Genomic DNA, 144,179 nt, shown 5'->3' with positions numbered 1-144,179 from the left:
AATAATAAAATATCCAAGTTGTAATGAACGGTTTCTCGAATTGATACACATTAAGTGAGTATTTCCTTGATTTAGCATTACACTTTGAAAATCTTTCGGGCGGGGGGAATTGTGAAGAAAGCGGATAAGACGTCATCGAGCCATGTCTCTGACTTGCCGGCTGTGAAGTGTGCTCATCGTGGTTTTTCTTCTGATTGTTGATTGGACACTCTAAATTGCCCCTAGGTGTGATTGTGAGTGCGGATGTTTGTCTCTGTGTGCCCTGCAATTGGCTGACAACCAATTCAGGGTGTCCCCTGCCTACTGCCCGAAGACAGCTGGGATGGGCTCCAGCACGCTCCGCGACCCTTGTGAGGATAAGTGGTATCGATAATATATATATATATATATATATATATATATATATGTCATGTCATGTCATCTTCCAAACCACTTATCCTATATAGGGTCGCGGGGAGTTGCTGGAGCCTATCCCAGCCGTCAATGGGCGAAGGCAGACTACACCCCGAACTGGTCGCCAGCCAGTCGCAGGGCACACATAGACACTGTCACTGAGCGGGAATCGATCCCACGCTGCCCGCACACAACTCAGGCGTGTGTACCACTACACTATCAGCGGACATATATATATATATATATATATATATATATAATTTATTTATTTATTTATTTTTTCGTCCACCTTGTCCTGTGGTATCCCGAGGTGTTCCCAAAGCAGTTGGGAGACATAGTTTCTCCAGCGTATCCTGGGTCGTCTTTGAGGCCTCCTCCCAGTGGGACATGCTGGGAACACACTAACGAGATGCCCGAGCCATTTTATCTGGCTCCTCTCAACTGCTGTCAAAATCTGTCAAACCTTTGTTGGATTATTCCTCAACTTGCTCATGACTTTGTCTCAAGTGTTAAATTTTTTCTTGTTTATGCCAGGTATTTTCTCGCCTCGTTTTGCCTTTTTCATAGTAAGTATTCTTTGGTTGTTCAAGCTTAGTCTTGGGTTTTGTATCACACACGTCTTGGCCTTCTTGTCTTTTGACAGCAAGCTATTTTCGTTATTCTTATCCATGCGTTTTGCAAGCGTCTTTGGCTTTGTACCAGCGTCATTGAAAAGCAAAAGTGGAATGATTCGATTCTATTCGACTCAGTGGGAATAGGATTTGATTCGACATTATACGGCTCAGTCTGAGAGGTTATGATGCAATTACTTTTTTGTTGTCATTTTACAATTGTTTGAAGGAATGTGTCAGTATCGCAAATGTGCCATTTTCTTCAAAGATATATCTCTCCAATAAAAAACTATTCTTTATGCATATCGCGATATATTTCAAAGTGGAACAATTCGATTCGGTTCGATACAACCGTATCTTTCAAATCAAAAAATGATTTTTCGTTTCAAACCGGTTTCTGTTACACTCCTAATATATATATATATATATATATATATATATATATATATATATACATATATATATATATATATATATATATATATATACATATATATATATATATATATATATATATATATATATATATATATATTTTGTATAGATTTGGGAATTGTGAGTGCATTTCCACTGTGCCCCAAATAAACCAGGATGCTCTCCATCCATCAGGTGACTACATGGAGAGCTGACCTGTCATAAATTCTGTGTGTGGGGATGATGACAGGGCCAGAGCCAATCTTCATGAAAGAATAAAAAAAATGATACGAGGATCCCATCCCCCCTCTCCCTAAACCCTTTTCCTACCGCAGCTCACCCTTTACCCTGGCGAGTGGAGCACCCTTTGCTCCTTATCTTTTGGCCTCCCGCTCTCTCTTTCTGTCTCTCTCTTGCTCACCCTTTCTCTCTCCATGGGTAAGCAGGTAATCATGAGCTGTCACAGAAAGGTGACCCATTAATGTGATGGATACGGTGTGAAAAACAAATGGTGTGAAACGTGTGGATTGCTGTCCTTACTGCACCTTGGCCTTTTGTTCTGTCATATCAATATCCACACAGGGCCTCATTACACCGCTGCACTACACAATGAGCGGAGATCCAGGGTCAAGACTGCAGCACGCTCACTTTGACTGGCTCTGACTGGGTTTTTCAACTATACTATCACCCCGAAGGATTCCCCCCATAAACAGCCACAGAGCAGCCTCTGGAGCCATCATCCCAGCCTAAATAAGCAACCCCAGCGGCTTTGTATGCATTTGGGGCTCTGAGTCTGTTGCACATCCATATACTGTATGTCTGTAAACAAAATTGTAATTTGGTATAGTTAGAGCAATGGTTCTCAACTAGTGAGTCGCAACACATTAGTGTGCCGTGATATATATTAGTGATGCCATTTCAACGTGTCATTAGTAGTCGTTGCTCAGGTAACGACCAATCACAGCTCACCTGTTGTCTGAAGCTGAGCCATGATTAGCGATGGCTAAAAACGGGCGGATTAACTCTTATTCTACAAATGCATTATTTATCACAATGCCTTATTTCAACTGTTGGGCCTGCATAGAACAAATTATTGAAAAAATAAATTATTTGCATAAGGAAAACAATCCTCTTAACCAGTTCAGGGTGTCCCCCATCTACTGCCCATGGACAACTGAGATTCATTTTACTATAAATTGAGTGTCCGTTATTCGTCATCCATCTGCAGGGTAGGTACCCTTCCGTCGTCCGTCATTTAGTGCCCGTCCATAGGCCCGTCCACCTCTAATTTTAAACGGCCTTCTTCTAAATTTTCACTCCCCCCCACTCTGCTGGACAATGTTTGAACAGAAATTGTTAGAGGAAGTGATCCATTCACCCACGTTCACTGAAAAGATTTGTTCTTTTTGAACGAATCGTTCGTGAACGACACAACACTAGTTCCTTGCCAACTGATCACATTTTTCCTAAACTCTGACAAGCAACATCGCAATAATTGGGTCACCACATTGCGAGACTTTGTGTGAACGGAAGCAAAAGAATCAATAAGTCAGACTTATGGAAAGGTGTATGGACTCATGAATTGCTACAGGCATACTCTAAAATGGGCACTTAGTGTACATTTTCAAAGAACCATACCGGCAGTCAAGGTCAAGAGTGGATGCGGTGAGGAGCTATCATGGTCTTGGCCTAACCCTGCACTGTCCATTATACTTGCACACTGACTGGTCAAGCACTTATTAAAGAGTGAGGCTAATTCCACTGCCAGGACCTGTGATCCATAAAGTAGCAGCTAATCACCAATTAAGATATACTGGATTGCAATCGATTGATTTTATGTGCAGGTTCTAGGCAGCTCTGCAGAATTAGTCACGAAGCAAGAAATGCCATCAAAGATTCATATCCAGGCCCAAAACTTTGAGACCAGGAACATTTATAATACCAGAATCGTTGAATAGTATTGGTTCTGTAGTTTTTACAGATCATTGCATAACTGAAAGTGAAACACTGTGGCTGACTGTAGATATAAAGCAATGTAAGTGGTGCCAGTAGGTCCAAAGTAGTGATCTTGTCTTGGATGAAACTTGGATGACACTCTATTAGGTAGAGTGGTTATAGGCCACAAACTAATCTAGTATGACAAACTGGGGGTGTCCTTTTATATCCAGCCCTAGTGATGAATCGAGCACTGCAGTCACCCAGGCTGTCATGTCAGAGTAGAGCAGAAACAGATTGAGAAGGGGCAGACAGCTTATTAATGTTGATGACATTTTATCGCTCCTTAGGAAATCTATAGAACAGCATAGTCACATGATCAACATAATCAATATAGTAACATTTCTGAAAACCACAGGGCAATAGCTGTTCCCCACTCTGGCTTCCTCCCATATTCGAACAACACATATATTAGGTTCATTAAAAAAAATCGCTGGAGTGTGAATGTGAGTTTAAATGGTTAGTTGTGCTCTGCGAGTGACAGGTACCCAGCCCAGGGTGTACCCTGCCACTTGCCCAAAGTCAACATGGATAGGTTCCAGCTCAGCCACAACCCCAGTGTGGACAAGAAGTTAAGAAAATCTATGCGTAGCGGTCTCTTTTAATGAAACATCACATGGGTGTATTACAAAGGTGAGTCACATCACAGATGTGCTTCACGCATCTCACATTTTAGATTCTTGACTATCACACAAGAGAAGAAATTAATAGGAAATTAGACACTAATGTAAAACATCGAGTGACAGTCGCTGAATTAAGGTCTTGTTAGTTGTTCTGAGGTCTCACTTAGCATGTTGCTGTACTGTGTGATGCCATGTATGATGACGGTTCAAACTCTGAAGTTTTGTCAGTTTAAAGGAGTATTTTTCCCATTAAAAAAAAAAGTGTTTTAAATTGCATAACCTTAGGGAGGGTTCTGTATTGAAGAGGAAGTCAACACCTATTTTTTTTTTTTTCAAGGATATGTTCTATGCGGGCCCACTAGTTGAAACAAGGCATTCTGATTAACAGAGCTGGGCATCGCCTAACCGCCACTGAGTTCCTGTCTGCATATTTAATCGACCCACGTGGTCCCTGTCGGTCCGAGTCAGCCAAACGACGTCGAGAAGGGACTTAACCTGTAACACGTCAAACGCAGGTGCCGCACTCTTGACACATGGTCGAGTAAGGAAAAAATAAAAAAGTGTTGTGTACCTTGTTGTCCCACAGATGCAACGACATGTGCCCCATATTGTTTTTATTTCACAGAGCACCACACTATGCGTGTGTGTGTTGTTTTTGTTTGGTAGTTTTTCTTTGGTGGCGTGTCTGCTCGTGCATTGCCTGTGTGTGACGTGAGGGTTACGTTCTCAACGCCTATTGGCTATCGTCGACGAGGGATGGACCGGGACCACGTGGGTTGAGTAAATATGCAGGATGGAACACGGTGGGGGTTAGGCGATGCCCAGCTCTGATGATTTATATTGCGTTTGTGGACTATGAGTTAATAAGGACAGCAAATTCCACTCGCTTTTAGCCATCTCAGGGTGCGTCCATTTTGTCACTTCTGTCGACTGAAAATGACATCACAGATGCTCAGGCTTAGATAACGACAAGTCATGGCCCAGCTTCAGAAACAGGTGAGCTGTAATTGGTCGTTACCTGAGCCCTGAGACATGTCATTTTCAGTTAATAGAAGTGACAAAATGGCCACCTCCAGAGATGGTTAAAATTGGGTGGATTAACTCTAATTCCGCAAACGCAGTATTCATCAGAATTCCTTGTTTGAAGTAGTGGGTCTGCATTGAACATATTCTGGAAAAAAATATGTTTGGGTTGACTTCCGCTTTAAGGAGGAAAATCTCACCATCTGAGTGGGCGGCCATTTTGTCACTCCTGTTGACTGAAAATGACATCACAGTTGCTCAGGGCTTAGATAATGACCAATCATGGCTCAGAGAACAGGTGAGCTGTTTTTTGTACATATATATATATTAGTGCTGTCAAACCATTAAAATTTTTAAACAAATTGCAAAATGTTCCATAATTAATCGCGATTAATTGTATTCTACTACAATTTTTTACGAAGCTTGGATATTTACTTGAGTAAAATCTTGGAATTAATGTGGGAAAAAAAGAAAAGTATATTTCGATTCAAAGACTGTTCCAATAGCCTTCTTTGATCCTGGAATACGATTCTTTTGCTGTAAAATACAACAGTTGAACGATGCACCAAAGACAAGTACAAGTAATATGGTATTTGAATTTGGCTGTGCAAAGTGTGCAAATTATTTTGGATTTCTCCAATGAGCCGTCAAGCAACTTTTTAAAAGTAAAACTACGTAAAAGTCCATCTTTGAAACAGTGACTTGGCTGCACAGTGAGCGGAGGTCAGCTGCTACAGGAAGTAAATAAAACTGAGTTAACTGAGTTAATTTTTTTAAATTAATCTCCATAGTTAATGCTTTAATTTTGACAGTCCTAATATATATATATATATATATATATATATATATATATATATATATATATATATATATATATATATATATATGCACAGGCATAGTCTGCTCTCTAGTGGTTAAACACATGTAATACCATGGATTATGCCACAGGAGTCATGACACCATTTCATTGACTGACAGAAACAGGCCCAGCCTGTCTTGTGGTTGTAATCTGAGATAAGGTATGTAAGGAAAAGATGAATAGCATTTTTGTTGTCTTAACCATCTGTTCACATTCAGTATATACCTTATCCCTTTGCATGCAAAGTATGTCCTTGTGTGGGATATCTTTAGACCATAAAAAACTCTACCAGCGCCGATGTACATTTAAATGGCCCGGAAGTGAAAGTCTTTGTTTCCTCTTAAAATAACCTTGTGTTATTTTGAAATAATTATTTTATTGCGAAATAACGCGATAAAAACCTATTGCGTCGTAACGCAAACGTTTTGCAATAAAACACAATAGTATTGCCTTATAAAGCAATCTTATATATTCCCATGATGTTACCTGTTGGGCTCCGGTCCAGTGACCAACGTGGCTGTGTTGGCAGCTAAATACTATCTTGGTTAAACAGTTGTAAACAATTCAATCCAGTCACGATGCTACCAGCCGGTAAGTGGATGTGCATAGGAAATTAGGCAGCTAATGATCTTTAAATAATGTTTATGAGTGTTTTTTTTTTTTCGACAGAACGTAATGACGGAAATTTTCTTAAAGGACAAAATAGTGACAATCTTATTATTTTCCATTACAGCAGTTGCTGTGCAGTCAGGATTACTTGTCAAAAATAGGATGTACTTAATCTTGAATGACATGACAATTGAATTACAAATCCCTTAATGCATACAGTTGATATGTTACAATTATGAATGAGAACTACGTTTAGCATTTTGTTGATTTGCTAATTCAACAATTAATTGAACGCTGCAACTGCTGTAAATAGTTAGAATTCATAGAGGTAAGAAAACTTGGCCAGTTAATTGGTCGGGGCCCTAGAAATTTGTACTTATGGTCCAGTGGACCACCACTAGTGAACTTCAGGTGATCAGACACAGTCATATAGCGACCATAGGCCATCGGCCCCCGTAAATGTCGAACCCTGTTCGGGCTGTTCCAGTATAAAATTTCAGCTCGACCAATAAAATCCAGAGGTACTAATGCTATAATAGTGAAGTTGCAAAATTGAGAAGAATTTTAAAAGCTAATTATCGCCTTGCGATGGTATGCATTTCCAAATTAGTAAGTAGACTTACTACAATATATATCTTTGTCAATGCTTTCATGCAACTTAGTTCTTTGGAGCTGAGGAAGTCTATTCGGTCAGGGGTCATCAATGATTTTTGTGAATAACAGGGGAGTGAAAATGGTCCATGGCGGTTCCTAGTGTCTATTCTCACCCTTCTCCTCCTCAGCCTCCCTTCTCACTCCTCTTCCAGTGATGACCACATCCCCACTGTAATGTACCTTTGTGTGAAGGACACTCCGACCGGCGGGGCTATCACAGACACAATCTCACAGCACTTTAATAACTTTGAGAGCGGTCAGCACCCTGTGCTTTAATAACACTCTCTGTCAACTCACCCCACACGGCGCAAAATTGTCTCGTTGGAATTCTTTATGGTGGGGGGCCACAGAGCTCTACTGATGGGGCTGGAATAGCTGCGATCACCCCGCTTCTTCCCTCTAAATGGTTTTTCAAGAGCGTGTTTTTATCCGTGGCTCAAAACAAACATGAGAGAAGACAGACACTGTGGCCTCATGACACAGCAATAAGCTTTGAAATTGAGCGCTGTTGTCTTTGAAAAAAATAAATATAACTGCTTTCTGTGAATCTGAAGTTAACTCACTCATAAGATAAAAATGTCACAGGTTGAAGGGCTGGTGAATACTCACATCACCCATATAATTCTTTCAGAGAATACTTGAAAGCAATTGACAGGTTAGATAAATCAGGTGAAACCTCAGAAAGACATCAGAAATCTCAAAAATAAAGTTATGGGTGAACTGTGTACTCATTTGACTATTGATCAACCCCCCCAACCAGTTTCCACATTTGGTTACTTGGCATGGAGAATGGTGTGTAAGATGCATTGTTTAGATTTATGTTCTCGCTGCCATTTGCCTTTTCATCATGCAAATATGTGATCTGTTAAAAGAGATTACAGCCAGTAGCATCACAAATGCAGCATGTTTGTCTCCAGTGTCCATATGAAAGGAAATTTCAAGATGAGCAAATGAGGTGTAAATCACTGTGTGCTGCACACAGTTATTGGCTGTTTCCCTAGCTAATGATGGGCTGGTTCTACAGTATGTCCTCTTCTGTGTTTTTCTTTTTTTTGTGATGCATTTGAGATTATAACCTCTCCTGCAGCAGTGGAGCTGCAACTCTGCTTGTCCCTCCCTGGCTAGTACTGCTGATTAACATAATCAGCCAACATTAGTTATTCATGTGATGTGCAGAAGCGCTCGGGGGTCAAATCTTTGCCCTGTCTAATAACCTATGTTAAATATTAAAGAAGTACATGGACTGCCTGATTTACATGCCTCTCATCCTGCCTTTGGATGTGCATGTAGTACAAAAAAAATCACTCTAGGCTTGTGGTCCATTACTTACGAATACAAAAATAATATATAAGTATAAATATATATTATGAGGAGTGCTATTTGTTAATGAGATTAAGTGATGAGCCCATGTATCCAGTACAAGATTTTGCATTGAAGTGTGTGTGTAAAAATTAATATTTAGCATCGCATCAAAACACATTTAATAGCAGAACTGAGAATCACAGAATTTTAAGACTTTCTGATAATCGTACCACGAAGACGCTCCCAAGAATCTTTACTGGACTGGAACTGCTCACCTCACGTCCTCACGAACATACCAGTAGCTTGGTGCAATTTACGACACTCCAGCAACACGTTTCTGCTGGCTAGCTAGCTAACATGTTACTTTGCTATGAAGTCAGTAATCATGGCCTCCAAGGCGGCATATAAAATAGACTTCTGACAAGTATCATTGTCAATAAGGGATTGTCATTACATTATTTGTGGCCCCCGCATGATCTGCAGCGCACGTGCATAGAAGGTCAGCCATCTTGATCGTTAACACATTCTTAAAACAATATAATATCTATGAATAATACTGTACATGCAACAATGCCATATTGTCTTGCTGCAGTAGAAAAGATAGATGTGTGTGTAATTACAAGCAGACCCGTCATCGAGTGTGGGCCATAGAGGGACGTGCCACCCACCCAGTGGCTTGTTTCCCCCTCCATCCCCACAGCCCCCCACGCCCCACAGTTGAGCCTTTAGTCTCAGTTTTGCAGAAGTTATCAGTACATTTGGAGTCTATAACTCGATGGCTGGAAAACTCATGTACTTAATGTAAAAAAAAGGTGTATATCTGTTTTTCCTCGAGAAAATGTACCACATCGATTAAATAGATGTAACAATAAATAACCAACCCATAGAGCAAGTTTCAGAGATTAAATACCTTGGTCGAATATTGGACCCACTACTCAAATTTGACAAGCAGGTAACAAAATTGGCCAAAACCATGAAGACCAATTTATATCTATTTAGATTAATCAGAGGCTGTCTAACTTTTGATGCTGCCAAACTACACAATGATTTCTTCACACCTTAACTACTGTGTCACCTCATGATCACAGGCTGGCGAAGGTGATAAAACCCTTAGAGAGACTTGATAATCGTGCTATGAGAATTTTGGGGAAAAGGCCAATAAGATCTCACCACTGTCATGTTTTGGAAGATCTGAAAGTGTTGCGTTTTAACAACTACATTACAGTGTCAAATTTTGCTTTGATGTGGACGTGCTTGAATGGCCAAGCCCGTCAGATTTTTTCAGATTTGATAAAACCTTTAAATGTCAGTGGAGTGGCAATTAGGAGGTCAGTTGCAGGGAATTGCAAAATACCTTATACAAAAAACTCCTTTGGCCAGACATCTTTTATATTCAGGGGAGTTAAGATATGGAATGAGCTATCCTCTGATGTAAAAGCAAAAAAAAAAAAGAAACTTTTAAAAGTTGAATTACAAAATGGAAAATTGAACATCAGACTGCACTCATGTAGTGCGTGTGCATCCATGTGTGTGTGTGTTTGGAGGGGGGAGGGGTCAGGTTGGCGGCATCACCCGTTTGCGTCCCTTTGTGTTCTAAAGATGTGTATTTACTAATGTGAATATGTCTTAAAAATTGTTTTGTTTTGTTTTTCTTCGATCTTTTGTTTGAAATCCCTTCGGGACTGGCATTGGAAATTAGCATTAGCTATGAATGCTGTGATGCTGGTGGAGATTTTTCATTCAACTATGTTGAGGCATTTGTCCCTATTCAAATAAACATGAAATGAAAGGAAATGTTTGGCAAACACACTGATGTGAATTTACCTGAATCAGTATAGTAATAAGTCGAAAAATTCCCTCACACTCATAGTTTTTATTTTTGGGTTAATAAATGCTAGTGTTGAGTTGTTTATCACTCATACATTAAAACATATAAAGAAACAATGGCATTTTGTTTGATGGGAATCTATGTGTGTGAGTTTGTTTGTGTGTGTGTGCATGTGTGTGTTTGCGTGCATGCGTTTTAAACTTTTTTTTCTTGCTTCTGTTTCCACGATTTTCATTACAGAACAAATCTAATCACAGTACCTGCTCAACACGTAAAACCATCTATCTATCTATCTATCTATCTATCTATCTATCTATCTATCTATCTATCTATCTATCTATCTATCTATCTATCTATCTGTCTGTCTGTCTGTCTGTCTGTCTGTCTGTCTGTCTGTCTGTCAATCCCTCCACCTGCCCGCCCATTCTTCCATCCATCCATTCATCTTTTCTACTGGAGCAAGGCCATAGATTGTGCAGGCATCACCTACGCGTTTGTGCTAGTGTTGTTGCCATAGGTTAGCGATCAAAGATAGCTGACCCGCTGTGCATGCACGCACAGATCGTGCCCTGAAAAGGAATTACGAAGATTGATGGAGAGGCCATGCCAATTGTTAAACTAACCTAAGATTGACATGTAATTGTTTAAGACCGCCTGAATCAAATATTTGCATGACCGAGTGCACTTTTCACAGAAGTCTGGCTGAAACTGTGCTAAAGCGAAGCGTATTCAACTTTGAACAGCACAATAGCAGAAAAATTAATAGGCTAAGTGTCAGGACTCACAAAAAAAAAAAAAAAAAAATCATCGTACTCACAAAACAAAACCGGAAACCGGAAGTAAATTAAGTTCTGTTATAGTGTACGTCAGGACAAACATTCACACTCACAATCACACCCAGGGGAAATTTAGAGTGTCCAATGAACCTTATACATATATACTGTATATATACACACTTTCATTGCTTGCTGTCATCATCCTCCCTTTCCTGGTCGCCATCCTCATCCTCTTGGCCAGAGATATGCTGCTTTCACTTTAACCATAGATTTTCGTCCACATCACAGCGGATATTGGTCTGTTACGATACAGCGAGGGAAGAACCGCCACAAATTTCTCAACCCATTCCCTACACTGATTCCCTGTGATGTCCTCACACACAGCATCCATTGCATGGAACAGGGACCTGTGGTACTTAGCCCAATGTTCATACACTCTCCACATCCGAGTGGAAAAATAATCCTCAATTGGATTGTGGGAGGGACAGTACAGTGGTAGTAGCTCAATTCCATGAACATTTGTAAAATGTTCCAAGGAATTAGTATATGGTTTTCATGGTATTATGTTCTTGACTAACTTGACAATTGAACAGCCTACTGTGCAAATGATGACAATAAAATAATGCTAATATGTTTTGCAGAGCACAACCATTAGACTGACAATCAACTAATGAGTTTAGATCAGCAAGATCGATTTATTTGGAAAATGTGCCAAATGTGGGATAGTTGTGCCTACTGTAGGCTATGTATACATTACCATTTGCAAAGATTCACAGAGACATTTGCAATATGATGAAATCAATGACAATTAACATTCTGTTGTGAACGATTGCAAGGTGGTTTGGGGATTTGTGTATGTTATTTTAAAAATGTCATTTCTGTTTTAAGAAATGAGGCAAATCAACAGCGAAAAACTGGAGTAAAACCATTGTTTCAGGTGCCTGGGATCAAACTACAAAACATGCTCTACAAAATTCAAACGTTGCTGCTCAAATGAAGTACTTGATTAGCATAACTTCTCCTCAAAGAAAACAAATATATTTTGAGTCTTGCATGTGCATGTACATAGACAAGTACAGAAAACCAGCAAGTCAACACAGTAGCAGACACACATAATTGCACTATATGTGCATGTGCACAGGGGACTTTTTCCACTCGGCTTCTTCTAAATGACCCCAGTGGGCATGCATTAACTGAATTGCTACATGTTTGTGTGCCTGCATCTCTTGATTAAGGACAATGAGCAGGAAGGCTAGCACAGTGCCGTGAAGCCCATGCTGGGTGTGCCAAGCACTGGGCAGAGGAGAGCCTATGGGCTGCAGAAAAGGAGGCCGGCTACAAAGCCTGAGGAAGTCATTAGGAGACCAGTGACCTCACTGGTGCAGAGCTCAAAGAAGCTGCCCAGTGGCATGATGTCATACTTCAGATGTCAGTCTTCATCATGGCCGCGCAGTGAAAAAGCTAAAACTGTGAAAACCACATCATGCACCTGTCAGCCTCTTCTCTTTTTGAATGCCAGTTGTTGCTTCACCTATTAGTTCAGACTTTAAGCATCCCATCTGCTCTGTGTTCAATGCATACTCATGTGCTGGACTTGAATTTTTACTAGATTTTAGCTCTTAAAACCTAACAAACCTGTGATGCATACAGGAAAATTATGACATACTGTAAAGTATGTGCTGTAGTACAAAAGATATCCACAACCTCATTTGAAAAGATTTGAGCAAGTTTTACCTTGCAACTTCAAAGTATTGAAAAGGTCTGTTTGTATTCTTGGCGGTCTTAATACCAGGAACTTAGCTGTTCTCTCTTAGGAGCTATAGAGTCCCTGAACTTACAGTAGAGATAGTTTATAAGATAAATCCTAACACATAGATAGCAGCAGGTGGATGTCAAAGGTATAATGTACTGGCTCTTTAATGGCAACCGGCAATGTTGAAGTGAATGGATGCATGATTTTTATAAAATAATGAACCACAAACTCTCCTTAAAAGGAAAAACAACCTAAACATATATATATTTTTCAAGAATATGTTCCCAGCAGGCCCACTAGTTGAAACACGGCATTCTGATTGATATTGTATTTGTGGAATATGAGTTGAGCAGCAAAATCCACCCGTTTTGAGCCATCTCAGGGGGTGGCCCTTTTGTCATTTCTGTCGACTGAAAATGACATCACATCTACTCAGGGCTCAGTAATGACCCATGACGGCTGACCTGTTTTCTGAAGCTGAGCTGTGATTGGTCGTTACCTGAGCCCTGAGTAGTTGTGATGTCATTTTCAGTCGACAGAATTTACAAAATGGCCGCCCCCGGAGATGGCTCAAAACGGGTGGATTAACTCTTATTCCACAAATGAAATATTTATAAGAATGCCTTGTTTCAACTAAAGGGCTTGCATAGAACATATTCTTGAAAAAAATATGTTTGGGTTGACTTATTTAAGGCTTGTCTTTGAAATACTGAAACTACTATTTCTTCCTTTATTCTTTCTTTCTATATGATTTGCACACAAGTAAATAATGGTAGCTCCTGGTCCTGCTTGTATGTGGATATTTAGCAGTTAGGACTTTCAAGGCCTTCTGTGCTGGTCCAAAGACTTTCATTGTGGCCTTCAGAATCCCGAGTGCTGGCATAGAACACAAATACACAATTGAAATGGTTGTTTTTGGTCACAATTGTACACGCAAATTGGGTTGATTTAACTCCAAGACAGTTTCTGAGTCTCAAATTTGCAGTGCAAAAAGGCATGGTTGATTAAGCTTAGTGTAGAAGGACAAAATTCCGTCCCAAATGCCGTAATTTTGTGAATGTGTTAGATCGAGTGTAATGTAATGGTATATTAATTTATTAGTCCGACAGTATAACAATATATAAATGTGCTCATATCCTGCATGCATGTAGGCATATTTACGCAAGTGTAAGCATAGTTGCATATATGAGTAGTTGTATAAATTGAGTTTTGTTCCCCCTTTTCTTTTCTTGTTGAGACATACATGAATGACCAATTATTGTATTACTTTGAAACAAGTCTTAATACAAAATGAACAAGGGATAGGACTTCAAAATTTCTTTACTACTGCCTACTCCATTTTGAACATGTAAACTGTGTTTAAAGGAACATGCAGTTATGTATTTTCTACTTTTAACTTTACTTTTTTCACTTCTTGTTTGATTAGTTAATTAGTGCAATCGTGCAGTCCTGCACCTGAGCTTATATTGTGCAATACTCAACATTCCCCATTACTGTATTTTTATTTGTATCCAATACTGCTCCTTATATTTCACTGCAGCACTGCAGCACTGTCACTCACAGTATTTTTTCCTCTGTACTATGTCCAGGCTGAAATGAGTGTTTCTTCATACTTTATATGTAGATGTATGTTGGTGTGTATATACACATGGTTACTGCGTATATTTACATAGGTTTGATTCTGAATGTTTGCTGTTAATGTTATACAGTAACGGCTACATTATGCCACCGTCTCTGTGTGACCTATACCTTTGCTGCTGTAACGCTGAAAATTTCCTCATTGTGGGACCAATAAAGGCCTCTTATCTTGTCTTATCTTATTGTTTTGTGTTATCCGTTTATCTATTCAATAAACAAACAAACAAACAAACAAGCAAACACACCTGAGAGCCCTGACCTCTGCCGCATCAAATAATTTTGGGTGGACTACATCGGAGATTATGAGCCAGGTCTTATATATTGCAACATCAATGATCACACCCATCTTATATTTTCTTCGAGATGAATGGACAAATATTTCCCACGGACAGACTTCCAAAAATTGTTGAAAAATGTCCCAAGAGATCTCAACAGATGTGAAACCGTTATAGCTGTGAGGAAGCAAATTATGTTTAAAAAAATAATAATAATTGACTTCTGTTAGGGCACGGAGGTCGACTGGTTAGCACATCCACCTCACAGTTCAGAGGTCGAGGGTTCGATCCCGGCTCCGGCCTCCCTGTGTGGAGTTTACATGTTCTCCCCGTGCTTGCGTGGGTTTTCTCCGGGCACTCCGGTTTCCTTCCACATTCCAAAAACATGCATGCAAAGTAAGTTGATTGGACTCTCTAAATTGCCCCTAGGTGTGATTGTGAGTGTGTGTGATTGTTTGTCTCTGTGTGCCCTGCGATTGGCTGGCAACCAGTTCGGGTTGTCCGCAGCCTACTGCCCGAAGACAGCTGGGATAGGCTCCAGCACGCCCGCGACCCTTGTGAGGATAAGCGGTATAGATAATGGATGGATGGATGGACTTCCGTTAGGTGTAATATTTCACCTGAATTTAACACTGTCTTGTTTGACCTGGCCAGGAGTAGCCTATAAAGCGGTGCTCACACTTTTTCAGCATGCAAACTACTTATAAAATGACCAAGTGAAAATAATCTACCTACCGGGTAGGGTATGTTTTGCATTTTTGTAGTGGGTAGGTCCTGCCCACTACAAAATGCAAAACATATATTTATTTTCAAATGTTTAATTGAGGATTCCTTATATGTACAATGTACAGTATGTTGATGTACCTTGCAGAACTGCATGAGCCAATATTGCACAACACACCATAATTAACTATGAGCATCTATTTTTTTAATGTCATGCCTTCCACCAATACTACCTCTGCGATCAACCGGTAGATCGCGATCGACGTATTGAGCACTCATGGCTAGAGGACACAGTGTTACATCCTTGCCTGTGAGAAAATATGCTCCAGTTGACACACAAAAACATCCCATTTTAATAACACATTGTGACTCCGCCAATAGTCTGCTTATGTCAGTAGGTTTCTATAGTTTATGTTTCAGGTAATGATGTGTACGAATCGCACAGCACTCATTCACAATCAGCTCTTTCTCCATGTATAAATATGATGGCAAGCCCGATGTATTTGGCAGAGACCAATGTCCAGTGGTGAGTGGATGAATGGGCCACAATATTGCACAGCGTGAACGCAGTCCCACATCGCAGCGGACTGCGTTTAAATCAAGCGGGCGGTCACACTCGATGTGTACATCACCACTGAGGCATGGTGAGCAATGAGACGCCTGTACAAGGCCCCTGCCGGCCCATTGCAAAACTGGACTACTGAGGCCCCTGGGCTGCCTAATCAAATCTGAAACCATCACATTCACTTGGGTCTCAGGCGAGGATGCATGCAAAAAAAAAAAGGAAAAAAAAAAAGTACATCACCAATCATGAGCCCCTCCCCCATCGTTTTCTTTTATAACCATTGGGAAGGCAAATGCAGGCTGGAAGTGTAGCATTTCATTCTGTAGCTTTTTCAACAGTAAGCAGCTTTGTGCTCTGGCAGAGGTTAAAAAATAGTATTGCTTAATCTAGCCAATGCAAACACTCTTATGATGTGCATGCTGTAAATTATCATCAACCATGTTCAGCTGATAACTTCCCTTTTACCCTCAATCCCTAACTTCCCAGACCTCTGAAATGGATGTGTTTATTTAGCGTGTCCAAGCCAAAATAGACCAGTAATAGCCTTGTCACAAGGGCAAAGATAGAAGCCCATTGCTTCACATCTATGCAGAATAAATGCTCTTCTTTGATGGATATTTGGTCCATCTAAATATAATTAGGCAAGCGTGAACAATGATCGCCATGAAGTGCAGAGTACTAATTAAAACAGTTCAGCAAAACAGCTTTTCAAATGTGACAGTAAAAATAACAAGAGGATGGATTGCACACTGTTCCAATGATTCCAAAAATATCAGATATTCTAACAGAATCAGATTTTGGCAGGGAGAACGGGTATGAAAATAAAAACAATTAATACATCAATCAATCCCTCTCCAATTGAATCTGTCAAATTAAAACAAAAATCATTTTAGCTGAGAATAAGATCAGTTTTAAACATTAAATGGGCATCTACAAATTTTAGCTTGTGTTTTGCTCACAATTTTATTTTACATTCTTTTTATTCAAAGTAAGCGGTCACTTATACACAACTACATAGTAGCATTTTGGTGGAGTACCTGCATTCAATTACTGCTAACTGTCGGACCATATTTAAAGCTGTTAAAGAAGATCAGAATAAGAACAAAAAGGTTGTATGCCCATGTGTGTGATTCAAAGAGGCCAGTCTCCAGAGAGTCTCATTGATTCCTAAATGAATGCAAGCCTCGAGAAAAATGGATTTCTTCCTGAAGATGTGACTTTATATCTTTTCTTTAAATCCCCGCAGCACTGTGTGCATTTGATTACACTCTGAGAAGGAGGAAATCTTTGCATCTTCATAAAATATTCATCAGCATGGATGGGTGAGGCAAGGCTGTGTGGATGGTTGCTGGGTAATGGTGGAAATCTTTGGAAGTTCAAGCGGATGCAGAGAGAATTTGCTGTCTGTTGTGCATAGCATATCATAAACTGTAAGTAGGCCAGGTAGTTAATCCTAAAGCTGCTTTAAATCACCTCGCACCATTTCTGATGATGAGCTTTGTTTTATGGTTTTTCCTCATCTTTAATATATGCTATGGTACAGTACATGAGCTGATCATGTGATTTAGTGTTGTGAATCAGCCACAGACAAAGGTTGCTTTTGTCACAGCATCTTTCATCCATTTTGCACTGACAACAGATTGATTTAAGATACGATTGTGATTTAATTAGTACTGGGTCTTTTATTATTTACTTGGCAGTCTTTCCTCTGTTTTATGCAATATTATCTGCTTGCGTCGACATGCATGTGGTCGAAGAGTTACTTATAAATTCACTCTTCAACACCCTCTGGTGTGTCATGCCAGTCTGACGTTCTGTACTCCCTCCTGATTCATTCTTTAACTTTTAGAATTACGTAAATATAAACAAATTAATAACCGCCCAAATGACTGTAATACTGATTAGAGCTCTGATAATTGAATGGTGAGTGTTCATGGCAACTCACCTTTCTTTGCCATTTTGTCTGCACGGGCTCCAAAAAATAACCACAAGAACCAAAATATTCTGATGTATTCACTCTGAGCCTCTCTCCACACACTTCAACACAGCACCATTACAGAGGTTACCTGCAGCTTCATGACAAACTAATGGAGCACTCATAATGAAGATACTCAAAGTGAAATAACAATAAAACATAAATGCACTGCGGTCTACTGGAAGAAATGCAACGTAATTAAGAAGCAAGAAGAAGTGGCAGTGAATGACCCAAACCCCTTAGCTTCAGACTGTGTTCGGAATTCCTTCCTATCCATTATAAAGCGCCCTTCACACTGAACGGAGTTTGCCATTTTGTAGTGCTGTTCAAATGTGTCATGAATATAAGTTATCCATATAGTGCCCTCACTGCATCCCACAACACATCTCGGTCACTAGAAAATCCCACAAAAAATGTTATCCCACAATGCATTGCGCCAAAACAGAGATAAGACTTTCCATGTATGCGGTATTATTTGATTTTCAATTCGTGAATTGTGGCATGAAAATATCATTCATTTAAGTAGAGCAACACAGATGGTTGCGAAGGGCCCTATTGCCTATGTCTAGCGAAAAGCGCGGGCTAACAGTTGCGGGCGTGAACACAGCCAACTTGCTTCCCAGCTCCTCTCATTCCCTTTCAATTTAGCGCAGAAGAGATCCACGCACGGTCTACATGGCAGAAGCAGAACTTACTCACTGCAGTCCAGGAGATGGGTCTGCGCAAAACACCTTTATAAGGAATTTCAAGGAGATCTCCACTTTTAGTTGGATGCCATGAGATGGGCACTTAAAGACCATCTTCCATCCCAAATCATGCGTCAGTGTGTGACACCCTCCCTCCTCCCTTCAAATGTGCTGTGGCCAGAGGGGTGATTATAAAAATGTATTACAGATGAGAATTAGAATAAAGCGTTCAATGAATTGATCTCTGCAGTAACCCAAAGGGTTCAATGTATGTTATTGTCATATTTATGACTGAAATAAGATGCCATCCGCCACACACGTCCGTGGAGCTCAGAATCTGTCTACCGGCACCCCAATCAAATCCACCAAAATTGCGCTGCACCACCTGGACTACAATTCCGACTCGCCTGACGAGAACACAACATTTGTTACCTTCGCAAACACTTGCAAATGTTCAGTCGGATAGGGGCTTAAATACAGTAAATATAAGGACAATCCTATACAAACTGCCGATGGCTGTTTCAACCGACGCGGTCCCTCAACATGCAGCACGGCTAATGGTTGACTTCCTCGCAACTTCCACCAACACTCAACGGGTCAGGAATGCCTTTTACAGGCACACACATTCACAGATACTGCTGTTTAGTACGTTGTACTTGAGAATACAGGTACCTCACATGCATATAGTTTAATATTACATATATACATGAAATTCTAGGAGTAAAAATCTGTCATACAATTACAAGAACATTGAAAACAGTAAATTAATAACACAAATTAATGAATTATTAGCCAATATATAATATATATATATATATATATATATATATATATATATATATATATATATATATATATATATATATATATATATATATATATATATATATGTATATGTGTCTGTGGGGGTGTGTGTGGGGGGGTGTATGTGTGTACAGAATAAAGAAGAATATAGAACACAGTAAATATTTCATTTTAAGTGTCAGGCTTACAGCAAACTTAAACTAAGAGTGACAAATAAAACACCTTCTTCACACACCAATTAGCCACAACGTTTTCTTTTAAATCGTTTTTCAACTAGGTTGAAAACTGTTCCTCTGGCTTTTAAACTTTCATGCTTGGTGGAGGCAAAAAATAGAGTTGAGAAGTGGTAACCCCCCCCCCCCCCACACACACACACACGCACACACAAATTGAGTGGAAGGGCTTGTCAGTGGAGTAATACCCCTTGCCTGGTATCTTCAAAAGTGACTGGATGACAAACATGTCTGTCAGCGCTGTGCCAATATAGTTTAGAGCCTCTCGTGATGGGGCACACACCCAATGACAGAAGCAGGTCATTTCCGTTCTCTGGCATCATAAATCCAACGTCTGGCCCCTGTCCGGCTGCTGATGCTGCAGAACACCACACACAGTGGACCTGTCGGAGCACCATGAGCTACTGCACAGTCCCCGTGGCACAAAGACACACACACACACACACACACACACACACACACACACACACACACACACACGCACAAAGACATTCGCTCAAACACAACTTTTTGAAATACAAAGCATTTGCTTTGGCCAACATATTGTCCAATCTACTATTATGTAGCATATTAAATATATTTGTATTTGTTGGTCTTTCAGTTACGTATTTTGGGGTTCCTAGCTTTAAGGAGGGTTTGTCCCATGATTATTGGCAAGAAAGAGAGCAAAGCTGCCATCCTGTGGCTCACCTGTCCTCTATGCACAGCCTGACATCCCACATTCCTGTCTGCAGTAAAAGCTACATTTAATATACAGAAGCAGAGCCAGAACACTGTGAGCGCACATCAGCTGGGGTATAACGGATGCCACGCGTAATGTATTCATATTTGCTCAAGGTTAAAACAACAAATATTTCTCTTAGCGTCACATCTCTTTGGTACAACGCTTCAACGTGAATGCCAATACATGACATCTCCACTCAGTAATACAAAGGAAATAACGGATGAATGATACTTAATTTGGCATTTTCATAACCTTCCGTTGCACTTGTGACACTTGTGGTCCTCCCCTTTGAAGACAGAAATGCAAATAGCTCATTGAGCGACGAGCGTCATTCCCATTTTGCTCTAACATGGAATGACAATGTTTAAATTCTGATTTGAAGCCACCTTCCTAAGAAAAATAATATAGAACTCCTCCATTTAGCATGGAAAGGTATTACCGCTCCCCAGCATTAGGCCAGGGATCAAAACATGTGCTTTAGGGAAGCCATGACCGCATTCAGGAACCCATGTCTGGGGTTGAGCGGAATGCTAAATGCCATACATCCTCAAGGTTATCTCTGAAGACAGAGCCCTTTTGGAATCAGCCCCTGCTTTATTTTTCCCGAATGCATGCATCAAGTCAGCTGAACGGAAAAGATGAAGGTGACTCTTAGAACGAGTCAAAAGCTTGTGCTGTGTGCACTCTGTCGGCGGTTGTATGGCAGGATACACCTTGCTGTGTCTACAATGGATGGTTGTGATTTGGTGGGTTTGTTTCAGCCAAGCGTGCATGGACTGGGATTTGGCAGGGGTACAGTAAGCCAGGGGCAAATACAGTACCTACAGTAGCTGGAAATGTGAAAAGTGTCATTTCTATCCCCAAGTCCATGAATATTGAAATTAGGTCATCAGTGCAGTAGAGGCCAATTGTCACCCTCATATATCATGGCTGCCCCTTCACCCAAGGTCTCATTACACTATACATGGTCAATAAGCTATTAGCATGCAGCACACAATGTGTAATGTTCGCACAAAGACAATGTAGCTACAGTAGGGGAAGTGTTTTTGACGAACAATGTTTAAAGCATCTTATCATCATTTATCATATAGATGAAGACATTGATAAACATTTAATTGAAGTGTTTTTGTTGTTTTTTGTTTTTTTTATGAGCGCAAGGAGGCAGGGAGAAGCCTAAATACGCATCATCTTGTTTCCAGCATCCGTTTACTAGTATGATATTCATTTGGTGGAAGCTGTGCTGCATAAACAAACAACACCCAAGGCTACTAGCGGCTGGTTAAACAACCAGAGGCTGTTTTCTCTTTTCTCCATCACATCACATTGTGAATTCTGTGTTGGACCACAACACTCTCTGCTACATTTATTCAACAAATAGCTTATATGCACAATTTTAGGTTATTTATCCCTCTATCTTTACAAGTGTTCATTTATATACTCACTAAAAACAGTACATGTGAAACATCATGCGAGTGTGATACTGTAATTGTCGTGGTAATGATTTAACGGTGTTCACTTTACCTCCTCCATAAGTCGCAATCATATAAACGCCCCTTTGTTTGTCTGCATCCTACATTTCTTCTGCCATTACTGTGCAATAAAGTGAAGGCATCAACATTCTTCTAACAAACCAAAGGCAGATTGAGGCCCCTGGCTGCCAGAGCTGTAACAAATGGGCCAAATCATTGTCACAAGCCATGTTTCTTTCTACTTTAACGTGGTTACATGACTGTGCGGGGACATTTATGGACTGTCTGATCCAGTGCTGGCAGATTAAAACTAAATCAAGCCAAACCATTTTAAACCACTTCTGTGACAACTCATCCAGCACATAGTACATTTAAGAACAAACATTTTATTAACAATAAAACAACATTGTTTATTTTATTTTTCAGCTCTGATTCAATATATTTTCCTCAACATTCCCCCCCCCCCAGCTGAGTACCTTCTTCCTGCTTGTGAAAATGGGGTTTGTATTGATGAGTCGGGCCCGGCATTGATTTCCCATCATTCCTGGTGTGGACATTTTCTGGTCTATTATACTACAGTCGCAGCATATTCCCACAGCAGCCGTAAAGTGGATATATGGACAACCTGACCTTGGCAATATGGAGATAATGAAATATCCTTAATGACCCTTCCTGAAAGATTTTACAGGCTGGACTATAGACTGCCAACCTATGTACAATAATAGTTAGCAGAAGAGTATTTTAGAGGCCTGACTAAATGTAAAGCTTGCAAGACATATTGGGAGAACTGTTAACTTGTCTGTTTTACTAGGTAAATGTAACCTACAATATATTTGAAGACAGTTATACAAAGAATTCTCATGAATGAAAAATTGACTCTAGTTGATATGAAAAATATACTCGGCCCGTTTTTGTGGTTGACATTTTATTTCACGCATATAAATGATCTCTGACTCTTTATAGAGTAAATGTGAAAAAAAATCACTGGAGGGTATAGGTCAAAACCGAAATTATATATATATATATATATATATATATATATATATATATATATATATATATATATATATATATATATATATATATATATATATATATATATATATATATATATATATATATAAAATGTGTTTGTGTGTGTGTGTTTTCTTTTTTTACAGCAGTCAGTGTTGGAGTCTTTCTGCATGGCACAAATCATCTGTATCCAGATATATTTTTTAAGTAGATGTGTATTCTATTTATTAAATATATCTGGATTCAGATTATTTCATGCAACCACTTGACGAAATAAAATTGAGTCAATGCAGAACAACATTTCTTTCAGTCTAAAGTAAGGTGAGTAAGCGGCATCGCCGCACATACAAGTACTTCCTGTACTCAAAACATGAAGATTTCTTGCGGGTAGAGCATCTGTAGAATACAAACTAATGTTCCTTTCAATGGAGGTCTTTCGATCACATTTATACGACCAAATATTCGGCTTAGAGAAGGGGTATACCAGGGAACTTATTTGGGTTTTCAAAACCCCAATATTGCCATTATTTGGGTTTTGAATGGATTATTTACTGCAAGTTCAGTAGACAGTGTAACTCTTGCAATAAGATTATGTTGCGCAAACTAACACTGCCAGATGAATGCATGGAGTAGAGACAACTATAATGCATGTACTCCAAGAAAGTATTATTTTGCTACACTTACATTGTTTGAACAACGAATAAAGGCTAACGTAACAATGTATCAACGATGGGGGGCAACATCTTCCACAAGCATTTACAGCACTGCTTTGAGCCACGAGCATGGACGTAAACAAGATTGCACGTTGCACTGCAATTCAATTACACAATTGCACAAAAACATTGTATGGTGTGGTATTTTTCCTTTGGGTAGTTGAGTTTTCATCTTTCATCAATTTAAAAACAAAATCTTTGTTTAAAACAAATTAAATCAGTATACATCAATATCGGCTGATGTGAAATACATTGTTATAAACTTTTCAGCCATATTGCCCAGACCTAGTATGTAGTTATGATTATGAGGGTGTTCTCGTGGGGAGGATCCCCTTCAAAGCGTCCTCACACCTAATAAGTTTAAGACTCCTGACGTTAAAAACATAACAGTCCTCAGTAGAAATTGAATGATTAATTCTGAACACAACCAGAGAACCGAGTTTAAAATGGTGCGCACTACGGGTGTAATGGTACGCTAAATCAATTTTTGGGGAAACTTCGGTTCGGTACATTTTCGAGTACAAAAAAATTGATTTTAAAAAAAAATATGTTAATTTTGAAAAGATGAAAGTAAACTGTACTTTTTTCGAAAAAATAAATAAAAGTGAACCATTCGGGTGATATTCTAAGAAATTACACCAGAATAAAAAATATACTAACAATAAAGGTCTCTTAATTTTGTAAATTATTAAGACACTGAAATCTTTAAACACTCAGCAGCAACAGCCTATGACACATCTAAGTATTCAAGTTAAAGCCAAGTTGTCTTTACAGTACATATACACTTTTTGTGATGGAAAAAAATACATATAATAACAGTTACAATTATTGCTAACTATATTAAAACTAGTTTTATAATGAAAAAAATACAGTAACTTTAAAAAGTCTTTGAATGTTCAACAGCATATTGTAACGAATTGGGTTATCTCTGTTATGGTCGGATTTGTGTGCTGCTAAGTTGTGATGTTTCCGAGGTTCATGAATGCATCGTACGGCAAGCGAGTGGAGCAGCGGAGAAAGAAGAGCGCGAGCAGTTGTACTTGGATTAATAAAAACGTGATAATTAAAGTACGCCTGACGGCGTGTTCCTGGAACACAACAATGTCGGCACCCAACTTTCCGACTAAACCACGTACCTTTCCCCATCGGCGATTTTAACAGGACAGCCAGAGTGTTCCCAAACGGGAGACCGGAGTGTAGGGGGGACCTTCGAGCTCTGGCTCTTTTCTGGCTCTTTTCTGGCTCTCACTGTTGTGCCACCACTCTCCTCTCCCGCATGCAACAGTCAATAGCGCCCGTGCGTAAGCTCGTGCTTATAAGTGGACCGAACCGAATGCTAGTGGACCGAACCGAATAGGCCATACCAAAACGTATTAATACACCCACCTGTACCGTTACACCCCTAGTGCGCACACACAATAAACCACATTACTTTTTTTTTGCATGTGTTCCATATTAGAGCTAATTACATTAAGAATTAAGGTGATTGTTCCATTAGATTTATACATTTATCCATCCATTATCTAGACATCTTATCCACACAAGGGTCGCGGGAGTGCTGGAGCCTATCCCAGCTGTCTTCGGGCAGTATGCGGGGGACACCCCGCATTGGTTGCCAGCCAATCGCAGGGAACACAGAGACAAACAAACATTCACACTCACAATCATACATTATACAATTATAATGCACAAAAATAAATAAAATAATCCAATATTACCTTTTAATCATTAAACCATGCACCCCTAGTGAGGATAAATTGTATAGAAAACAGATGGACATGATGTCCTTTTTTTATGTATACAACCAACACGTTTAAATGTCTTTTTTTTATATATTGTGTTATTAACTTACAACAACATTTTCTACATCTTAGTAATTTATCATTCACTTTAAAACAATTCCTCGAAATATTTCACTAGTTTCCGATACGGGTCTGAAATAAGTAAAGCAAAAAGAAAGGAAAAAGTTGATTCTCTGAAGTGTAGTACAGTAGGTATTTAGGTGTCAGAGTTGCTTAGGTGTCAGTACTTGAAAAAAGGAGATCATTATTCCCATGTCATGCTGACAGTTGTTTCAGGGCTCGGCACCAATAGCAGACGATAATCATACCCGCAGCGAGGCGGCAATGAACTTGCCCTACCACTCTACTGTCTTCACAACACTTTCATCATTCTCCACTTCAAACACAAAAGCAGTCGTCTCCTTTGATGTCATTGTCAAAAAATTGACTTTTGTTCATTGTACTAAAACTCCGCCCCCTCAGCTGAAACCTTGACAGAGCCATGCAAGAAACAGTTTGAACATGAAAAGAGCAGCTGTGTTGTTTGACACATGCCTTGTATGTGACTCCATCAGGACAGAACATCGCCTCTGCCCAGCTGAGCTCACCATCTTCATGTTGGCTGTATAGGCTCAAGAAATAATGAATTCTAGCCCACTGGGATAAACTCGGAGGTACTGAACTGTGAACCGTTAGCTGTGAGGTCACAGTTTTTCGGGATGTCATTCAAATTAAAATTGTATCTGCTGCTTCGTTTTAATTAAGTTCTGACATTTGTTACCTTTAAATTTGTTTTTTGTATGTAGCAGGAATCAGCAATTAGATTAATGTCAGATTATGATGAATCAATTACATTGTTTAAAAAAAAGGAAAAAAGACAAGAAAACGGGGTGAGGTGGTGGTTCACAGCAGAGCTGGGCATTTTACTACAAATTGAGCGTCCATCATTCGTCATCCGTTAGCAGCAAGGGTACCCTTCCGTAATCCGTCATTCGCCTTTTCCCCGGGTAAAAAAATAGTACCCGTCTATAGGCCGGTCCGCCTTTAATTTCAAACGGGCTTCCGTCTGTGATTCCGACTAAACTTTCACTAGCACCTCCATTCCCAGCCCCCCGCTGGCCGATATTTGAACAGAAATACAGTATTGACTCATTGTAACATGGAAGTGGGACAGTCTTTCAAAGAATTGAAATCAATTCGGCTTCACAGCGTCTTGGCACACCTGTGTTCATATAATGACACGTGAGCACGGCCTGCGAGTCCGACAGTCTCCTGGAGATCATAAACAATGGAAATAAGGTGCGCGCTAATCACCGTTAGCAACATTAGCTTAGCGCTAATCGCTGTTAGCAACATTATCTTAGTCCGGCAACAGCAGATTGCTCCAATGTCACCCAGCGACTACAACCCACGCCCAAAGTCAATCATCAGTCAACCGTCAGCAAAATGTGTGTCTGTCAGTGACGGACTGATGGACTGGTTCGTCACATAGGCGAAATGCCCAGCTCTGGTTAACAGTCAGTATATGTAAGAACATAAACCAACAACGGTGGTATACAATGCAAGGCGTGCTGGAGCCAATCCCAACTGTCATCCTCATGCCTGTGACCCTTTTGAGGATAAGCGGTATGGATAATGGATGGATAGATGGATGGTATACAATGCAGTCATCTACAACCATGAATTTCTATTTGGAATTAGATTCTCATTTCTGTTTTGTATGACAAAACTCCAGTATAAGTAGAGTCACAGAACTTTCCAATCAGCTAAACAGAACCTGGTTGCAGAGACATCTGCCTGAGCTTGTCGGCACCAACCGATGCAGTTGCTTCATAATGACTATAATCACAGCAGATAAGCAACTAGTGCATGGGAAGAAGGGCGGAGATTAGATGGTGAAAGGAACAGAAGGAGAAAAAAAGTAATTGAATCTTTTGGAGAGGCGTTTAGATGAAATCCATTGGCTATGTGGGAGATGCTTTTCAGTGAATGACATTTAGATTACAGAGGTGCCTTGTTCGCCATCACGGTCAATACCTCCTACTTTACAATGGCACTACTGACAGTCTTAGCAACACATACTCTCAGCACAGAGTAGAGTGTGGATATTCTCAGGAATTAGGTGGGAATGACTGGTGCTGTTGTTATTATTGCTGAAATATACATCATAGCAAGTAGTGCTGTGGACACACACGCAGTAACACAACCACTGAACTTGTTCTGAAAAGGAACTCTATCACCTCAGTATGGTGAGTTCCTGAAATGGCTATCCTGTTCATATTATATCGTATCATGTCATATTATCTTTTCCAGTATTTTTTTTTTTTAATTTGCTTCCCAGCATCAAATAATACAACTGAAGAACAATGGAATGTCAAACAACTGCCATGCATCCTGTTGTATTGTTGTAAATTGCTGTTAAAACATTCGTAGGATTAATTTGGGTAGTCCAAACTTCCTGAATGGAATTCATATTAAAAGGTTATGCGGTTGTTGTAATGTTCCTGGTGTCCCGGCAATCATGTTTCAGGTCAACGTGGATAAAACAGGATGGACGTGACACAACGCAGGGGACCAGATAGACAACCTTGACAGGCCGCGATTGCCATGGATGCCTGGGCAGATTTTTAAACTGTCCAAATTTTGCCACAGCAGTCACAGAGCAAATGAGAAGCTTTTTCGGCCAGAGTTAAACATATTTAACATAGCAAAACGAGACAGTACTTGATAGGGCGTAACAAAACTTGGTCTAGTCTATTGTGGCACAGGAAGGATATGTTCTGTATTTTCACGGCATCTCTCTGTCATCTCAAGTTTTGTAATTTTTTTGCTGTGTTTGGTGTGTATTTTATCAAGTTGTGCCATGTTGCATCACGGTTCTCAGCTAGGGAATTTAGTAGAAGTTTCGTCGCGTTCAATAATGGCATGCCCCAGCGTGTGGAGATTGATTGGGCTGGCGTTGTGTCCTACTACGGTCTTACTGGGCACATGGCCTGGGATAGGGTATAAAGCCTGGCCCGGCAGAGGAGTTTTATTCAAGGCTACCATGGCCGCAAACATGCTTTGTCTGTAGAAAGCCTTGACAGAATGTGAAAAAAATGTCAGACTTTGATCAGAATGTGAGAAATGTGAGGTACCCCATCAGAACGTAGACGGTGGGCCAAGCGATAGCGCACCTTTGACCCTCCGGGTCTCAGCAACCTCGTCCCCCAACGGCCAGCATTGGATACCATGGTAGTTTGTGGGAAAATGCAAGATTTGAATACAGAGAATAAAATGGACACAAACCCAGGACGTGCTATGTTTTGGGCAAACGGGACCGTGGCTGCCGTCCAGAACATGACATTTTTTAATTGTTCATCTTCATTGTGTGAATGTGAGTGTGAATGGTTGTTTTTAGGGATGTAAAGACATTTTAAGTTCACAGTTCAGTTTTCATGTGGTATTGAGGAAGATAGGCATTCCGTCCCAGGGACGGAACGGTCCATCCGTCTTGCACGGACGCCCATTTTGGGGACGGAAGATGAGAAGTCTTTTTAAAAAGGACAGACTAAACAAGCATGGAAGTCGGTTTTCGTCCGTCCCTGTACTCATCCCTAACCGGGTGAAGTACCGATGGACTTGTTGTGTTGGGTTCTTTTAAAATGAAAGAGCACTGTTTTCTTCTGCGTTACTACTTTATTAACTGCCTGCAACAACACTCTGAAGTCTGAAGTTTTTTATCCTTTTCATGTTTGTTCCCTAAAGTAACATTGTACTCACAGTCATAGTCTGCCCTCTAGTGGTTCAACACGTGCAATACCATGGATTACGCCACAAGACACCACTGACGTCAATGACGACTGACCGAAATAAGGCTTCTTTATACTCCCAAGTCGGCGCGGGCAACAAGCGCATTGCATCGCGTCACCTACGCATTGTGCTGTGCGACATTTTGGCGACAGGTCTGCAACACGTGACGCGCACACGGCAGAAATTGTTGCTGGTACATATAGCACATTCAAATGCGCTGTATCAGAAATTGTTCCCATATCAAGATAATGTTTTTATAATAGTAATTCTTATTAATTTACTAGATTGGGTTTGTTAGAAAATGCTTATTATTTGGTATTCTATTATAGCCTTAATCTTGTTCCTGATCAACGACATGATACCTTATACTAAAACCAAAATATTTAATTAATTCTCTTTACGGTCAACATTCAATGAATTGTTGAACCTACATCAACTTAATGACCCCACACCCATACAGCTTTCAGCCATCGCAGCTCCCATATTGACACAGACCAGCATATCCTTAATGTTGGAGGAATCACATATCGCCCTGGTGACACCTTTCAAATGTATCACAGATTAATGATATATCACAGTGAGAGATCTACAAAAACCATTAGTAAGGCTGACATCCTGACGTCAGATTTTAAAAAATTTCCAAGTAATCTTTTTGATTTATGAAAGTGTGTCCAGGTTCATCGGGAGTGATTCCAGATTTATCACATCCTGGTTAGAATTATTAATGATTTTCAATTTGTAAATCTGATGCTGCCGTGTTCCAAGGAGCTGTGCAGAATCACCAAAGGCCGATATCTGAGTCTGAGGTTTTCTCCCCAAGCGTGATTACTTTATCAAAATATTGCAATCTTATATTTCACTTAGTTTCCACTCTTGCAGAGCCATCCACGCCACCTTCATTTCTCCCACCTCACGTACGACTGCCACACACATTTTTCAAAAACTGCTTCTAAACACCAGAGCAGCCACGGCTAATCTTCTGAAGTTACACATTGCACTATTAGTTCCAAGTCCCTGACACATGCACTTTTAAGGACCTACTGTGTCAACATGTCAAATGAGTGTGGCCTGCAGACGGCTGTACATTGCAATCTTTCTCACTGTTGATGAGCAGCACAGCAAAGATCATCATCACTTTCCAAAGATAGCCAAGAAGTGTTGAGCTTTGCTTGAAATGTCACGTCAGTGCATCTATGCCATAGTCCGACTGTGCGTGTTCATAGGGCAATCAGTTCTGTGTGAGCACTCCTTTGTGTGGCATATGCCCACTCAGACATGAATAAGAATGGCACTTTGCAAGTAAGCACGATGAACATGTACGACGTGTATAGCCTTGACACCTTTTGCTGAAATGAGCTTTTTTTGCAGCAGCCATCAGAACAAATCACTTGATGTGCCCAATAAAACTATAAAGACCTCACGTGCAGGCTGGCGTGCAGCAATTACTTTAAATGCTCTTCTCTCTAAATAATCACTGGATGAAAATGTTGCCAACCTTTTGTGACAGTTGCTGTTCACATGTTTGCGTCTCTATGGTACATCTCACTCTGGTGGGAATCAATAGATGTGTGAAAGTGTTTGATAACCCACTCTAGTCCTTGTCCTGGTCTCAGATAAATACATCTCTTCCATGCCACATCCATGATTCATTGCTGACCGTGCCAAAATAAATGTGTTAGGAATAGCATCTCTTTACTTATTCAAAAGACTCATTGTTTCCCCTTCCCTGAACACCATAGACATCGCAGGGAGACTGTATTCCTACCAACATGCTATGTTAAATAACGCTATGGATTACAAATCGGAAGTCCCTGATATTATAATTACATTTTGGTAATATAGATGATGAAAGATTTAGGGGATGGTTGTGCTAGGTTAAAGAAAGAAAGTCTATGAAGAAAAGTGAGAAAATAAACAGCTTAATCCATGCAGATCAGAAGTGTAAAAAAAAAAAGGTTTTCACAGGGTCATATTCTGTATTTTTAGTATTTCTTGGCTCTAAGGCTGCCCGCCTTCTAGCAAGCGTTTGGCTGACAAATAGCCACCCGCAAAAGCAGATATTCTCCCTTTTAAACAGTTTTGTATGGATTGAAGAAACTTGATTTTACGTCTTAATTAGCAGACCGGATATTGTGACTTTCCGATAGAATCTGGTTAACGTTTTTTGGGCGTTTACTCAGATCACGTGCTACCATAGGCCAAAGCGATACCATACTGTTGTTAATCACAAGTCTTATTTTGATTGCAGGTTGCAATGGAACAAACAAGTGTAAAAAGCAGAGAATAGTATAAGGTATTTGTTGTCCTTCTGGCTATTTTTCTGCAGCATTATTCTATTTATTTGTGCTCTTGTTCATATAGTTAAAATGTCAGTGGTTCTCACACTTTGTAACTAACACCTAAAAAATATGCAGAACCTTAAGTACAACAATATTGACCCCCAAAAAAAAGATAACGTAGAAGGCCCAAGTGTTCATAAAAAATTAGACATATGTGTAATATTTCATTAAGTCTCAGTAACATCTTGCACAGTGTGAACATTAACACGTGCACGAGGTCCGCACGGCTTTGAGACGCAGTGAAATCACATCATTTCAGCAACCACGCCCCTCCATGCGGCGTCACCAAGCACCTATGGAAATTTGTAACCTACACATATGGTCCACATGGAAGATGAGCAAAAGTTGTTATAAAAAAAACTGTTTTCAACTTCCCGATTTTTTAAAAAATTATTTATTTCGTTAAATGTATGTAAACTGTTCACCCTAAACTGTTGTTATGGATAGTTTATTGAAAAAAAAAAAATCAGCAAAAAAGCCAACAAAAGTCGTGGAGGCTGGATTCCACACATCTCAATTCCACGCGGAATGTACGAGCATCAAGCAGAAAGTTTATCAAATTAACTAGAAAATACAAACAATATATAATTGCTTTCTTGATTGACTTTGGCATGTTTCAAAAATTTAAAAATTTTAAAGTGGCCTTTGCATCCTTCCATTTTTCTGTATGCAGTCCTCAAATGGAAAGGTTTGGACACCCCTGGCTTAGTACCTCATTTTTGCAAAACGGGTGTCCGGATGAAAGGATGGCATGGTATGTGGGCGTAGGTGGTGTCGGAAGCCATCTCCTCTGTTTAGAGATGGTCTTTCCACCTTCATATAGATGGCTTCTCTGTCTTCATTGTCAACGTAGACACATGCAGAAAAATGTGTTGTGTAATAATCACAATATTATTTCATTTATTATGTGCCATATTGCCCAAACCAGAAAAAAAAAAAACACAACATGTATATATCGTCGCTGTCCTGTGAAAACACGTGTCCAAATTTGTCATTTTTTTAAAGTGTTCACGTTAATGTGATATAGGTAATATGGAAACCACATTCACATAAAATTAAAAACAAAAGTGTTTTTCACGGGACAACGGCGATATATTCATTTAGCAATTATGTTCATGGTTCATTATGATAAACACAGTGACAGGTTAGATAACTGTAAGTTACTTTTATCTCATTAACTGCCTGACATTTGAAAAAATTGAAAAAAATATCAATAATTCCTGGGATTGAATGGCTGGACTGTGAAAAGACATAAAAACGTTTTGGCAGTGATTAAGTTCCTTTTTTTAAATCGGGGATTAATTTATTTAATAATACGTTAGACGCTTTAAAAGGAAAATCCCAAATTGTATACGATACTGTAGCTGCCAAAGTTAACTTGTAATGAGTACATTTAAATACCGTATATCCCGGACTATAAGGCGCAACTTTTTTCCCAGGTTTTATACCATGCGGTTTATAGTCAGGTGTGGCTATTCTGTGGATTTCTCTTCCACCTGTAGGGGCAGTCTAACTGGAATTACAATACAGTACAATACAATTGCCATGAGCAGGATGTGACTGCAGTTGGAGTTCAACAGGCGCTATGCACGAGTTATGAATTAGATGGTATGCGGGAGTTAACTGACAAACTGGAGTGTCAGCGGCACGTTAAAGGATGTATTTGGCGATTCAAAAACATGTTAAAATGCAAGAAACTTTACGGGCGGGATTTTACAAGGATGAATTAGACAGTGAAGCCAGAGACCGATATCTTGCAAAAATAGACATTATAAATGGTTTGGATCCCTACATCAGGGGTCACCAACCCTGGTCCTTGGGGGCACCTACCCTGCACATTTTCCAGTTCCTCCCTGCTGCAACGCACCTGATTCAAATGATCAGCTCATCAGCAAGCTTTTCAGACGCCTGATAAGGATCCTGATCATTTGAATCGGGTGTGTTGCATCAGGGAGTGATGGAAAACAGGCAGGACGGGTGCCCTCGAGGACCGGAGTTGGTGACCCCTGCCCTACATAGTTCCCAAAACTGAGTTAAAGCTACGAACAGGACCTACTTCCTCATTTGTGTTCGCCGGATATTTTCGAGTGCCTTGCGTGTAGTGTGAGTGCCTACACCTTTTCACAATTTAAACATTATAAACCTTTAGCCTGTCCACTGATAGTGTAGTGGTACACACGCCTGAGTTGTGTGCGGGCAGCGTGGGATCGATTCCCGCTCAGTGACAGTGTCTATGTGTGCCCTGCGACTGGCTGGCGACCAGTTCAGGGTGTAGTCTGCCTTCGCCCATTGACGGCTGGGATAGGCTCCAGCAATTCCCCGCGACCCTGTATAGGATAAGCGGTTTGGAAGATGACATGACATGACAACCTTTAGCCTCTCATGTGCAATTTACAAACGGGTAGGTGCAGGACCTGCAGATGATGAAGGCGGCGAACAATAACAGCACCGTCATTTGGACTAAGGTACCTGCTGTGTGTCTGCTTGTGAACCGTTCACTTAAGCTACACAAACGAACGTGCATTTTTCCTTTTTAACAGTGTATGTGATCGTTGATCATTCCTTCATTCCTTTTACCTCACTCACTGAGTGAATGCACATATGTGACTAAAAGAGAGAAAGCAAGAGGATTCTAAACGTTATTTTCACCGCTATGAAAATGTACGGAGCATACTCTCAACCAAGACGGAAGGTTGTTTATAGTCAAATAATTTCATCTTACAGTCGATAACCAAGCCATATGACTTAGTTTTGTGTTCCCTGGGTCTTCTGCCAAGCAGGAAGCCTATAAAAACTCAGTCCGTTGTTAAATATTTGTCAGGTTATCGTGGAGGAGGACCCAAATGCAGGAGGCAAAAAATGAAGTGCAGTATTTAATTTAAAGTTCAACAAATACTAGGACTAGACTGGACTTGACTTTGACAAGTGGCAAGACAAACGAACCAACAAGGACTGAAAGAAAGCGGGGAACTAAATACAGACAATTTGACGATACAACGAGGAATACACAGAGGGTAGGAGGAAGCTGGTTGGCTAACACAAGGGACCGGGATGACAAGCACAGGTGGACTCAATAACTTAACAAGAGACAGACAAGGGAACATAAGGAAAAACATGAAATAAAGTCAAAGACCAAACTCAAAAGACAGACCATGACAATGTTCTTCCTTTGCAATCGTGCATGGCATTGCTACACAACTAACACGACAACGGTTCACCATGTTTCTATATTTCGGAACATCTAAATCAAGCGAGAAATACAGCGAGTTCGTCTTGCATGGAACAACAGTAATCACGTCGCCTCCAGTACGCTCCCAATAGATACGACAACGATGACGTGCCGTGCATGGGCTCTATTTTTCAACATAGATAGGTGTGGCTTATAAAAAGGCAATCACTATTTTATTCCAAAATAACACAATAAAAACTGATGACTGTTGTAACGGAAAGGTTTTGCAATAAAACGCAATAGTATTGCGTTATAACGCAATCTTAAATACTCGCCTGATATCCCCTGGCAAAATGCTATCTTGGGTGACACTTAAACAGTTGTAAACGATTCCATCAACCCACGGTACTTCCAGCCGCAAAGTGGATGTGAATAGGAAATTAGCGATCTTTTGAGCTTTAAATAATGTCACGTTTTTTGTCAAAGGGAGCTGCAAGATGGACACGCAACTCTTGGATGACTTATTTTGGTACTGTGGTTGGAGAGACAAGACTGCAGAAAGTAGCAAGACTTCATTAGTGTCAGGCAAGCAATGATAGTAATGAATTCCAGCGGTTTGGGAGGACTCTCTGCCAAGGTCTTGATATTCATGCAGTGAAGAGCTGTGCGTGCTGATTGCAGATACACGAGAAATACAGTGCACAACACACTCATAGCGTAAGCCATCTCTTAAACGATTACTAATCAAATCCAAAAACAATTTCATGTCCTTGTGAATTTTGTAAATGACATCCTGGCTCAAACGCAATCCCTAAGACACCACTTTATTGCCAAGTTATATTTTGTTATGAGGTTGTGAGGCAATAGAGCCTGATCATTTTGTCCATGTACGATAAATGACCTTTTATTGAGAATGTCAATAGGAGGATCTGGTTACCTATGTTGAGCGAGGGGGAGGAACTTAATTGCTCCCAGTGAGTGCAGTCTGAGGACTTGATTAGACCTTGAACCACTTCTCATGTTTTTCATTTGTGTGGTGACGACCTTCCTCCTGACTCAAATCAGCCTGGGCTCATTCCACGTCTAGCGCTCTCTGGAGATTCATGCCCCAGCGACTCCGACTGCTCTGAGAGCTGACTTCATTCTGGTAACTCTTGCTCTTAAAATACCTGTTAGCTCTGTGAATAGCATACATCCCATTATATTTACACTGGAGGATTTTTTTTTTCAAGCTGAGGAAACATGAGCATTTAAATGTCAGTCTACTGACCAATATGAAAATGGAAAACATCAAGATTAATGACCAAATCATGTAAATGGAAACCTAAAACTAATATGGTTGTATTTGGAAAATTAAGGTGTGTGAACATGCAGACTTAATGACGGAGATGTTGTCATTTACAGATGTTTGTCTTTTTTTTCTTCATTTATTATTATCATTATTTGTATTAGATCAAATAGCTCCAACAGAAAAAAAAGCCGGACATGGAAATCACAATTGCTGCACCCTACTGACCCACCTGCCATTAGCAAGATGAATTAGCTGGGTCCATGCTAGTGACAACAGCTACAGAGGGGGAAATGATCCTGGTGCCGCAAAGACTTGGAATCCCAGACAGGACCAGGAAGCAGACAGGGGCCAATGGACCCCAGGGAAAAGAAGAGAGACATGAATAAGATAAACACCTCCACTAAGGCTGCAATTGTGTAAGGGTGACAGAGTTTTGCTCGCATGCTATAAAATGAAAAAGAGCAGGGCAACACAGTGCATAGTGACCACACGTTTTCTTTCTGAGGCACAATTTCTATGTGGACAAAAGTGTGATATCTCAGACTGTTTTGGTGAATGTAAGAACGTATAGCAGTATTTTTGTATTTTGTGCAGTTTAACAGTTATCAGCCATTCCCATTTTAAATATTATGATGACAAACCAACTGGATGTGAGTTCTGCAAAATCAAACATTTAAAATGAAATGCACCAGCAGGTTCAATTTGGATATGCTTCATGGCAGTGGAAAGAGAAAAAAAACACATTCTATACATATTACTGGATGTTCTATTTACTCACATGCTTTTTTTTCCCCTGCAAAATGTAAAAATGTGAGATGTGATCTAAAAAATCCACCACTGTTCAAAATGGCCGTTTTTTTTTTGTGCTATAAAAGAATGAGACCAAGGTAAATCATTTCAAATCCTTTTCCATTAATGCACCTCTAACCAGTACAACTCAAATGGCGAAAATAGTTCTTAGAAAGGGGACCACAAATAATAAACAACTGAAAATAATGCGGTTGCACAAGTGTGCATACAGTACCATCTTATATCAGGGGATGTGGCTGTAGAATGAACCAATCTCAAAGCACATACAATTTGTTTTAGGCGACACTAAAGTGATGATAGTCAAATTGACTTCAACAATTTACTTAATCAATAATGTCATTGATGGGGTTTTTTTCACTCGTCAACTTGGCTGAGCACACCTCCAAACAAACTTGATCACTCTCCAGGCCCCACCCCCCGATGTTCATCCATTCACATTCAGGTGGATGGAATGCTTTGCAAAAAATGCATTGCAACAAACCTATAGTTGTGTCACTCAGATGGTTGCAAGAGTTTTATAACATCCAACCATCTGTGGGACCATGAAATTGTCTGATTTGTGATTGGATGAGTGAGCCATGGGTGGGGTGAGTGGAAGAGGCATTGTGAGCCAGTCTGCGGGATAAAGACTGACAGTTGAGAGAAGCTCTGATTGGATGTTTTGTTTGGGGACATGAACCGTTCGTTTTCATAATAAAGATGCTATTGATCGAACACTGCTTGTCCTCATTTCATTCTAGGTTCAAACTTCTGTTAAATGGGAGTCAGCGCACAACTGCCAGCATTTAAACTGATTTGTACCAAATAAAGTTCAGCTGTTCTAGTCTGCTTTTTATGACTTTTTTTTTTGTGTGCTTGGCCCCTATACAAAACAATTACACTGCTTCAGACGCTGCAATGATAACTTATCATACCGTACTACATAGGGCCCCTTACCAGCTCCAAGAGACGGCTGATATTGGTCCTAATCAGTGACACAACTGGAAGGCCTGTAGACTCTGCAATGACAAATCTGGCTATTGGAATTTCCCTAATGGGGCCTCCTACTTGCAGGCTTGTCATTTTAAGCAGGTTTTGTTTATGTCATTTATTTTATTTGATAAAATATAGATTTATGTTTTGGGAAGGTGTCCTCCATGTTGCTCGATGGTCTAGAGACACCTCGGCTAAAGCCCCGGTTGTGCTTCACTGGTGTTCTTTTGGGGATAAGCAGTGTTGTGCTTGTGCCAAACATACCTTTTGGAACAACAGTAAGGCCAAAAAGGCATGTGATTGGTAGATTTCAACTGGGTGTCTTTTCTTCATAATGTAAGGCCTTCGTCCTGCCACCCTACCTCATTAGCACAGTGATATAAAGAAGAGGGAAGATTGTAGTCATATGTACTTGCCAGAAATTTTTGCAGCTCCTTCAATGTTGCCGTTGAACTCTTGGCTGCCTCTCCGACCCTTTTTTTTGGGTCTTTTATTACATTTTGGAGGGATGTTGTTGTTCTTGATAACGTTACTGTTGTGCCACATTTCCCCAACTTGACATTGAAAGTGCCCCATGATATCTTTAATGCCTTTGGAAATTATTTTGTACCGTTCTCCTGACTGTTATCTTTGAACAATGAGATGCCTCTGATGCTGTGGAAGCCCTCTGCAGACCACGGCTAATGCAACATACGACTACAACAATGTCAGTTAAAAGCCTACTAGAACATCTGAACTTTATTTGTGGTAAATCAGAGAAACATTAATACTGCACTTTGTGCTACACTTGTCCTGGGAATGAAAATAGGGCCCATAAATGCGAATATGACTTCATGCCAGTGGGCTGCTGATTTTGCTGTTCCTGTACCAGTGGGGTTACCAGTTTTCAAATGACATCCTCAAGGCTTATAGTCAGCCAATGCCTCTGCAATGGAGGGTGCCAAGAACCCCATGTTTTCTGTTTTCCAGTGTTCCAGTTTCTCCCCCCACAACTTAACTCCGTTATTGACATGTTTTCAATTACCAATTAGAGGGTTTTGTTTCAGCGTGTTCACGCACCAAATGAATATCGTGTCTAGAATGCATAAACTGTAAACATTGCACATTACTTTTAATTCCTAATGCAATCTAATGATCGCCCTCGGTGGTTGTTTAAGATAAGAAAAAACAGTATGAAGGTGTTTGCTAGCTAAGGTTGAAGACAAGTACTATATGTCCTCCATAATACTGATCTGTATTTGGTCTGCTCTGAATCATAGGTGGCCCAAAGCTGTCTTGATAAATAGCTTCTCCAAGCAAGTATGGTGTATGCTCTCTGACACCATAGGTCACATAACCTTGTTGTCAGGACTAAGACTAATGCAATGTGAAGTGTCAAGTTATTATACTGAAACTAGACTGTGGAGTGCAACCTGCGCCACTGTGGTGATAGCAAGTGGGAGAACAAGCCAAGGTGAATGTAAAAAGGTCATAAAAGGGGGAGATACAGAGCAAATGAGAGGGTATGGACGGAAAATCCTCAGTACTAAGTGGCTCTTGTTGGAGGTGGAAAGAAGCACCGTGGGTCTTGGTGGCCGGCGTAAATCATAATTGGCTGCTGGTGCATGCACCGCACAATGCTGACTTTATAGTCACACATCATTCCAGCCAAGCAATGTGTGTGTTTATTTCAGGAAAACTAAATAATGCAGTAATAATCCTCCTCGCCTTGTCTCACGAGCAAATGTCTGTGCACCTGTCAAGAATCTGCAATGTGCTGTCTATTGAGAGAGTTGCAAGAACAAAACATGGTACTATTACAGATCTCTGTACTGTAAATTGTCTGCAGATGGCAAAAACGAGGCACAGCTGTTAATACAATGTGAAACACAAAATATGAAATATGAATATGTAGCCAGGGACTGAGAACAAACGGCATCACACACTAATCTAATGACTCCTCATTACACTTCGCAAGTCTATACCAACACTGCACTAGTTGGAGCAGGGAATGCCTTGTCCAGATTGTCTTGTTGTTTCTGGAGAATACCCAATTCAACTCATATATATTAAAGATTTGGATCAGTTTCTGTAAAAACACAATTTACCACTATTGCACAAAAACTACCGCGCAAATGTCTTTGTTCTTTGTAAGTATATTAACATTGCTGTATGATGTATGAAAACTGCTCATTCTCGGAATGGCACCTCCCGCCTGATCATTAACCTCCATAAACCAGGAAGTTGCCTGCTAACTAACAAATAGATGGACATTGGACAAACAAACACAAACACATTAAGTTTCAGTTTTTGATAGAACATAATCTTGGAAAGTTGAAGTGAGCCTCTTTAAACACATATTTTGATATGGGTGCTGGACTATATGCATGCACCATTACCGCATTTGGGCTATGGCTAACTTCTGGTCGCTCGTCTAACACATAGCGATAGCATCAAACTCTTTAAAATATGTTCACAATCTGCTCAAATGACGTCACCGTACCATGAATGATGTATTACCATATTATTTACTTACTTACTCAAGTATCCAAGCACCGGCGAAACAATCAAAGCAGCATCTCATTTAATTAATCATTTGCTGTATCACACACAGTATATAAAGGTTTGTGAAAACATAGACTTGTCTTGTCTTGTTATGTCTTATTTTGACACACTCAACCCAACTTATTTTAGAGAGCACAAAAACAACCACAAAATAGCATAGAAAATTGTTATTGTCAGGTTCTATGGTACAGGTGCAACAAATTTGAGCTTATGAAAAAAAAAAAGACAACCAATAATAAAATCATAACAATGACAAACATGTATTAGTAACTGCAGGATGAGGATCCATGAAGCTTCGTGATGAAGCCACCGACATCACCTTGCATGGACGGCAGGGGAGAGGGATTGAGCGAGCGCAGCTTCGTGACCCACCAACCAAGCAAGGAGAAACTATGGAGTTAAAATCACGCCAAAACCTCACAAACACAAAAAATCATGATATACTCACACCCAACAATTCACAAACAAACTTGGTGTGTTTTTCAAATACAAAACATCATTCACAAACAAATGCAATAACAAATATGTCCCGCTTCAATAACAAAAACAGCATGTTTTAAACATCCAAAGAAACATTTCTTCAATTACAAAAAATATCCTTCAAGTACAAAAAAAAATAAATATCCTTTAAGAACAGAAACAGAACAACCCTAAAGTACAAAAAAATTCTTCACGTACAACTACGGAAAAATGTCACTTGACTTTTGTCACAATCTTACCGCTGTCACATGACTTTTGCCACAAATTTTATACCTTGCAGATCCACATACAAATGCCCATTGGTCCACGTGCAAATGCCAGTAAACCTACACTCCACAACAGCAGGTGGTGCTGTTGAATCAATTTAAGGTCACCACGACTGTAATTTTCCCCTCAAGTTACCCACGGACACGGATACCCAGAGATGGATACTTTACCCTATTTTGCCGGTCCGTTCTCCGTCTGCGACCTGGGTACCTTTCCGTCATCGTACCTCCATCCGTATTCATAAAATCAATCATCCTCTGACCCCGTCTGTCCTTGTCCTTTTAAAGCGCTTCCGTCCTTACATTACGCGAAACATACATTATTATTTCGTCATGAAATAATTTTTGCAAAATACTTCCACTTCCGGGTCATAGCTTTAAGTGCGGCGGTTGCCAAATGGGCATCCGTCCCTGGGATGGAATGCCCATCTCTGCGGATACCGATTAAGTTTCTCACAATGAGCAGCCAAGAGGTGAGCTCACCCTAGGTTCTTAAACTTCAATAAAAGACAAAGAGAAAGCCGGTCAGACTACCTTTGTCAATTCTATGTTGCAATAGTTAAATTGCCTTGCCAAATGTATAAACTTTACATCTCTAATTTAGTACCGGCTCACTGTTAAATGAATTCAAATAAAAAGCTGAAGATAATGGCCGGCACACCACCAAGTTGGCTGGAAGAGCTATTCTTTCGTCTTTAAAAGTCACAATTTGGGTGGACATTTCCGCCTTGAAAAGCACCAGCTCCGAGCTACAGAATATACCTATTACAAAAACGTACATCAACAAAATTAAAAGAATTAGGTTATTTTTCCCCCTGATGGTGTCCCGTAAGCTTGGAATAAATGAAAGCCAGAAGCTCGTACACCTCCATATTTTCCAATGGAAACATGTCATGAGCTGCTGCGCATCGAGTCCATTGTGCTATATAAATGAAAACAATCAGCACTATTTTCATGCCCAACACAGGTCTAGCCTGAGGCGCGGTCTAGATCTGAACCGATAGGTTGGACTAGCCTTTGGTATTTTTGCAGAGACACACAGCTTGGTACAGTTAACAATGGGCATTTTGCGCCATTGTGGGTGTGAACACAGCTGACTTGATTCACAACCCATCAAAGCGGCTCCGCTCAGTCACTTTAAAATCAGCAAATGAGAGGAGCAGTCCTTGACACGGTGGACGCAGACACTGATTTACTGGAGACCATGCAGGAGATCGAAGCATGCAAAATATGGTTGTAAGGAACCGCAAGCGGACCTCCACAGGCGGATGATGTACAGTTGGCCATGGAGATCACAGATCTGCGCTGTGAAGTGTGCACATGTAGACCGCCTTCTATCCCGATTGTTTGTGTCTGTGTGTGACCCCTTCCCCCATACCTGTGCTGCAGCTTTTCCTATCGCTTCCTGTCTGAAATCCCTTTACAGGCATCCGGTTTGTGATACTGCATATTTTGGTATCGATCCGATACCAAATAAAACAGCGCCTGTAACCCTCATACCAATCCTTTTTAATGATTAGGGTTGATGCATCATTGAATTGCTGAATAATTTTCATAACCATGAGTGGGGGGCCACAGGTACCACAGGTTGAAAAGCACCATACAAGTCAACAACAATAAGCCCATTTACAATTTGTGATGTTTCCTCACATTAACACAAATACATCAGATCCACAAATATATTTGTGATTTTCACATGGATTTTTTTTTTTTACATTGTGTGTGAATTTATCATGACTTATCATTTGTAAATATTCAATTCTGCATGTGATTTGTCAAATGTGCATTTGTGGATCAGCAGCCACGTATTTATTTTTGTCACAAACATCACGTTTCAAGGCATTCTGTCTTTGCCTGCTGCTGTACTGAAGTAGAAGAAGAGGTGGCAGCAGAAGGAGAACATTATCCGTGTGAAGGCAAAACAAGCTGGAGGGAAACAAATTACGGTTGTATTTTGTTTACCGACTTGTGTTTAATGAACACTTGATTGAAGATCAGGTAAAGGCTTGTTTTCCGTTTTTCAATTTCCAATTTTTAAACGAGAAACAGGAGATGGCTCGTTCCCGTTCAGTGGAGACAGTAACACTAACTTCGAGTGGACGAAGGAGGGATGTAGCCAAACTGTGCCTTCTTGGCCGTAAGACAGAAGCGGCTAGCCTGGCAAAATGATTGTCACCTGTTTGACGAAACCGCAGCAATGCATACAAGAGTGAAACTGAAACTACTGTCTCATCTCACTGTGCCAGTATCGATACAACATTGAGACGGACTTGATATCGATATGATCAATATTTGAATCAATCCGGCCAACACTAATGCACGCACAGACACACAGGCAAACACAGCCAAACTATGTTGCTCGGTAGTGCTATGTTAGCTGTTTAAAGACCCCGATAGACCAAAAAGACGCTGGCCAACAGTGACAGACGCTTACGCCCTGTGGCGTCCGGCCGGTTGTCGGCACGTCACGCTGGAGGAATACACCGCAACGACAGACAGCGACGCTGACCATTAAAGTACCTTCTGCGCAGGCATAAGATGTAATACCCTTCCATACCATCAGCGGCGGTAGTCACCATTTCTCATGGTTAGACAACTCCAACCGGAAAGCTGTTGGCCAGGGGCGGATTATAAAAACGTAAACAATGCATTCAGCTATATTCTTCGCTCACAATGAACTCCCATGCGAAGTAAACCACCAAGTTCTTGACAAGGTATTGTGAAATACTTGCATTGTCAACCCTCGCTCTGGTACTTGTAAGAAGAAGATTAAGGCAGTGGAGGCGTGCTCACTGTTTTTCCGCATTTGTCACTTCCCGTTGATGCTGCGAGCGCTGATTTGCTAGCTAACACCCAATCAGAGTGACCAAATGTCACGACTGGCAATGCCGATTCAACATACGTAAACGCCCCCAAGACGCTTACAGGCGGGTTACGACACTACTGGCGTCTACACCAAACAGACGGCGCATTCAGACGCCACGATGCTTCACGAGCTCCGACTTCGGTTTGGTCTATCAGGGCCTTAAGTGTGATGACATACCTAGCCGGCAATTGTCGTTTCAACTTTGGGACATACATACCTGCAACCTTTAATTTGTGCGTCTTGGATGTTCACGGTAAACACTGGCACAAATGCTGTAAGTGCTCATGTGAGAACTCGATAAGTAGCATTTATTTTTTAAGGTATAGTCATGGGGATTGACAAAATATACACACCACTGTCATCGTCTGCACTTGCACACTTTCCATACCACTCCGAATAATTCCCAGGCACCATCTATGGTAGGCATCAGCACTATGTGATCAAGAAAGTAGCTTCACAACTGATTTGATGTTGGAGTCAGTGACTACACTACTGCGACATATAGTTACATAAATAACACAGCCCATCCAAGAAATAATGGTGGCCTTAGACAAGCCCAGCACCATATACTCATGCTCATATACCTTAGTTCCCACTTGTGTTTGAGCCTCCCTCACAAATCCAACAATAATATGATGCAATTATATGTTTTGCATTTCAATATTCACAACCACTCTAGTGTAATACATTGGAACACGGGTCTGTGAACAATGCACAATAAGTAATAAATCAAATTATGAAAAATACATCTTTCATCTAATTTACAGAGAACTCTAATACTATACAGTAAATGATATCTTTCTCTAATTTAATCGACACTTGCTTATAGTGCATATTGCTAATGCAAGTCTACATTTCCATATTTAATGGTGCATGGTTTTCCTTGTGCATTTTACTTATATTGTCATCTTTAATGAACCTATGAGAATTTTCTAATAGGTATAATTTCAGAAAATGGATTGTCTTTATTTAGATGGTTCTGGGGCTAATTTTGCTGAGTGCAGTACTTAAAATGCAATGCTTGAAGTTGGGGAAGTAAATATATCTATTTGTAAAAGTATATTGAGGTAATAGATTCTAATGCACACTGCTGAGAAGCGCAGTAATGGACCTTAAACTCCAAATGCTTTCATATTTTACAGTAGTATATGAACACGCACTATGGTATTAGAAATCAGTATTTAGCTTGTGCTTACCAGTTTAATACTCTATGTAAAGACAAAAAGAACGTTAGCAAACTACAGTATAAAGCCAAAAATGTAAAGGGGTATTTTTTTTACATATTACAATTAATCTTAGTTCAGAACAGAGAACAGAAGAACAACAATTCATTTGTAGAGCTGGGCATTCTGCCTATGTGTCCGTCACATCTATTTGCCTATGACGGACGGCCCTTAAAAAAATATGTGATGAAAAATATGTGATTGGGAACATTTAAGTGCAGTTAATAACGTAATAGGGGAGGGATGGTTTGTGAAAGCTGTCTAAACCATTTGTTTTTGACAGTGGCATTTCCATTCGATTGAGAGGAGCTGCTTCCAATGCAGGTGAATCAAGTCAGCTGTTTTTATACCCACAACAGCGCAAAACACCTGTTTTTAACTTTGCGAAGAACATACCGAAACTTGGTCCAGTCCGCCTCCACACAGAGTTTGCTGGTCATTAAAATAGAGCCTTTTTCCCCCCTTGTTCAATTCCTGTTGAGGCTATGGCCAGATATCCCAATACATTTTTCCACAAGGTTTTAATTTTGTGGAGTGGATGTGTGGTATTGGAATACACGGGATCCAAATCGACACACATTACAGCTTTTATCAGTAAGCTATGATAACAAAGTAGTCAAGTCACGATTATAGTAAATATTTGTATGAAAAACAGGTCATCAATGTAAAATAATAAATTAGAAAGCATTGACAAAAAAAAAAAAAAAGAAGTCCTGCGGTTCGGTTGCAAATTAGAAGTGGATCAAGTGCCAAGTGAATTGTGCTTGTTGTACTGCTGATCTGTACACTCTGGAACGTTTCTTGACGCCAACTGTGACCAATCGAGGGGTAAAAATATACTGTGACCTTAAGATGGACAAACAGATAAATGATGTGGTGGGGAAGAACCTTTTCCAGCTCAGAAAAGCTGTCCGAGGTCAAACCTTTCCTGAACCTTCAATTGTTTTTAAAACTATTTCACATATCTTTATGATATTGCACTTACCGGTACACTAACCCTAACCCTTTGTTAGTCGGGATGGGTCAGGTGTAAAATCTCACGCTTCGAATTGGTCTAAAACACTGCTGCTCGGCTGCTAAACACATGAAAGCAAGAGCACATCACCCATGTACTGGCCTCCCTCCACTGGCTTCCTGTACATTTTAGGATTGATTTTTAAATCGTATTGTTCACTTTTAAGTTCCTAAAGCCTGATCCACATGGCAGGATAATCGACCCGATTTTAGCCCTGAATCTCCCCTCCCAACAATCGTAGGTCAGCCCCGATTCTCGTAATGGCTCCAAAGTGAAGTGATGGGGCGGCAAGAAAGTGCGGTGGGAATCCAAAATCAAAACGGTCATGGTGCAACAGAGCCCAACATCTTTTCTTTGTGTCACTTTTTTCCGCAAAAACTAATCCACAAACTAGCGCCACCGTCAAGACACGATTTGAGACCCTGGCTGCCTCTTTGTCCTCCATGTTTGTTTACTCGGAAGTCACGTTTAATCTCGAGGGGTTTTACTAGATTTTCCAATTGACGTTAGAATATCCGTGAATGCATCTGTCAGTGTGTGATGTGCTGATCTTGCCGTGTGGCTCCACACCACACACGGTAAGTCCAAAACTGTTATACCTATGATTTTTTTTCTCATCATGTGAGGGTCCCTCAAAAAAGAAAGTCGTTCAACAATTTTAAAATCTTGCCATGTGAAACAGGCTTTAATCTACTTGCACCCACCAACCTCTCTGACCAGTTGGAACTCTACGTTCCCTCAAGGTCCCTTAGGTCTTCTGAACAACTTCTCCTGGCTGTTCCCAAATCCAGATTCGGGGGAGACCGGGCTTTCACAGTAGCAGCCCCAAAGCTGTGGAACGAGATGCCGCTGCCTGTTAGGCAGACCCAAGGACCTACTGAAAAGATATGATTTTCACAGAAAGGTGTTCAACAAACTTCTGCACTGGTTGAATGAGCAAATGTGCTCTCTTGGGAAACTGTCTATCCTTTGCACTTAAATTAGACTCAAGCTGTTACATCTCACTTGTCTTTCTCCTGTCCATCTACAATTGTGCTAAGACCAAAGGAAATACTTCATGTGCCAGTGTCTATTGATAGCAAAATTGAAGGCGTTTAGTATCCGGTGGGTTGAGCTGAGCTCACTCACCGTGGGTGAACTAGAGAAAATGAGAATAAATGGATGTCAGTTTCCATGTGGAATTGGTAGCCAATGATCCATTAACTCTACAGCGACCATAACTAGACTTCACGACATTTCACTTTATGTTAGCTCCATCACTGACTGCAAACCAGGTTACATCCTCAACCTCTATCCTGTACTTTGGATTGCATTACAAACCTCCATTACAGTAATTATAACATTATTGCCGCAATGTTTAACTAAAGATTGCAATTTATGCAGAGATTGGGTGTGAATACTGAAAAGCTGTTGCTGAGCTGAAATAGAACATATTGAAATGGAAATGTACAACATGAGACTTGGAACATGATAAGGCTAATTTATAGCACTAATATAATGGTAGTTGATAAAATACTAAGAAACCATGCCATAAAGAAAATCGCAAACTGAAGTAGAAAACTTTAAAGCCCGTTGATCTACATTGCATCTTTACTGACAGTTTGGTGATATTTGGAATCAGAACAGATCAAATGCTTACAGTCTAACATATGTATAATAATTTTACATCTTTTTCGGTAATGTTTTTATTCATTCATTTATTCATTATCCATACCGCTTATCCTCACAAGGGTCGCGGGCGTGCTGGAGCCTATCCCAGCTGTGTTCTGGCAGTAGGCAGGGGACACCCTGAATTGGTTTCCAGCCAATCGCAGGGCACACAGAGACAAACATCCGCACTCACAATCACACCTCGGGGCAATTTAGACAGTCCAATCAACTTACCATGCATGTTTTTGGAATGTGGGAGGAAACCGGAGTATCCGGAGGAAACCCACGCAGGCACGGGGAGAACATGCAAACTCCACACAGGGAGGCCGGAGCCGGGATCGAACCCACAACCTCTGAACTGTGAGGCGGACGTGCTAACCAGTCGACCACAGTGCCGCCCGTAATGTTTTTAACGATAATGAATAATACATTGATAATATATCACTTGCTATGCAATTGTACAGCAACCTAAATAGAGAACGTGCAAATGACCTGAATGAGCAGACTACTTTGAAGTTGGAATGGTTTCCATTGCTTGAGAAATGTAGATGGATTAAGTGAACTTATAAAGACTGATGAATTTGAGAATAACATGTGTAACACTGTAAAAAGGGAGATTGTGTTTAATGTGATAAATAGTTCCCCATAATGCTGTGTATGATCAGGTCCTTTTGATGTTCAAATGCTTTTCAGCGTTCACAAAATAATAATTTAATGGCTAATAATGAGTCATCACACGTAAGAAAAAAAACCTAGATGCTGTCATCAAAGCAAAAGTTTTATTTATGTTTTAAATTACACAACTACCACAGGGAAGACTTTTCAGTCCAGGGTGTCGTCCGGTTAGAAAGCAACACTAAACATTTTATTACATTTGACTCACTGCCACAAATCATTTGTCATGACTTCTCAGTTTCAGAATCACATACAATAGAAAAAAGAGAAAAGATGTTTGAACCCTGTTGAACAGAGCTGGAAATATACAGTTCTGAATACTGAAACTTCTATGCATTACAGTCTTAGTAGTGTTTTTTTTTTCTTAGTTTTTTGGGTATGATTTAGTAATAAGATGAGCAACATTCAAAATGTTTTTTTTTTAGTATTTACAACAGTTTTACTGTTAATTTATCGCAATTTTATCGCACCCCCATCATAAAAGCCACAGAACAATAATGCACTCGCTCTGCTATTTTTCATGGTGTTAATGTTATCAGATTAATTTTTTGTCATTTTAAGCTGCAATATAGCAACAGAGTTTTATTAAAAGATTAAAATATACATTACATTACAGAGAGAATGAGGAAGTTTACAGTGTTGCAAGATATTATCAAAAGTAAAAGAATAAAAAATGAGTAGGGAAAAAAACATGGCGATGACGTTTAGAGGTAGTATGTGAGCGCTCTAAGCTACGGGAATGGTGGACTTTGTTGGTATGACGTATAATGAGGCAATAAAGCTGTGTATTGATTGTTGGGAAGTTTAAGTACTCTTAAGTTATGTTTTTTACAAGTTTGTGTGTCACTGGGCCTTGCAAGTTATTGTGGGGGACTCGATGACTTCCACAAGCAGTATAAAATGTTTACATATGTACATACCAAACATCACTTGATAAAATATGGGATGGTGTCATGTTGTGGTAACACAATCAATTACACTTCTTTATGTTCCAGATATGAATTAGCATAGGCTTGTACTCATGTATACAACTGTTAAGTAAATTAAATCTCGGAAGTAACCACAAAGCTGCCATTGAGCTGTCAACAGTAGCATTGTTACAGTCACATAAACAGCTGCTTTAATCCATTTGTTAGAAGAACACAAAGAAAAAAAGTATTTTCAAAATATGAAAAAAAGAGTAAATCACATATATTTGACATTTTCAATGTCATGTAATACCCATCCTGTATTTTCAATACAAGAAGATAAAATGTTTGACGACTATCAGATGGCTTTTTGATATTTGCACATGCGGAATGTGCGCTTACCCTTCGACAAACATTTGATTTACAAAGAAAACACTGACACAATCATGAAAAGTTGACTGAAACATTTTCATCCTTGCTTGGCATGTAGTCATAGGACATTACAAATGCACAAAAAAAACAAATGTGGCATGAAAAAGTTTTGGAGGTCCTCTGCAGTTGTGCAGTTAGTTAAGAGTCCTTGCCCAGCTTGAGGCTTAAATGCATGGAGAGTGGATCAATTGGAGGTATCCGAGTGCACACTGCCGGGTCCCTCTGCCGCAGATATCACTGAAGACGGAGTTGTTGCATCTTGCCACCCACCATTAGTCTGAGACACAAACAGAGGAAGTTGGAGATTATTCACATTCTCTGTTATACGATTACATGACAGTTTTAATGCCAAAATAAAACAAAACTCTCACATTACAGGCTTTTAACATCCTATGAGACCATCTGCTCAGTTGTGTTTTAAAATAATCCACTATATATATATACCTGTGGAGCTATGACTTTGGGCACCAGACAGGGTAGATAGATACACTATAGAAAACAATTGTCGTCGATCAATAAACTGAACATCAACAGAGTTGCTAAGATTTTTTTCTGCCCTTGTCATGTCACCTTTGCACTACAACTTCAGTTCATAGAGTTCATAGGGCTACATTTGAACTGCCCCATAGGTCAATGAAAAAACTGGCAAATTCCAACCATGCTGTTTGAATGGTAAAGTAGGGGCTGGTGGTACCGTGCCCCTGGGTAGGTAGTCAAATAAGACGTTCAAACTCCAACAACGGCACTAAAACTCCAACAACAGCACTAAAGGGATTTTGGGCTCTTTAATTTAGCAATGGAGTCACTCTTTTGTAAAAACCTCTACCTGTCTCTTAATGCATAGTCAGCACTCAGTACTGCATTTGATTTCAATGAAACAATTATTGGAGTAGGCCTACATGTTTTACTGTTTGGATTTCATATACATTTGTTTTATTGTTATGAAATGGTTTGTCATTTAATGACTGCAAACATTATTTTTTAACACTTACTTCAAATATCAACATGCTTCCTTTCCTGAAAAAGAGTTCTAATATTTAGGACTAGATTTTGAGCTGTCAAATTGTCAAAGAGACAAATTTGCATTGCTTTCCAACCAATGGGCGTGATGCCTCAAATCAGTGTCTAAGCGGAGTTCAGCAGCGTCCGGCAGCTTGTCGCTACATATTCTCCTGCCAGTCAGGAGGAGGGAGGGCTGGGCCTGGCTGAGGTGGGGAGAGCTGAGTGGAAGTGACAAGGCAGGGCCTTGCCAAGAGAGCCAGTCTTAGCCAGCCTGACTTTGCCTCGCTCTAGGCATGACCTAGCCTTTACTGGATCCGTCTACGTCACCATCAACAACGCTAAAGGTTAGTCTATGCTAATATGTCTACAAAGCACTTTCAGGATGAAAACAGATGCAGTGCAACAATAACTTATTCAAGAATATTATTTTTTGTGTGTGACACTTGATTCTCTTTTTTTTTCATTTTATTTCATTTTATTTTTTGGGAAAAGGTGAGGATGACTCAGTAGTGCCCATCGCTATTTTTGTCAGAATTGTGCAAAGCTCCAGTGAGCCACTAGGCACAGGTCTGCGGCGCACATGGAAGTGAGAAACCTTGTGAGAAAGTGAAAAACACTTGATCTAGCTGGGGGCTGACATGTCGGAAAAGCTTAGAGTAATAAGGCTTCAGCAGAGACAAAATGACACCGGAAGCTACCGGTACAGACGATAGCATTTTGTCGCATAGAGACTATCAACTATTTTCCGCATGTTTATTATTACTCAAATATGACTTGTGCATTACATAATATGAGAGAAACTGAGCTGATTACCAGATTTAATGTCATTTATTAACCTCACAGTGTGTATATATATATATATATATATATATATATATATATATATATATATATATATATTTTTTTTTTTTTTTTTTTTTTTTAATTTAAACAATACCTCAACAACCTTTGTGGACAACTGTTTAATTGAAAAACCCTTTCATCAACGGATATTTGAACAACACATGTAGACAGATAGTGTAACAAGACTCACTGGCATATATATTATTTCGCCCTCTAGGAAAAATGAATGATATTACAACAGTTTACTCAGTCGTAGAAGAAATACTATTTTTTTTAATCTGTGTCCACATGACTATATTATACTGCCTCCTTTGGCCAAGGCGGCCACACCAGAAGGAGCAGCATAATGAATTGAATTACAGCATTAAGTCATGATGTACAAATTGTTTAATTCTATAAACTACATTAACACATTTCATAATAATATTGCTATTGTACTACAAAATCCTGAGGGTTCTAGTGTTAAAAACACAAACTTATTTGTTTTCAGGGGAAGGCTGGAATAGATTAACCCATTAAACCCGGGAGCGCATAACCGTGTTTCTACCACTAGAGCCGGGAGCGCTGTTGTGTCTTTCTACCTTTCAAACCGGGAGAGCGGGTACGTCCCTGTCCTTTTTTAATCCAATTCTCCGCCAACTTAATGCATCAGAATAAACACGTGACGGTGTCGCCAGACCGCGGAGGATGTCGTGGAATTTTTTCGAGCCATAGGTAGGCTAATGGTGGACGCCGTCGATCGCCGGGAGCTCTGATTAAAGTAAGTAACGGCAGTGATATACAGACGACGTGCACGACCAGTGGAACCAGTCGAACGTGATATGATATGGTTTGTAGACAATTACGATATTGACGTCTTTGTAACAGAATAGAGGATGGTAATTACCATTTCATTTTTTCTTAAATTAAAATAGTGCTTCTCTTGCACTGACACGTTATTTTTACATCTTCGATTGAAAAAGTAAATAATTTCTGCCTGTGTGAAAGCCACATCTCTTTAAGCTCTTTAATTCTTTTGGAATTATGTTTCTGTCCGCTACAGGGGCTGAGATATTAATCATTTTGTAAGTGTTGAATTTCTGGGAGAATTTCAGGTTTTCAAGGGTATTTCCAAAGGCGACCTTAGGTTTTGGGGAGCTGTTGAGAAAAGCGCTTTAGGCCTTAATGGGTTAATGGCCTTTGAATTAATTTCAATTTCAATGGGGCCAGATGATTTGAGATAGGCCTACAAGTATTTTGAGTTCAAAGCATGTTCACATTAACCTTGTATGTCAAGGCAACGCTGTGTGTGTGGGTGTGGACAAATAAACATTTTGTTGGTTGTGTACACTTTTGGATCCTGTACTCACATTTAAACTGTGTGGACTGTACATCGTGTTTCGGCCAAGAGAATCACTGTATCCTGCCGTCTGACTGATAACATGGCGCAGGGTATCCACCTGAAGGAACAGACAAGGTGGACAAGCTGTTCAACTTGGTGTGTGGCAGCACAGCAACATTTACTGTAAACATGCTCAGGAACATACACTGATTTGGGTAAAAGTGCATCACAACTCCAAAGACCGAAAACGTGCTAACCAGAACTGATAGTAAAGTTACAAGATTTTGAAATACAGAAAGTAAATTACTAGCAACATTACTGTAATTCAATTACATTTGAGAACTCAAAATAATCACAAGTAACAAAATCAGTAACACTACAACTTTGTTAACCGGGCATTTATATTAGAGTAGTCAACATCTTTTTAACATTTTTTTAAAAATCAGAGATGTAAGAAAACGCAGATTTTTTGAAGTATTTCTGTGCTGATAATACTGTTAACAATAATAATATAATTGGAATGATATAATATGTAATAAAGTAATATATTTAGTCATATTTCTGAATTAATGGTTAGGTTCAGCAACGGGTGGATTTTTTTTTTCTGAAACATCAATGATATGAATTGCACGGCATGGTACAATTCCGTAATGCGCACGCTTTTAAAGGTGAAACTTAAACAAAAAATGAAAAAAAAGTAACGATGTTTTTAAAATCAGCGTAAAAATATGTTGCTGTTGACCAGTGTTATTGATATTTAATATACCGTTATATATAGTATAAACATATCTACTACAGATTGTATAGCATACATTTATGAAGATAACTTGATATCAAAGATTGTTGTTGTAAATGCACAGTGTGACCACTGCGCATTAAGCTTATAGACTGGTAGACAACAACAACAAGCAATATCACAATGAGACAAAAGAGGATAGAGGACAGGAACAAAGGGGGACCACATTACCAAAAACCCAATACCAACCCAAGAGGTCAAGTCAAAGCCAAATGCATTCACCAAATGTTCACTAAAGGATGATGTCTGGAATCTTAAATGTATTGTGACATTATATTTTGTTAGCCAACTCTTCCATCCGACAATATATAATCAGTAGACACTGTTTGCCATTTGGACATGTGTTTTTCTACGTTTGCTGTAACGTGCTTCAGACTGCACTGAGGATGGCTCAGTACACAGGCAAGACAAGGACAGCTCTCTGCACCGGCAGTGAGGAACTGTCCCTGATTGTTAATCCTACCTGTGACTGTACATTGGCTCCGACTTGTGCCCCTTGGTAATCCCCATTCAGACTCTGCATGCTCAAGTACATGTCCCCAGAGTTTGGGAGGTTAAAAGAACCTGAAGAACCTAGAGAGGGAAAATGTAAGTAGCTGAATAACATGAACGATCTATAATAGGACTGCACATTCACACACAAATAATGCAGGCACGCACCGCACACGCACACATATACGCGCACATACACGTCTGAATAAATGGAACCCAACTCAAAGAGACACATACAAATATACGAGAGAAAATGCCCATAAAGCAAGCAACTACCAGAGTGAAGAGAAAAGCAAAAGAAGCAAATAAATAAACGGATGGGGGAAAATGCAGGGGGACTGAAAAAAAAAAGCTTTATATTTTGACCTACATGATGGACAAAAATGAAGTGAGAATCACACGACAAAAAGGGCGCTACATGTGGTTGGTCGCTTAAGCTCCCAATTGCTCCACATCATCTACTCCCAATCTAACACTGGCGTAAGGTATCACATGGGAAATGACAAGAACAAGAAGAAGCTTATGAAAAGACCAGTACCAGTAAACATGTTGGTTAAAAGAGTGTTTTTGCTCTCTGCAGAATCCAGTTGAAACTCCTCATCTTTCATCTGGAATCCTGGATGCAAGAAAAAGGGACCACTTCATAAGCTTACCAAATCCAGATGCAGTTCATCCCCGTCCAAACCGATCACATTCTACATTTGACTTATTGCACTTCAACTGGCCTTTTGGTATCATATAAAATGCAAATAGTGATAATATAAGCATATTCATGATGCTCCTAGCTTCCCACTTATATAGCCAAATAATATGCGACATTCCATGTGACTACATACCATTACATTTAAAATGACAGGAGGCTGACAGGAAAGTCAAGAGAAAACAAATCCCATGGCAATATTCAGATATGTTTTTTTTGTTCTTTTCCAAAAATACATGTATTCTCGGTTCACGAGTCAGGAACGCTCCCTTTATGCATGAGCTTGCTTGGCACCAAGTGTCTTATAGACGGGAGACACTGTGATCCCCAAGCTGGGAGCTGAGCCTGTCACTCTCGCCTGTGTGAACGGTGCATGAGGGAGGGAGGCAGCAGGTTAAGGCCTGAGGTGTAGGGCAGGTCTTTGTTTTGTTTTTCATCTCTCTTCTGCATTATGCAGGAGTGCCTACCAGAGTTAGGTGTAGTAGGGGAGTTGGCCTGGCTGTTCTGCACTGCAGCGGCGGCAGCGTGTGCCGCATTTACAGCAGTCTTGGCGGCGTACAGGTTGGCCTCCTCCTGAAACTTGCCAATATTTTTCTTGTAGCGGATGCGTTTGTTGCCGAACCAGTTGGATACCTGCGTGGAAGAGCACAGAGGGGAGGAGCAGAGGAGTCAGACGTCAAGCAGCCACAGCAGCGTGCACTGAGCAGTGTGACTCTTTCAAGATGTCATGTTTGGGTCCATCAAGTACCCAATTCCCAGCCCCTGCAGCAATGTCCACTGGGTACACAAGCTAATTAAGCCATAATAAGGAGCCACTTGTGTCTTCTCATGGATGGGAGCCTGACATGCTCTCAGCTCTGTCTCCTGACAAAACCCAAACACGAGGGGCCCCTGCTGCTTCACATGTCCGTTATTGCGTGGCTGGCTGTTAAGGATACACCCCTCCCCTCAGTGATTTACACAGACGAGTGACTGATGGAAAAAAAAAAAAAAAAGATGAAATAAAAATGAATAAATGAGTGCAAAAACAACAAATGCATGTGTTGTTTTTATCTGTCTTTTGCAATTTAAAAGTTCTTATACATAATTATACATTCGAATTTCCACCACCATTTTGAATACAATAAATTTCCGTTTGGAAAAAGGTGAACTTCTTTCTGTAGACTCGCACGGAATCTTAGGCTAGGTTCACACCGCAGGTCTTAATGCTCAATTCGGATTTTGATTTAAAAATCCTTTTAGTTTTCTCTAAGTGTTTATATTACATTATAAATGCGACCTCGGTCTTGTCTGCCGTATGAACACATGCGTCGCCAAAGTGGCCAGCATACGCAGAAGAGACGACATCACTCACGACGTATTGTTTACGGAACTAAATGCGGTCCAGCGTGTCGGGGCATTTCTACAGTAAAACGATTTGGTCGGAGGTAGAAATAAATACAACATTTAGGGGGAATTACGAGGCGAGGCTTTTCTATGTCATTTCATGGAGACATCACTAACGATGACGTCACGTCATAACCGTGCGTAAAAAATGAATCGATCTGAACCGTGGCTGAATTACTACTATCACCATAAATGTCTACTTCATGCTTCATGTTTCAAGTGGGATTAAAGTAAAATCTAAAGTCAATCCTGTAACTCGAAACAAAATTTGCAGATTCAATCCCCCTGCTGTCAGCATTTTCCCTCCGCCTGTGCGGAGCGCATTTTGGTCTCCAGATGACGTCAATGTCGTATATATGCGACCTGGCCGTTCAGACCACGGTCGCATTGTATAAAATCGGATACGTATCTGATTTAGGACAATATATGAAAGCAACCCAGGTCGCATTTGAAAAAACAGAATTGAGCCGTTCAGACTGTCAAAAAAAAACAGATACAGGTCGCATACGGGCAAAAAACGATCTGGGTTACATTTGCCTGTGTGAACCTAGCCTTTGTCAAAGTCAGGGATCACCAACCTTTTTGAAACTGAGAGCTACTTCTTGGCTACTGATTAACGTAAAGGGCTACCAGTCTGATATACACTTATGAAATTTAATTTGCTCAAATTTTATTCTATTTTAAGTTCACAAGTAATTAATTAATTAATTAATTAATTAATTAAGTCTAATTATAATAATTGATGTGAATACACTGATCACCTTTTCAAGCAACAATGAATAAAACTAAAATTTAATAACAACGATCAACAATTATGAAACAAGGTAAGAAACAGATATGTATCACTATGCAACTGTTCATTTCTATAAATCTCATCAAGTGGTTACATTTCAAAATGATCACTTGTACAACATCCCAATTACAATGTGCCATTACTGGTAGGCTATTTTAAGAACAGGCCCGCGGGTTACACCTGTGATCCTTGGGGGTACAACGTTTGGGACCCAAGGCTAAGTGAACTGGGGGTGCTTCTCTAGCATCTTCCTAGAATACGTTCAAACTGTAGCTGGCACATACATTCATATGTGACCCTCCTTTACTAGGATTTTATTACAAATCAAGCTTGCATACCAGCTAGGGCATATTGTCATGAGTTAGCCATTAACATATTTTTTAATTACTTATTTATCTATCTGTATTTCAGAAACAGAAAAGCAATTCATTTTAATAAATAGTGGGCATAAAATACTGTGCGTGTAATTTAACAGTCAGGGCAGTATTTTCTTGCAAAGTTCAAATTTTGCACAAAGTGCAGTCTAACTGTGCATGGGTGGAATTTTCTTTCTTTTGGTATTTTGCTAAAATTTGCAATGGTATAATCGGGCGCAACGGGGCATTTGGAAGTAGCCTTTTCCCGGCCAATCTTCACGGCATCCCTCATGTGCATCAAAATCAGGGCAGTCGGAGGCAAAGTATGCCTGAGTACACCGTGCTTGACATTGCGGGGACAGAAATAGACTCACTGGGGTCTGTGCATGACATTGGCAACTAAAACTGCAAGAGCTCCCCTTGCGGATAAATAGTAATAGTAATAGTAAATAGTGACGGGGTTGCTATTGGAATACCTTTAAGATGATAATGATTATAATCCGTTCAATGAATTCATTTCTACACGGATTCAGAGGGATTGTCCCACGCTGGTCCTATTTATGAATGAAATCCCATGATGTCCATCATACACATCTGCAGAGCACTGAATTTGTCTGCCTGCGCCTCGATCAAACACAACAAAATACACTACCTGCGCAAAGAACTAGATCTGCTTTTTGCAAGGCGAAAATCTAGTCTAATTTTTGTAACTACATTTTCAGATGTGCAGGTAGGCGCGGTAGGAGTGCCTAGTGAGGCGTATTGCGTTCACCAAATTCACAAAAATGCTGAACTAGATCATTGCCTCAACACAAATATGGCAATGCGCCCATTTTTACGCCAAGCGCAGTCTACTTTCTGTCAATAATTTGTCAGATGAGTCAGGGCAGAAAAGCCAGAGAGGCCCAACGCGGCCCCAAACATGGTAGACTAGACTTGCGCCAGCGTGAAAATTATGTTTTTACCCCGCCATTCTACCAAAATATGGCCCTCAGTGTTAAAATGATGAGCTTAAAAAAATAGAACATTCTGGAGAAATTCAAGTCTACAGAAAAGGACACATACTAAGGTGAAAGCATGAGCTGGGTAAGCAGAGTAGTTTGAAATGCAAATTTCATTGAAGTGAAACATCTAACATTAGTGAGACCCTAAAAAGTTCTATGAATCTTCTGAGTAGATGCTGTCGCTGTGATAAGAGCAGAATAATGATGAGATGATGCATGCTTTTAATGGTTCTATAAATTAGAGTGTGTCATTGCTGTGCGGCAGCACCCCCCACCACCCCATCCACTCTATCTCACTGGCCTTGCAGCCCACCACTGGACCAGCCAAAGAGCAGCTGCCCCTAATGACGCTTTATTTAATTTCCACCCATGTGCTTAAATTTTAATATCCCCAGCAGCCAGCCAATGTTGTGACATAAAAAAGTGACTGGATTTGCAGGACAACAGATCATTTCTATCCTGCACGTCTCTGTGCTCTAAATCTTTAATATCTAAGCAATTAAAATTAATGACCATTCAGGCGAGACCCACTGTCGGCAGCAGGGTTTCCTTGACATCAATTGTTTGATGGCTTTACCTAGAGGTTAAACTAACAAGCAAGGTTTAATTGGAAGCAATGAAAGCCCTGGCTATCATCCTTTTTACTTAACCTGCTTATAGTGGATTGGAATGATGTAATCTTTAGCCTTTTTTAAAAAAAAGTCCACAGACTGGAAATCACATATTTTACTAACATTATAATTTTTGTCTCACTGAGACTTTTTTTGTAAGCATAACTTTAATTAGTGAACATGTTAATCATCAAGTGTGACACTGAAAGCAAATTATTCAGTTTGCCAGTCATATGTGGGTATTAAGTAATTACAGTTCAAGTATAATCCATTTCTGTGTTGTGCCTGTGCTTTGTGACAACATGTAGTATGAGTACTATATATAAGCCTGTCGAGGCCAACCCGTAAATGTCACATATTTTCCTCTCCTGCCCACTGAACATCGGCTTTAGCGGTTCTCCGGGTCAGCCTACTATCGAGCAATGCAAGGTGTGGATCACAACCTAATCTATAGAACTAATTCTCTTCCATCTTGCAGAAGGCCACGCATCCAGTCGACTGCTCAGTAAGGGCAGAGCTGGGGTGTTAACGCGAGAATACCTGACATCAGCAGCCTTGAAGCCAGTGATCGTGTAATGAGCATGTGGACTGTTCGCAAGAACACAATAGAGTTGCTCTACAGTTTGAGAGGCTGAGAAGCTGTTGTGTTCTAATTGAATCAATAATCCTCCCTAATCAATGACAATACACTATCAGTGTGTGACTACAATTTGGACAACCCGGAAATTTCAATAAAAATGGAATATTTTGGACATGTGATGCCATCAGTTATCCAAGTTGCATTGGTAATGAATGAGTACAAATCTTTGCTTCTCTAAATACACTGATCTTGATGCACTGAGTGTGGCTCAAGAGGAAAATAAAGTATAATTAATTTTCAGATTATATGTAATATGGCTCGGGAGTAGCCGCAGCTCCTAAAACAAGCATGCATTGTGGCAAAGAAAATATGAAACAATTTAAATGTCAACCTTGCTAGCAATAATGCAGGGTGTTTCGTCAGCAGTGATGTATTGAGCAAAGCTTCCGAATGATATTGGCATACCGCTCACGATGGATGGTTTTTACGTGATGAACTGTTTGAATAATCAACAAAGCCCACAAAAAGAATTTGGGATTTTGACAAATTACTTAACTAAGCCCACAGAGAGGCCACTGCTATTGGATTGTGAGCGTGTTAAGCTGTGGCACTGTGAGGGATAACACACTTAGGGTGCACGAGGCATTCGGGTGAGCCTCACATTTTGCTACTCACTTAAAATGAGCTAAAGCATTAAGAATAAGTCAATAGTAATGTCTGCTGTGGCTTCTGTTTGTCGAGGAGTGTGCCACTAATGGGGCCTGCGATGAGTTCAAGTGAATTTTTAAAGGCACTCTAATTCTTGCAAGGACTGATTTGTTCTCATGGGGACGGGACAGTGGCCTGCTTAGCAAGGCACTCGGAAAACGAAGCTAAATTCCACTGTTGCCCATTTCTTTAAGTGTTGCAACGTGATTGTGTATTGGCCAGGGTGGTTAAATTGAACAAAAAAAGGTGCATATTCAGAACACCACACATCCTGTTGATGCCAAACAACAAACAAACAATAAATGCAAAATAGCATGTGACACATTCTGTAGTCTGTACACACAAAATATGATGGGAAAATCAGTGTGCTTGTAGAAAAAGGTGTGATGTGAATTGTACCATTTTTTAAAAATATAAATTATATTCAATCTTATTGTTTGAATTCATAATAACATTAGCAATGGTCTAGTTGCGTGAGAGGGAGGGGGTCTGTGCAGTGAAGTGGCTATTACATACATAAACAAAAGAGGTAACAAAGAAATGAAAACAGTGGATCAGGAGAAGTTATGACATACCTGAGATACTGTGATGGTGCTTCCCACCCCCTGAAGGCAAAAAAGAATGGGCTTTTACAGTATCTGACTCTTCATGACTACACTCAATATACCCCTTAACACTCCCCTCCCCACACAGAACAAAACACTGCAGATGAATCGTTATGTTATAGATTCATGTCTCTCTGATATTGTGCCTCATGAGGACGAGCAAAGAACAATATAACGTGTTTGTGTTAAGCGTCTGGATAGTAGTCAGCAGGAAATAACAAGGGACTGTGCACAATAATAATTTAGATATGGGGTGGGGGGTTAGATGTGAGAGATATTGCCTTCAGGTTTACACCCGACAAGGAGGCTATAGTTATCAAGACATTTAAAAAGATAACAGCATTAGGAGAGACTTACAAAGACCATTTGGCTGTGTTTTCTAGCATGGAGACATAATCTTATTTTTCTTAAAAATTGATGATATCGTCCAGTTTTATGACCTGAGTGAGTGACAGGCAGGAAAGAGAGCGCATGTGGTGGATGGGAATGAGTGTCGAGGGGGAGTTGGAGGGGGGGGGGGGGGGGCTGGGCGGCAGGGGAGAAGGCATTGGGGCAGTTAAGAAAAGACAGCATAGTGCTTTGATTGAGGCCAAGATGATGGTCCTCCCCTCCCTGTGGCCCTGCTCACACTGCCTTGACTGAAGCATCATTAGGCAGTCACAATGTCAAGGTTAGCTGAGGACGCTGTGTCTTGGTGGTGTAACCCATGGTAAGGGTCCCTCTAGGCTTCCCCCTTCCCCACCCTGATTAGCCACCAGCTACTGTTCGATGTGCGCTACCCACCTGGGAAACTGTGATGCTGCACTTCTTGGCCAGCTCCTCTTTCGCCTCCTCACTTGGGTACGGGTTGCTGAGGTGTGAGTAGAAGTACTCGTTCAAAATTTCTGTCGCCTGCTTGCTGAAGTTTCTCCTTTTCCGCCTGAGTGGGGAGAAAAGCGAGAGAATGGCCGGGCGAGCCTATTAGTGGGACCAGCATTAACTCATCCATTTGGATCACACAAATTGCACGATCAATCTCACACATAAATGGTGAAAATGATGAGGAATGGGCTCTAAGGGCCCGAGGAGTAGAATACTGTACTGGGTCCTGCTGTAAGTCTGGTCAAGACAAAGAAGACCGGGCTGCGACCAACACACTGACGAGCGGACACACAAACAAATGCGCACGCAGCCACAAAACACGTACAATGTTTAATTTGGTCTGTTGGTCTCCAATTTCCAGTTCAAGCGTGTAATGTGCGGAGTTTAGTGCAGTGGATGGGTGGGCTTCGTGATGGAGCGCAAAGCCCAGTCGGAGTGCATCTCGGTACATTATAGAAATCACGGCATGCACAGTTGAGCATTGTTCCTTAAGTGCCACAGCCCCAGGGATCTCCAGCAGAAACAAGCAAACTCTAACTAGATCTGGGTCCGCTTTCCTCCCAAGGGCACTACTTATCACATTCTTGAGCATTTGCTTATTTGTTGCCGTGTTTACGGCGCCTAGCGCGGGCAGTGGGCAGCAAATGTGCTTTCGCTCGGCTTGTTTGGTCTAAACTTGTGTTGAGCCTCGCAAAATTGCACATTTCCACACTCAACATTTGTTTTACACATGACGTGACCCTTCATTCACTTTGTTCTCAGGTGGGAAGGGATAATTGTCTGGAAAACTCATCATGCATGGAGCGTAGACATTATTAAAATCATGCTTCTTTGTTACAACAGCCTGTTTTGAACAGAAAAAGTAAGGCACGTTAATTAGTAGAAACAATATATTACAACATTATATTAAATCGATTAAGGTGAAGTTTTGTGTTTGTTTTTTATGTTGGCGTGGGCTTAAGTAAAAGCTCAAGAAAAAACACAGGTTTTGTATATTGCTATAATCAAACAATTAAACCATCAATTAGATTTTGGAGGTAAGTCAGTGACATTTTTTAAATGATTTTTTCTTAACTTTTGAGTTTTCTTTTCTGATAAAATGGGTTTTCAGCCCAGAAAGGTCTAAATTGTTTTGGGGTGTGCCACCGCAAATTGTGCAACACAGAGATCATGATGCAATCATGATTTTTTTTTTTTTTTCTCGACAGTAGTTCAGTTAAAAAGTAATAATAGTTCTAAACTTTTTGCAGGATTTTTTCTTCCTTTTTTTTTTGCTGGGGGTGGAAACTAAATTTAAGGACTGCACGTAGGCTTGGCTATATGGGTCAAGGTGAAGCAATAAGGTTGTGAATGACATGCACTAACCTGGCATCAAGGAATCTGGAGCGCAGGATCATGACAGCCTCACAGGTGCTCTGTTTCAGTTGCATTTGGATGGAGCTGAACTTACGGTGGATGATTCCCACCATGCGCTCAATCTCTTTGGGCGAGATGGGCCGCGTACGAGACTGTTCCCGCAGCAGGTTCATCACATGGGTAGTGAATTCGTTACACGCCTGGTGAGTAGAAACACAGACAAAAGAAGCCAGTCACTTTTGTAAATATCACACTCGCAAGCTCTTTAGGACTCCAAAAAGTCATTCGATAGTTCCTCGACAAGTGTTCATATTTTTTATATACGAAATGAGTTCATTAGACGCAAGCTCGTCTTGTTAAAAGCTTCAACTGAGTACAGTGTTTCTATATTACTTGGACATAATAGGTGAAGTCATGTATGAATATAAATGCCAATTTGCAATTTGGCTTTGGCTTAATGCAGAGTGAATTTCAACAGCTTTCCGTTAAATCAGTAATTCATACATGATTAATTAGAATAACCCATTTATGTAGTGCACACTTTAGCTCATTACTCTGAGTAAAATTCGTTAAGTATTTACATTTAGATAATTAAAACCTGGAAATACCCCTAAGAAAGATGCATTCTCTCCAGGCAAAGTGGTGCATGCCCCTGAAAACCCACCTCCACCCACTGAGAGTATATTAAGTCTAATTTACCTCTCTGGCTAGATGAAGCATTACTGCAAAATCTTCTTTCTTTTTTTTTTTCCTTCAAACCATAATGTCTCTGTGTTTAATGGAAGGATCAAAACGCCAGGTGAGCTAATCATACTTTTACTGGACAAAGTTCACCTACAGTTACATATACACATATACACTTGAAAAAGCCTCTCTCAGCCTATTACTTGCTAATTAATTGTGCAATTCATTTAAGGACCTACAGTGTCCAGATGGCCTGTAATTCACAAATTAGTCCTCTTTTTTGCTCAAGAAAATTAAACTGGCAGCCATTTCCAATAATATCAATATGTTTAATTACTATTTGCTAATTATCCTGGGAATGCAACTTTTATAGGTCCAAAATGTACAGCTACGCCATGTCTTGGTGTGGCGTCATCGACAGGACTGGAGACTGTGTGGATTAAGGAATCCAAAACTATTATTTCGAGCACTTCATTGCATTTTTTTGTCACTCTTGTCCATGATAACTTCAAAACTCATACGGTTAAGATTATTAGCAAACAGAAAATGTACGGAAAGGATGAGAGCTTTACCCGAGGTCTTTTATTTTTCACAAATTCTAACAAAAAAACTTCAAAGTCAGAATCATTGCAATAATTAATGCAAATCTTACTTGGCCCTTCCCATGTTGTTTTGTTTTTATCAATTGTTTTGATTAACTCTCAATATGTCACGAGAAAAAAATACTAATCAGGATGAATAAAACAACTAACCAACTATTTTACTCTGGTCATTCTTTTGCTGACGTCAGCAAGCCAATGTGTCAATCACACTGGTCACTCACACCTGACTGTAGGCGGGTCGAGTCTGAAATTCAAAGTCTGCCATCTGAAAACAAGCCTACAAATCTATTTTGTGGGGATTGTTTTGCAAACGTTTAATAAGTCCAGAACTATAGAGTAAGTGCCGATGTTCACAGTATTCCTTTTATGGTTTTAAAGTTAAAACTGTGGGAGGCAGCTGCATAGCACCCGAATCCAGATCTTGTCTCAGCAGCTTGGTCGAGACAACTGGGGCCCGTTTCACAAAGCAGGTATTGTGAAAACTCAGTCTGTTAACTAGTTAACTAACTAACTGAAATGTCTCTCATTTCAGGGTTAACAGACTCCGAGTTCCCCCATTTCAGGATCATTTCAGGGTTAACAGACTCTGGGTTTTCACTAAACCTGCTTTGTGAAATGGAACCCAGGTTAGAAATTAACCATTGGGGTTGCTTCAAGCTAGGAGAGAACCAGAGTCTTCCTGTTTTGAGGCAGGCATGCCAGTATTTGATTTGTGGTTAAAGTTCTATACATTCATTTTTTTCCTCACCAGGCTCCTTCAAGCACACCTTCATGAACATTGCTTTGACCACTGAGGCAGAGTCATACTTGGACAAAAAAGGGCCTTCTTAAAACATTTCTGACAAAGTTGGGAGCATAGTTGGATGAAGTCTTTTGCTTTTGTTTGATTAGTATTATGTTTCTGTTTAGTAAATAGAACCGAATTTGCTCTCTTTTTTCCCCTAAATGTAAAATGTATAAGTCAGGTTGTTATCACTAGAAAAAGCATTGCTTTTGCAAAACAGCATCTATCGTCATCTTGATGCCGAGGAGATCTTAACCTCAAGACAATAGCGACCGTCCTTACCTGTTCATATTTCTCCAGCTCTGTGTGATAGATCTGTCTGATCTGGGTGAGCTTGGCTCTGTAGTCTGAATGTTCAATGGAATTGTCAGCTGCCCCACCCGAGGCAGCAGCTGCAGCTGCGGCGGCTGCGGATCCGCCACCTTTTTCTGGTCCCGCCACGCCCTCTGCCAGCAGCATGTTGTCTAAACGCATGAGCTGGGGGTCTGGTGGGTCCTCCTCCTGGGCGCCCCGGATGCTGAGACCTGCAGCAGCACATAGAGAAGGGAGAGAGGGACTCAGATGAAGCAATGCAGTGACATACAAAAGACAGACACTTTGTTAGGTGCCCTACTGAGAGGTGCCCTTTTATACGTACATAAATAATTTAACCAAAATATGGGTAAAACATCTGTTTTGTATAGAATTTACAGCCGCAATGATAGACATTTTTTTTGTGTGTGTTAGAAGTAATCCAAGCTGGAAAAACATTAACAACCCCTGTATACATACGACATGTATGTACAGTACAGTATACTTTATTTGCATTCAAAGCTGATTAAACTTGACATAGCTGTTGATAGCAATTAAAAATATTACATCTACATAGTCATCCCCAGTGTGATGTTTTCCCTGCAGGTATGTCGTCAGCGCTTTCTGAGAATGCGGCGTGTTGCTGTCGCCCATGTCTAAGCCTGTTCTTTTATTTACACACAGCAGTGCACACTGTGTACGGTGAGGTTGACATGACAGCAACATCCATAAACTGACAAATGCTCAATTGTGAAGTGGCACTCCTACTTTGTGAAGAGATCCTAAACAGAAAACTATCTATATCTCCAGTGTCTCATTTTTGACACAGTGGATGTCAGGAACTCCACAATATACCTACTTGTTTTCTACTTTTTCTTTGTTTGCTATTAAGATCTGAATGTGCAGCCCTGACTTTGTAGCATTTTTTTGTTGGACAATGAGAGCCCAATGAACTTTATGTGAAGTGTTCATTCATTAATTCAGCTCATGCGATCCGACCCTGCTGTTCTCTGTCTCACCAGTCTGTCAGTAAGTTGTAATCACCCAGTAGATAGCATGCATGCACACCTGGACACACTGGCAATGCAGCTTTGATGCCTGGCTTTATAACAGGGGCGCCCAAGTCCGGTCCTCGAGAGCCCCTATCAAGCCTGTTTTCGATATCTCCCGTGTGTTGGGAGGGAGAAAACACATTCTCCCGTGTGTTGGGAGGGAGATATCGAAAACAGGCTGGATAGGGGCTCTCGAGGACAGGACTTGGGCACCGCTGCTTTATAGTAGAAAAACAAAACAACACAATGGGTCAGTGTAATGGCACCTCAGTTGATAAAATATGATTCAGTGGTTGGTAAGTACAATGAGTGGCTACTCAAACATTATGATTGCCACAGTTGTTTCAATTCAATAATCCCTCTCACAATTCAAGGATTTTAAACAGCTCATTACAGCTCCATTAAGATACGACTGGCCTCTGGATTCTAAATAAGAAGATTAATTATGTCAGATAGCAGGCATGCAATCCGAGAAGGCTTTGACTTGCTGGCTGACTGACCCTGTGCATCACTCGCAGGAGTGAGCGCTCGAAAGCAAACTCAAGTTGTAAATGTTCTCTTTTCAATAACCAAATAAAAACAAACAAATTTCAAAAAAACACCCCATCTGTATCCACTCCGCCGCTGACTTCACGTTTTGTTGAGCGGCAATGTCAGTGAGAAAGAAATTTGCCACTATTTATGGATTGTCTGGCTTTGAGTCTTTGAGGTGTAATGGTGTGAGAGGAGTGGATGAATGTGGCTATTTGTGTTGGAGACATTGAGATGCCGGACAAGGCTCCATCAGGCTCGCACAGCCAACCCAACCATGTGGACAATATGCCGCTTGCTCCACTAACCCTCGTCCACATCATACACCATCCGCACAACTCTCACACCCAAAGCTCTCATTGCGCGGGGAACTGTTCCAGGTTATGCACACACAAAAATGGCACATGATTCAAATGTTGATATATTTCAGCATGCTCTAATAGCTGGTGGTTTGTCTGCCGGTGTGGTTCATATTTTCCTAATTCAGTATTTACTCGCTCTCAGATTCAAGTCAAGCTCCCAGGCTGTACTTTTCCTCGGTGTTGCGGGTGGTGTAGGTAGCGAGGCACGTTTTTCATGTCAGGTATATTAAATATAACTCTGGGACGCGGTGTACATTTCCACAGCAAACCCAGTTGTCACTTTTACTCTACTCACTCTGTGTCCAGGGGAAATACAGCTGAGGGAATTTACCGGGCTTTTCAACTAAAAAGGCATAAATCACTAGTTTCATTCAAACTAAATAATCACAGACCATAAAGAGCTACTTGTCTCTCACCATATATTACCACAAAGTCCGTGTGTGCAATAACGTGGCCATTCACAGCAAACGAAAACAGAGCGCGACATTAGTAAGTGACATGTAATCCTGTTAGTCCGCTGACATGTGGAGTGGCCGTGACATTTTTATCATACATGTCCATTTCTATTTGGGAAATCAGCAGGATAAAAATGATTACTCCGCTGCCCTGTGAAGGCGACGGCCCCGCAGGAGTCCACCAAGGTGTATTTGAGGCGCAATCAGCTACGGCAGGCCATTCATAACACACACGTTTCAAAGGCTGGATGTGTCCGTCTTCCATTCAAGTCAAGAAGATTAGAAAAATATGACGAACAAATAGCAAAAAAAATTAAAGAATAACAGCGCAATGTGTCTCCGTCTGTCTCTGCATCTTTGTTGTGGAAGCTTAAGTTTGCAGAATCACTGTCTCAACTCAGCATCATCACCCGGCTCTCTCCAAATAGACTCCAGCCAGATAATATCTTTAATTTGCTGTGTGTCTGACAAATCTCTATAGTAACTTGCAAAGCCATAGTCACATTTTGAAATGCTGCTTGCCTGCACAAATCTTTATCCCATTTTTTTTTTTGTCTGATGATATGGGTATTAAAACAAGTTTGGGCACCCGGGTTAATCCACCTCCACAGTTAAAGTGGGATTTATCTCAGTGCGAGGGAATGTGCACAAGCCGTGTCACCTTGGTGCACCTCGTTTACCGTCGCAACTTGAAAATGAAAAATCCATAGCTGTTCTGGCTTCGTCACAGAACTCCAATGACACTGGCTGTTTTAATTACCGGAATTCATTTCATGATGCAAAAAAAAAGAATTTTAAAAAGCCTAAATCGGCCTCATTAGTCATTCAAACAATATAGGTGGAGTATTTCCTCCCTGTGGATGAGACAAAAGGAGAAACTATGCTAATCCATCTCTATCAGTCCGGGGTGGTTCTTTTCATTCTTACGTTTTTCACAGTTTGATACAAGTAAGTAAGGCATTTGCTGGACAAAGACGATGCAGCTTTTAATCCCATTTAACAAATTTCGGTTCGCGCCTGTTGTCTCGTCCGTCACTCCCTGCTTGAATCACTGACAGTGATCCAAGGGTTGCCTCAGGCCGCTTTCCTTTCCTCCCACTTCCTCTTCCCTTGTGCCGTCCGTTATTCTGTGGGCTTAGATGACCTTTGGCCCGCTGCTTGTTTACTCTCATCACTGAAGTGCGAGCAGGAGAGCCATAAAGGCAGAGCCCTGCTGGGTTAATGTGGCCTGCTCAGGAGGGAAGGGGCAGCGTCGGGGTCCTCCACCTCATTCTGCTGCAATGACTGCACCGTCAAACACCAGACAACATATGGGAAGATATACTACTGCATGCAGATACAGTCCAGATTTGAGGATTTATGATCCCAAAAAAACGAGCATTTACAGCCGCGACAGACCAGTTTCATGGGTGTGTTGCTGTTTGATGACACACCATGTGATTGTGTCCACCACAGGACATCCTTCTCATTACAAGTAACCCTGACCTCTTGCTGCTCTGCTCCCCGCCTGTGCCTTTAGTGCACGGCTCCAGCCACATATCGACACCCTGCTCGTCTAATTGCATTGATCCGGAAAGGTCTCCCAAAGCTAACTAATCGAAACAGAATTTATTTTCTGTCAATATTTGCAAAGGTCATCTCTCTTAAAGGTGTGCAGTGGAGCAGGGAGGCGTCTGGGTGGAGGAAGAATGGGGAAGCCGTGGCATCTAGCCTGTAACTGGGTCTCGGCCAAGGTGAGCTTTAGCTCCAGGTTGGCAGTCAGGATCCAAGGCTTCTAATCCACCGTGTTATTAAAACTCGCTGCCAAAGCAACACACTAGAGAATACAGAGAGCTTACAGTATTTATTTCACAAAAGGGCTAGTGTCGCCACTGCCGTGTTCCATGTGTCCTTTGACTTCACATTATCTTCTTTGTTGAGACGCCTGGATCAGTGACTTCCAGCTCCAGAAGCTGGGAGCAGGATCAAATTACCACTGAAAATCTTTTCTTCTGACGAATTAAACATAAAGATTCGCTTTCACTGATGTTCTGAAAAGGCTTTTTTTTTTTTTTTTTTTTTTAAACCTTGGCCTACATCTACATGGCACAAAGAAACTGAGAGAATGCCTGCGGGCTCTCTATTTCATGTACAGTAATTAACATTACATTAACACATTAATACACATTAACTATTCCCAATGTTAATGGCAGAGTAATTACCATACCTGATACCACACTGTAGGGAGGCAAAGCACATTAGCAACTTTGTGTGTCATTGTCTCGGGTGAATGAGCTAAAATGGATAGGCTAAAAATGGAGATGGCCTTTGTCGACACCAGAAATATTTTTACGTTTTTATACAAGCGATGGGGCAAATGTGCATAGCACTTACAGAAAAATACTATGACTAACAAATGTCTCCCAGTTTGCAGAGCTTTCATACATTTCCTAGAAGATTTTGTGGAATGTTGCTTTGTTCATTCACCAGATAAGATTTGTCCAACCAGAAGGCACTAATTCTGAATGACCGACAATCTCTGATCCACATCATTTCAAAGGTGTTTGATGGGGTTAAGGAAAAGGAATCTCAAGTGTTCCCATGGCACATTCATGCAAACATGTCTTTGTGGACTTTACAGACCAATCCAGAGCCTTAGAATTGTATAAATGTCCTGGAAAGCTCACAAAATAAGATTCATGTGAAACCAATTGGCCTCGCAAGTCCACATTAATTATTTATTCAATGCGAGGTGTGTCTCAATACCTGCGTCCATGTGGTGTATGCACAGTGGAGCACAGTTTTCCGAAGGTAAATCTTGGCATCATGATGCACAACATAACAACGTTTAAAAATCGATGGCTACATTTTGCGAGTTGGGTGGTTGCGAAGTGAAACGATTCAAGGAAGAACACAACCTAAACAGGGGAATCCCTGTCTAGAATGATGATGTATTTCCCACCACAGTGAGTGATAAGCTAATCAGCTGTGCTGACAGTGAAACGTTAGAGGCGCTCAGTGCCAGCGCTGGGTCAAGACTTTCCCCATCACACACCCGCGGTACACAGAAAACAGGCAGCAAATGGGGTCGTGGTGGGCCGGGATCGGATGATGAGTGACAAAAAGTGGTCATAAAAGATGATCTCTGTCAGGTGAGGTAGCCTTGATGATAATCCCTCCCTTTAACCACCCAACAAATGTCTGACGGAGTGGCAGACTGTGGGCTAGGGTGCCACTCACGACCTCCTAGTAAAGACGTGGGCAGGTGGGTTGGCACTGCATGGGGAACAATAACCCAAACGAATATCTTGAAGACATTTTGCCAAGCGCACCAAAATTAATCACTGTCCTGCAGTGGCACTGACATTTGTGTGAAGTGACACTCTACATGACAAACTAGGATGCAAAGAGGGGAGGGGAGGGCTGCCGAAACAAGAGCCACTGTCACTCTCAGTGATCACGCGTGCACGTGTGTGCGTGTTTGTATTTGGACATGTGAGTGGCCGCTTTGTTTCCAGCTCTCGAAGACTTCACGTGGGCAAATGGCCAAGTGGTACAGTGATGGCTGACCAGGCGCAGTGGTGGCGGCCGCACGCAGCGGTTGGGGAGTCTGGCCAAGTAAGTGGACAGGACCTTTGCTACAGATCACAAAACAGACTGACCCCACCAGGACGACAGCAACATGGGTCTTGCACGCTTCGCAAGGTCTGCTTGTCACATGAATGGGCTGCAATCACAGAGATTCTCGTATAGTAGCACTGAACATCCAGCGTAATGTACACAAATGGCAAGTCCTTGAATAGAGTTGTAATGCTCAAGAGTTAAGAGCTCGATAGTCAGACATCTTGTATGACAATATTGCATTTCATCGTGCTGTTATTTATTTGCTAGCTTTTAAATTGCTTTCTTTTATATTGTATATTTAATGTATTGAGGGTCTTGGGCCGCTCGCCTCTATTTTCTGCAAAGGTAGACTGATTTGTTATTCAGACCCCAAGCAAATAATGCAAATGTGGCACTGAAAGCCACTTATGAAATACCCCAAGGCAACTAATCAGTCCTCCTCTCGTTCCAGCCTTTCTGTAGCCTCCTAATTAGAGGATGAAGATTGCATGAAACCAGGTCACACAGCAGGTCTTGTACACACAGACAACCATACAAGATTTGCAAGCAAAACGTTGTCCAGACACCAAGCCAAGCCTTGTTATCAATTATTTTGAACGCCCGAGGTGGGAAAAAAAAGGTAATTAGTCCAATACGTTTTACAATTATTTTCAAGATAAACTGCATTTTATGCAAAGCATTTTGTCCGTGTTCTATATTCTATTTTTGCGTGCGTCTGCATGCATACACATGCCGGTTTGTGTGCGTGTGACGGCTACACGGACGCATAAACAAAGAAACGGCATTGGTAGCATACAGCCAACCATGATCCACTGCCAGAGAGATTATTCTTTGCAGTGGCATTCCTGCAAGAGAGTTGACAGTCCATCATTTAGATTTTGCAGTGTATTCACGAAAAGGCTGCATTGCCTGAAGCAGAAGGAGCTGCTCTTTCCCCCAGTGTCTTTTGTAGGAACGAATTCAGCTCTAAATTGTAAAGCCCGAATCCTTTGCTAGGCGTGCTGGCGTGTTAAGGACTCTGCTGTGAGGCAAGTGAGGTTACGACTGAGCTTGATTCTCAGGGAGAACTGCTAAAGCTCACAAAAACACATCCACTTCTTGTGTCTTAGGCTGCACGCACCTTTCCAAAAGCCGTGTTTCTGGAATCATCCAGAGCCTGATGTTGCAGGTTACAACTAGGTCTGCAGAGTGCAGTGCGAGGAGTGGGTGGGCAGATCAGGTCCGGGCCAACAACAGCTTGTGACAGAAGCAGGCCAAAGAGGATGCTGAGACACGCACAGACTTAACAGGCAGCCGGCCTGCCATCCACTCTTTTTCAGCTCGCCTTAAACTCAACACATCACTTCACATTCATTGCAACTGTCTCTCTGATGGACAAAATTGAGCTTAGTATTACCATAAGAAGGAAGTGGAACAAAATCCAAAACAAATAAGAAACACCTAGCAGTGTGATGAGATGTACACCACTGCAAACAAAACAATACATATTTTAATAAACCTTTAATACATTTTATAATCCACAAATCTACTAATATTACTAATTGAAACCAAGCATTTCTCTCTTATGTTACTAATAAACAAAAATTCCAATCCAGCTATTGAATCAGACCTTATTGGGCTGCATATCTGCGAAATATTTGACACAGCCGAACAAACAAGAACATCAAGGTACCAAATATTGCCAGAATTCGACTTGACCGTAATGAGTTAGACCGGAGGCGTGGCCATTGACTGTGACTTGTTCCCCCCGTTATCCAAGATGAACTGTGCAGTCCCACTCATGTCACCCTTGTCATCTGTACCCAATCCGCCTCTGCATCAAATCCCCTGCGTGGACTTCAGTGGAGCAGAGATGAGGCGCCGCTGAAGCAACACAACAGCTCCCGTTGCGTCTCTGCACGCAGCGAAGGGGGGAGGCGGAGGGGGGTAGAGCTGGGAGCCCGTGCCCGTAATTACAATAATTAACAGTTGCAGATTTAATTGGAAGGGAAGGCATTAACAGGGCGAACACTGTGGACGTGCATGCAGGGGGAACCTCTGCTGCAAGATGCCTTTGTCTTCCCGGGCACCTAATGGTGCTTTGACTGCGGTTGGCAAGTGCTGACACGACACAACACAACCTAGTGGAGGGTTCAGATGGCAGGGCTTGTCAGGACTCAGATTGGAGGTAGATAATTAGGTGACAGGTTAATGAGAACACCAGCTCTTGATGCCATTCGGCTACTGTATGTCGGCAAGTAATGACTTTGTTTTTATGGTTTTATTGTTCACTTATAGGAAACAATGAATTATTCACCACGCGCCTGAGCTCTGTTTCATGGGCATAGAAAATTGAACCAGATCTGTCGCGCTACTGGCTAGTAATTCCAGATTGAACGTCAAGATCTAACAATCTGAATTTGGATCAGCATCCAAAATGAAAAAAAAAAAAAATCCTGGGTCCAACCCACCATTTTTGGGTTCTTCCTGAGAACCAACCTAGTTTTGTGGCATTTAGGTTCAGTAGATTTTGTGTAATCCTTACACCTAAAAATCAAATGGTGGTAAAACACAAATTCCTACCTGATACCACCAAAAGTGGTTTTGATTAAAAATTGTCATTACATATGAAGTAAAACTATAATGACATATGATCATTGTCATTAAGTACATGGATCTAACATTAAATTCAAAGAAATCTGAAAAGGGGTCTTTTAACATACTCAATGAATTTTTGGGTTGATTTGTTGATTTCCCAGCATTGCAGCGAGTGTCCTCACGAAGGTTTAACACAGTACAGAGTTAGCTAAATGTAATCTCAGTTGGCTCATGGTGATCACACTACGTGACCTTTTCAGAGTGTATTGCCTCATGTCAAGCTCTGAGGATGTCAAGCTCAAGTGAAGTTGGAGGTCAAGAACAGTACATGGTAACCATGAAAATACATCGTAAAAAGGAAATCGAGTCCCATGGCCCAAAGTGTTTGGTTAATTCAGTGTATTATGTTTCATAATGTTTTTGTGAAATTCCATAAAATCTCACCCCCACAACAGAAAAACAAACAACCCCCCCCCCCCCCCAAAAAAAAATGCTGTCCTTTCTTTGCAGGGGATTTATTGTCAATGAACCCACTGAGAGGTCTTCAGACACCCGCCCAACCACTCAACACCTCCTATTTTGCACTGAGTTGTACCTTGCCAGTGGTGGCCAATTAAAGTGGTCTAAGATAAATGGAAGCCCACAACTTTGATGTCCATCTTTTTAATAAGCTTTGGTTAAGAAGACATCTCAGTGAAAGGGTTCAATATCTTCACAGTGTGAGAGAAAAGAGGTTTATTCAAAAATGAAATGCCATGTAAATACTGCTGGAGGTTTAGGCTGGGTGGGGGATCACAGTGTTGGCTGTGACTTTGGTGTTGGCATTCATTATCTCCTACTGCAGTTGTGCAGATTAGTCAGCGAAAGATGATTTTTAGAGCCTCGTGAAATCAAAGCTTTATACTCCTGAATCGGCGTTCACGCAAACAGAGAAAAGTGTTCTTTTTTTGTCACCGTGGTAAAAAAAAAAAAAAACCTCAAGTTATAAAGCGGTTAAAAAAAACTGCTGTTTATGTTCCAACTTAAATCAGGCAAACTGTTTAATTACATGCAAAACAAAAAAGGCTTCAAGGTTGATAATGCACAGCAGTAACAAGGGGAATCGTATAGTGTAACAATATCGGGAACGCTGCATGCGGGCAATAAACTGCATGAGTGTGTATGAACGTAAGGGAGGTGGAACTGGAGCATATATCTAAGCGGGCCAACGGAAGTGCTCCTTTATAAGTGTGTGTAACTCAGTCAGGAATAATGTAAATGTCTGGAGAGTCTTAAGAGCGAGCAGGCCCGTTTAAAAGCACCCTGTTTCAGCCTAGTAAAACAAGTCAATAAATACAGCGGAGGAGCCGCTGCTGTCTTGTGCTCTCTCCTGAATGAAAACAGTGGTGAACCGCTTATTTTCACTCTGGCATCAGAGCTTGACAGCAGCATTAATGCGTGCTCATACATTCTGACTATCGCTCGTCACAAGCTATATCTGTCAGCATTACACTCAAGTGCATTTTAGATGCAAAACAAACGTACCTCGGAAGGTGTATTTATGACTTGTTGTGGTCAGCTGCTGAACGCTTCATATGACCACGCTTCTGATGTTTATACAGGACCCCTCCCTCCCACTCACTCACTTCATTGGTTTGTCTTTTTGTTGATTTTCACAACCAGAACAAACACAGATGGACTACGCACCGAGCCTCAGTAGACCAGCAGTTAGCAGCTTCTTTCTGCCTGCACTACAAATGGGAAGCCGATGACACAGACTGAGGCTAAATGGAAACACCATTAAGAAGGCAAACACTTCACTGTGATAACTTGTACCTGATTACCACGGGAAAGCACAGGCTTGGTTCCGTTTTTTTTTTGTTTTTTTTCTTTTACTGTGTCAACACTTTCGGAAAGCAAATATTTCACAGACTACTCTCCCCCGCTCTTTAATCCATATGCTGCATTCTGTTTGACACCAAAGACTATGCATGGGTTTGCAGACTAGGAAGAGCTACTCGGTCGGCTCCATGCTTGGGATCTGTCTTACACAATGAATACACTGAGGTCACACACCATATCACACCGGGGCCAGTGCCAATCCTTTATTAAATTACCTACCTATCTTATATTCTGTCAGCACATTGATAGGGGGGTTATCTTTTTCATTTATGCAGCGGATTTTCGGGGGATTATGCATTAAAGATTAAGGGTGTGCATGGCCGATACCTCAGCGCAACAAAATGCAATATGTGAGAAAATACATGGTTGATGTGTGTGCAGAAAGGGAGGCAGTAGAAAACAAATCTTCAGCAGCCAGAGCAGGACAGGGTTTATTCTCCTCAGACAATACAAGCAGTGACTCTACAGAATGTTTCCCACCTAAAATACTGTGGTAAGCAATACAAATCCCGCGGACAAAATGAAATGTATTAAACATGTGGATTTCATAAATCTCCCTTCCCTCTGTCTGGGTCAGAGGTATATTCACTGTAGAGCTCAGCAGGAACATTGTTACTTGGAGTCGCAAGTGCTCCGAGTGGCTTCTAAATGAATGTCAGCAAAAGCTGCATGTGTATGGATCTTCACGGCAACACAATTCAAATCATTTACCCGTGCTACTTTAAAAGAGTATTGCAGCGCTGGAGGGATTTAAAGGTCTTCTGTTGAAATCTAACAACTGGAATACTCAACGAGATAGGCACAAGGATCTACGAAACGGATATACACTTCTGAAGGTTATTTCTCGGGGCTCATACATACACGAACAGTGGCATCAGAAACAGTACTATATTTTGAAAGTGATGAGGGAACAATGTTAAACACACATTTGGGATTCTTTTAACCTTGAGTGGTATACAAAAGGTAATGACAGCCTCAGGTGTACAGCCCACAACTGCCATTGCCGTGCTAGCATAACATTGCATTGGTCTGTTACAAATCCCACTTCAAGAAACAATACGTTAACATAACAGCATTAAAATCATCTGGATGGCTGAAATGGTTTTTCAAACTATTTTGGTCTCAGCGAACAAATACTCTTTTACCAGTTTTGATTTGTAATTGACACAGTAGATTAAAAGTGAAAAGGGTGTGCACTGTATCATGCAAATAATTGTTGTTTATATGATCATTATATGGTCTATTTGATCCTGCTCTAGTTTCTCAGCAAAGTGGTTGCTTTCTGATTATGATGTCACTTTATCATAATAATCTCATGAAAACATTAAACAACAGAGAAGCTCAGAATGGTGTATTGTGATTGACAATAATGGACACTAGTACTGTTGATACTAAGCTCTGTGTTTCAGGGTGCATTTACACTTCATGTTGGGCTCAGTTGAAACAAACTCTGGTGCGATTGCTGTGCCGGTGCGGACTGTTTGTTCAAGTGTGAACGCGATCCACAAAACAAGCAGACCAAGTCCGCTTGAAGAGGTGGGTCTCGGTCTGCAAGTAAGTGAACTCTGGCGCGGTTCGCTTCATTTAAGCTCAAATGTGGAAGCTGCACAGACCAAAGACATGACCGGCTGGGAGAAGAGATGAAAACAAGATGGGTGCTGGCTTTGCATGAGGAAGGAAAATCCTTCCCTAGAGCTGACGTTATGGCTCAAGCTAAATAAATACTCTTATACAACCTACAACATCTGAACCACTTTAGTGGCATTGTATAATTCAATCATTACGGTGACAGTTAACAATGACTTCATCACCACATAAAGACGGATTTAAAAGTTGACAAATTAAATATTAAAAAGGGGCTGCAGGCTGTGTGGAATTTTTAAAGGAATAACACAGATCGGTGATGAAATGAGGCACCTATATGCATATTTAATGCCATAGGGAGCAAATGCATATATTACTCCTCTAGGCCACCTACTTCGTAATAAGGAATAGTGAGTATATAGATGTGGCAATGCAGCTCAGTGGAAATATGAAAGAGAAATTGGTTTTACATAATGATGTCAAAAGGAATATGGCTCTGCATGGTCATGCGGAACAAAGATAAGATTCTCTTTCTCAGCGAGTGAATATTGTGCTAATGGTTTCTTCATTTCCTTAAAGCATGAAGAAGCCAGCTTTATGTGAACCTCAGATGAGCTTCTATTGAATGAAGGTAGCGTTTATCTTTCAATAGCAGACAAGATCTGTTGAAAATGCCCGTGTGGTGCGGCATGCTGAATGTAAAAGCTTTGTCGCGTGTTGAAATAAAGAGAAAGTGACAAGTGACAGTAATGTTATCACATTTTCGACACAAGGAGGTTTGAAGTGGAGAACAAAGCAACCCAAAGGCAAAGCAAGAGGGTTAAATCTCTATAAGGAACAGAGAGGAGGCTTCATTTCACACAGTCAGCATCCCATGCCGTAAACCAGGGGTGTCAAAGTCAAATAGACGGAGGGCCAAATAAAAAATTTTGCGACAAGCCGAGGGCCGGACTGATAGAATGTTCATTGAATTTTTTTTAAATGTCCAGATTGCATCGGGTCCTTCGCGCCCGCTGATGATGTCACGCTATATTTCTGTAATATATTTCTTTGCTTCTATGTTTGTCACCCCCCTGGCTGTTGTGTTTTTATGTTCGGAGTTACTAAATAAAAAATAAAATAAAGTACATTACTGCTACTTTTGCGAGGCAGCCTGTACCTTACTTCCGCTTATGACCCGAGAAGAAGCCACTGCCCGTCTTGTGAAGCAAGATCAGTGGAGCGTTTACGTTTCTCCTGCCAAACTGGAAACAATTTTCTGGTTGACTCAGGCTGCAAGATTGTATGAACTGTACATAATGTGAAGTAAAACAGAGAAGATCATATGATTGGTATGATGTCTCCAGCTGACTCTATTTTAGAGTGGCAAGGTATGAATGTGGGTGATCCTATCAGAAAACACAGGCCCGTATTCCACTTGACACGTCTATTTATTGTGGTCTGCAACAACACAGACAAAGAATAACCTAGCAACATCATCCAATGCATAGCCATTAGTTAACAATATGCCTAAACATTACAATTCACTGTATTAAGCAATTAAACAGCCAAACAACGCATACACATTCACACGTTTCATCACTAGAATAGTTAGCATACTAGCCGAAATAACTAACTAGTGTTCATCAACGTGACATCACTCACGAGAACATATCTTGGCTATTATGTATAGCAGTTACCTGACACGAACCTAAATGATTCAACTCATCTTTTAACATTTACACACAACAACAAACGTGGTGAAACACGGGAAATATGCAACTACTGAGTTTGCTGGCGCGAATAAACTACTAACTAGCTGTGCCGAAGGAGGAAAAAGAAAAGAAACCACGTCTCTCGCTATCGAGACTTAGCGCTCGAGGAGCGTTCGACGCCTGCTCAAAGTGTGGGACATCTCACTACTACATCGAAACTCAATGAATTTATCAAATGCCAACAATTACTAATAATAAAACAATGTGAGATTTCTAACATGAAGTTTTTCTTAATAAAGCGTGTTTTACTCTGAATAACTTTTCACCACAATCCGATTTGGAAAAGTGACGTGAAGTCGACCGAAGGACGATCCTCACAAAAGTAGCGGTAATGTTCGTTATAACAACAGCCAGGGGGTGGGTAACATAGATGCAAAGAAATATAATACAGAAATAGTGGAACGAATTGGGTATCTGTGTTGTGGTCGAATTTGTGTCTTGCCAAGTTGTCTTGTTTCCGAGGTTAATGAATGCATCGTGCGGCTCGCTGGATGGGAGGGCATGCGAGCGAGAGTAGCGGAGGACGAAGAGGAGAGCCGTTGCACTGAACGGTTGTCGTACTGTATTGCCGTCGGCTGTGGCCCACAGTAGCCGGTTAGACTAATAAAAACGTGATAATTAAACTACGTCTGTGTTCTTGGAAGACGCGACAATATATTTTAAAGTGTGACGTCATTGGCAGGCGCGAAGGGCCCGATCACATCTGCTACCCACACCGGTTTGCTGCGGGCTGCGGGCCAGAACTAATAATAAAGCAATATCATCCCAGGGGCTGTAGAAAACCTTCTCGCGGGCCACGTCCGGCCCGCGGGCCTTGACTTATGACATATGTGCCGTAAACAATCACTGATCAATACACACATAAAAGGCTCCTTCTAGCAAAGACTTTACAAGTAAATGTCATACATTTTGTCAAACAAAGTGCAATACACAGAGCATTTCACCTTTTTTTTAATGTTCTAGTGAACAGATACACTTGTGTCATTACGCTCATCCTCATGCAATGAGCGCCATTGTCTCCGAACCTCCCCTTCTAAATGGTTCAGCCTCCACCATCTGCAGGCGTTCCCAGGCACTGCCATAATGATGCATGACTAAGTACAGTTAAAGTGTTGCAGTCTGTTGGCAAAAAGCAGTCAAGCACCTTGCTATAGTGTCAGTACAGATAAACCATACAGCTGAAGGTTCACGTTGGATAAAAGGCAGTGACAGGCCAGCTGATGTGTGCTTGTGTGTTAGTGTGTGCGAAAGTGGCGAGTCGCATGTGTACGTGAGCCGAGAAACCATGGCACAGCAGATTTGGAAGTTACGCTTAACGAGGATGTGAAATAGGGTTGGGCACGGCGAAATGAAATGCGATGCTGAAGTCTGTTGAAAGTGGGACACTGTTTCAAAGTTATTCATTCTGCCAAAGAGCGGCCATTGTGCTGCACTGCTCTGGTTTTAAGGCACACCACAAACTGTGTTTGTCACACACACACTTCAGCAAATGGTTGCTCGATAGAAGAAAAAACATCTTCAGCTGCCTTCCCAGTGCATCCCTCTAACGAACACGTCAACCCATTTGCACGTCTTGAACTAGACGGAAATTCAGTAAGGGTAGACCAAGGCCAGCTGTACCTTGTATTTAAATATGTATCTGTCTTTTTTAATCAAACACAGATTTACTTCATCTTCACAGATACTAACCTGCATATCTGTGCATTTTGACATTACGATTCATATGCCATTCATTTTACCGTATTGTTTCCTAGACCTTGCTCCAGCCTTCCAGAATAGTCTGGAAATCTGTTAAGTCGTTTTTGTAACTACCAACAAAAAATTGAAAATGTGTATTATTGTCTAACCTTCACAGAGCCTGTTTAGTTTGCTAATTTGGCATTGATTAATTCCTTTGTGACATTCGCAAACCTTCTGTCAGTTTTTAATGTGTATCCCCCAACATTCGTCATGGTAGATAATCGGCATATACTGCAGTGGAATACAGAGGAGACAAGGAAGTGTTCAATATACTGTACTCTATTTGGCAAAGTCTTTAGTGTCAAAATGCTCCATAGACTTTGTTGTTGCCTCTGTCGGTTCACTGCTGCAGCTGCTTTCATGTAAATGTTCTTGAATGTTATTTTCTAAAGACTGCATTTTAAAGAGGAAATCTCAAATTCTGCCACTGCATCTTGTCACAAACCCTTTTCTTTACTATCACCCCCCCACACTTTCTCTCACCCACTTGGTGCTGCTGCAGCCGCAAACTGCATAATTGATGCAAATACTGTCACAAGTGTCAAGAGTGGGGACTCTTCTAGTTTACTTGTGTGGAACATTTTATCGGAGGACATTAAGTGGAGAAAGCGGCCTCATGCCAGGGGTGGAAAATCATCTTGTCAGTGGTCTCATTCACACAGCCTTCAGGATTGTTTCATCAAGGTGATTGAGAACAAATAGCGGGAGAGAACATTCCAACCTAGTGTATTTGCGATCTTCCCACCACCATCTAAGTGTTATATTCCAACTATTGTCATTAGTTTGATCCTTTTTGCCATATATTCTTTCTTCAACAACAAAGTCAAACCATCCAGAATTTTGTGTATGACACGGATCTGACAATTAGAGATGAATGTTTTTAAGGAGCAATGATGGGCCAGCTGTAACGGAGACAGAAACAGGACTCATTTACCACGACAATACAGTACATGAAGAGTTATGTTATGAATTGTAACATTCCTAGCCATTTAATGAACCATTTTCACTAATGTCTAATTTTACGGTCTATAGTGGTAATAAAGCACACTGCCTGCTGCACTGTTTCTGTCTATTTTGAGCTTTGTCTGAAACAATGGTGCATAACAGAACAGGCAGGCAGATGTGCATGTCTTTGCCGTGCACGTAGACAGGGAGAAGCGCTTGTCTGCTGTCCTTTCCCCTCCTCCCTCTCCCTGTCCTCTTTTTTGAGCTCCAGCCTGTGCTGCAGATTAAGTGACTTGATCCTGCAAACATCTGAAGAATTCGGCTCCACAAAAGGGGTCAGACAAAGGCCAGAGGATAGCCTTGCAGGTCCTCCTCCATTAGCGGATCCATAGATTTGTCACCAGGAGGAGCGAACAAAGGCGCCTCAAAAAGAGTGGGTTCACCTTTGGATGCAAGATCAACATCAATACTAAAATATGTCTAAGAATAATGGCCACAATTTGCTTCTTTCATCCTGTGCAAGTGCACTTATTGAAAAAAATAAAATCAGTCTTTTGCAAACTATTTTTGAAAGTTTAGTGAGAGCTGGAATACTTAAGCCAAGTGCTGACTGTCTCTTTGTTTACATGTCTCTTGATATAGACTACAAAAAATACCCGAATTTTCCAGGCGATAGCATTCACAAAGAATCTGGGGGCCGCGAGAAAAACATTTCAACTGTAATAAGCCTCCTCCATGAGAGCTTGAAACATTTCAGATGGCTCCTTTGAAGCTCTCACTGTGTTGACTGTTCATTTATGGACTGTGCTTGGAAAGCTTAAGCGCCATATCACTATAACCTCGCAGTGCATGTGCATTAATAATTAATTGTCAGTGCAAGTAAACACCAGTATAAATGTAAGAATGCTCCAATCAACACAAACTCTGCTACTACCAACTTAAAGCTGTATTTTAGAGGGATGTAAGTATACCATATATTTGGTTGTACTATGCCTGCTTTTTGGAACGGTGGAGAGTTGTTGATTTAAAGATACAATTTAAGCAGGCAGCTCCATCTTTCATCCCGCAGACGCCCATATTTAGTCGAACCTGCTCAAGAGGATATTTGGAGGTGTTGCTCTTGTGTAGTTACCCTTTAGCTTGCAGGCAACACACTGTGAGTTTACAACTAACACAAGCTCATTTATATTACTTATGGTGAGGAATGTATTTGCCGGGCCTGCACAACATGCTGACCTTGTCATTGTAGCAGCATCCAGCCCTGCTAGTGAGGAGACTGCTGGTGTTCAGGTACCAAACGGCTCTCTGCTCACGTTACACTGTACATAAAGGAAAAACTAAAGGCCTCTGAGTATGACAGCAGAGACATTAGCTTACTTAATGCCCAAGCGGTATAGCATGTTTACTGAGCTCTGATTCAAATGTTTCATGACATATATGTTAACATATAAAAGTTCAAATCTGATTTTTGGACAACCAGCTTGGTATTGAAGAGAAGAAAAATGGTGGGCAGTAGAATGACATGAATAAAAGGTTTTGGTGAATCCACTCAATTTGATTTTGTCAAGTGGTTTGCACGAAATGAAATCATCTGGATCCACTAGACTGTGCATCTACTTAAAAAAAAATGTAGGATCCAGATGATTTTATTTTGTGCAGCCACTTGGTGAAATCAAACTGAGTAAATTCAACACCTTTTTTTTTTCAGTGTACAATGCACACATGTATCCTATTTATGCAGCTGTGTATGCATCATCGATAAGTGTTATTTAGCTAGTTGTGGAGGATGTGGATGTGAACTGCAATTCAGAATTCCGGAGCAAGGAGCACATTCTTTTTTTCTTCCTATAAATCCTCATTATTTCTAATAGCACTTGTGAAAGCTAAAGAGTTGAGCAGAGCATGTTCTCTTTATACTGCAGTCACTAACAGACATGGGCAAGCACTATGGGTTAATGTAATATCACAGTTGGATGCCTCCTCAACTCACTTACATTCCCTGTTAGCTGCAGAGCCATTCTGTGGGAGGGGAAAATGCATCGTATGAAAGGTGGTGTCGCCAATGTAATCACTTTGTGTATAGTCATATAAGTTATACAGCCACAACATTAGATACACCTCCAAAATCAAGTATGTACTAGTAACTAATACTATATTAAACATTTTGCTATAACAAGTAGCAATGCTTAATTTGTTTTATCACTATCTGAGAGTCAATCATTTTTCAGATTGCATATCATTGAGGCTGTAGTTTGCGGTGGAGTAAAATTGTACTGCATCGCATCATTATGACATGTCATGCCATTCTTTTTAATAAACGCATAGTCTCACAAATAAAACAAAACTGCACTGCATTCATGCAGATCTCACTGGATCGTTCCATTGTACCAAATGTTGTGGTCCCTGAGTATATAAAACCAAGATGACTTCACACGAGCTTTGCATGAGCTCTAAAAAGTTCACATCTGTGATATCCAGAGTTGGTCTAAGAATAGAAATATGAACTGTAAAAAGTCCATGGTTCATCTACTGAGACTGGCATGGCAATTAGGAATGTGAATAAGAGTGTAATTGAAAGCAACAGGAGCAGAAAGAAGCGGAAATTCATCAAGGCAAGCATGGAGAAGCACAAATGAGCTCAGAGCGAGACACAGAGAGCCACATCCCTATTCTTCTTCTCATTCTTCCCCTTAAAGACACACCTAATCCCTCTGGCCATTACCAAACAATGAAATCAGTAAGCAAACAACTCTGACAATAGTTTTCCTTTAATAATTCTAAAGAGGCTAATTGTTTTATTAGAGGTACACATAAATATCTCCTGGACTGTCCTTCCTTCCAAGCACCGCAGATTCATAAAGTTAGTGTTAAAAGCACACTGTGTGTTAAAGTGTACAGCCGCAGGGACTCAATAAACAGTGGAACGAGATTTATAAAAGAGAGAAAAGCGGAGCTGGGTGTGTAACATTAACCAATTAATGTTAGCTCATCAGTCACAACCTCTGGAATTGGATCAGCTCTTCTTAACATTTGGGGGCCAGGAAGAATTTTTAAGATAGTCGGAGGTCAGATTAATGTGACTTTTATCAGAGGACTTTATTGGCTGTGTTGTTGCTCAGCGTGTGTGTTTATCTGTTGGACGTGCTGGCAAGTGAACACAACAGTGCAGGCCCGCCATGCAACAGCACCGCAGGTCCACTGTCACTAAATGCATCCCCAGTTCTCCCCTTCCTAGACATGGGCTTCTCCAGCTGCAGCCTAATTTCCTGTGACTTGCCTAATTACTGTAATTAAGGATTAATTGCCATTAATTATTCACACATAAGCTCATCGCAAATCATGGGGTAAATGTCTTATGAAAGCTGCCATACAAGCCATGTATAAACACACTAGGATCCTCCAAGCTGCCGGATCGATCAGTCAGCCCTCCACAACAAATATCCATGCCACACTTAGGAAAACATTTTTAAGTTCTTCCGTTTTCAAAGCGTTTGTTGGTGACGGCGGGATCATTTTGGATGCTTAAAATATGCCCTTTACATCTGGTTAATCACTTATACTTCCTGATGCTTAATCTCACAGACGTCAAGATGCGTGCGTGACTATAAAACTATATTGGCCAAATGTACAAGATCAGATTATGCATGAGTAACTTTACAGTAGCACTATATTGACAGCAAACAAAGAGAGGCTGTTTGTTCTTGAATGTATTGTCATCATCCACGTCAACGGTGAAGAATCAAGAGTGGGAAAAAAAAAAGTGATTTGTGAAGAACGTATATCCACACTAGGCCAAACAATGTTGAAAAATGTATTGCAATAATTGCCCTGAATTCTAACATGGTCACATAAACCAGAAAGAAGCCGCAAACACCCTGAGAGGAATGTCATTCATTGTGTGATGTAACCATCTAGTTCAAAGCTTTGGGTTGGAAAGAGCCAAAGTAACGTGCCTGGTATGTCACAACAATTCCGCAAAAACGTACTTAGTCATGACATATAGAACGACTGCAATTTTTTCAAAATCTATGATTTAAACCCTCAGCAACAACTCTGGGCTAATGAGTGCTGCAGAAAAAAAAAATTAATTTGTTCCAAATGTTCATGAGCCTTTTTGAAGTTTTTTAATGCTGCACATTCTTTTCACAAGATAGCTTTTTACAAGTTCATCATTGGGCCATGCTGCTAAATACATGCTGCACCAGCATGGGGTAACACATTCTAGATCAAGACAGTGGGATAACAAGAATTCAGACCTTTAGTCAGTGCAGGCAGAATTTGCCCGGATCAGCGTTATCGCTGCCATTTAATTTACTGAGCTGAGCAAGTCCTGTTTTATACGTTTGTTGGATTAATGAGCAAAGCAATATTTTATTTTACTGCTGTGGTCTTAGATCATGTTTGGTTTATTGGGATTAACCTAAGATTTGAGTCCAAGTTATGACAAGGAATCGCTGTATCCTCTTATTGAGTTTCAGTCCTTGAGTTTAAAGTGTCAAATATGCCCACCATTTCAAGTTGTTTAATTGATGTCTTAATTTGATGGCATTTTCCTTTGAAACACACCATTTAGAGTATCACATGTAATTGTTACATCAACATGATAAGTACAACTTTTTACCAGAAGCTGGGCATTCCGTCTATGTGAGAGACCGATCCGTCTATCCGACACTGACGGACGCCCATTTTACTGACAGGGGTGCGAGGGAAAGTTTAGTCAGACTCGCCAACGGATGGCCGTTTAAAATTAGAGGCGGACCGGCCTGTAGACGTGTCAGCATGTGACACCCCACCATTAACTGGGTGGAACCTGCAGCCCTCACATGTTTCATACTCCAGCATGTAATGCATGATTGCATCACTGATTTCTAATTGATACTTCCATATTTATTGTCCCCTTCCCTCAGCTAGCATCCTACTCTACGCAATATTGCATTTATAGACTCTGGAAGAGCCTGATTCTGGTGGGTGGAGTTCACGTGCTAATTGGTGTGAATACAAAGATGAGTTGCAGACACTCACTTCACACTGCAGCTATAAATTGGGGCTCTGATGAGTGTGTGTTGTTGTGCTTCAGTGGCAGGAACGCTGCCCGCAGGAAACCAATATTTCTGTCGCCAGATTCGTCCTTTTATACATATTCAAAGATCACAACATCTTGAAAATATTTAGACAGCCTTAAATATAGTTACATGGTTTACATTTACTTTTAGATGTCAACATTTAAGGTTAGAATCATCTTGTTAGGAAATGACAATTTAAACATTGTGGATTACTATACATTCATTTATAATAACTTTTTTTGCTAGATGCTGATGTCACTCTAGTAGCCTACTATAGCTGTATGCATCCAAACAAAGTGGAAAAAATATATTGTAGGAGGATAGTATATTGATGCAAATGTTATGTTAGGGCTTTTTGAAATAATGTTATCAGAGTAAAATTGCATAAAGTATCATTGTATTGTATGTAACATATACGTGAAAATTATTTAATGATAATAATAATACTATCATTATTGCATGAAAATATATTGCTTCTCTGAAAATAGTCTAATATCCAGGGTTTGTGAAGAATACTAGGCATTAGAAATTGCTCATAAAATTTGTATTATCACTGAAGTCATTACAATTGGGTTTTTTTAAACAAACAACACTAATGGGGATTTCTTATTGTCTTTTCCTATTTTCTTATTGCCTTGTTTCTTATTTTCCAGATGGCCAGTTGCTTAACTGTTTGTTGTTGTTGATGCCACAATTTATGTCGAAATATGAAGATTTACTTTAATTTTTGCATTTAATAAAGAACATGTACCTTTCTTCCAATACATTTGTAATGGTAATATGGCCTTTATCCAGTAACCAATTTGAATGCCTCTACTTTTCACCCACACATATTATATTTGCCTACAATAAAAATGCATGTGGATGATTTGCGGATAACTTGACATTAAAATATGAGTGAATTACCTGGTGTAAGCAAACTAATGCTGTTATTTTGATCTGTTCGTAAAGCCCTATTGATTGATTTGTTATGTGAATAGAATAACAACATCAGAAAACAGTCTGTGTGACTCCTGTTTTTTTGCAATGTTTCTTATCTGCTCCAAATGGCTTCATTTCTCTGAAATATGAGACACAATTATGGAGATATGAAATAGCAAACTTTTGCACTGATTAAAATCATGTTTCATGCGTAGGCTTTTACAACGTAAACACGGCAATGTATGTTTTGATCTTCCCTTTCCATTTTCAACTTGGTTCTTTTTCAACTATGTGCTGTCAGCAGATGTCCTTCTAACGGAGACAAAGAAAATGAGAGGGGGCTGGATATCATCAGCATAGAAATGAGCCTGCTCTCGATGCTCCTTCTAAGGCGCAGCCACAGCACCGCTTCAGCCACTGCACTACCTTTTCAACTTGCAAATGACAGTGTCACCAAATGCTATCCTTCCATCAATCAAGTCGGGGGGGTCATGAATATACAAAAGGCAAAGCGGAGACTGGCTGCCTCCCGCAGCTTTACTTGGCCCAATTATACAGGCTCTGCTTTCTCCTCTGAGCCTCCACTTTTTGTTTCAGTCTAAAGGGTACAGTCTTCGCAGCCCCGGGCTTAATCAAGGTAGGTCACGCATACTGGACCTCTCAAGTGGACTGCAAATGCAAGTTAAATGTGGACACCAAATGTCATCTTTCTTTTATATCATTTCTGCAAGGGGGGCAAAGACAGCATGGGGTCAATTGTGCACCCCCCTTTTTTTCTGTGCACCCACCACCAAGAAATCCCCCTCATTACCAAAAACAGAGGTCCAAAGCACTCAACCGCCATGCTCCCCTACGCTAGGCCCTTTCTTTACCCCAGCTGTCAGATCATAGTAGAGAATTAGCATTCTAACGGCTACTCCTCTACACAGGGAGGAATTAGCACACGGGAGCAAATAATGACTGCCCCTCTGAACATGGACCTTATTGCCCATGGCACAGTTGATCAATAGCACCGTTTTGAATCGGTTCACATTCTCATTTATATTTTCAGTTTATACAAAATGTGTAAAAGCATGTATAGAATTAATTATTATAGAATTAAAAATAACAGTAAAAGTTGTCCATTCTATATGGAGATGGAGCAGCAAAATCCCACTTGAACATACTAAGGGCCCGATTTTCATTCCCAGCGCAAGTCTAGTGGAAAGTGCAGTCTTACTGCATGCATGAGTGGAATTTTCTTTCTTTTGGTATTTTGCTAGACTTTGCATAATTATGATTGGGCATAACAGGGCATTTTTGCCATTTTGGGATGGAAGCAGCCTTTTCATGGCCAATCGTGGCGCCATCCCTCATTTGCATTAAAAGCAGGGTGGGTAGCCTGTATGCAGTGCTTGACATTGCAGAAACAGGGATCAACTCGCTGAAGTCTGTGCATATTGGCAAGTAAATTGCATGATCTCCCCTTGCGGTCGATGTAGTCGTCTGTGTGTGTGACGTGGGCAATTGACATGGGCGATTAGTCTAGTCTACTTTTTGCAACCAAGTTTGCAAATGCACAGGGGGGCGTGGCAGGATCATCCAGTGAGGCATTGCACATGTACCAAATTCACAATAGTCTTGTTGAACGAGACTATTGCCCCCGCACGAAAATTAAGATCTTCCTGTTTTTATGCAGAGAGCAGTCTCCTTTCTGTGACCAAATTGTCAGATGAGTCGGGGGCGAGGCGACCAGGTGGGCCGGAATGCCCAGAGTGGCACAACATGGCCCCAAACATGTTAGACTAAACTTGCGCGGGCACGAAAATGAAGTTAAGACAATTTTTACGTTGTCTTATTTTTTTTACCAGTCTACCAAAATAGGTCCCAAAGGGTCTAATTTACTAAGATCCCAAAAAGTGACCTCTGAATTGTATTTTCACACTAACTGATTGTGGGATCTGTTAGTGAACGTGATCTACTAAGATTGCAATCTTTTACTTACATCCTACTCACTCCAACAGATTGCGTACTCTGTTGGAAACGAGTGTAAAAGTGGGTTTTGCGCTTGAAGTAACACTGGTGGTTTTTACCATGGTGCATCTGGCAGAATACCGCAATTGCAAAATAAAATTTGAAGTGACAGAATTGGAAGTGTTAGTGGAAGACAAACTCACATAACTGCATTACAAGTAACAAATTGATCACTCTGATAATTTTGGGAAAGCCACATCTTTAATTTAACTTGTCCCGAGATCATAGAAATTGGGTATTTGTGCTCACCCCATGACATACTGCATGGCTTGCATGGCATTTTAGCACAGTTGGGCGATGCAATCTTTGATGCGGCCAGTAAGTAGATCCGCTTCCACATCCATTTGCGTTAGTAATAATGTTTGCGCCTGTTTTTGGATGTGCAAACCTTTAATAAATCAGGTCCTAAGTGTGGGCAGGCATCTACTTTGCGGAGTTAAGGGAATAGGGTTTGATGAGAATTCAATTCACATAGTCATGGTGGCATTGATAGTCTTGAGTAGAATAGTATAGTATAATAGTGTATAGTATAGTATAGTACAATATTTCAGGGGAGTAGAAAGTTGGATTCAGTCAATTATCTAGTACTTTTAGAATGAACTGGTCTTCTTAAACTATGTAGTGGATGCAGTTACGTACGTACGAAAAAGCCTTTAGCACTGTTGGCATAAAAAATATTTTGGTGACTTGTTGTCAAGGGTCGCCACAGCGAGTCACTCGTTTGGTTTGTTCAGTGCGTTTTTTCTGGATGTCTTCTTCACATTCCTATTCTTACCACCCTCATAATGCTACTAATATAGTAGTATTGTGTACAGTATAGTTTGTTTGGTCAGCTCAGGCAATAAAGACAGAGTCAAACCTTCAGGTACTCATTATTATGGTAAATAAATGGAATAAATCCATGTGGAAGTCATGCAACCTAAACTCATTATTCGTAATTTGGGTTCTTGTGTTTACACGATGTTGTTGCAAGATGACTGGCAGGTCATTGATTCAAATTGCTAATTTGAGTGAGGCACTCAAGATTAAGTTGAAGTCTAGTTTTTCACATTGAAAGCATCCCTGAAAAAAATTACAATTTTAAAATGTGATAGTGATAAAGACACAGGGTACCACCTCTAATCTCACAGAAGTGTTAATATTACATTCATACATTCTGGCCAAAGAGAAGTTGATTGATAAAACAAAATAGATGTCTGACTTTAAGACCTAGTTTCTGAAATGTCGAGTCAGAGAAAGAAAGGGACAAGCATCTTGAAAACTTACTTTCATCTTCATGTCCATGTGTCAAAGGAGACTGAGCAATCAAGACCCAATATGTCTCAGAGGAGTGTGGGAAACCAGAGGGTTAATGTGGGCCTACGGCTGGGAAAATAAATTACTCTAAACATGTAAGCGGACATCGGAATGGTCTCGGTAAGAGCAGACTGGGTTTGGGTAAACCAACAGTGTGTCTGCAGTAATTTATAGACCGCTACGATAAATACTATTTGTCCATGACAGTCACATGAAATAATAAACCACTGCTGGCTATAAACATTGCTAAATCCTGACACTATTGATTTATAATGTCTAAGAGTGACATCAAACCTAACCAGTGACAGAAACAATGCAGAGGCTTTAGGAGTGGTTTGTCAACTATTAATTCTGTCAAAGAGGGTTTCGCTCTAAGCAGAGAGACCTTGTCTTGCACTTGTCAATTCCTGCGCTGGGAAATGACTGCAGCACGTCCGCGGGTGAGGGCCCTAGGCACTGCTCTGTTAGCCCTAATTACCTCCATCCTTGCTTTGGCAATGACAAGACCAGCCCCTCTTTAAAATGCATGTTAATTATGCTAATTATTAATTGGGCTGGTGCTTGAGGATTTGTGTTTATGCCTGGATTAGGGTTAATAACTACCAAGCTCCGTTTTAAGCCTGCCCTATGACGAGTAATGCTGAGGTGCCGAAAGGAATATTTTCCAATACATTACCCTCTCTTTCTTGCAAGTCCATTTCCCACTACAGCACGCTAAATAAATGACATGCAGATTCTCCAGCCTCGTAATAACACCCAGACACTTTGAGTCAAGCCCACAAAGTGTATACCATCCTGCTGCACCAATTGTGCGCTATGTGAAACAACTGTAAGGCCACACAGCAGTTTATACACGTGGGTGACTAATAGGCGCACATACATTCACACTCAAACAGACAAAGGCAGATGCTTAAACGCACACACATAAACACTAGAGACTTCTATTTCATAGAAGTCCAGGACTAGCTGTCAGGCTAATTGCACACACCTGTGATGAGGACCACACATGCTGTGTCACCACCTGCCATCAAGAAGAGTCCACAACTCCCTGCATTCCACACAACTGCCTATCAGCATTTAAAGGCATCAGGACAGCTACCGAGGACATGTTTGCTCAAGCATCTAGGAAAAAAAATCTGAAGCTTTTTCCTTTGCCTTGAAAAAATATTTCATGTCTAACAGATGATCCTCACTCACACAGTCCTGAAAAAAAATAACTTTGAAACAATGTAATATGCATGCCAGGCCGGTTGTTGGTGTTAGCATTTCTTAGAGAAACATTAGACCAGCAGAAACAGCTTTGTGATCCGCCATTTTTGATGGTGAAATGGATTGCACAGTAAAATATTTCATCCATCCGTCCATTATCTACACCGCTTATCCTCACAAGGGTCGTGTGATTTTCAAAAACTTGGAAGATGTGACTCATTTTCAGTTGTTGGGTTGTTGTTTCAGGCTACTTGATTTGTAAATGAGTGTAAATGGTCTCTCAGAACTGTTGTATTTGTGTTTAGATTAGTGGAGCTTCAACAATTATGAACACCGTCATGCTGAATTTCAGGCATGTATTATACTTTGAATATATTCAATGAAGGCAGGAGGTATTGAGTAGGATCAACTACACCATACACAAAGCCTGTATAATATACTGGCACAGCGGTACTTTGAAATAGGAGCTACTCAACGTGTGAATAGTTTAAGATTTTTAAGAGCTGTCAGTCACAAGATTTTTATTTTTTTTGCTTTGAATAGCAAGTGACTTGATTGGTGGCAACGACCTCAACAAATTCAACTCACTTCACAACAAGCAGCTCTCTGGCAAACATTCAACAATTCTTCAACAAAGAGGCTTCATGCTGTTTAATGCCATCCCTGTTGAAGTTTACTGTCAAAGTAACAATGTGACTACGTTTATATGCAGTCAATAATCCTTTTAAAACTTGAATATTGAGAGTATTCAGGTTTTTAAAAGCCATGTAAACGCGCACAACAACCCGACTATGCCCTTATACGGGTGTTCAAAATATGAAACTCATGCCTGTGTTACTCCTTTTCTAACCCGAATATGTGCACATGCATACGCCGATCGGAATACCCCAATCGCTCAGCCGCAAGGAATATTGGTCTTTGTACTACAGGAAGTGCGGTGTTTGGTGCGCAACCCACCAGAAATAAACAATTAATGATAAACAAAACATGGCGAAAGCTAGGGTAAGTACAACACCAAACATTTGAGGCGAGGAGGATGAAAATAAGGAGATGACGTACAATTGCGTCATGACGGGATAACTCTGTCCGCTCAAGTCATGTAAACGTCGTGTTATTCTGAATTTCTCAGAAATCAGAATTTTGACCTGAACCCGAATATTGAGTGCCTGTTAACATAGTCAGTGTGACAAAAATTGTTTAATTTTTTTTTTACCTATTTAATTACGTACAATATTAACGAGTGCTATTTTACTTTTTAAAAAAGAACATTACAACATTTTTGGTTGGGTATTTTTTTGAGCAGAGGCTGGAACACATAAATGGTATTCGCATTTATTTCCATGGGAAAAGATGTATTGCAATGTGAGTGTTTTGAGTTACAAGCACAGTCACCAAACAAATTAAAGTCGTATCTTAAGGCACCAAAGTATACGTATAAAGAGAGATCATTTTGCAGTGGAGCTCTTAAAAGCTGACAGGGATACAGATTAAGCTTCAGAACGCGTATAGTCAGTCAACAAGGTGTCGATATATCCCAATGCTTTAAATTAATGAAATCTTTGACAACAACACAATAATGAACAACAAAGGGTTTGATCCCTGGTGTCAGCCAGTCAGCAGTCTCCACTTTCTGCCACGACTGATATGGTTAAGGGTGCATTAAGCTGTTTTGTTCAATGGCCCTTGACCAATATTCAGAAGTAGTGAGATAGCATGCTGAGATTTATATGCTGTGAAGACATTACGAAAGCACATCCATATGACAACACATAGCTGGGATGGATAGACGGCTGGTTGGATAGACAGACAGAGGCAGACACATAGACCAATAGACAAAGACAAACAGACATTCAATGGTCGACACCGTAGATGAATAGTTTTGTTTGGTTGTATCTAAATTACAGCTTGATTAAAGCCTAACAGAGGGCTACAGTAAATCTAATGTGAATGTTTGCTGCAGTTCCTCCAAAATGGGAAATATTGATCACCATGATTTCCCTGGGTAGTAGAGAGCTACAGGAAGAGTGAGAGACATTATTTAAGGGTCCTGGAGCCTCGGTTAAAAACAGGAAAGAAAAAAAAAAGTGTCATTATGGATCATTCCATGAAACGGCTTAGTCTGAGTGGCCTTTGATGGTAAGGCAAAAAGGTAGTTTATCATTGGCTGCATGAGAACCAGGGGAGTGGTTGTCTTGTGTTGGTTTTACATTATTAATATGAGACACAGAAGGTCACTCAGGCTGCTATAGTCGTGTGAACCAGTTGTTATCTTAACACAGCTGTCGAGCCGGATCTGAATTGACTGATTATACCATTGATCGGTACCACCGTGAGAAGGGAGCCTTTTGCAATTGTTCAATGCTTTTTCAATTCCATGATTGCATTTTGTCACTTAAGAAAAAAAGGCATTATTGTTTTTTTTAATGCATTCTCTGCTGGGGGAAGAAGGCTGGTCGGAATATTTTATGACCAGCTATGTCCGTGACACCTTCAGTCTTCTGCAAGCAAATCAAATGTAAATGTCAAATTGTTCCAAAGGCATGCAAATGCAGAAGAAACCTGTGAGGGAGCGATGGGACAGGGCGCGGATGAATTGAAAATAAACATTACAAAAACTGTGAAATCCGAAACAAAGGGGTTGAATCCTGAGCAGCTGGCAAGGAATGAACTCTTCTGGAGAGGGAATGCCAGTTTCAGAGCGCCCCAAGCATCGATTTGGAGCCAAGGCAGTAAACAGCTTTTATCAGCAATAATGATGGCATAATCCCAGCTAAAGAGGAAAGTAGCATATGGTGCAGATCTTACAACTGCAATCCCAACAAAGTGTGTGTGTGTTGGGTGGGGGGACTGGTCGGGGGGGTTGGGGGATTTTCATCACTTTAGCCATTTGCAAGACCCTATACCAATTATTCCCCTCATCTCTTTCAAGAGTAAATATGTATTTATGGAATAATGGCCCAAAATTGTATTTGTATGTAAGATACATGTCAGATACACATCAGTTGATTGAACAATGTCATAAAACAGGACTGCTAAAATAAACTCACTCATGCTCTCATCGTAAGAGGCTTTCCAAAATTCTGCCCAACAAGTATCCAGAGGGTCATTCTGATGCAATGCAGACACATGAGGTGGGAGTGTTGCCTACTCAAGCTTCAGTAGCAAATTCAAATGAAGTTCAGGCTATCGAGGAGAGCTGCCACTTAAAGCGACACAAGCATTGCTGCTGCAGCGTCTATATTTCACTTGTCAGGTTTATTGTATCCGCCTTCATTAAAGCGATCAAGTTTTGCTTTTGATCAGAGCGCCGATGCCAGAAGACAGCTCTTTTCCACAACCGGTGCAACATTGCCAAGTAGCACACGAGACCGACTTCAACCTCTGTCATTGATTTTCCTCAGAGCTGTGACCATTCATTGTTTGTGACATTCTGCTGCCGTCTCCTTAACACCCTTCAACTAAATCAATCACATATTTTTGTCAATGTCTTGTAACTGCAGGAGGCAGGTCGACAGGGGAAGCACTTAATTAAGGATTGGTCAATTCTCTGGCAACAATTTTAGCTGTAGTTTATACATGACTTCAAATTCTGTTTTGATGTGTTTGTTTAGAGTCACTAAAATCAAGAACATAAAGCAGATTTCCTTTTTGATATGAAGTAACCTGAGCCACCCTGCAGGGACTAACGCTGGACTGGCCGATTGAAATTCAGCCTTTTTCAAAATTTGGAAACAACGATGTCTACATTTCTTTGGACAGCTCTATGTTTACCAAATCCAATTGTAATAAATTAGGATTTAAGTCCTAAGTCAAAGGCTCCATTTGTTGTATTTGGAATTTGGCACATTTTTTCAAGAAAGTTATCCCTTAAAAGTCAAACATAAACTTGGAGACTGAATCACCTTTATGCATGATGTCACAAGACGTATTAATATTGCACTGCTTAATTTACTTTTCCAATTGTATGACCACTAAGAATGGTTCTTGAAACATTGCCTGCACAGTTAATAAAGGTGTTTTTTTTATAGCAATGGTTTGACTCCAAATAAGATTGTTTCTTATAGGAAAAAAATGATACTTGTTTAGCAGCTCACCAAATGGATTTTCCCGCAGACCACATTGTTTGCCCTCTATTATACACTCAAGATCACGTACCAAGAGCGACAACAATTATAGCACATGTGACCTTGACTTCCTGTCTGGACTCTAAGAATGAAATTTGATATCAATAATATTAAGTGCAACAATAATGAGATGAATATTCCCTATTTAGCGTGGCAGCTTCAGTACATTTTCTGAAGGGAGAACTGTGTGCAGCTACATGCTGGTCACTCTTAGTTGTCAAGGCTGATTTATTGCCTCCTAGCTGTTCAATTTCACATTTTGTCCTCGTCATATCCCCGACTCATGATCATTCTGCACTGACCCTTGTAGGGCAGGCAGAGAATATTGATAAAACAATTATCTGCTCGCCGTTCATTTGATTTTCCATTTCAATTACGGATTGGAGGAGGCAAAAAGAAAAGATTGCAGCATTGATTTTCTTTTTATACCTTCCAACAGGAAGATGGCCGGATTTGATGGGATGCTTTGGTGACATGGATGAGGGGTCAAAATAGTCGCTAGCTTGAGGTGCATCACTTCCTGTTTCGGATAATGAAGTTTTTACTTCATGCACTTCGTAATGACCCAAATCTATCACTTATTATTTTCCACAAGACGCAAAAGTACTTCTGATTTGAGTAAAAGAATTGATTTAAACGATTAGTGAATGAGCATGATGAGTGCAATAGCAGAATTCTTTCTCCAAAGGGGGATCACCGGACAGCATGTTCACACTGCAGCTGACCGGAGGTAAACACTGTATGTGCCGTATACTCTGGAGGCCAAAGGGCCTAAAGGACATAGCAGTTTGTCAGTGACACCATTTCACTCTTCCCCCTTTCTGATGGTCTGCCACTGTCCATTTGTCACTCTAAAATGACAACAGAGCTGCATCATCCTTTTTCTCCCCTGCAGCACGGACAATGCTCTACCACCTCTATATTGCAAAGTATTGTAGTCCAAAAGAATGTATAGAGAAAAGTGGCCGTTGCATTGAAACAAACAACCAGAGGTGGGCATTCCGACATTTATCCGTCTATGACGGACATCTGTTTTGCAGGCAATAAACGATAAACGGAAACTTGAAAAAAAGATGGACTAAATATAGGGGGAAGTGGATTTTTGCCAGTCTACGTAATCGCCTATAACCTGACATTGATGATTATTGTTTCGTTTGATGCAGGTAGGTTTGCTGCTTGATTCGTGTATTTTACGTCAGGCGTGTTTTGGTCAGCTAATGGATCCTAATAGCGTGCTGCATGAGTGCTATTTTTATACCGCGTGACGTCACACTGCTGCTATGGAACTTGCAGAAACGACTCCAGACACTACGACCGTGCACATAAGATATGATAACTTTAGCGCGGTTATAATAATAGACGGACTGACTGACAGGCTATTACGATTTGGTCCGGCTTGACGGACAGACCAATAGACGGATGGCGATGGACAAACCCGTATATTTGATAAAATGCCCACCGATGAAAACAACCCATAAAAATAAACCAAACAAAACTACAAGCAAAGTGAAAGTTTGACCTGTGGATGTCGGCTGTTCGGTTCCAGTAAAGCAAGTCATGAATCCATTATCATATAAAGCAAATAGATTCTTCTACAAATGATTTGGAACATTACTAATGGGTAAAGACCAAATGGGAATCCTGGTAAAATAGCCTTTGGGGAGCCTGGGAAAATTTGCCTGAGTGCAGTGCCCGGCTCATGGCCAAAAGCCTGCGCTGAGTGGCAGGGAGGGGAGACACAGCAACACACACAGAAGGAGATGGGAGTAATAGAACAAGTGGACTATCGAATAATCTGCACTCACTGATGATGTTCAATTTGGTTCTTGAACATTGTCATGTAAAAACGCTTGAGATTTGAAAAGGCACATGATGAATTTGCTCTTTTGCATTGATCCAACAGGGTCACAGGCAGCAGTAGCGGCACTACTACTTCCTATGCTTCAGCACACATGGTAGCTCCCAGAGGATTTCACATGGCTCAACTTAAGTAAACTTGGCTTTGATCAAAGTTTGGCTTTAGCATGATTGGTCTGCTCGCTACAAATCAGGGGATCAGGGAGATGAGACCAGGGCCAGGGGGTCCTGGCAAAGAATCCTTCCCAAAGCTCTAGTGCAGCCTTCCAGCACCAGATTATGTTGGGCAATTAAGGTAATGAACTGGATAACGCAACAGTGTATAATGAACCTTTTAAACCATTCTCTAAGGTGTCTCTTATAGCTTCTCCAGCAAGCATTCCGCTGTATCAATACTAACACAGCCTTATGTATTATTTGCAGGAAACTAAAGCAAAAGCAAACAATAACTATAATACATTGTGAGGAGGAGGGAGAAGTAAAACAGTGTAGACATCGTTAAGGGTTGAAGGGAATTTGTTGAGCAAAAACACACCACATGCACGCAGGAGTGTTTTACCCTAAGTGGTGTACGTACTGTATAAGAGCAAACATCAGCATCTCTCTGCATTCAAGTTCCCCAGTCCACCATCGTGTGATCGGTCCGCCTGCTCCCTTTTCATTTGAACACATTTCGAACCCAAAATTTTACTTCAATCTCACCTCATCTCTCCATACTACATTAACCCCTGGCAATTGCCTTCCAAATGACCCCATTAAGCTGTAATTGCCTCAGCAGGCCTGCTCCCTCGCTTGTAATTCTGTGCAGCGAACCCACCAGACGTTCCCCCAGCATTGTTTCATGTTCTGGCTCCCATCATCCAGTTCAGATGCCGGCCCCCCTCCCCCACCATCTTACGCCACTCTCCGTCGTGGCCAGTGCTGGTGGCTGCTTGCCTCGACCAGTGACAGTACGAATCTCTGAGGATGTAACTTCTTAGCTAACATTAAAATCCATCGCAAAAACAACCATTTACACAGGCATTCCTAGCTTCAGTGGCATCTTATGATGAGTTTCGGTTCATAATCAAATGAAAAAAGTGTTTCCAGCTATAATGAGCGGTGGAAGTTAGCAAGTCCTTTTATAGCCTGTCTATAAAACATGGCTGTCTCCGGGTCAGCGTAGGGTGCCGAGAGTACGACTCGGTGATGCCGCATAACACAGCAAAACTTCTTCTGTTTTCACTCGAGAGCCCATGCCTAGACTGCTCCATTTTTTGACAAAGGCCTCCATGGATAACTAACAGTCAAATGCGGATAGGCAGAGAAAACGATTCTGACAGTGATGTATTGCAACTAGTTGCTGATGTCAAAAACAAGATGCCCTGCCCAACAATTGTGTGCATTCACAGTATACCTAAGGTACATGCACATATGTACATGCCTGTGTGATCTGTTTCTCTGTAGATCATGGCTGTGTGTGTAATTGGGGACGCTCATGTTGCCTCCAAGCCGTTTCATGTGACATGGTATGAGCACGGACCAGGACTAATAATTGTTTCAGCACTCGCACTATTTCAAGCAGCACATCCCAGAACAGATTGGTTAGCTCGTAAAATCCCTCAGATGACACATACACAAGCATGCATGCACACGTGCGCGCACACGCAAACCTACAGCATTAGTTGCATCTTTAAACCCCCTGCTACCTTATGTTACTTTGGTTTTTAAGAGAGCTTTGTAGGAACCGCTGCGAGTTCAACTTTCCCTTTCACACTGCAGTTATTTACTGTTATACGAAACATGAATTGCAAATTAATTCTAAGCTTGAGCTACGCTATCTCTCTCTGAACACATAAACCTTCAGAAATGCTTTAGATCATTGCGTTCTCTGGTTGCCTGTTTATTTAAATTCACCCTTTTCCAAAGCAAATGTTCCCGGGAATCAAGGTGTTTTTGTTGCAAAGCTCTAACTGATCCAGTGGGATTTGCTTCCAACAGCCTGTCTCTCCCCCTCGCCTTTCAACACCAAACTCTGTGCTCCAATCAAAATGAACCACCAGGGACCCCCTCTTCCCTCCCCCGTGAGCTACGCCTGCTCCAAGTGCTGTGATAGCAGCCTCTCTGCCATTGATCGCCGAGTTTAGCACAGCGCATGCATGCCACCGTTAGCAGAAAACAAAGACCTCGCTCCCTTTAATAGCGGCTCACGCCATTAATGCAGCTAATGTCTTCTGTTTGCTTCTGCCCTGAAGAATGAATGAAAGAAAAGCAGACAGCAATTAAAAAGGTTAACGAGCGTCATCTTCTTCACACAAATCTTTTAACCTCATAAACGGGCTGATATTGTTTGAGGCACGCATTCACAGGCCACAAGTAATAAAAACCCGCCTTTGTGTCATAATTTCATATATTGCAAACAAATCTAATTGTAGATGCTGAATTTGAAAAGGCAAACATGGCCCCATTGATCCAAGCAACACAGACCAGGAGGATCTCATGAATTAGGAATGAGATAAATCACCATTAACCCCAGACGACCCAGCTTGCGGTCGACCACGACACACCGCAAGCATCCGTACTTTTTTTTAATAATCGGTATATTTCTTCTTGGGATTTAATATATGTAACTCCTCAATGAACACTACCTGCACGTGTCTGTTTATCTAATCAGGAGCTGATTTAATTGTGACAGAGAATTTTTTTTCTTTTCTATTTTCTGTGAGCCTCTATAAAATTGCCATCATTTTTAATTAATTCTTAATTAAAATATATTACACCACAGCTTCTACCCATCTCTCTTGATATTGTAACATAATCAATTCAGAACCATTTACATATCATTAATTAAAAGCTTTCCTCTCTCATCCTTAAAATCATAATGAGGTCCGATTCCTCATTAGGAACCTATAAGAGAGAAAATAACAATACAGCAGAGAATAGATGGTGCATCCTGCAGTGACTCATTTGTATCACAGTACCTGAAAAAAATTTAAGCACTGAGGATCATTTTAATTCAAAGTCTTGACTCAGTGGATATCATTATCCATTTAAGTGGTAAACTAATAAAGTGAACAACATTTGAGCTTCTTAATTCAAATAAAACAAAGGACAGTCTTATCATTGCAGACAAACACCAAAATTGCCATTTCCGATGTGCGTGTGCGTCTGTGTCATTTACATGATCCACCTGTGAACAATGATAGCAGACCGAACTGAAGCAATGTCCTAACCTTGGAATTAGCTTAGAGTGAGCATGCAAATAAAACAAGGCCTTTTGCTCGGAGCAATAAATTATTCCGTATGAATATAAAACGGCATTCTATACTCTTTGATAAGGCCGCATAATTCAGTTGAACTGTACATTTGTACCGAAGCTATGCTAATAAGGACCCAGGATCATTTATTATCAAGACTCAAAAAAAAAACACACGCACACATGCATATCTGTGTATCTTGGCCTGACTCTTGAAGGAAGGAGTAATCATATCAAATAATGATGGCCATTGTTATGCGGAGGATTGGGCATATCCTGATTTTTATCACTCGTCTTTCAAAGGTGTTTCGGCAAAACATGTCAGTGTTGCATGTCTGGGGCTTCCACACGTCAGATAAAAATCGCTGCACTTGCTGTTACGGCAGCCTGACAGCAATTTGTTTCAATGTTTTGTCACACCGCTGTTGGTGCATTTTGTGTGGGCTGCTCGGCGCGATGGAAACAGCTCGCAGTATCCTTCCAATTATGTGCACACACTCTCAGATTAGCAACACATCACAGACGCACGCTGCGTTTGCGGCATGTCTACTACCCGGGCATGTAAAAATCTATTGCAAATGGAACGTGTTGATTATCTTAAACCTAAAATGTCAGATGTCACTAGATCATTAATGCTTGCATTACTCTGAATATGCCGGCCATTCGCACATCCATGCCAATATTTATTCAATAAAAACACACGCTTCAAATACTCAAGCTACATTTCTGTGTAAACACTTTTCCCCGCCACATTCAGCAAAATCATATTTTACTCATACCTAAAACATGCTCATCCAAATCTTCCTGCATTAAAAAAAGAAAAGTTTGACTTTGACATGGAGTACTGAGTGAGTTAATGAAATCCTATCAAAGACAGGAACTCTATTTTTACACCGTGATAATTAAAGTACGACACAGTTATAATTTACAGCTCGAGCTTAATTGCATAGGAAAAGTAAAATGGGGAAGATCTATGAAAGGAGATTAAAAGTGTGTATGTGTGTGCGTGCGTGCGTGCGCGTGTGTCTGTCTGTGCACACAGCTGAATCAAGAAGAGTGACTATAAAAGCACATCTAAACAACAGGACAGTATCTTTCAGCATCACGGAACGTATCAAAGATTAGGTAATGAAATATGCATTGTCCTATTTTTCTGCTAGCAGGCCCTTTGACAAATCGAGTGCAATCCAAAATCTCCATAAATCACTATTAAAGACAAGTATATCATCACCAACGCATATATCTTCCCCGTCCTGACCTGTAGACTAATGAGAAAAGGCCCAGACTATCTTGTCTGATTAATTAATTCAAAATGTCGGCTGTTATTCAAATGTGAGGCTGGTGTTATTTGAATAACACTTGACAGCAACGCCTGAAGAAATAATTTCTGCTTTGTGAGGCTGCTGCGACATTACTGATGATAGCTTGTGGAAAAAGAAGCCGGGAAGTTGTTTTTTTTCCACCCCTTCATCCCCCGTCCATTTGGTCCCTCTGCCTCACCTTCGCTTTCATGATCGCTCCAAGAAGTATTTCATTATTTCGCCACCCACACCCACTCACAATTATGGTTCTGACTATTTTTTTCCCCACTGTTTGTATTCCCTCCCACCATCAGCACAGATCTACAGGGCAGAGCATTGGCTCTGTGAGAGACATGCTGGCAAAGAGGAAGGTCATGATTTTTACAACTGCAGCTCCCCATAGCTGACAGCCTGTGCTGCCAAAGTGACACACACTGTTTGGCTTTCCCACGTTCATAGAGTGCACCAGTATTTTGTCTTTATCACAGAGCCCGCCACACAAAAAAATTCACACTTGCACAGAAACAAATGCATATTTGTTCCATGTTCACACAAACAAGGTGTAAAAATAAAAAGTCCACATGGATGGAATTAAAACAAATAAATAAATAAACTAAAAATCTATATGCCCTAACAGTAAGGGCGCAAATACCCAGTCCAAGTCTTGGAGAAAGTAATTTTTAGATATCAGAAACAATGTTTGCAAAATAAGAAACTGAATTATAGATGTGGACTTTATTGAAACTGTGCGGAAACTGTCACACTTTCAACTGTAATATAAAGTCGACAAAGCAGTTAAACCTACAAGTTGTGTTAAAGACATTATTGATAGCCCGCGGCCGTCGGGAGGATAAACGGTTCAGGAAATGTATGGCTGGACATTACTGTTGACCTTTGTCACTATTTGCATTGTTTTGACATTTTAACAATTATTCATATATCTGATATTAACCAACATCTGTGTTGAGGAATCATAACGTCTCATAGTATTAAATCGAAATTCAGGATATTTGATATGCATGTATAGTATTGAGAATCTTCATAAATAATGCTGGACATGGAAATTTTGGTAATGAAAATATCGACATTTTGTGAGTAAATATGTCTAAACTTGTCTTCTGTCACAAGTTTTTCTTATTCTTATTTCTTATTCTTATTGCCAGCCAAATGATTCCCTTTCAACGAATACAAATTCACTGTTCAGATTATGTTCAGTTATGTATACTTTCTCGCATTCAATTATACCAAAAAAAGCTCACTTTTTTCCTCATCTGCACACAAACGTTAAAATGAAAGTTCAAAAAGTACATAATCAGTGATGCTGATTGCATGAGTTCAAAGTGCCATAAAAAATAAAAAGCAAAAAAAAAACTATGCAAGGTTAAAAAAATACCTGCATTTGTGTGGATATGGTCTTAATCACAGCCCCAAAGTTGCCAACAAGTTGGAAGTATTCCCACTTTCTTTGTTCTTTTTTAATATATATAAAACAAAAGTCTACAGCGGTGGTGGGGTGTATAAGAAAAAAAAAAAAAAAAGAAAATCAAGAATGTATGTGCAAGGGCCTGGGGGCAGTGCAAAGCCTTCTATCGCTTCCCTCATCAAGCATGGATTCTAATCAGGGCTTGGGAGATATAAGACGCTCAGTCATTAAATAAATTAACTCTGCCACTCCATGCTCTCCTTCAGCACCCGGGAGACGGTTTCCGTGCTCTGCATACTTGCGCAGGCATCTCCAGGCATCACACACTTCACCCACTTCACCTTCACACCGCAGCCTATCAGGTCTGCCAACACACACACACGCGCGCAAACACCCCCCCCCCCCCCACACACACACACACCCCCACACACAATTTAACTACTAATACTGAATATTTAGAGGAGAGGAACCACACCTCCTGTCCCTCAACAACTGATTCTGTTTGCATGGAAAGCTTTTACTTAATTGCATTAAGGGCTCAAAAACGAACCTAAGGACGGCGGTCTCTGTCCGTTTCCTCCAAATGCAAGATGACAAGAATGCGCGGGAGCATCACTGTTGTTGCTTGATCAAGCAAATGCACCCACAATGAGGATGAGAGCTCACTGTCGGTGCGCGTCGCTGACACAGGCGGTCAAAGCTGACAACCGTCTTCAGGAGCACCTGCACTACAAATGGATCAATAAAATAGGAGACGCATTCACTGTTTAACTCATATCCTTGCGGCCACATCATCTTCCGGAACGGCGTGATGTAAAAAGTGAACGCTTAATGCACATCAATCATTTTGACAGAGGGAGTGCTTATTTCAAGAAGCCAGCGTGAGGCGCAACGCAGCAAGTCAGCAGAATGGCGGTTGACAAAACTTGCCATTTGAATTTCAAACTGCATTTTGCAGGGATAAACGTCCTGAGAAATCCCTTACGTTGCAATTCATATCATTTTAATTCACCATTACTTAGTGAGATACTACCTGGGAGGGAAGGGGGACACATTACAGTAGAGAAAGTAAGAAATGAACACAAGGGTCTGGGGATTCTCTCTTGCAGACACAATTAAATATTCATGTGTCTCCACCTAGGATACAACAGATACAGATCATTATCATGGCAACAGCGCACCACCATTTTGTTCACACGTTTTGCGCCAGCTCAATATGCGTGTGCCTGTGTGTGAAATTTCAATGGAATATCTTCCTTTTTTTAAATTACAAGTGATACATTTTCACCTCTTTCAATGATGTATTTTGGATTTTGACAGCCATATGTCGCAAAAATCATTGATTTTTCACAACATTTTTCAAAGAAAGGAAGATTGACCAAATGATAGAACAGGTAAATGTTCGGACTTTCGTTTTGTTTTGTTTACAATGTAAACGGGCGCTGTAACATTTTGTTTAATTTCTCACTGAATAATGCATGAACCTTAATGACAAAACGCAGACATATGCATGATGTGGGTATCTATGAAGGCCTACAATTTGGTGCTGATCCAAATTAGGATTGTTTGGTCTTGGCACAGTCTGCGCTGTGCTGAGTGCCAAATCAGCCATATTATCACTTTAAATCATCTTGCGTTATGTTATGAAAAATACTATCAGTGTGACACTCAGGATATTTAAAATGCTCTCAGTTGTAATTATAAGCATGTCCAGGTTTAGACGTTCCTTTGCTGTGCTTAGTGCCGAGTTTAGCCCATTTCTGTACTCTTGATGACCGCCACTTTGGAAAGAGAGGAGAACCTTGTATCTCTGCCTTTTGTTTTGTTTTTCAAAGCCTATCAAAGAGGAGCAAAGAGAGGAACAGCATTCCCCCGCTCGCTGTCATTAATCATAGCTTTCTGGGAACAAGCGCATATTAATTTCTGTCATCCCAAACATCATTTGGTATTGTTAAGCCATGGCTTAGTGCTCGTTCACCAGCAGACGCCGGCCGCTGCTGCTGGTTGAGGGAAGACAGGGCCTGTGTGGCTGTGTTTCAGAGCAAGAAGCCTCTATCCCCGGGGCTCTGACACCAATTAAGCCATTTCACCGAGAGACGAAAACAGGGCCCGCTGTTTCAGTGTAACATGAGCCAGCACCTAGCATGCTGGCCCGTTGCCATCTTTCCATTACTTCAGACACAAAAATGCACTTCAAGGACTTAGAATAATAATAAAAAAAAAACAAAAAAAAACGGTATGCTCAGCCAATGGCCATACCTTACTGACAGCTAGCTAAATTACAAAGGCAGGCGAGTGAGTGTTTATGCACTGATCAGCGGCCGGGGTCATTGCAGTCTCCCAGTACAATAGTTAATTAAAGGTATTATACATGCATATTTTATATCACAAGACAACATCAAAACAATTTAATAGTAGTGTGCCTCAACTCATATAGAAAAACGCGCAGTGTGCACTTCATTTTCCCCACAGTTGCCTCCTGGAAGGCAGCAGTGTGAAGCTTAACTCAAGGCTAACACAGAATAATGCAAGATTTGTTATGAATTAAATATTAGAAATCTTAACACAGCAGCCAATAAGAATTATTTGCCTTATTAAAGCGGCAGAAGACGCTGATTAAAATTTCATTGCATTGCCGTCTTTTTTCCTATTTTTGCCTTCGATACATCCTTCTAATGTAGGGAAACGCCGAACGGTGGAGCATTGAGGAGAAGGTCTTCATTTTCTTCCTTGCAAATGAGGGAAATAACAGTATATATTTCCCTTTTCTGTTTTGGAGAAACTGTCAAAGAAAAGGGAGGTGACGTATTTTCATCAGAGAATGATCTCAAAATACAAAATGTGTGATGGATTTTGAATTGGAGTCTTTATTGCTCACCCTACAAAGACGTACAATCTGCAGGTAAACCCCTAGACTCACAACAATGTGAACAAAGCAACACAGGAGTGCATTCAACAATGCAAGGGAGGAGAGTGACAGCAAAGGACAGCCAGGCTCTTTCCAACATCCCTGCACTCACAAATGATCGGTCATTTAGTTGTCCGCATGTAATGTGTACAGAGTAAATGAACATCATGGTGTCTATTGTCCCAGGAGGAAACACTAGAGCTAATGAAATAGGGACCTATAAATAGCAGAGTCATTACTGAGAGAGGACTTGCTTTGCACCAGTCTCACTCAAGCCCTCTTTGCATAGTACTAATAACTGGCCCTGTGACGTTGCATATGGCGCATAGTAGCTCGCCCATCGAGGGACGTGCGAGATACAGGAGAGTAAAGTGAAAAAGATATTCAGGAAAAAGGCAGCGATTGTAGCCAGTGGAACATCAGCAAGCAGCTCGTGGCGTTTATGTCCCCTCTTTGTTGAAATAAACAGTTTTTGGGTTTTTTTTGCAAGGGAAGTATTTTTGCAAACCCAAATATTGCTATAGAGGGTCATTTATTATAAATTATGAACAATGCAATTGTGACTTGGGAAAAAAGCAACCTTAGATTCAAAGTCTGTTTTAAAGTATTACTTAGTAGACTTTCTATCAAGTCTGCAGCAGTTTATTTGTGCTAGGGCCAACTTTTGAGAGCCTCTTTTGGTTTTCAAGTTGACATTTTTTACTTTAGTAAAAGAGCGCGAGGAGAGAAAATCTGCAGCAGGCACACGCTGGAAACTCATTTCAATCAATCCTTCCCTTTTGCATCCCAAGCAGGCTCTGCTGGCTGCCACCGCCTGAAGATAACTATTTCACCACCTCTGTCATGCCTAATTAACAGCTCAGATGTACAATTCAGAAATTTTGCAATTAACCTACTAAAATATTGTTGGAGGATGCTAATTGTTATGCCAGTTGCCATAAAGACTCATTTGCATAACGTATGTGCAAAAAACAATTATGAGCTGTTGATCGCACAGGAGCCCGCGAAAAACGCTTCAAGCGACAGAGGAGGAGGGCAAGAAAGCGAACGAGAGAGAGAGACGTGTGCAAGATGGGTGCAGATGGAGAGACACCACTGGATCATTGTGCAAAAGCCTGATAGTAGCAGTGCAAAGACATCTATAGCCACAGGACAAAGGCATTTAGCCTTCCAAATGAAACTGATACATATTCTTTGTTGTGTTTTGTTTTGTTTTTGGTCCCCTCTCTCTTTGTCTGGCTCGCCTTCATCTCCTCTTTGCTGATGGCGAATCAGAGGGTGTTTGGGAGCTGTGTAGATAATAGCTATATCTTGCCGTGTCCCCATCGCGCTTTAGCAGAGGAAGCACACGCAGCCCCGCTATTGAAGCCAGTCAGGAACCCAGCTGTGCGCGAGCCATTGGGCACAACACTATCTAGTCACTGCAGCCGCATCACTGGGCTCCCTGAGACAAAAAGCAGCCAAAGTCAATTGTCTTTGCTGCTGAATAGCTTGCTGTTCTCTCCCGTGAGCGCACTGGAGCTCTTTTCAACACCAGTAAAAACACAAAGGCAAAATGAGAAAAATGTAAAACCACATTATATTGTACATATTTTGCTGTGTGGCTTTAAGCAGAAAAAAAAAATATCCATGATATTGTGCTCAAGGAATGTATTAGACCACCAAGTCAAACATGCCCTAAATCAAAAGCATTTGTCAGTCACTTTGTTTGTTTCTGTTTTGGTTAAACCAACACCCATGTAAAAGCTCTTTAATCAAAATTAATGCATACTTGCAAAATTAATTTTAATGCTCAGTAGTGTTATCCACAAACTTTAAAATGAAAATTATTATTAAAAAAAAAAAAGCAAACCTCGTTATTACTTCTTGACAAAAATATAACATTACTGTATCGTTATCTATACATGCATTTCCAAACGCACATTTTTAGTGATTGAGTGTTGTTACTGATTCATTTCTGACTTCTGACCGAGAGTGCAGGTAAAGCGACTCAAACGTGTGTACAAAACGGTGAATTTCTCGTTCTTGTTCAAAATGCTAACATGTCAACAGTTCTCTGAAAATGAAAGAGCCCACATCAAAGGACTACACGATATGGTCTGAGGGCAAATACAATAGTATCAATAATCTAATAAATGCTTCAAGCGCTTTATATGTAATAAAATGATAACCAAGCATGCATTGATCATGACGATAAACCAATTGAAACGAGCTGCCTCATTAGGTTCGTCGAGGAACATTGAAATGAACGTTCCCGATAGATTTCAGAAATGCTTATCTCCTAACTCTATTTGCTGCAGGTAATGCTTTTAGTCTGCCTTGCTTGTGGTTAATTACAGTCTCATCTTGGCCTGTATTTAGTTAACACCGTCTCCCCCGCTCAGCATCACATTCTACATGTAACTGCTGGTAAGCATCCCTGAAAGCATCATTAGCTTTTCAGACATAGTGCAGCATTCATGTGAATGCAGTCGTCCCTTAATTTTCAGTTCCACATTTTGCAGAGGCCACCCCCTGTTTTGGAACCGAATGAGTCAAAGGCCAACAAAACAGTCAATACGTAGCCAAAGCAGGGCGATGCAGCTGAGAGAGCTGTGGAGAGGACTAAGCCTCTCGGTGGCGTTCCGTGATTTAGCCTGTAATAGTTCTCCGTAATCTCTTTGTATTGATTAAACCTCACTTCAGAGAGGAGCCCTGCTACAGAACCTCTCTCTTCCTGGTCAGAAATACCATATGGAGGTAATCTTTCACCTTTGTTATTCTTGCCTCTCCCGCTGCTGCTGCCGCTGTGAGCCACTCTTCCAAGCATGAAAGCAAGACAGGAGAGTCGCCAGCAGGTTAAAATAAACCCGGGAATAACTGCAAAACTCATCTGAATGGCAGGCAATTTTCTGGGAATGTATTCACTATATACACCTCGCGGCCAAAGGTACAACATGAAGCTGCCCTTTGTCCCAAAATGATTGAGAATCAATTATTTCAGTTTATATTTAAACTGACATTTTTCTACAGTAAAGAGGACTAGGGAAAGCACACCTCTGACAAGCATTTATCGAAAGCCAAACCCAAAGAAATTGCATGTGGCAGTGGGGGGATGCGGGAGGAGGGTGAAATTCCTGCTAAAAACACTAAATTTAGTGACAGGCGAATTACTTCACGCTGCCACTTAATCTCATTTCTTGCATAATGCTTGATTAGCATATCAAAGTGAATTAATACTTCCAGGGCATTAGTAATGCAGAAAACTGCTGGCGCTCGACAAAAACGATAGAGTCAGAAAGTTCTGAAAAGTCCCGAAAACGGCTCACTTTTGCTTGACAATGTAGCCGCCAGCCCTCTCCTCAAATGCCACTTTAAAATCATTTCCATCGCCACATATTTAACCTTTACGTGCATCACACCTTTCAAGCAAATATTTGCCTTGTATTTGTCCCAAACAATGATTTTCTAAAATACTCCATACGCTTTCAGCAAATACTTTCTCTCAAAAAGTTTCGTTATTAAAAGTCATTTCCCTAGCAAACACGCAGCCCTATCCCCCTCCCCGTGTGCCATTTGAGGAGACATGAAAAGGGCCGAGGAATCCCTCTGACCGATGCTACATGGCTCAGTGAAAGGTGCACTGTGTGCTGCAATAACAAGGCGGTCAACAAGGCCACCACACCAGCTGAGCTCTGTCAGTGACTCCAAACCACAAGCATGCACATCCACAGTCCCCCTCAGTAGCACATGTACTGTATGTATACACGGGTGTTCACCTTTTTCACCTGCAGCTTTTGTCGTTTTTGCCTATTTCTATATTAAAACTGTGCTACTTAATTGAAAGCAGAAACATGAGCCCAGCATGTGTCTTTTCAACAAACAGATAACCTGATTTTGCCTGACAAAGTGTAGGTCATTACGTGAGGTGTGATTGTGACTATACACACCATATATAAAATTCTAAAAAGTATACAGTTCACTGGAAGTTACTCGCGAAGTAAAATCTGTCACACTACCTGAGCAACATCCTCCCTTTTAATCCCTCTGTCTCTTGCTTTGTCTTAACAGGCGACAAAAAGCCGAGCACCTCGGCTCGAACGCAGACCCTATGTCTGCCTCTGTGACCGGCACCTGAGTAGGGGGGAGTTCATAAACTTTTATGATCTCCCCCGAGCCAATTTCCTCATAAACCGCACAAAGGTCACAAATCTGACAGGTTATCGAGTGTGGTAAAATTACTCCAAACCCACAACATTGTTGCCTTTCCATCCCTATTTGTTTACTTATTGTTTTTGCATTGCATTACAAATATACTTATGTGAGATGCAGTAGTTTTGAAGTCTTCTCATTTTGGCCGGGGCAATTTTAAAACCCTATGTAATTGGTGATATTAAAGAATGCTGCATGTAAGTAATTTCGGGATTTACAATTTATGTATTTATTATGAAGTACTTTGGTATGTTTTAACTTTTTGTTTAACATGCATTTTTGGACATTTTCAGCAAGTGTATTCGTTCAAAATATGGCAGCTTTGAACTTTTGTTTTGAATGATTACACTGTGCTTAATGAGCACAATGTCATTATCAGTCCCAAATATTTGAATACATTAACACACATACGTATTGTACTCACTCATACAACGCAAGTGAAATTTGTACAGAATAATTCTCCAAAATTAATTAACATGTATAGTGAATTTGCTAAATGTGTTGTTTATATTATTCCAAAATTCATTGAAAATGAAAAAGATGTCTGCATGAAATTAAAAATCAACAAATTGACCGAGAGCACGGTTACCATTATGTGTATACAGTACCTAATATAGAATATACAGCCGTCTGTGTAGGGTATGTGTGTGGGATTTGAAAGCTGAAACACAGTGTGTGTGTTTTTGTTCTACAAGTAGCGTGGGGTGGGTTTGGATAACTGAAGAAAAAAAGAGGAAAAGGATGTTTACAAAATAAAATAATTATATATACCTCCACTATTTGCTGTCATAATTAAATGGGTGATTAATTCAAATGGACAAAGGTCCCGGTAACCTGGATGGCAGACATTTGTGCACTGAGAGGAAAACGTGTGCGATTGATCTGCAGCTCAACTATTAAATATTTCCTTATTTTATGACACAGATGTATAGAAAAATCTTACCTGTCTTTTCTTTGATTTCACAGAGAACGCTGAAGAGTGCTGGTTTCATTCTGTGACAGTTCAGTCCATGTTTCCTGTTTCAGTATAAGACAAGAGGAAATATTGATATAAGTTCACTGATAAGTCATACTTGCACTATTAATTATCATTAATTTCCCTAAAATGATTACTGAATACATGTCCAAGGTAACAAAACAATGCCGACAATATTGGGTCAAACTAAACACCACGTCAATAAAAATCGATGCCCAATTTGACTGATGGTTTCAATGAACCTTCTGAGATATTTCCAGTCTTTTACTACTGTTTGGCAACTAGAGGAGGTGTGCACATAAACTTTCTGAACAACACAAGTCAGGTTTGCGTTGACACTGACAGACAATCATGTCAATTAAAAACTGTTGTCTACACAGTGACAACCCTCTCATGTGCTTAAGCTTTATGGGGCGCTAAATGCACCTGATCATTGTCACTGTCATTAAACGTCCCCTAGCCTGCTCTTATGCCCGGTGGTGGGGGGCATTTAATAATAATAATGCGTGTTCTCTATGCGGAGTTACAAGTTACAAAATCATAAAAAAACAACCAACTTTGCTTGCGCCTCGTCCAGACTTTGATCAGTTATGGTCATTATTTGATGAAGAATGTCGCCAATATCTTGTTTGCGTCCGTCGCTGTCCGTGCCATCGTGTCCATGTGGAGGCGGGAGGGCCATGCCCCCTTGTACCGAGTGGCCGGCCAGACTGACGCCGCCGATCGACTGCATGATCCGGGCTTGATCGTCCATCGGAGCCGCTAAAGAGTCTGTGCACTGAGCCACACAAATTGAAAAACTCATATACGAAATGGGCTAGAACATGTGCCGAAGACAATAAGGGTGCACGGCAGCGTGTCCCAAAACACAGACGTTTTGTTTAAAAACAAAACAAAACAAAAAACAAACAAAATTAAAAAAAACAAAGCATAAAAAAAACAATATCACAGCGGTGCGGTGGCGTAAGTGTGTCCAAGTTGACGCTTGTCTCTTTACGCGCGGTCCAAAGTGCCAAAACGGGAGACGGCGTTTGAAGAATACTACCTTATTATGAGTATTTAATTAAAAACTTCTACTGTCAAAATTGTCGAAGGTTGTCCATCTTATCCACTGCGACTCTTCACGCCAATGTATCTTCTCTCTGTCGGTGGGATTTGACGGCTCTGGACACAATTGCTCCTTTGGTGATCTCTCATTTATTGGCGCTCTTCGTGGGATTTCCGATGCATCTCCTCGCAAAAATGTCCACAAAAATCCTCATCGGGAGCCAAAAATATCCAAGGCTGAGAATAATATTATTAATGAAAAAAAAACCTTAGTGCAGAAACGAAGTCCATGTATTAAAAATATGGTAGTGTCCAAATGTTTTTGAATTTAAAAAAATGCACAAAAAGTTGTGAGATGCCTGCATTAAAAAAAGGAAAAAAAAGGAACGAGAAAATTAATAAGGATGCAGCGCTGTAATATAAAGCGATGCGCCAAAAATAAAACAAAAAAAAATACCTTGCCTTGCTAAAATTTATGAGGTGCAGCCTGTGTGCCTGTGTGTGTTTTATGTTGTTTGATAGTGAGCGATTGACAGTGTGCCAATGCCACTCACTCAGTGCAGACGTGTCAGAGCAGGCAACACGAGGGGGGAGAGGAAAAAAAATACACACACAAAATACAAAATGAAATGCATGCCCCGCCCAACAGAGGAGGGGTCTACGCTCCTGTCACTTCTCACCCGAGCAGCGAAAAAGCCCAAAATGTTACGAGCGAGTAGTTAGGCAGCTGATTATAGTGATGAAAGCACAGTCTTTGCGGGAAGGCGTCCTCTTGCAGCTATGTGCATATTCCCGCGCAGTAATCAAGATTTACTCCTGCAAGCAAGGCAGGCAAATACATAACGAGACTTTTATGCAGTTTGATGTAGAGCAGCGCGCTCTCCTGCTAAGGCTTTGGCTCACACTCAGTGCGAGCGGCAGACATGTTTATATGATTGCAAAATGAAGCTGGCTCCACCAATCCACGTCTAGAAGGAGCAAGAGTGACGACGCGCGCGTCCTATTGCTTGGCAGATGCATGATAGCCAAAGCCCACCCACTCAATCCCTCCATCTTCACACTGCCCCTGCACAAGAAAAAAAAAGAATGGCAACTTGTGATTGGTCGTTGCTAAGAGCGACATCCATTGCACAAAGCAGGCGGCGCTGCTCCGTGCACCTCCGCAGTTGCTATGGCAGCAGACACGTTGTTGGGCTGCAGGATGCAAGGCACCAAGTATACTGTACAGTACATTCATTGAGGGTGCTTTTTGGAGTTAAACATTTAGAAGAACAAGAGAAGTTGATAAGGGGGAGTGCGGAAAGAAGAGTTTACTTGAGTTTACATGCATGGTTTCATCAAATAATGCAGCTCAATGTGACCATTAATAAAACTGTTTAATGTGAATTAAAAAAAAACTAAAACTTTAATATTTTAAACAGCAAATATAAGGACGTTCAACAACTTAAGAAAATATGAATTGAAATATTTTTGACCATGTTGCATTCAGGTCAGGTGTGTGGTGGCATACATGGCAGACTTGGAGGCAGTGTAGAATAGGTTCAGTTCCCATTTAGTCATGATGTGTGCGTGTGGTTCTGTCTCTATATGTGCCCTGTAATTGTCTGGAAACTAGTCTAGGTTGTAGTCTGCCTTTTGTCTGAAGTCACCTTGGCTGTAGGCTCCAGATCTCCGCGACCCTGAACAGGACAAGCCGTCTAGAAACTGTACGGGTGAATGTTGCATTCATATAGGCAGCTCAATATAGTAAGAGGCAAAACTGACACAATGAGATCCAATACAAGAGCTTTACTGCTCCCAAAACTGCATCTTTAACAAAAACATTATTTCTATACTTTGGATTGACTACACTATTTACATTCTAAATAGTATTACATGCAGTTGTTCATTCAAACTAATAACTGGCATTTAAAGGGGAAATCAACCCAAACATATTGTTTTCAAGCATATGTTCCCAGCAGACACACTACTTGAAACACGGCATTATGATTAATATTCAGTTTGTAGAATATGAGTTAAACAGCAATAACCACCCCGTTTTAGCCATCTCAGGCAGCGGCCATTTTATCACTTCTGTCAACTGAAAATGACATCACAACTACTCAGGGCTCAGGTAATGACCAATCACGGCTCAGCTTCAGAAAACATGTCAGCTGTGATTGGTCGTTATTTGAGCCCTGAGCAGTTGTGATGTCCTTTTCAGTCAGCAGAGCAGTGACAAAATGGCTGCCCCTGAGATGGCTAAAAACGGGTGGATTAACTCTTATTCCACAAACGCAACTTTTGTCCTGCCTAGAGGACATCAACGACTGGATGTCACAAAATTTCCTAAATTTCAACAAAAAGAAAACAGAAGTTATGGTGTTCGGTCCCAGTTGGCTCGTCTCCACCCCGCCCTGTTGATCTGAGCCCCCTGGCTTCATATCTAAAGCCAACAGTTTTAAACTTGGGTTTCAAAATGCACAGTGATCTTAAATTGGACCAGCAAATCAGCGCTGTTGTAAAGTTGAGCTTCTTTCACCTTAGACAGCTGTCTAAGGTAAAGCCCCTCCTTTCCCAACAGCACTTAGAAACAGTCATCCATGCCTTTGTTACATCTCGGCTAGATTACTGCAATGCACTTTATTTTGGAGTCAGCCAGTCCTCCCTCAAACGTCTCCAGTTGGTCCAAAATGCTGCTGCCCGCCTACTAACTGGAGCTCAGAAGATCGAGCACCAAACACCAATTGTGGCCTCCCTTCACTGGCTCCCAGTGCATTTCAGGGTCCAATTTAAGATTCTCCTATTTGTCTTTAAATCATTAAATGGCCTCGCCCCGGCGTACTTCTCCGAGCTCCTCCACTCCTACGCACCTTCCCGGGGACCGAGCCTTTTTTGTTGCTGGTCCTTCCCTCTGGAATGACCTCCCATTGGTTGTTAGGCAAGCCCCCTCTCTGTCCATTTTTAAAACTCAGTTGAAGACATATTTCTTTTTTCTGGCTTTTGATCAGACCTGAAATTTTCGGCTCTTTTCCGGTGTCGTTTGTATATAGTGTTTTATGTCAATTTATTAGCTTTATTTATTTATATTTTTATTTATATTTTATATATTATTTATATCTTTCCATCCATCCATTACCTATACCGCTTGTCCTCACAAGGGTCGCGGGCGTGCTGGAGCCTGTCCCAGCTGTCATCGGGCAGTAGGCGGGGGACACCCTGAACCGGTTGCCAGCCAATCGCAGGTACATAGAGACAAACAAACATCCGCACTCACAATCACACATAGGGGCAATTTAGAGTGTCCAATCAACTTACCATGCATGTTTTTGGAATGTGGGAGGAACCCAGAGTACCTGGAGAAAACCCACGCAGGCCCGGGGAGAACATGCAAACTCCATACAGGGAGGCCGGAGCCGGGATCAAACCCACGACCTCTGAACTGTGAAGCGGACGTGCTAACCAGTCGTCCACCATGCCGCCTATTTATATCTATATTTATCAATACATATATCACAGCCTTTTATTGTTTTTGTTCTATTTATTGTATTGTTTGTAAAGTGCTTTGTTACATCTCTAGCTGTTATGAAATGCACTATATAAAAAAAAATGTATTGTATTGTATTGTATTGTATTGTTTTATGTATTTGCCAGTTCTTGCTTTATTTACAAGAAAATCATGCAAAAGTAGTAAATATTCAGCATCAAAAACCTACACATCATCCCAATCGGGCGAAATCCTAGCGTCTCATGAATCGCAACCTGTCAAGAAATAACCGACCCATCCCACCCCCTAAAACATTTTTCTTAAGTTATCACACACCGCATCAAGTTAGAGTTTTACGCTCTAGAGGTGTCCCACATTTCCAAGCCGTGTCCAAAATGAGAGGTTGTATGGGAGACCGGATAACTTTAAATTTGATCAGTCCCAGGTGATTTCCTGAAATCAGCATCTTAACTGGTTTGGTCTGTTGTTTAATACGGCAGTGCATGTGGTTGTCGAGTGCTCTTACCACTACAAAGAGTTCTGAAGTTTCCAATGGATATCCTAGTGGATGGGCAAGTTCCATGTCTGCACCAAAGTCACTAAAGTATGGCCAAAGTCTGAACATGCTGGGTTTTTAAAAACAGAGTTGTACCGGAGATTGGGAGATTAGGGGTTCCAATTGAAACTCCGCTTTCCGCTCTCTTAACTGCTGGTCAATTAGAGTTTCAGCCGCATAGGAAACTCTCATGCAGCCAACTAATTTTTGAAGGTGTCTGTCAAGCCTCTGTAAAACCTAATTTTAGGGCTTGTTCATTCCAAGCACTGGCGGACGCAGAAGTATGGAAGTCACTGACATAGTTTGCCACAGATCTGTTAACTTGGTTAATTGTGGTCAAACCTTGAGACACTTCTGAGTAACATTAGATTGGGTCAAATGCATTTTCAGAAATTTTTCAGATGAGGAAAGGAGCGGACAAATTAACAGGCCGCCAAAGGCCACTCCCACTCTGCAGATTCCCAAAGGCAAGCTCTGCCAGAAAGCAACAAAATGACAGAGCAACGTGAGAGTACTTTTTTGCAAAAGATGAGGGATGCAGTTGTGTGCATTGTGTCAGAAATAATGACCTGGCTCCACTGAATAATGGTCAGGAGGAGCAATAAGAGTCTTGGTCTAAGATTGTGGTATAACCGGTGGCTCGTTTGGAGGGGAAACAGCACTACCAGGTGTTTGCTGCACCAACAATCTTAGTTGCTGAGAGATATTGCTGGTAGCAACCTCTTTGAAATTTATGGGTCAGAGTGGCAGAGATTTAACTTTTCACAAGAAGTGTCAGGTGAGTCCATGTTTGGCCACATTGTTCTGGAAGAATACCAGTATGGACCCAAAAGCATGACTGAGCAAAACCAGAGAAGTTATCCACTTTACAGAAAGTGTTAAGAAGGGAATCATTCACAGGCAGTGTGACCCAAGTAGACGCTGGAGCTCCTAAGATGACAAAACAAATGAGTTTGATGTGGCAACTGGTTAATGTCCAAAAGAGGTTTATTCACAGGAGTACAGTATATTGGGAGAAACTTGACAGGGTTACATTTCCAAGCTAAGTCCAAAGCCAGTAATCAGGTGTCAATTGTCAACTTAAAGCTTAAGTGTGAAGTAATTTCAGATAATGCCAAATGAAGTATAAGTAAAGTAATGAAACATCATACAAAAAATAAAGCATGAAAAAAATCATTTCTATTTTGTATATTTGACAAGTAATCTTTTCTCCAAAGTGAGATCCTGGCGAGCGACAACCTGGAAGTGAAACATCAGTGCAAAATGACGACGGCAGTGCGCAACATGGAAATTGTACAAAGCCAGTCAGAAATTGACTCGGAAATCAATATTTTAAATTCATCTGAGGTGATACAGTTGTTTGATGAGTTGGAGGAAGAGGAGGGTGTTGGCATGATGTATGTTGTACCATATATCTACAAGCCCGAACGACTGGACATGGAGTGGAGACTAGACTCGGATTTGGAAGAATGGTAAGCTATATGCTACGGTTAAGTCAAGCGTTAGTGTTTGAAATTCGGTGTTGTGCCGTGCTGTAAATTACACATGATGAGATAACTTACTTGGTCCATTTATTCTGCTAGCACTGAGAACACGCGTCATAGTGGGTTGGTGTCCCATATTGTCAAATTAGCGCTATTTCTTGTCACATTGTGATAGTACTAGTAGGCAAAACTAAGGTATGTTTAATAAATTATGAATGGTAAGTGAATTTATATTCACTTGATTGGCAGTTTTCCAGTAGGACCTGGCATGTTCATTCATCAACAGTCATGCCAGCTCATGGTGTAGTGGGTAGACCGTTCGCTCCGGTGGTGCTTGCTTATTTATTCCCCTTTGTGTCACGGGTTCTAATATCACTCTCTAACTTTATATTTTTATTTTTCAACAAACAAGGGAGAAGGGAATTACAAAGTAGATCAGGCGGCAGGCAGAGGTCAGGAGAACAGGGAGGGTCAGAGAACAGATTGGCCCAAATACAGATTCAGGTAGTGCTGGGCGATATAGAAAAAAAATCTTCTATCATGACATAGGCCATTTTATATCAGGATAATGATATACCACAATATATTCTCTGTTATTCCATTAAAAAATATATACAACATACGGTACTCATCACCGCGAAAATAGACGATTATATTGACGGAATAAAAGGGCTTCTGACTATGCTTAGTCGGACTATTTTTTTAAGTTTCCCGTCTGTCGTTTATCGCCTACAAAATGGGCGTCCGTCATAGGCAGATAGGTGGACCGGTCTGTCACATAGGCGGAATGCCCACCTCTGCGGCAAACGTTTTCTCACTTTATTTTGAAGTAACATTCACCTGATCGATATTAAATGAGAAAAGCATCCAGTAGTGCTGCAATATAAAAGTATAAAATTTAAACAGAAGCAAAGTAGTCAAGTCATTTTTGTACAAATGTATATATCAATCTAAATATGAGGCATAAAAAATACTGTTTCTGACAGAAATTGATTAAAACTTAAAACTAATTCTGAGAACATGTATTGTGCAGTTTTCAAAAATAAAAATAAAAACTCAGCACTGTTTTGTAAAAACGAATCACGTTAGTAATATTTGTATTCAATATTTATATATGTCTTTCCCTCTGTTGATTACTCCTCAAGAGAATGATACTTGCAAGAAGTGGAGCATATTCACTGCCATGGAGACTGTGATTTCTGACTTAAGAGTGAAATCGAAACGTGTTTACAAGCACTAGTAGCCAGCTGAAGCTCATTGCTAGCAAGCTGCTGTGGCCTATGTAGCACCGATCTCACCTCAACCTGCAAACTACCCGCAAGGCTGTCTCCGACGAATAGGAAAAACTATTCTATTGCTATTCCATTCTTTGTGCTTTGATGAAGCACAAAATGCAAATTAGAAGTAGGTCGAATTTTGTAGATGGAAACGCAAAGGAAGCCCGTTTAAAATGATAGTCGGATCAGCCTATAGGCAATTACCAGAGCTGGGCACTTGATACTTTTTTGCCGGCCCGGCCGCGACCCTCCACCCTTGACCGGGGTACCCTTCCGGTCTCGACCCTCCACCCTTATTCAAGAAACATATAGCCCCCCATACCAGCAAACCATTACACAACAGGTTTGCTACGACATATTTCCTGAGCGAAGAAGAAAGAGGGAGAGAGGTGAATTAGAGCGATGTTCTCCACATTCAATGAAAATGTCCTGCTGTGTTGCTTGTTAAAGTAGGGAAGACACCAGAAGAAGTGCATGAACTCCACTTTGATGTGCTAGCGTCATCCTTGAGTGCTGCGCACAGCTTGACTCGTGGACACAACGTTGTTTTGAAAATATATTACAGTTGCATTCCAAGTCGGGGGCATCGCTTCAAAAAGACAGCGACAACAATGGATATTGTGCCTGCTACAACCATAAAGGGACCTAGATGACTAGACAATGCATTTAAAGGTGGTGGCGAAGGTGGTACGTGCGTGAGTAGCTTCTTTACACACATATGTCACATCATAACACCCACGCCGCTGCCAAACTAGTTTGCTTCGCAGCAGCAACGAGCTGCATGCTGCATCCTCCCCTCCATGCTGGGGAAAGCTGTAGTCATTGCAACATGTGACATAACGGACCGATCACAAGAGCAGCAGCAATTCCTGATGTGTGCGTGGCATGTGTTGCAGACCTGTCGCCGACATGTCTCACCGCACAATGCCTCGGTCACGTGATGATGTAATGCGGCAGTTGCCGCTCGTGCCGACACAGGAGTATAAAGAGGCCTAAAGAAGCGTTTCGCCGAGTATGCTGAGATTAAATTTGAGGGACGATTAGTGGGCCGGACTAAAATCCACTTCAGCCCTTGTTTAGACGAACCCTTTTTCCCAAACGTGTCACCCCCCGCCCTTGGCCCAAAAAATGGGCGTCCGGCCAGGCCGGAGGGTGCGACTGGTCCGGCCCCGGGACAGACTTCCCAGCTCTGGCGATTACTATTTGTTCCGGCCGGACAAAAAGGCGGATAGACAGACGGCGGAAGGGTACCCCGGCATTAGACGGAAGGCGATACACGGACCGGGAAATTTTAGTAAAATGCCCAGCTCTGGGTATGATGACTATGTAATATGCAGAGCTGGGCAATATGTCCCTGGGCCTGACTGGTTGGACCCTGCGGCCCGGCAGGATGCCCATTTTCGGGGCGGGGGGTGACAAATTTTTAAAAAGGGCTGGACTAAGCATGGCCGGAAGTCGATTTTAGTCCGGCCCACTAATTGGCCCTCATGCGTGTGACGTGCTCGCGTGGGCGGCCAAATTTGATCTCAGCCTACGCGGGGAAGGACTTCTTTTTAGGCTTCTTTCTACCCCAACAACAGCGAGAGCGACAACTGGTTCACATGACCAACGCATTGTGCTGTTGGCGACAGGTCTGCCACACATGTCACACACACATCAGAAATTGTTGCTGTTCTGATCTGTCCATTATGTCACATGTTGCGATGACATACAGTTTCCCACACAAAGGAGAGAATGCACCACGCAGCTCGTTGCTGCTGCAAAGCAAACTAGTTTGGCAGTGGCGAATGGGTAAAAAGAAGCTATTCACCCACGTTCCCCCTTAGCCGCCACCTTCCAGATCGTTTTCGCAATAAAATTAAATGCATCGTTAGGTCATCTCGGTCCCTTTGTGGTTGTAGCAGGCACGATATCCATCGTTGTCACTGTCATTTTGAAGCAACGCCCCCCGACTTGGAACTTAACGGTTTCAAAACAACTTGTGTCCACAAGTATAGTCAAGCTGCGCGCAGCACTCAAGGACGGCGCCGGCACATCAAGGTGGAGTTCATGCACTTCTTCTGTCTCGTCTTCCCTACTTCCGTAAATACGCCGTAGCAAACCTGCTGTGTATAGTGGTTTGCTGGTATGCTTTTATTTTGAAGGCTTGGAAGTGTGAAGGAGGGGAAGCGTGGAAAATAAGTAACTTGTTGACTGTGACTTCTGGCCGTCTGTTGGACCCAAATAATTATACATATAATACGACAAATCCAACCCCGGGGCTCGCAATACAAGTAAGCACACGCAGTTGGGTAAGTAGTAAAGTACTACTGGCGCATTTGAAGCGTGTCCACAGCGGGTTCGAATTGTAAATTAGCCAGCTAATGATCTTTGAAACGCCTCTGCCGTTAGCATCTCTCCCGCGGCGACGTCAATGACGGACGCTTTTTTGGGGGTAACGGGGCGGGGCGGGGGCGGACAATGTTTATGAATATGGCCGGAGGGTCGTGGCCGGAAGGGTACCCAGGACAAGGGTGGAGGGTCGTGGCCAGACCGGCAAAAAAGGGCTCTGCTTTGCAGCTCTGGTAATATGGTTCACTTCCCTTGTAGTTAAGTCTACCACATGGTAGCAGCTGTGGAGTAGGTGACAATAAATAGAGAGTACAGAAGTGACACTGTAGACACTTTTCTATCATCTTTGCGATATATATCGCCATCTCGCCCAGCTCTAGATTGAGGTTCAGGCACAGAAAAAGGCTGGAGAGCATTTCTACGGCAGGTGACAAAATGGCACTGAGGTGAAGGGCAGAGCTGCTTATATAGAGCAGGGAACAGATAAGATCAACAAGGCTACTAATGAGGTGTGTCGAACTGAAGCACATGAAATGGCTCACAGAAACTGGGCTCTCAAAATAAAAGGCTATTCTCCATGTATTCCTTCTTCCTCCCTCATCCACAAAACACTACTTCGTAGGTTTATTGAAGACTCTAAATTGGTGTGAATGTGAAATAATTGTTGTATGACTATACCTATGTGCCCTATGATTGGCTGGTGACTAATTTGCAAAATGCATCACACCCAAATTAATCTGGGATAGGCTTTAGTTACCCAAGACAGACAAATACACTGTATCTGATATTGGACGAGTTTGATTCATTACGATACCAATTGTTTATATGTGATTGTAACCCCAATAAAACACTTGATAATAATGGAAATAACTGACCATTTAACAGTTTAAACGTGTTTTGTTTGTAAGATGCTGTATTATTGACAACAAATCACATTACCTGTACTTAATTTTTATGAAGGATGTCCAAGAGTAAACCTGCAAAGCCACACTTGAACTTTACTTGAACTTCAGACCGCTACATTCAACTCAATGAAATGAGAAAATCACCAAGAGTTAATACACATGTGAATAATTTACACAATCAATGTAAATGAATTGAACAAAATGACATATTACATGAACCATAACTTTTGTGAACAATATTATTAATCAAAGCAAATGACCAGACAGAAAAGCAAACCAATAACACTTTGATGTAAGCATTTCCGAACATTTTGCTGTCAAACCCCCATCAGCCCACGACCCTCGCATCTTTCTTGTATAGCTTCCATCTTGTGCCAGAGTGTGGCACAATGAATAACAGAACGGCACATTCCAAAAAGAGAGTTTCCAAACCGTCGGAGTGAAGAAGAACCCGCTTGGAGTACATTTCCGAATGCAGTAGTAATACATTATGAGCGTACTCAACACCCAATTGATACTTATGCCATCAAATGCAAAAATGGATGTTGCTGTGTTTTGTATTAGGATTACTCTCTGAACTCAACACTTGAGTACGGGTCATTGATGCACAGCACAGACAGATTCTTAATGTGTTCAAAGTCTGCCGTAATTGTCTAACTTCAGTAAGTTATCAGAAATGTGTATGTGAAATTCCACGCCCTGAAAGAAAGAAAAGAGAAAAGTCTTTAGCAGTTAGTACGGTTCATTTGTTTGACCTTGAAGTACAAGAGCAAGGCACTCTTGAGTTTAGTGAACAGGAGTCCCAAGACTGCTGCATTTATCATTGAAATGCTGAGCTGTCAAGTCACACCACATACCTGTCATGGAGGGCTCAAAGGTACAGAGCCAGCTCTTCTCCTCTGTTGCAGTGCATGATTCTTCATTGCATTGCATCGCGGGCCTGCTCACTATTGTTTTCAGCCCCATGTCAACATAATTCATTTCTGTATGTGACAGCTCCTGACTGTAAGAGTCTGGCACTAGTAGTTCAAATGTTCACATCAGCCTGAGATTGTGCCTTTCACTGTTTGCAGCTATGTATTCCTTAGACCTCAGGTCTCAAAAACACACTCCTCTTTGCAAATGTCATTTAAAATGTAGGTCGGCTTCACAATAGCAAAAAAGTATATTTAAGATAATTTAACATGCTGTTAGTGTTTACACACTGACTGTAAATTCAATGAGAGTGAATGACATTATTTTCAATTGAGCAGAGCAGACCCAGGAATGAGCATGCGGGAATGTAGAGACGACACTTTGTCATCATGCTTCTCATCGTGACATCTGAAAAGACCCACAGGTGCTGTACAAAGTGACTGTGTTGTCATATTTCATTTAGGCATCCTTCAGCAAAGCTGTAATTGCCTAATTAGCTTGTTAATTAGAAGATTAGCATTTACTGATGGAGTGGCTTGCTCTGTTGTGGTGAGAGTAATGCAGATTAAGTGAGAAGTTAAGGGTGCATAATTTCACACAATTTTACTGTCCACAAAGGGGTCGCAAATTATTCTTACAAGATTTGATTTTGCGTTTGAAGATGATGCTGAGCACTGCGTGTGTACATGTTATCATGGTGGCATGGTGGTTAGTACATCCAACTCCCAGTTCTGAAGTTGGGGGGTTCGCTTCACCGTTCCTGTATGGAGCTTTCATGTTCTTCACGTGTTTATGTGGGTTTTCTGCAGGTACTCTAGCTTCTTCCCACATTATACATGCTTCTTAATAGAACACTCAAAATTGTCCTTAGGCATGAATGTGAGTGGGAATGGTTGTTTATTTGCACGTACACAGCAATTGGCTGGCAGCTATTCCAGGGTGTCAAAGCCATAGAAAACAAAGTCTGGCCAGTGACATGCGCTGGCACCATATTGTCACTCAGCTTGACATAACAGAAGTGCAATGCAAATCAATTAACTATTTTAAAATGTATATGTTAATCTCAGAGATTCACCATGACCACTTGAACTATTGAATAAAATACACTAGGAAATTGGCAATCCAGAAGGGGAGCTGGGGTTGCGTTGTAATCGCTGCTGCACTGCTCTCCATGATCAATCATGATCAATCATACTGGAACTTGTCCTTCCTCATGTCTTTCAGTTACTGTCCCAACAAAATTAGGATCCTGTATTTTTGCTTAAAATTACCACATAGACCATAACCTCTGAAGTGGGTGACCTGTTCATAAGGGTTAATATAGTGGTTGCACCAGTGGCGTTCAGGAGAAGTGCCAGATACTGTATATAGTGGTCAATAAGAGACATACTGTAGAATGACTCAGGGAGTCCTTACAGTTTCACTCTGAACACGGCGCAAGCTCAAATTGATTCCGGTGTGTTGATGAATCAATGAAATGATTGCTGATTGCTGATAGTGATCAAATGTTGTTGTAAAATGTTGTAACAATGACTAATATTTCTCAAAAGCTGCTATTTAATTATTATTATTATTAGTAGTAGTAGTAGTATTTTTGTGTTTTACTTGTCAGGTGAGACAATTCAATCTGCAACATTGTTCCTTGGCAGAGAACGGAATGAGCGCGAATTCAGCCTGTAGAATAATCTGTTGGGTTGACTATTTGTGTTCAATTTATTGGGAAGAAAAAAACAACGGCTCAAGATTATAATTTTTTAAACTTAATTTTTTCATAAGGGTGCTTGAAATTTTTTAAAATGTTTGAATTTGATGTTGCAAATTTATGGCTACAAAAGTGAACAAAATAAAGTGCTTGTACTATACCGCTTTGTACTTAATTAAATGCTCAAGGTACTTTCTTATTAGATTCTTATTAGATTGTAATTTGTATGTTGAATACATGCAGTCAATTTCTTCTCCCTCTGTTGTTATGAAAAGTACTTTTGGTGGTCTATAACACTGTAGATATGTGCCGGGGTAGTAACCACATCAGTAAGAAACTGAAAAATAAACTGTCCCACAGCATACTATTTATAACAATTACCTGCGTTTGTGTTGTGCATACATAAATGAAGAAAAGATTAAGACTTAAATTTATTCAGCTCATTTTTTCCCCGATGAAGAAAAAAACTGTGAAGAGGTCACAGTGTACGGTGTCTAAATCACTGCGGCCAAGCTGCCCTCTGTTCAGCTTGAGTATTGACATTATGCCAGCTATGACACCATAACTCAGCCCACTGCGATGGTCATTTGATAAATGGTATCATAAATTGTTGACAAAACAATTTGTGATGTATTATGTTTCCGATGGGTTGTACTGCTTATCAAATCAAGTAATCTGGCAGGGCTTTCCATTCATCAGCATAAGGCCAGCACGCACTGAGGATAGTGATGACTTTGTTGTTTGGCGACATACATTTCCAACGCAGTGCGGTTGCAAACAGGAGACACAATACACTACAGTTGCACGCAAGTCAACACCTTTGAAATGACAAGTACAGGCCAAAAAACTCATATTTAAATCTTTGCACCAAAGTCAAGAATATGCATTATATTACGGTCATTTGTTATGCGTGAAGCTAACAGGCAGTGGCATTTAATATTAAAAAAAAAAATAATCCAATGTGTCTTCCAACATCAAGGTTATAATAATATGTGATTCTGTATGCACAATTTTGAATCTAAAAGCTCAAAAGAAGTAAACTATCAGACAAAGAAATGTTCATAAAAGGATGTGTATGAATCTCAAGGCTAAAAATAAATAAACTATCAGATAGAAAGGGTCATAAAAGGATGTGTAATAATTTTGTATTCGGCATGTTTCTAATAAGGTGGTCCCAGTGCTCAATTAAAAATAAAAATTGGACACAAGACAATTTAATGCTTGTATCAAATCTGTTAGACTGTCAATTTTCATGTACATTTCAAGTGACACAAATTGGGTAATATGGCTGTGTTTCACTGATGGAACACATGAAAACAATTGCATGCACGGATGCCCAAGTGGTGTGTGAATAACTCCACAATGTTCAACACGTGGTAGTGACAACACAGAAACACGCGATAATACATAACACAAATATTAAACATTACGTAATGTTTTTTGTTGGCCTAGGCTGACTCTTGCCTCATTTATTTGAATGAGGCTAACCTCCACATTTGTCCTCTTGTCAAAATCAGCATTTATTTAACTTATTTTCTTCCACCTCTAATGAACCACATTTAGACCACATTTAATTTTCCATGCTTTCACAGGAGTTTAGAATTACTGCGGGTGTTTATTTGCGTTGTTTGGGCAACTGTGTTTGTATATCCATCACAAATTGGTGCATTTTGATAAGATCACGCTCCACATTGATGAGCTACATCCAATCTGTGTTTTTACGCTGGATTGGCTGGTATGTATCAGATTTCTACCCACACTAGGAAGAGACCTGATTCCGTGCCACTTGAACTGTGACGTCTAAATCTGCCCTAACGTTTCAGCTACTGCTCTATAGTTTTGGAGAAGGCAGGCAGGCAGGTAGGTTGGTAGGTAGCTATTGGAAAAAAAAAATATATATATATATATATATATATATATATATATATATATATATATATATATATATATACATTAATATATTTTATTAAAGTAGCGACCTTTTTAGTTTTCAAGCAGCAGTGCATCAATGCATAACGACATTTCACTGACAGCAGGAGTTCATTTATTTATTTATTTTATTTATTTTAAACCATGTTCCTGATTTTTTGGGGTGATCAATCCCATTGTGTGGTCTTGTGTCAGATTAAAAACAAAAGAATGATATTAAATCTAAGACTCAGAGAATTCATTAATGTTGCAGTTGTGACAAGTGTAGGTGTGAACGTGACTGCACTCACCACTAACTGTCTTTTTTAGGTCCTTAGCAGAAATTAAGCCTGAAAACAAAAAGAAAGTCTGAGGGAGATCACGTGTGTCTCAGCAGTCAGACTCGTACATGTAGTCATGTAGTCATTTTAATAAATGCAAAAAGAAATTTCTTTATTTTTAGCTTCAATGGAGTCACCAGATAAAACTTAATTGTCAGCTTCCTTCAAACACCTTCAGGTGAATGTGTCCCATTCATATGAAACATACAGTCCAATATTTATGAAGCGTGCCGCCATACACGTCTGCGCTGCAGCCAATTTTCAGCCGAGATATTTGATCTTAAAAGCCATTGCTCAATAGCGTCTCCACGCTCTTGATCAAGAAACAATTGTTGTATCTTTTCATCATGACGCGGCTTGCTGGGAGTCGCCTGTCCATCCTTTTTTTGACAGTGGGCGACCTCTGGGCTTCAAAGATACATTGAAGTTCTGCAAATAGACTGTCAAACATGGAGCCCAATGAATGCTGCTGCATCGGTCCACGCCAGCTCAAGTACCATTCAGTCATTCGCTGTTGCCACCATGGAATATATTTGTATAGCCTTCAAAGCTTTTTAGCGCAGCAAAGCCCTCGGCACAATGCACTGCATATTTCTCTCCATTTTAGAGCATTTTGTTGAGACAAAAGGATGAGATGACCTGCTGGTTTGTGACATTTAGTAGCCACCATCTCCCTGACAAGGCTATGGAATTTATGAAATGGGTCATTTACTCGCACATGAGTCTTACTTAAGACTCCTGTTAAAGCCACATGACCCCTAGAGATAGGGAAACGTATCACTGATAAATGCTAATGTGGTTCACATTAATTCTGTGGATGAATATGACATATTTCACAGCTGGAAAAATTAAAATGAAGCATTGTGACGATTTGTTATTTTCTGTGTCCGCGGCGTCATTCTGCTCTTTAGCAATTAGTAGTGAATTTAATTTGGTAAATGATCATAATAGGCATAATTTTTGTGTGTGATGATTTGTGAAGAGTGGAAATAGCTGATTTGACAGGTTTCAGTATTCCATCAAGAGGTTAAAAACTGCAATTGCAGCAGATGTATATGGAGGGAAAAAAATTGCTCTGTTCGAAGATTTGTTTGTTTTAAACGATAACATTTCATCTCAATCCTCATTTTGACGTATCCTGCACATATTTCTCAAGAATGTATCGTTAAGTAAGCTCTCAGGGTTAATTCTCCTCAAGAGACTTTACCTCTGGCCCACTGTGCAGATCATAGTAATTATGCTTTCCACATGTGAATTAAAACAGTTGGAAACAAAAAGGTCAGCTTTCATCATCTGACCCCATGACCTCAAGTGGAATAAGAGCTCAAAAGTGCTTCATTACAGCACATTAGGTGAATACTCAAATTTGGGCTTCAAGGGTTCAAGGTAAGTTTTTAACTAGCAAAACATTCATTTGTGTGCCCTTAAATGGTAATGTCACATAAAATGTATGATTTTACTCCACTAGTCCTTCAGTTTAACTGCATGTGTCACAGCAATTGTATGACTTGGATCTCCTGATTCATGTTTGTTATTTGTCAATAGACTGTAGTATTTTCTGTATGTACAAAAGAAGTCTTAGTCACTAGATTTACGTGACCCCCCCACCACCCCCTCCATGTGTACAAATTTATATATATGTGTAGTGAAACCAAGTCACAAATGTTACACTTATTAATAATTCATAGTCATAAAAGTAGTTATGTAAATGTAGTCTGCATATGCACATTATAGATTTTTTTTCTTAGTGAGTGCATTCTTCATAGCAAAAGAGAGTCAACTAATGTATGGAATTTTGAGTGATTGGTAAAACAAAATAAATGACTTATCACATATTTTGGAGAATAAGACAAATAACTGTTTTCTTAAAGATGAAATGTAACAAATAGCTCTGGCTCCGTCGTTAAAGTATTGTTACTGATTGCAAAAGAGTTCCAGAAACAAAGATTGGCGAAAAAAGATGTTCAGGTGCCATTAACCATGCTAACTATGTGAGCATTGCTATATCTGCACAACATGGGGTGCACTTTAATTAAAAGAATTGGGAAAGTGCTTAGGTGACTACGATGTATGACAAGAGATAACACAAAAAGTCTTGTGGATCAGGAACCATTTTTTTGCCTCTCATTGTACAGCAACAAATCTTTCATTAAGGTTTAGGTATTAGATTAAACCAGAACCAGTATCCAATAGTAATTAACTTGAGTATATCGCGAGGCCATTTTTCACATTAAAGTAACCTTTTAATAGCTGAGCCTTTAACTCCACTGCAGGTAATGACTTTAAAGGGTGCTTATTAAAAGGGAAATGGTAATGAGCTTTAATAAAGCAGAACAACTTTGAAATAAAGAGCGCTTTTCAATGGAAAAGGATGGAGGGATCGGGCCGTGATTCCATTAACGAGACTAATGATTCTTTATCAGCCCTCTTATGTGTACATGGAGCTAACATTAACAGTGATTGAGGATGGGTCTCAATGAAAAGATGGGCCTTTTCATTGCCCTTTAAAAGATCAGATAAGAGGAAAAAGAACTTTAGCGGCTAAAATCATTGAGAATTGATAACACGAGTCATATGACCTCCGACTCAGAAAGCAGAGCGGGAATCTCCTTCAGCACATGTGAGCTGTAACAATGCAGTACATCCGTAATTATAAAATAAATCGGTCTCATTATGTCCGAAAATGGAAAGGGAAATGGTCGATTAAAGATGAAGTGTCCGAATTTGACTTACAAAGGGTGAACTATACAAGGTATTTCAATGTTAGGTTTGATGTGTCACTGGTTTGAATTTGGAAGTTTTTCTTTCATGTGTATTGTACATTGTAAAACAGTATTTCTGGTCAACTGGCAATAGACTAGGACTGAATACTTCAAATGAATTTTGCGTATCTTTGAAATGTAGATACGAATTAGACAACTGCGCAAACAACACCAATAGGTCTAATGTTGTGTAAATCAAAACCACAGCATACGCGTAGCCCATTCAATAAGATGAAAATATGGCAGTGTAGGTGTCAAAAGAAATAATACTATTACAATAACCAGTGTAGGAAATACCAGTGTGAGTTGCATTTAAATTGGGGGGAGGTCAGTCAAGGCCAACTTGTAGACGCATGTTATTTGTATGATTTGTTTGTTTGTTTTTAAAATACATGTTAGCACTACCTGATGTTGGCACCTCTGTACTTTTACAAGCATTTGCGGCGTGCGCCCCTGCTGGTTGTGTCAGCTATTATCCACGATGTAAGACAATCTATAATCATAGACAACTATAAGATATGAAAATACAGTATCTGTAAATAAACAGTAAAAAAAAATCTACTCTAGCAATTAAAATGGAAATTGACTGTATTAGTTTTTATTGAACCACAAAAACATGGCACAATTGTCTAGAAAGAATCAGAATGCCACTAAGTGAGGTGATGTACTACCTAATCAGCATTGATCATTCACTCCATTCACTGACAGCACCTGCGCATTTCAGGGACAGGGACACTATACACAACAAGCGTGTGGTGTGTATACTGTAATGTTTGTGCGTATGCGCATGGGTGTGTGTGTGTGTGTATAGACTGGTGATCGGTCCAAGGGGTTTTCTATTTGGCTTATCCTAATTACAGTTGCAGGGGAAATAATACAATAATATTAATAGCAAGTAAAAATAATGCTGTGAATATACACTTTCACTTTTAACTGCAAGACATAATTGATTTTTCTAAGAATCAGCGCATATTGAACCAAAAAAACGTGAGCACAAAACCAACAACCGAACCGTGCCTTTTGTAAACCATTTCATCCATAATCATAGACAACTAACCACTGTTTAATTGCCTGTTCAAGATGTGTTTATCAATTGAGATTCATACATGGTATTACTAAATGGGATTATGTTGTTCACTAATTTTGACAACTGACTAAAGCAGGGGTCATCAAATCCGGTCCTCGAGGGCACCTGTCCTGCAGGTTTTCCATCTCTCCCTGCTGTAACACACCTGTTAAAATGATCAGCTCATCAGCACGCTCATGGGAAGCCTGATAATGATCCTGATCATTTTAACAGGTGTGTTACAACAGGGATAGATGGAAAACCTGCAGGACAGGTGCCCTCGAGGACCGGAGTTGGTGACCCCTGGACTAAAGTGACTATTGTGCATATGATTTAAACAACAAAATTATGATGACATATTTTGGAACGAACATCCCCTGATCAGTTTAGGTCAGGGGTCTCTAAGTCTGGTCCTCAAGAGCCCCTATGCAGCCTGTTTTAGATGACTCCCTCTTTCACCACACCTGATTCAAATGATCAGGATCATTATGACGCTTCCAGAGTTTGCTGATTAGCTGATCATTTGAATTAGGTGTGTTGGCGGAGGGAGTCAACTAAAACAGGCCGGAAAGGGGCTCTTGGGGAACTGCCTTGGGCGCCCCTGGTTTAGGTAAACACGCAACAGTCACTTGGAAATTGTGCGAAATGTCGGCTAACTGTGTAATCTGTACATTTGCAAAGATGTACTGAGACAATACCGACGTACTATGACATTTAAAATTCGATGAATAGAGTGAACGATAAGGTGATTTTGAGATTTGTTCATATTATTTTGAGAATGTAATTTCTGTTTCAAGAAATGAGCCAAACCAGTGCACAAACAATCTACTTCGTAGATAAAGTAAATACAGTACCATCTGGTGGATATGGTGGGGCAATGCCCTTCACGTAGAATCACCATCATGCAGGGCTCACAATCATAGAGTCGATGTAAGATAACAAAAAAAGGAACAAGGAAGTGAAGATTAAGAATTGACGCTATAGAGAATGGATATAATTAATTCAATCTGTGGCAAGCAGCTGGAGAAGGACTCCAGCTGACAGCGGCACCTGGGTGTGCAGCGCCGGCTGCCTGGGGCGGCGCTGACTGTCTCAGCATCCCTCGCGCCAGCATTCTCCCCAGCCTCCCCAAACACTGTGACGGCCCCTGGGCCCCCACTGGAGCTCTGGCTTGTTCCCCCCACCCTCCGTCTCATTGTTTGCAGGCGGCGACCATCCAACTAATTAAAGGGATGATTTGTGAAATGCTATCCTATTGTTAATTAGTTTGACACTCGCTCAAAACAGTCATCCAAAAATAATGTTTGCCTGTGAATCCGATGCAATATGCACATTTAACAATAAACACGGAAGGCGTTACACACATGATACCTGTTTCCATTTGACAGAAGTCTTGTCAATCACCATGGCGTGTAAGCACTGTCACAATACGAATGATACCATCTCACTGCCAGCGACAACGCTTGCGCTGTGTTCGTACAACACTTGGCTCTCAGAAGCCAAACACACAACATGGCTAAACGAACGACTGTGCACATCCTGAACAATTGCTCTCCTTCTTCCATGTTCTCCCTCATCTCAACGTCTTTTAATTACTGGTGAAAAATGAGTTCATTTGGAAGATAAATAGTGCGTGTCTGTTTTGGCTTGGCAGGACTAAAGATGGGTATTTTTCACTGCATTATCATGTAAAGAAAACACAACATTTACATTTCCTACACAGCCACTCAAACAACATTGCAGCAAGCTTCCAAAGACGTGATAAGTGTACATCAAATTGTATTTGTTGTGGGAAAAGGCAGAATATTGCCATTATATTTTCCACTAATATATATGTAACTTTGCGGCTGTGACCAAGTGTAAGCATTTCAGTGAATTCCAATTCAAGTACAGGTAGGGCAACATTTTTAGAGAATCAAAGTTTCATGCTCTGCAGCTAAAATATTTAAGGTAAGTTTTTAAATGTAACATGCGTTCACAGTCTTTCATGCGTTCCACCGAGAAGACGATAACAATTTTCGACGGGTCTTCCAAATATGACTTCAAACAGGAAACTTGTTTAAATAATATACATTTATTTCTTATTCAATATTTATCTGCCATGCGGTCATGATCAAATCTCATGTTCAAATGTTTTCATATCGTTAATAAATACTACATATTATTCTGATGTTGTGGTTAGCGGTGGGTGTGAACTCAGGTGTAATTTGGTTGGAGTCTGTCGAGATTAATTTTGTCAGCCACGTGATGAATGCAATCCTAGGGGAAGCTCCGATGCATCAGTGTCATTCCGGATGAGATTTTTCATGGGAGTTGAGAGTTTCTAAGATTAAGTGCAGTATTAGTCAATGTTTTGGGGATAAGACTTCACACTAATTTAGTGAAGAGCAACAACCTGCAGAGGAAGCTCCATTAGCAATGACAATGAACTACAGCTCCAGTGGGAAAATCTGATTAACACTGCACGCTGAAATTCTGAAGTCATTTCACTGCTTGGGCAATAATTCTACATTTGCAGGAATACCGGCTCCTAGAGTGCTTTTGTCGCTGCCAAAATATCTCTTTAGTGGAGTATTGTCATATTTCATGAATCCCCAGGAGGTGACGTGGTAGTTAGCTTTGACACTGGATTTATAGATGTCAAGGGAAGCAAACACAAGAGGCGTATTTATTTGGGGATTTAGAAATATTGCTGAGCATTTGTGAAACAACATTATCCACCAAATTTCAAACAAAAGCAGAGCCAGGCAATCTTGGAATCAGCTAGTAGTGCACTGCTCCGGGTTGAAAGTTTATTCACACAACACAGAATGACCTTTTCCTTTGGAATAGCTCTTCATTTTTCCACCATTTTGAAGGCAACTCTCTCTATTGAAATCAGATGTTGTGAATATACAACACTGACACGCTGCTGTCAGTATTGATTTCCATTCCTCCAAGAAATATGGTGTTGAAATCCTCTCCAGGCAGATAAGTATCTCTACACACGACTGCCAGATCTGATTGCCTTTCTGCAAAGCGGCGTATATTGGAGTCCCTCTCAATGAACTCCACACCACATTGTATTTTTCTACTTCTGCAGCCCTCACAGAGCCCTCATCTAAATAAGATTTTTTTCTTCCATGCTTGGCAGTTTTCACAATCGTTGTTGTGTAGCGGGCCTGAGGTGTTAGACGTAAGTGGGGTGAGTGGGGATTCATTGTTTTTAGAATGGAGGCTAGCGACCTCACCAAGTAGGAGATGTCAGAATGTATTGCCATCAAAATTGGGATGTTTATGTCGTGTGCACTTGGCACTTTTATCTCAAATAATACAGTAATGTATGTCTGATGTTTTCAGTTTGATCATATTTTGTCTGTTTATATAAATGTGTAGTGAAACACATGAAAGCTAAATCAACACACTTCTCTACAAGCTGCTATGAAATGACAGCAAGGTTTCAATTAAAGTTGAGAACTGAATCAACAAGATGAAAAATTTTCAAAAGAAAGACAGCAATTTGGCCATTTGATGGGATTAAAACAGATGAGAACTCATTCTTTCTATTGTGCTTTCCCTAATAATAAATACCATGAATGCCGCTAAGCTAACACAGTACAACACAAATACTCCTGGTGTCCGTTCACAAAGCAGGTTTAGTGAAACCTCAGAAATGTCCCTCATTTCAGGGTTAACAGACTCTAAGTACTAAACCTGCTTTGTGAAACAGACCCCTGCACTGTGTCTCTTGTTTGTCTTTGCATGCTCTAAAATCAGGACACAGAAATAAAAAAAAAAAAATAACATCACACTGATCGCAACTATGCCAAATTCAATGAAGTTTTTACCCAATATGTTTTCCTTAAATATTCACATATTCCTTTGTAAAATGTTCCTTATTGTAAGATAAAAACATTGGGCTGTATTCTAACTTGGCTTCCAATGTTTTCCATGATATAGAAGGCTTAATGACAGGCACACACTATATTCTAAGGCTTATATAGCATCTGAAATATTATCATGCATTATCATTTTATTGTGCAAGAAGAGAGATGAGCGTGTGATGTCGTGGTAGGGGAAACAGGGTTTGATGGTTGCAGCTCCACACAGTGCACTAATACATTCAGAGCTATGGGGGTCTGGCATTGTCTGCGCAAGCTATAATTAAGCCGTGCATTAGAAAGAGGGCTGGAATAAAACATGAGTATACAAATGCAGCCTGGAGCTGATGTTCTACTGATTATTACAATGCAGATAAAGCATTCTTCACAACTGCCTGTGTTTGCTGGAGCCTCCAAAAACATCTGGACCTTTTAATTGAAAAATGGCCTGGTGTTTCACCGTGCTGATTTGTACTAAGTGAAGTCAACAATTAAGACAAAAAAAAAAAAAAAGCCTAATTGATAGAAATTGCATCGCTTCATTATTTGGTCTTCTAGTCAAGAAAATGGGTTTATCCATTATTTACAGGTCACGGAGCAGAGGCCAAGCATTGCTGTTCTCATTGCGACGTCATCTCAAAACAGCTCAGAGCTCAGCGGATCTGCGACGTTCCCTTGCATGAAATCAATCATAACACGAATATTATGTTCAAACTAATTACTTCTTATGCTGCTTGTGGTATAGCAGGGTACCCAAGTATGCATGGGTTATTGGTTCCTTACTCATGTACCGTTTAATTATAATCAATGTTAAATGTGAAATTGTGAATTAAAGATGCAGCAAATGAAAATTTACTTAGCTCACTGTTTGGCAGCATTTAACTCTTGTGAGTGTGGACAGCACATAGTTTCTAGTCATTACTGCCCAATGTAGTGTAATAACATTAATATTATATGATAAGCTAGCATTAGAATTATTTGTCTGTGACTGTGTGAAACCACAGTAGTTAGGTTGGAAAAGGGACAGATTGAAAAGGAAAATTCTCCACCAGCCACATACAAAAAATGCATGTGTACTTATATAGCCAGTAAGTTGTATTTTTTTAATATACATAAAGCCACACACTCCTCAATAGTTCGAAGAAGCAATAGCGATATGTTAGCATATCTTAATGAATGGCGATCTTGACTGTAACGATTGAGGGTTTTTGATGGCCAACATTCCTTCAGCCTCCCTGTCTGAAGAGTGGAGATGAGTGGGTCTGGGGCAGAGGCCGTTCATCTGCCAATATGGCAGCGACCTGAGTGATGGGCATGTGGCGATGTCACTAATGATCAGACCATAATGACTCGCTGACAGGGGAGGAGAGCAATAGATTGTCACTGGGGGTTGAGTTAAAGAGGGGCCCTAATGATCTGCCAACAAACACTGGCAAAGCACCTCCTTTATCACTCCATCTTCTTCCTCTATTCCTCATCAGGTTCCTCTCCATTGGAGGAAGCCCCTGTGTAGTGTCTCAATGCCATCTCACAAGGCATGTAAACATCTGTCACCTCTGTATCTATATTTCATGCTATTACCTCTTAGGCCTTGAGCTGCATGCTGTAAGCCTCGGGGTACTTGATTTCCGCCAGCAGGAGCTTTCAGTGCAGGAAGGATCAAGTCATAATTACGGTGCCGCATTCTGGTGTTTTAGCAGCGGATGTCCTATATAGCGAGTCGCGACATCCCAAGTGGCTGCACTTCTGTGGCGCTCAGCAAAATGAAGAATACCTTATGACCTCAATTTTTATCAGATGCTCTGTTAGTTCTGTTTCAACTCTAGTTCTTAACCTGGCATGGGAATCAATTTGACAGGTACAAATTCACCTAAAGTCATTGAGTCCATGAAGCATTTGTTAAAGTACACTTTGTACTGAAAAGATAAATAAAACAGAGTGTAAAACAAAAGTTCTCGATTGAGCACACAATACGTGCATGTTATATTATATGTAATTCATTATAGCAATAATCGTTATGACTAATAGGCAGCTTCATGACAGCTATATGGATTGACACATTCAATATATGGACAGAGTTAATGAGATCTATTTACAGCTAGGGCAGCCTCCACTTTTCAGGGAAGTGTGATTATTTTTTTTCTTTCTGTTTGTCCATTCATTCAGGAGAACATTTGTGTGGTCAGTAGTTACTCATGCAAAAAAGACCAGCTCACATTTGAATAGTTGATGGTGTTGGGGTTGGGGACTTTCACACCAAACTCATCCAAGTTTGCCTTATTTCGACCTTGCTTTTTGCAATGGAGCATATTCATGTTGGAAGATACGGAGACCTTCGCCAAATTGCTCCCACAAAATTGGAAAATAGAAATTTTCCAAGGGTACAGATCAGGTTGTGACCCAATACTTGTGTCACTATCAAGTTGGTGCCACACATAACTTCAATGGACACAAATATTTGAAATACCTACAGGAGAATTTCTCCCTATTCAGTTATGTTTGCACTTTGCCACATTGTCCCACTATCATTATATCCCTTAAAAATCAAAGCATAAGTGGAATAAAGCTACAAGTACTTAGTTGATTTGAGTGATAGTTAATGAGCAACTGCTACCCACTACATGATCCATTAACTGGTAATGGAGGCGCAGACCCCTACTCTAAGGTTCCTCGTTAAAATTGTTCTATTACGTCCCAATTTTAAGCCATCAAACTAATGTACTTGCGGATGAATTTACCCTATATTGATTTTACATTACATGAGTAATATTTGGGAAGTCTTCAGGTCTTAAAAGCACATCAGAACATTAAAATGTATGAGGAATATTAGTTGGGACTGATTATTTTGTGTGATGTCATCACATGAGATGAACATTGCAGTGCACTATACAGAAACACCTTTTAGTATGATGCATCACAGTTCAGACCACAAACACAATGATGAACATACTGTATTGTTAAATGAATACAGTGGTGCCTTGACTTACAAGAACTAAAGTCATCCTGTGACCAGTTATCTTGTAACTCAAAACACGTTTCAAATCATCTTTCCCCATTGAAATTAATCTCTCAGCCTTACTCTTAAAACTGCTGCGTCAAAAAAAAGCCAGATTGGGTAATACCTTAACCAGCACTTGGTCCAAAAGTGACTGAGCCAGTGCACTGGGCTGAGGATTTGACGCAGCAAGTCGAGTCAAGAGCCAACAAGGGATGAAAACTAACCATACTGAGGAGTAAAAGCTACCAAAAAATGGGTTACCAGTTATCAGTATCACTGTGGTTAAATATAACACTAATTGTACTACCAACATTTTCTAAGAAAGAAAAGAAGCAACATTCTCCTGCCAAGGGTCACCCCAGCAAATCAATCACATGATGTTTGGCACAGTTTTCATACCGAATGCCCTTCCAGACACAACCCATTGCTTTTTTATCCAGCTGTGTCCACGAATCGGCATACGGCGAAAAGGTTCTTGCCCAGGGACCCTCCTGGATGCTACCATTAATTCTGACAGGGATCCTGAATCCTGATCCCTGTGTTCAAAGTCAGTTGTGTTACCCACTGATCCATCCAGCCAAAACATTAATGTGTTTTAAGAATGCTAAATTTTCTTCAACTTCAGTACACCAGTCTGGCCAAAACGGCAACCAGTGTCAGCCCACCTCAATCCAATCTTCAACTCACTCACACTATTCTGAGTCAGAATAATGAAGTTAGTGAGTGGGCTAGGAAAACAACCCAGAATTTTTCAGTGTGCAAAAAAATTACCAACAAAAAAATTAACTTGTTTTAAATAAGAAAAATAAGCATTGTATTTTATACAAGCATACGTTAATAACATAATAAAAATAGAATGTAAAGAATGAATGGGTCCGAATCCGGCCCTGGCCTTCCTGTGTGGAGCTTGCATGTTCTCCCCGAGCCTGCGTGGGTTTCCTCCGGGTGCTCGGGTTTCCTCCCACATTCCAAAAACATGCATGGTAGATTAATTGACGACTCTAAGTTGTCCCTAGGTATGACTGTGAGTGTGAATGTTTTTTTGTCTATGTGTGCCCTGCAATTCGCTGGCAACCAGTTCAGGGTGTACCCCGCCTACTGCCCAAAGACAGCTGGGATAGATTCCAGCACCCCCAGTGACCCTCGTGATAAGTTTGGATAATGGATGGATGGATGGATGGATGGATGGATGGATGGATGAATTAATGGGATTGTGTCTCATGATTTCATGCATCCATTGCGCAGCTCCTTCGGGAATGCACATCTTGGCCACCAGGGCACAGTATAACACGTGCAAATGTCACAACTGCTCGGTCTGCTACAGTAATAGTCATTTTTTGCAAAGGATGAAGAATATATGCCTGTGAGCATATATGTCTGTCGACATCAGGCGTCTCAAACTCAATTTATGTGGGGGCCACTTGAGATAGAGTCTGGATGTGTCTGGGCCACAATAAGTATTTCACCCAAAAGGGGTTCAAATAGGGACGGGCGGATCGATACCGAAACATCGATATTCCGAGTGTTCAGAGTGCTCAATTTTAAGTATCGATCCTCACGCTGAAGTATTGATATTTGCGATTAATTCATATATATAATATGTTTATTAATCTATCATTTAGGAGGTTGTATTGTTAGTCAATCAGAATTTTCGCTGTGTTGCCAAAGGCAAAGAGCTTTCTGCCTTGGTAGAAACAGACTGCTCTTGTTCCGCCCACCAGTACTTTGTAAATGCATTTGATTGGATGAAGAATGATCAGAGTGAAGGCCCATGTCTAGTAACACTGCATGGAGTGCACGCCACTGTTGACAAGATGACATGGAAGTGGAAACAAAATAGTGTTTTGTTTTTTTTAATCCCAAAAGAAAAATAAAATCACATCACTTCCGGTATCGATATCGGATCAGTATCGCGATATTTAGTCCAGATTACTTGGTATCGAATCCAACATCACTGGTGTCGCCCATCCCCAGGTTCAAGTATTCAAGCATAAAAAGAACAACTGATACAATCTTCTAATGATTCAAAAAAGAAAGAAAAAAGACAGCCAGGGCAACAATATGGCTAAAAAACATCGGGGCTTGCATTACCATTAAACTTTGATGACAAGCAAGGGGGCTATAAAATGGCCTGGCCGCGATTTTGAGACACCTGGTCTTCATGTTTTGATGCACCGTTTTGTGCTCAAATAATAATTGCTTGAATCATTCCAGCAACTCAACATTGATGCTTGTTTCATTAGCTCCTCTATGGCATTTGCATTGTTTGTTAGCGTGAAGCTACACAGCTTTCAGACTTTGTAATGTGGTATTTGGTCAAATACAAATTGTAATTCCATCTGTTTTATGTTTAGTTTTCCAGTGAACTTCATCTATGAGTCAACTGGCTTCTTTTCTTTGATGTATTGTTCACGATCTGCCAAACTGCTGCTTGTTGTCAAATTCACCAACTCACATTTAATGCTCTTAACTCACATTGTTGCTCACAATTTTTGACAAAAACCCTAACAATGGCTCCCAACTTAAAAAAACTCGACACCGTTTGATGAATGCATATTCTCATCTTGGATCATTTTGTTCAAAACAGAAACATTTTATGTTTGATTTCAAGAACAGATGAAAGAAAGAGTTACTCTATTTCACATTTTCCAGGCCTACAAAGAGATCCCAAACATGAATGCTGTGCTTTAAAACTGAACAACTGAAAAAAGACCTGTTACAGAGAAGATGGCCAAATAAGGATGGTTTATATGAATGAAAAACAACCACTCAGCAGTTCTGCAATTCACTGTTTTCTTTTTCCAAGTTTTGATAGACTTGCCAACTGAGTTCTAAAAGTCAATAATGAGCCACAACTTAAAATTATCTTAAAAATGTGTCTTTGTCATTCTTGGACTATTCAATTTAACTTTTCCTATTTCCATTTTCCCATTTCTCTCAAATGGTTTGCTTGGCAAGAAAACTTGCCATGGCTATGTCTCCAAACCAGATGTGCGCAGTTGCAGAGTCCGCCCGACAGCCTCAAACTCCTCTTCGATGATATGGAAAAGTGCAAGAGGGCAAATGGTGTCAGAGATCTCCCCCTCAACTCCACCTCCCATTTCTTGTCATAAATCATGCTTGGCAGCACAGAATAAGCTACTTCTGGAGACATTGCTACTGGCACTCTACCCATTGCAATTCATCACCTCCAAGGAAGTACAAAAACCTGAAAAAAAATGTATCCACGAGCTACGCATGTAACCTCTAGACCAACACCTCCAACATTAGCAAAGGTGCATTCCTCTCCGATGACAAGGGGATCTTTGCCACCTGTACAATCATTCCAGTTTATTGCCAGAATGGCCTTTTCAATATTCTTTTACTCCTCATTTACTCACAGGGATAATGAGGCTTTTAAGGAAGGCAAAAAACACTTGGTGTCAGGTGGATATATTTTTGAGTTAAATATGTATTTTATACATATCAAAGGCAAAGTTGGCGACACTGTACATTTTATAAAGGAGTTTCCGAATAGCTTCACTCTGTTCCAGAAGAGCACTGATTTAAAAAGTCAAGTCATCAGTCCCTGGAGAAGTTAGTGCTCAATTACTTTGGTAAAGAAAGCAGTTTTAAAGTGGCAGTCAACCTAAACATATTTTTTTCAAGAAAATGTTCTATGCAGGCACACTCGTTGAAACATGGCATTCTGACAAATATTACGTTTGTGGAATAAGAGTTAATCCACCTGTTTTTAGCCATCTCAGCTCACCTGTTTTCTGAAGATGAGCCATAATTGGTCGTTATCTGAGCCCTGAGCAACTTCGATGTCATTTTCAGTCGACAGAAATGACCATATGGCCGCCCCCTGAGATGGCTAAAAACTTTTGCTTCTTAACTCATATTCCACAAACGCAATATTAATCAGAATGTCGTGTTTCAACCAGTGGGCCTGCATAGAACATATTTTTGAAAAAATATGTTTGGGTTGACTTGCACTTTAAGAATATGCCTTGTTTACCTTTTTTGCTATTTTTGGAAAATAAATACCTTTTGTTCATCCTGTTTTGCCTCCCTGCATTTGTGCCCACCTATTTGCCACTACCATCACCACAACAACCCGCAAGTTGTGAAAGCATGGCTGTTGACACCGAGACCCAAATCTTTTCTATCCCCACCCGAGGGCCTCGGATTTAGAGATGCTGATTCTCACCCCAACTACTTCCCACTCAGCTACGAACCGAGTAGAAGGTCACGACATGATGAAGCCGACAGAACTACATGAAGCAAATATGTAATACTGAGGCCACTATATGGGACCCTCTCAGAACTGGTGAAAAAAGATGGCCTTGGCCGAGTCTAACTTTCGTTGGAAACAAAACCAACTTAGTGATGGTAATGCAGACCAAACGCTGACACGCGTCCTGCTGGGACCAAACAGCCAGTGTTATGGCCTGGTACCCTACGCTCTTGGAGAACCCCCACAAGACCACTAGAGAGAAACAGTCTAACATCTTATCCATGTCAGCATCAGTGTCGGTGCCAATACGATACTGGTACTTGGTAACAATAAAAGTGTCCCGATACTACGCACCGATAACACATGACACCTTTTGAGTAGGCGCATTGTCAGTCATGTGGAGATAGGCAACTGCAAATTATGCTCTGCATAATAAATGATTAACTCTGCTTTGGGCGGCGACCACACTCAATATAAGTGACTGTCCCGTGAGCCATCTAAAAAGCATTTTTCTAGCCCTGTCACCCACAACACGCTGCTCAATCCAGATTTGTCCCCATCACAAAGCAGCATAGGAGTCAATCGGGAAGGCCAAAACGTTATGCCATGGCACGTCGAGTAACGAGAAGTGACGACGCTGTGACAAACAATTAACGAAGACGAGCAGCGGCTGATCAACAGAATATTTTTTGCA

The 144,179-nt window shown here is 40.7% G+C and overlaps 1 protein-coding gene across 7 annotated transcripts; it reads right to left on the bottom strand.

Annotated features, from left to right (window-relative positions):
- Positions 1–48,622: 48,622 nt before the first annotated feature.
- Positions 48,623–114,665, bottom strand: pbx3b (pre-B-cell leukemia homeobox 3b). 7 transcript variants are annotated; one of them, XM_086031387.1, is made up of 11 exons: positions 113,206–114,665; positions 112,616–112,695; positions 65,639–65,880; positions 63,296–63,486; positions 61,853–61,988; positions 61,040–61,069; positions 55,494–55,659; positions 54,865–54,942; positions 54,298–54,407; positions 53,067–53,156; positions 48,623–50,149 (listed from the first exon to the last, which is right to left on the bottom strand). In XM_086031387.1, the coding sequence occupies exons 1-11, from the start codon at positions 113,451–113,453 to the stop codon at positions 50,057–50,059; spliced, it is 1,464 nt and encodes a 487-aa protein (XP_085887513.1). In that variant the 5' UTR covers positions 113,454–114,665; the 3' UTR covers positions 48,623–50,056. The 7 variants fall into 7 exon arrangements, with proteins under 7 accessions (XP_085887513.1, XP_085887514.1, XP_085887517.1 ...); XM_086031388.1 differs by having other exon boundaries at positions 112,616–112,689; positions 113,206–114,660; XM_086031391.1 differs by lacking the exon at positions 54,298–54,407 and having other exon boundaries at positions 113,206–114,663.
- Positions 114,666–144,179: the final 29,514 nt, after the last annotated feature.

The sequence above is a fragment of the Filicampus tigris genome, chromosome 5 (genome assembly GCF_054856515.1).
Source record: "Filicampus tigris isolate MCC_2025a chromosome 5, RoL_Ftig_1.0, whole genome shotgun sequence".
Lineage (NCBI taxonomy): Eukaryota > Metazoa > Chordata > Actinopteri > Syngnathiformes > Syngnathidae > Filicampus > Filicampus tigris.
This window is presented reverse-complemented; position numbering and strand designations above follow the sequence as displayed.

What these genes read in the sequence shown, in the direction of transcription:
- pbx3b (XM_086031387.1), bottom strand. Translation starts at nt 113,453, where the DNA reads ATGAGTTTTTCAATTTGTGTGGCTCAGTGCACAGACTCTTTAGCGGCT. An exon ending in AGCTGGAGAAATATGAACAG is followed by an intron (nt 63,487 to 65,638) that starts GTAAGGACGGTC and finishes TCTACTCACCAG; the next exon opens with GCGTGTAACGAATTCACTAC. An exon ending in GCAGCATCACAGTTTCCCAG is followed by an intron (nt 61,070 to 61,852) that starts GTGGGTAGCGCA and finishes TTTTGCCTTCAG; the next exon opens with GGGGTGGGAAGCACCATCAC.